We start from the raw sequence: 144,179 nt of genomic DNA on the forward strand, positions 1-144,179 counted from the left end.
TATGATTATTGGTTTTCAAAAATAGGCTCAAGTTAGTTCCAAGCTAGTGTTCGTTTATATATACATATTCTCATATCAATAGCAATTAAATATCATTTTATTGTAGGGAAACTGGTCCTTACAATGCTTCAAGCTCACCGGCAAAGTTGAAGTCTTAGAGAGGAACTTGAGGTATACTTGATATTTCAATATAAACATAACAATTACTTTAATTTGAGCTATGTTGGTTGCACAACAGAGAATTATAACTTTCACCCGATATAGATGGTTTTGTCGACAGTTTTCTTTGGCCATAAAAAATGTGTTTGAGGGTGTGTTTTATTGAACACAAGTGCACATCACATGGCTGGGTTTAGGATAAATTATTATATGGTTTAAGATTGTTAGGTGTCCATGGCCAGTTTTCTGAAGTGATATAATCAAAATTTTCAATTTACAAGACCATGTAATAATATTTAGTAATTTCTCTGGTTTTAGATGCTTCAAAACCATTTATTTTTATGTAATTTAATAATTAGAATTAGCTTATAATTAACATGTTCAAATATAGGAACTTTGTGGGAGAAGATCTGGATCCCTTAAACTTGAGAGAGCTTCAGAGTCTAGAGCATCAGCTTGAGACAGCTATAAAGCGCATCCGAACTAGAAAGGTGAAAGATTAATGCGTTATCATTTGGGATAATACTTATCATACATATACATTTTGTTCCATATATCTAACTACTCCAATATCACTTTTTTCTTTATCTTTCTAATTTTTCTATTAAATCACCTACATTTCTATCAATTTCTTTCTTTACTTTTTTTTCTTTTCTCTCTATGTCTCTCATATTTCTCCAATCTACCCTAAAATGGATTGGATGAATATCACTACTCTACCATTTGCAAGAAATAAGAAAAAAAAAACAAACGGAGAAAATGCATTCTGAAAATTAAATTAGAATTAGCATATATAACATTTTTTTCCAGGTAATCTTCAATTGACCGATCATTATGATTCCTGCAGAACCAAGTTATGAATGAATCCATCTCAGATCTGCAGAAAAAGGTAACGGGTTGGGGACTGGGGGATTTCCTATTGGATATTGGCGTGTGCAATACATTGCAATATAGATACATATAGGCACATTAACATTAAACAGCATCGGAATCATAAATAACTATATGCATGCAGATAACTAGATATTGTTCATGTATTTGCGCATTAATGTTGTGTATGTGTAGATTTTAAATATTAATAAAACTTTTATATATCTATATACTTGTGCTATTACTTACTATCCGTTCTATAATAATGATGAAAAAATTTAACCTAAAATAATTATTATTTTAATTTTTTAATGTAACATTAATTATTATTTTTTATTTATATTTTTCATATTATATGTAGTATTAATGATATGGATTATAAAAATTAAGAATGATTTAATGGTAATAAGGTTAATTTTGTAAAATTGATATCTTATTTATTTATTTATTTATTTTTCTTGATGTTTATAAAATAATTTAGGATAAAAATTATAATGGGACGAAAGAAGTAGTAAATTAATAAATTTTTTTGCCTTATAAATATAGATAAAACCTAGACAGTTCCTTATATCTTTTTAGTAGTGTTCTCTAATCATAATTCAAATTTTACTTCAGTAATCTGCTATATTAAAGTTTGCATTAAAGGTTAACATGAATTATTGAGATGAAACTTCATTTTTGGAGAACAATACCAAAAATATATTAAGAAACTGTATTTAATTTTTTTAAAATATTTGTTCTTGTATTTGTAAGTGCATTAATTAATTGTATATTGAGAGATGGTTGAGAAAGGGAATGCTGAACTGAGATAGCAAGAGATTTAATGATGCTTCATTTTTTGTTAACATCAAGTCTAACTAAGAAGCCAGAAAATGATTTCTACTCTTTCTTTACCATAATCTTAATAGCTAAAAATTTCCTTATGGCAGTGCATTTCTAGGGTCGTCTAAATGTAAAGGAGAAAATGGTTGATCATACAAATTTATTTTATTTCTTGGATCATGATTTTCTTGAAGTATATATATTTCTTTAAGTTGGTTGGAGGCTACAAACGATTTTGTTAATTTGAGTAAAGTTCTTGTTGGAAGAAATGTAAACTTACCCCCTATTTTACCTATTTTAGAGTGTATTAAAGTAGAAAGAAGAAAGAAAGAAAAAATAGAGAGAAAAAACTATAGATATAGTGAGGATAAAAAGAAAAAGATAGGAAGAAAATGAACTTGAAAAATTTGAAGAGAAAGCGGTCAAATATCGAATTTCGTAGGGTTGTTTTTAATTATTATATCCTATAAGCAAGCTGGTACGTAGGTACGATATACAATATGACATTGAGTTTCATGTGAACTGACGTTAAGGTCACATCTTCAAAGACATATGTACTAGTTTGATTTGAACTTCAACTTATGGCATAATTTCATAAAGTTTGTTTTCTACTTTGATTCTTTGACTTTATTTTGATACTAAAGTTTGTTAAATTAATTTCTGCCTGTGATCGAAGTGCAGTTAGTTTCCTTTGATTGCAAGATTTATGTAGAAATACAATTAGGAACAAAATATTTCTGCCAAAAAAGGGAATAAAAATATAAATTTCTGGTGTTGTAAAAAAGATTAAATTAAAAATCAATTTGCTCCCTCCACCTAATTAAAACTATTTCTCATTTTAGTTAAGTGGTTACATGAAAAGATGTTGACAAATTGATGTCAGCCGTGCGCTTGTCAAAGTTACAGCAATATTATATTTGGTGTCTATCAATCTATAAAAAAAATGTCTAGATTTTTTGTTTTTGCCCTTTGTCAAAGTTATAATGGTTTGTAGATTCAATTCTCATACTTGGTACCATTTTTCGTTTGTTCATACATAAAATTTACACTTCACTTTAGTCCATATATAGGTAAAATATTCTACATTTTTATACATTAATTTTTTTTGTTTTGATAAAGAAAAATCTAACTCTGATATGACTTTAATTAATAAGTGGTAGGGATTAATTTGTAAACAATTGTTCAAGTGGAGATCAAAATGTGAAGTTTATTTATGTAGGGAATAAAATGGAAAACAATGTTAGGTTATTGGATAGTGACTAAATTCATACTTTAAAGTTTAATCTATAAAAATACCTCTATCTATATAAATCTTCGGTCTTCATGTGACAGGCAAGGCAATTGCAAGAGCAAAATGGCATCCTTACAAAGAAGGTAGAAGCCACATGTGCCTCTCTAATCTATCAGTCTTCTAGACAACAAAGGATAAGGAAAAAAGAATAAAATATAATTAACTTTTGTTACATTTGTAAATAGATTAAGGAGAAAGGGAAGGAAGTGGTTGAACGTCCACACTGCGGACCAGAAACCTTAGGTCTAACTTGTCCTCCAGAGCTACAACGACAGCAAAGAGTATTTCCTTCTTTAACACTCTGGTATTTATCTCATCTCATCTCTCTTCAATATTTTAAAAATGGGTATTGAACTGCAAAGTTGAAATGTCTATAGCTTAAATATTTATATTTCAGTCAGAGATCAACCACACAGGTTTAGGAATTGGTATAATTGATTTTGATGAAATTGATTTTGAATCATTGAATGTGATTAAAATGTATGTCTAATTTGATCTGAATCACTTATTTGTATTCAAATGTGTTTGCATTTGAAACTGCGAAAATTGATTTTGTAGCATTTAAAACAAATAGGAACTTAACTGGTTTGACCAATCCAACTATATGATTCAATAGTTTTTCCGGTTCAATTTTGTATAAGATTTTAAAATATTGGAAGTAACATTTTAGTTTTCACACTCTAGGAGAGGCTGAAGATTTTAATGTAAAAATTACAGAAGATAAAGATAGTGTTAACCTAACCAAAAATTATATACCTTTTTAAAAATTGTTTTAGGAATTAACACCTAACCGTGAGGTGCATTTTTTAAAATGAGACGTGAGATTATGACTATTAATTAAGTTAATGAAATATATTTTAAGAGTTTAATGTTATTCATACATAATAGTTAGTGCATCACAATGTAAAAATTCTAATGCCTGCACTATTTAGTATTTACTCATATTTTAATAACTTCATAATTTATTATGCACACGAATGTATTGTGTTTTTTTTTTGTCCGAAAAAAAAGAGAATATAGTAACAGTGGGTACGAGCCTACAAGGGATACCACCACATCTCATTGACATAATAGCCTGAAGCCAAAATTCATCACCCTTTCATCTTCCAGTATACTTATTATATCAATGCTATTGTATACCCAATTCAGTTCATTACATGGACTTTGTTAAATATCTAATCATTATGTAGTTCTGTATAGCTAATATTTAGGTATCCTGTGCATATTATATCCTTAATTGTTGCATTCATATGATTATAAATAAACCAACATGTGTGTGGTACATGCTATAAGTAGTTTAGGTTTCAAATCCTCTTTTCTTTTTTTTTCCCCTCCGTGGCGTCCTTTTCTCATTCGTGTGAACAGTACCACACCTGCTGCAAGGGCTTAAACACAGAAAATCAGTACAACAAAAAACTGTAACAGCTAGCCATACTTGTACAGTTGTACTCCTAGACTCCTAGTATATATGTGACATTAAATCCATATAATGGTGTTGGTTTCCTATAATCCATTTAGACATTACAAAGGAAGTATAGTCCAATCATAAAAAGAGAAAGTAATAAAATTCTTCATCCTTTATGATAACCATGACACTTTAACTATTCAGGAATTCATTTCTAAAATTAATATTGTTCCTATGAATCCAAAGTTACTATATAACCGCAAACCACACAACCCTCCACGCCATAGAATTTCTTTTCCCCCAAAACCCCTGAATGTTGCAAAAAGTGGTGTTTAGGATCCATGTGCTACTCCTAGCCACTCACATCACAGCATTGGTTCCGATAAAAAAAAGAAAACCTTGCATGCAAACATAATATGTTGTGTACATGAGTTGTCTTGTTCTTCCACCCAAATGGTTCGTTTCCTCAAATTATCTTTTGTTTGTATTTTGTTGATCACCATATTCTCCAAGCAAAAGCTGAAACATTACTTAGTACCAGAGTTTGCCAAAGGCACCTGAAAAAGTATGTATCAGCATTAACATTACTTTGTTGCAGCAAACACAGTATGCTGAGTTGACAGAATATTCCCCTACAGAGCTCCCTTTCCAAATCCGTATATCAATGCAATGTTGTCTCATCTGCACACTATTTACATCCTCCATGAATTTTTTTCAGCTTAGGTTTTTTCCACTCGAACCATTCCCTCTTGCACCTAAAATCCCACTTCCAATCTCATTCCCCATCTAACCAATTCCTTATCTCCTCTACAAGACTTTCTTTTTAACTACCGTAATTAGAAGCTATAGTTTTTTAGTGAACCCAAAGTATTCTCACAAACTTCAGTCAAGGACTGATCATAAAACTAATTTTCAATATGAGACTTAGTCTCAGTTAAAGCTTCTCACCCTTCTCCAAGAATATATTGTGTGAGTTGTCAACTGAATTACACGTATTGGTTCTCCATATGACATGCTTGTTGCTCCAAATTTAGAAAAACCATACCCTTTTGTGCATGTTAGACAAACTATCCTCAACTATCCACTTATGATGTGAAAACCCAGTTGTACATGAATGTATTGTTTAGTAATTTAAACTGATGATTTTTCAAATAGTGGTTGTGACTCTTCATTTCACACCCTTTTACAGTGAAGCCTTTAGAAGAGCAAAATTTAAAAAGAAAACTTTTTACTTGCATCCTTGCTAGCTAATACGAGTATGCATGCGAGTCTAATAATGTAAATGACAAAAGCAAGCAAAACCAGTGCCGTGGTGATTGTCCAAATGTAATTTTCAGAACCTATAGATATGCAGAAGTTCATAATTTTGATTATTTTAATGATGTATTGCCACATAATTTAGTGTAAAAAAATTTACACGATAATGAAATAAAGACATAACTTTACACATTCAAAAAAACAGAAAAACATAAATTTACACATAATTAGATTCTTAATTTCTACATAACGGAAACTAAAAAGGCTGGAAGAACTTGTTAGATTCGAGTATATAACACACTTGTCAGCTGCATAATATCCCTTACAGATCTCATTTCTCTTTTGCTAGAAACAATATGTTAAATTTTTTAGTACTTGTTTGATTTTTATACATCAGTGTACATACACTAACAATCAATTAGAAATCATGGGTATATTATTAAGATAAATAATATAAAAGTGAACAAAGTTATTATATATGATAATTTTTTATTAAATAATTATATGAACTCTTTACGAAAATTGTAAAAAATTGTTATTTCTCTTTGGCTAGAACATGTGTTAAATTGTTGATAAGTTTGATTTTTTATGCATTAGTGTAAATAATTTTACATTATCAATTAATTAAAAATCATGAAAAGTATAACTTTTAAGATAATAATATAAAAGTTAACAAATTTATTATAATTAAATTATAATTTGTGATTAAATAATATTATTATAAATGGAAATGAATTAAATTACCAAAGTAGCTATATATGAAAGGACTTCACACACCTACACATGCATTATTATGGCAGAGTCCACACCATAATGAGAAGCAGAAGCCTATAGCTAGCTAGGACAATTATATCTTATCATTCGTACATATACACATTCTTGTTTAAGATGATAAAAAAAGTGTCAAAATGATGCAGTGAGACTTTACAAGCAGGGCATCTGGAGGAAGTTGTTGAAGCACGAACGGTTCCTACTGCCAGCACTCACATCCCACCATGGATGCTGCATCCATTTACAAGATAAATCTGCATGTGACACGTTATGTTTGTGACACATGTGATGAATGTTAGAAGCATAAGTTATATATCTCTATATGTCAAAAACTTAATGTTATATAGCTAAGTGTTAAGTTTGATAACTGCTCATCCTTGTAAGTACTACATGGTGCAAGAGTGCAAGTGATTCTTGCATGCAAATGTCAACTACATTTATTATGAATCAATATTAATAATAGAAACATGTAGTTATTTTTGACAAATAATGAAGGGTGGAACTTAAATAATTAAGAAAATTCCTAATCAACTAGTCATGAGTGCACAAATAAAATGATACACTGTAAGGAAATGCAAAGATCAATATGTTCTCATTGAAGTAAAATCCCATGCACACACCAGAAGGATGAAGGTGTTGTTTACTTTTATATAGAAAGACCTTTTCTATTTACATTTTTTTTAGGTTTTCTTTAATTTGTATCAGAAACAGTAAAAATAACTTTATTATTTTCAGTTTTCATTTTATTTTACTTTGTGTTATATAAACGTTTGAAAAATGGAAAATAAAGTGAAAAAAATATTTATTAAATCAAATTGTTATTTAAATTTAATTTCCTGGAAGGTCAATTTTCATTGAAATGGAAGTGGACATCAATTTTTTTTCTTATTCTTTTTGGATAGATTAGTTTAAAAAGATCAGTTTCTTTCACTACTTACCCCTTCCCAACCACCCGGCACCCTCTTCAAATCCTAGGTCCTTTGTTGCTGGTGAAGATTGGAAGGAGAAAGGCCAATAACGAAACAGAAACCCAATAAAACTAATGGTCAAATATTCCATTTGGAACGACACTATAAGAGAAGGGAGGCTTAAAAGGAAATAAAGCTACTATTTGACCAAAGCAGTATATGGAGCAAGGGAAACCGTCCTTACCCAGGTTAAGATAGAAGTTAAGATACATTAGACCATTTACAAAGTTCAAAATGGAGAGGTTTAGTAACTTAATCAGAGGGCTGAGGTGAGTAGTTTTTTTTATTACATAAAAGTTTAGATGAGGTGGATTGAGTCAGAAAAGATTCAACAAGTTGTATTTACTAAGTTTTCACATTGACGGTAAGAATTTAACACATGTCCTTTTGAGATGAGTGTTTTAACAATTGGGTCAATCTTTGTTGGTTGAAGTGAGTAGTTTGAAAAGTGATATTTTTTTCCTTTCTTTTAAAAAAAAGAAAATAATTTTTGAAAACAGAAAATGTACCAACCTATTATTCTTTTCGAGCCATTATAATTGTAATTAATATAATTTTATACATATTTGTATACAACAAAGGAAAAAAAATCCAAAACAAGAAATAAACATGATTGATGTAACATAAAGAAATAAAAAAAAATGTTATAAAAAATAAAAACTGTACTGTAAATAATATAACTCCTTTTTCGGATGGAGAATCAGTCAAAGACAGTGAGTTGTGATTACTATTTTGTTAAGGAATATAAGGTCTGCATATCTTAGAAAAGAAAGAAAAGATACACAATCTCTTTTTAAAATTGAGAACTTTTTTTGAGATACATGCAGTTTTACATTTTATTTTATACATTTGATTAATTTAGAGAAATCAAATTCAATTTATTAGATATGATGTTGTTAATTTTTGTAATTCTTTTAAGAGATTTTTCAAAATTATTTTCTTATCCTAATTTTAGAGTGGTCTTTGTCTAGTCTAGACTCGGAATCCAAAGGATACATTATATTTTGACCTTTTAATAAAAGAGAGTTTGATTAATAGTGTAAATACAATTTCATAAAGTTGATTTATTTTATAATTTTAGATTTTGGTACATGTGAAAAATCTAATGCTTTATGAGACTTTGGACTTTTTTTTATTAGATTTCAATGTCTATATATTATATTTGCAAAAGGAAGTCGTTGTTTAACATAGATATTTTGGAAGAGACCCAACACCGAAGCCTTCGATATATTTTGCTGATTCAACTTACCTTCAAGAAAGGCTAGGAGTGGAAATTTCAATAATTTCAATTCGTTTCCACAATATTTTTTTCCCTGAATGTGTTATTCCATTATTTCCATATGACAAAGGCTTTATATTAATTATAATTTATAAGGCAGTAACATGGGTACGTGGAATCCAAAACAGGAATTTGGTCATCTAAGGCTGGACTGGACTTCTCCCAAATGGTTGGACTCTACATTAGACTTGTTGCATTTGTTATCTAAGGTTTGATTGTATGTATTTGAATCCTGTACCTCTCATGTTGTATCCTGCACTTCTCAAAAATATTTGAAAGATTAAAGTATCCTAACACCTCCATCAAACTAATCACAGTCCTAACACCTGCGATGACACCTTCCTCACAAGCATACTCTTGCGAAGACACCTCCTTCAAACGCTACGGCAGTGACCTTATCCTTCACATAGTGCCACCCCCTTCACCCTCCCATGTTGGCAACAACCTTGTCATTCATTGCATTAATCCCTACACCCTCCTCACGACGCCGCACCACCACCTTCCCCCTCTTTCCTTTGTTCCATCTATGGATTTGGACGAGTTTCAAGTTTTTGGTGTGGTGATACAAAACAATTACATAATAGCTATTTTGGAAAGTAATTTTTATCTTCCAAAAATAGTTTTTCTAAAATAATTTTGGAACATTTATTTCTATTCTAGAAGGTCATTCTGGAATAAAAATAAGTGTTACAAAACTATTTAAAAAAAGTTATTCTAGAAAGTAAAAATTATCTTTTGGAATAACTATTCCGGAAGATAATTATTACCTTCAAGAATAGCAATTCCAAAATAAAAATAAGTGTTCCAAAGTTATTCCAAAAAAGCTATTCTGCATGGTAATTTTTTTTACCTTCCAGAATAACTATTACGTAATAGTTTTGTATCACCGCACTCAAAACCCATAGATGGAACAAAGGAAGGAGGGGGAAGGTGGTGGTGCGGCGTCATGATGAGGGTGCATGCGATGGACAACAAGGTTGTTGCCATCGTGAGAGGGTGAAGGAAGTGGCACTATGTGGAGGACGAGGTTGTTACCGTCGCATTTGAAGGGGGTGCCATCATGAGAGTTGCGGGAGGGTGAAGGAAGTGGCACTATGTGGAGGACGAGGTCGTTACCGTCGCATTTTAAGGGGGTGCCATCACAAGAGTATGCTTGTGAGGGAGGTGCCGTCGTGGGTGTTAGGACTACAATTAGTTTGAAGGTGTTAGGACATTTTAATCTTTTCAAACATTTATGAGAGGTGTAGGATACAACATGGAAGGAGCAGGATTCAAATCCCTATTCAAACCTTATATAACAAATGCATCAAGTCTAATGCAAAGTCCAATCATTTGGGAGAAGTCCAGTCTAGCCTTAGATGATCATATTCCCGTTTTCGTTTCCACATACCCATGTTAGTGCCTTATAAATTATAATTAATATAAGGCCTTTGTCATATGAAAATAATGGAATAACACATTTAGTGAAAAAAATATAGTGGAAACAAATTGAAATTATAGAAATGTCCACACCTAGCCTTTCTTGAAGGTAAGTTGAATTAGCAAAATATATTGAAGGCTTCGGTGTTGGGCCTCTTGCTAAATTACTGAAATAGGTGCAATCAATTTGGTATATTTTGGACTATGATGGTGGTTTCGTCTTTATCTTTACCCCGGATGACGAGATGGAAAGAAATTTTGGAAGCCAGTCTTTGCATTGACTGAACGAGTTAACTTCATCAATCAGATATGATGCTAAAAAATTAAGCTTGTACTTTGATCAATATATACGATGCTCCATTATTATGCTTCTTGATTTATCTTTGAGCATATGACGAGCTAAACGTTATGTAATGAGCCAGAATGCTCCCATAGGATCTTCATGGGTACTAAACTACTAAAAAGTTGCTCATGAGTTAGTACACAAAATAGAAAAAAAGAAGACAAAAACATCAAGCTCTTTTTCAAATCTCAATGCATTTTACCATTGAGAACAGTAACTTTTACCTTACAATTACAGAGTCAAAATTGAAAATTAATTAATATTAAAATAACCATTTAAAATAGTCATGTACTATTTTTTTTCTTATCATTCAAATGGTGTAAGGCCAAGGGCACATTTACCTATTATTAAATGAGAAAACATAACTATATACCAAAATAAGTTTAAAAAAATGTTTTGTTATGGATCTCCTTACAATTTAGAGAGAGAGAAAGATATACAAATTGTCATTAATCACTTTCACAAGTTCAAATAAATTGTTCCATACACCTCCTAACTCTTGTTACATCTCATGTTCTCACATAGTACGTTCCTCTCTCTGCCTGTTCTTTTTTCCGTAAATTAAAAACTCATGGAATTAGTACCACCAAAGTTAAAAACAAACAATCAGAAGAGAAACAATCACAGGTTAAGATGTTGAAGCCATCACAAAGTTTTCCATCTAAAATTGCATATTCTTTCTTTCTTCACAGTTTTGGACATGTGGAAATTTTAAAACACAAAAACAAGCGGGATTAGAATGAACTCACAACAATGGTTAAGGAAACTTTTCATTCTTACTATACATGACAAACACTTAATCTGTAGTATTCACAATGTCTATATACTTGTATTCTTCCATGCCTCAGTTGCTGGCTTCATCCACAACATAAACCTTGAAATCAAGTGAAAGTCGTTTCATCGAATACCATCACCTAGATAAAAACAAATAGCCAAAACTATGTAACAAATCTATCATATGATTAAGTAAAGTTCAAATTATAGTATTGTTTAGCTGATCAATCAGAATACACTTTCCAAATAAAAAAAGGACGGTCCAATGCACAAGGCTCCCACTTGGACATGAGAACCACACAAACACAGGACTTTAACCTGTTACTTCAAAATCACACTTGTGTTTACAATCACTATAAAATTCATAATCAATTTGTTTTAGTCCTTACGTTTTTAAACTTTTCAAACCAATCAGTTAAAATTTTTTACCTTCGTCATCCTTCATTATACATTTTCATAAACCCAATGCTATTCTGCATACATGGACACACTATTGCTTAACTGGACAAAAAGTAAAACGAGAATTCGCATTTGTACAACATTTTTATAAAACAGAGAGAAAGATAGGAAGAGAGAGAAGTGTAAGAGATCATTGATGTTTTATGAATAATATGACTATTAAATTCTTACATAGAGAACAGAAATTTGAAGGGGCATATTGTATGGCAATGAATCTGCAATTCATTCATAAATGGTTTCCCTTTGGATTATTGGACCGAGTGGCATATTATTGTATGCCAATGAATTTGCAATTCATTCATTAACTACTTCCTTAGGGTTCTTGGAACCGGGAGTGTTGGTAGATGTCTGACAGTTTCATTGCCAATTGATATGGCAACTCACACAAGATTTTGTGCAAGTCACCTTCAGTAAAGAGTAAAAATACAAATTCTAGGGGGAATAAAAACATGTTTAATCCTTTATTCATTTAGTACTGAACTGCTAATGGTTATACGAACATAAAAATAAAATGATAAAAGCCAGTTGAGTGCATATATTTTAATACAACATACACAGATTCGTGCACACATGTATGAACCCATGAGTAATATTTCACACACATACAAGATCTGAAGGCAAGCTGGGTGGAAGTAAACATCGGCTCAAATCATGAGAATCATGCTCAAACAGCTATAACTTGTGCATATTTTCTACAACCATTTTCCACCATCCAATGAGCATATATACATTTTTAGAGAGAGAAAAAACACAGATCAAATAAATCCTTCTTTTATCAGTTAGTATTACGGGCTATTAAACTTGCAGCATTCACAATGTTCAACTAAAATATGTGGTACACTAGAAAGTTCACATATATACTTGTCAACAAACCAATAGTTATATAACACTTTTTCACCCTATATAATACTTGTACCAGTGAATTATAATTCCAACACCACAGAAAATTATTCGGCCATTATATCAAGCAGCACACAAAATTGCAATAGAATTCTTGTAAAAAGTGTGTTGGGGAGAGAGGGGGGGAAGGTATGAGATTTCCCACAAACATTTTAAAATGAGGGATAATCATCATGAGGTAAAGCTCACATCATTATTAAAGTAGTCAGAAGACAAACAAATTATGTGTTTTTTATTAAATTGAAGTAAAATTCAGGAAGGCTGTATATTCTTTTCCTAACCCGTATATTATATTAAAAGTACAGCTTGTCATTTTATTACAATGTTGTTAATGAATCATGCTTTAAACATTTTTAATAAATAAACTAAAGAAACTATAATATTAATGTCTTATAAACTATATATGGAATATATTCTATGCTACCAGGCCAATTATTAGATTTTACTCCCAACTTGGGTTTCTTCAAAGTGCAAATGTAGTGCACCACAAGCTATAGTTTGGCAGTTTGTACTGGAACTAGCAGATTCATAACAGTTCAGGTAGGTTTGCACCAATACTACTGGTGAGAAGCAAACTAGACATGGATGTCTAATCCAGTTTTCACTTCTCAGAACAAAATTTGATATATTCCTGTCCATTTCTGCTTCATTGCTAATGAAGTAAAAAAAAAAAAAATCCTTAGAAAATACTAAGTATTACCTTTCCACAAACTGGACAGTTGTCACTTCTCTCCATCCACTCATAAATGCAACCAAGGTGAAAATGATGAGAGCATTTTGTCATTATCTTTGGATTCTCTTTAGTGTATTCTGCAAGCAAAAACAGTTTAGAAAGTAAGAATCTCCAAAGATCCTGCTCCTTTAATAGTGTGTTTTCCACTACCAACAACAACAACAACAACCAATTAATACCAGCAACATCAGAGATTCTCAACTATACTGTTGTCTTTATCTATGTTTAATTATTTTACACACTTAGCAAGAAAAAGAGACAAATAATAGCGTAGAAAATGTCAGAAAATTAAATCGGAAAGAAATAACAGATATGATGGATAAGGGGCATATTCGAAAATTATAAAGAAATATATAGAATAAGATATAAATTACATTTCTTAGTCTGTGTACCATTACATCAAACGATAGATAAAAAGAACAAAGGGAACATAGTTATCTAATTTTAAGATAATAAGATATGCCATTAAGAAACCGTTGCGAGAAGCACATTTTCTTATTCCCAATTAATTGAAATATCCAGCTTTTGGTTTTTCTTCTTCACCATTCAAGGGACAGCAGCCAAAAGTTTTTTAATTAAAAGGAAAATGATACACCATAGAGTCTTGCAACAACATCTATGTTCTACAAATAAAAGTAAAACATCCAGATTTCTTGGTACAAGTCAAGGTGTGTCATTAAGCATAGTACAATAAAAGATCAATACTTCCTGAAAATTTATGTCCTGGTATCAATGGGTCTTCTACAGAAAATTTAAGATTATTAAGATAAAAATATATATCTCTACCTTCAAGACAAGTTGGACAAACATCCTCCTCCTCTGATGATGCATAGACAAGGCCCACTCCAGTTGAATATTTTGTTGATTGAAGTCTTAGGGAGGACTTAGAATGGTATTCCTTTGACCCAGCTTCACAGGCACTTTCATTCCATTTGTCTCCTGAATTTAAAGACTCTGGATCCAGATCTGCATCACTTCTTAGAGGTTCTGTTTCCTCATTTGAATGACTTGAACCCTTCTCACGCCTTGAAACTAGTCCATCACGTTGTGAGCGAAAATATCTGGGTTCTGCATCATATGGTAATGGCCTTGGAGGAGAGCGGTACATGTCAGATAGTGAATTATCGAGTGATGCTGCTGAAGTTATAGATGCTGCCCCTTGAATAGACGAAGGAATTGAATGAGCATCCCCTCTACGGAATATTGACGAATACTGAAATATGAGATAGACAGGAAAATGGTTATCTTTTTTATTCTAAAGTATAGCCCTCGTCAATGTCAAGATACATCATCCAGAAAAGTGGATTAAGCACCAAAATATTCTTCAAGTTGGAGTCTACCAAATATTGATGTTTATGGCAATCAATACAGTGGATTTACCACTAAAATATTTAAATAGTTAGATTAACAGAGGCAGAAAATCTTACCTAAACCAAGTAGCAGTCTAATTTGATTTTAGTTGTGGCTTGTTTAGGACAAACAAGCAACCACTAGAAGAGGTTCAGATGGTGAACATATCACACCCAAAACTGCCTTAGAGGTAACTTCAGTTTAAAAGTCACTTATAACATTGATACATTCCCAATATTTCTTTATGGATGCATCTATGTAGCACATCACCATCTGTAAACTTAGAGGTAACTTAGGATCCAATTGAAGGTATAGGACTTGAGTCCCATGTTGGAAAGTGTGGGGTTTATAAGGCCTTGGGCTCTCTAACTACAAAGGCTAGTTATGTGATGTGGTTCTCCCAAGGTTCTTATTAATTGGTATCAGAGATTTCCTACATGTTTCTCAGCTACAAATGAGTGGTGCAGGTGGTGAAGCAGATATTGCAGTATTCGTCTACGAGTCCAAGACTAATCAAAGGGTTAGTGCAGAGCCAACCCACGTGCACATTGGAGCTGTGGAGTGTGGTGGGATGTTAGGATTCATTTGTAAGGTACGTAACTCGAGTCTCACATTGGAAGTACGTGATTCTAGTATGGGTTTTATACAGCCTTAGGCTCTCCAACTACAATGGCTAGCTTATGTGACATAGTTTTCCTAAGGTTCTTATCAGACACATTTCAAGACTAATGGTATGAGACACCGGAACACTAAAGAGAGGCTAATGCCAGCATCCCCCACAGATAATTGCTCATGTTTATATATCCAAGATAACGGAAAATGCAAGAGCAGACCAATGCTAACAAAAACTAGACGTATTTCACTCCAAACACAACAAGTTGGCCACCTCACAAGTATGTTATTCAGGGCAAAAACAATGCACTAAGTCATGGGGAGAGCAACAAAATTCAAGTTTTGCACAACAACACATAACACAAGACACAGCATTACCCTTCCATGGGCCAAGAAGAGGAAAGGAAACAAAAGGGGGAAGAGGCAAGGAAATGGGAAACATGAACATACCACACTCAAAAGGTTCTGTATCAAGCAACTGAGACACACGCAGTTCCTATATACAGGACTATTTGGATTTACATAATCTTCAAAATCATCAAAACTCAAACAACAACAAACAGAACCCATTGTTCCAGCTTCCCAAACTCTCTTTAGCTTTAGATTTTTTCCCACACTTCAACTTATCACCAAAATGCAGATAGTGCTACACGCAAGCTTTGAGAAAAGGAGCCTCCAAAAGCATCACACTATTTGTTTTCACAAAAAACTAGGATAGAGGATTCTAAGCTTGCAAAAGTGTCACTGCCTCCACAAACCAGTACCCTCCCTCTTCAGTTCACATAACCCTGTAATATGGATAAGTACTGTTTCTCTTGCTGACCTGCAAATTACACCAAAACAGCATTAAAGAAGAACAATAATAACAACACTGACAAACATGTGAAGTTTGCTGAAGTTATCATTCATGTCATGCTATTATTTGACCAATTAAAAATAAATAATCTTTAATCAGCTAGACAACAAATTATTTGCATGTGTATTATTTAGACCAATTCCTATTATCCTATAGTATTTGATTATTAAATGACAACAAAAAATTTAGGAGCCACATAAATATTTAATATTTTAAAATAACGATTGATCATTTTGGCTTGACTTAGTGCGCACATGAATAACTGGTCAATGAAGCTAATGCTCATGCTCCAAAGCAACATGTACACATTTTCAGAACGGCAAAATCAGAACCATAACGTAAGATCAACATAAAGCTCACGAGTGTAACATAAAATAACTAATATAAAATTCAAAGAAGAATATGCCAAATTTGATTATTCAAATGACAAAACTTTTCAGTTTTTAGTCTTTCGCCACTCACCGACAACTTCACTTGCCCATCTCAACTTCAAATTTAAGAAGAAAGAATTAAAAAAAAATATTTTCTTCTCTATCAAGCTATGCCAACGAATCAGCAAACAACACGAACATCATTACTAGAAGATGAAAAATTGTGATCATAATTTTACAACATAAAAATAAAACAGACATAAATCACACCCAAAGTGTGTGCAAACAATGAGATTTCCAAAAAAAAAAAAACAGAGGATCGACCATAAATTGAAGAAAAAGAAGATACCCACTTCCTATAATCAAAGTAAGAAGCAATCAGAAGGATCAAAACGATAATTGGAAGCTAAAAATTGAAGTGGGTAAGAGGTGAACAGAGAAAGATTGATTTTTTTTCTTTCGAAAAAGTAACAGAAAGATAGAGAGAGGAACCTGGAACTGAGAAAGTGGGTAGAGAGTAGATAGATGTTTTAGATGTCATAAACAAAGAGATATGAGTGGAAATTTTGCATTTTTCGGCGATAATTGCTATGAAACTGTGAAATTAAAGACACTCTCTTTCCCGATCGTCCTCTTTCCCTTTTGCTTTGGTTTGGTGGGTGAAGTGTAGTTTTTTTTTTTTTAGTATTTTATTGTTTTTGTTGTAAGGAACTAAGGATGATGGAAGGGAGTCGGTAGTAGATGAATCTGACCCAATTTTATTATATTGAAAAACAAGTTTTGGACAAAGAGAAACAGTCACTTTACCGAATTTCTGTCACACCGAGCATGTATGTTGTAGAAAACTAGTGTTGAATTACACCCAAAAAAAATAAACTAGTGTTGAATTAAATAATAGAAATCAAATAACGTGAAAAAAATATATAGAATAAAATGTCTCCTTGATTTTTCAATTTTTATATCAAAATTAAATTTTGATTTCTATACTTTAAAAATGATATAGCAAATTACAACATTGAGATTTTATGTAATTATACAACCATTTTCCCTATGCTTTTAACAATTACTTTCATTTTCCTTGTAAATTGGGTAACACAACCTATTTTCATTTTCATTGCATAATTTTTTTCATTTGTAATACAAAATACCCAATGAAAATATAATTTTATTGTATTTTGGGTTGAGTGCATGTTTGGATTGCAAACTTAAGTTTGCAAAGGATGTTATTATTGATCCTTATCATAATTTCTCTTGATCCTGCAAAAATTTAAAATTCTTAAAAAAGATATTTTACTCTTTTGTTCAAACACTCCACCCCTCCTTCTTATCTCTTTCTCTTACCCATGTCATCCTTCTTCTCATCCACGGTTAAATTCACATCAGACATACTATTTTATTGAGATCTTCATTGAGACACTCAATGAAATCGTATTTATGTTTTACATTTTATTTTTGTTTTAAAAAAACACAACGAAATTATATTTTTGTTGTATTTTATTTTGTATTTATGATTTCTATTAAGTATAAATGAAAATTACTTTTTAAAGTAATCAAATTAACTTTGATATAATTTGTCATTGTTAATAGTACTCAATATCTTTTTTAATTAAAATTAAATTAATTGAATATAAGCTACCATTTATAAAGATAATCAAATTAATTATTATAAGAACTACCTTTATTAATCGTAATCAAATCAATTCATGGTATTATTTTTATTAGAGTTAAAAAAAGAAGTTTACGTTATCATTATTTTAAATGAAAAAGGTAATTTAGGTAACAATTAATTTGATTACCATTAAAAAAAGCATTGTGTGTTGTCATTAATATAATTTGTATTCAAATTAATTCAAGTAAAAAAAAAGTAACTTAATTCTGGAATTAATTTTTCGTGAAAAAATACCTAACGGAAACATGTTTCCGTTGTATGAAAAGGGAGTGCAAAAAAATTACACAAGAGAAATGTGTTTTTGTTTTGGATTTTGTACGCGGAAACATGTTTTCGTTATATAATTTTTTCGCATGCCTTTTTATACAATGGAAACATGTTTCCATTGTTATATCTCGGACAGAAAAAAATATACAATAAAATCATGATTTCGTTTAACAATTTGTTATAATAAGGGGGTGTGAAAATCGTTTAACAACAGAATCATGATTTCGTTGTGCATCTTATTTAATAGAATCATAAACCTGCGGGAAGGATAATTTTGGAATAAAAAATTCAATCCCTTGGTAGGGGCCAAGAGCAATTTACATGGGATCAATAGTACCTCCAGTTTGCAAAATGAGTTTGCAAAAGTATCCCAATAGTTATTTCTCCCAAACTAAGTTTTCAGGCTAAATTTTAACCTCAAACATATTTTTGGAGAGAAACCAAACATGATATCAAACACATTTTACTATCCAAACTGATTTTGGAGCTCCCCACCAGCAAACCAAACATAGCCTGAGAAACACAACATAATTGTGTTTTTGTTGTGTTTTGTGAAGCACAAAAACCAACACAACGAAAACACAATTTGTTGTGTTGCTTAAATATCACAAACAATTTGTTGTTTTTGTTGAACTAAAAGAATTGAAAAAATACTTACCACTGTGAGCCTTGACGAAGATGACGAGAAAATCTTAAAACAGTGAAGGAAATGAAAGTAAGGGGCACACAAAGAGGAGGAAAAGGGAGAAGGGGCGAGGTGAGGAAGAGAATTGAAGGACAATGAGAAGGAAATAATAGAAGTTGAATATTTGGGGGTGAAAAGAAAAGGAGTTTGGCAGGTGGGAAAGAGGGAAGGGGAAAGGGTGGGGTGTGGGAAACTGCCTTAGGGACAATTTTGACCTTTTACCCTCAAATTCAAAATTTGATAATACCAATAGCGCTATTGATAGTGCCAATAATAGCCTGGATACAAAATCATCAAAGCTAAAATTGACCCTCAAGCAATGTAAATCCAAACCAATGTAGGGGTTATTCCCACCCTCTAGTTTCGCAGGAAAAACACAACACATTTCCATTGTGTTAGGAGGTGCATCCTCCATACATAACAAAAACACATTTTTGTTTTGTATTATGTACAATAAAAACACATTTCTATTATATATTGTGCAACAAAAGACAATTTCAGTAGGAATATTTTAGAAAAAGAAAAATAGCAAACATAATATACAGGGGGGACAAAAACCAAATCTTGTATAGGAATATCGGAACCCATGCAGGTACATGGTTATGAAGTCATAGAAGCCTATTAATGAAGAGTGTTGCTAGGTGCACCCAGCATTATTGCTGGTGCACCCAACATTTTAAAAAAATGGTAAAATTGTCCTTGCTTGGTTTTTCTCTTACGGATCAAGTTGATCCGTAAGAGGAAAAATAATAATTTATTAATTATACAACATATTTAAAGATATTTATTTTATAATATAATTTATAAAGATATTTATTTCATTAATTATAATATAATTAAATATATTTATTTATTTTATTAATTATAATATATTTATAAATATTGATTTATTATAAATAATTAATTTTTTAATATATTTTTTTAGAATAAATTTGTTTAGAAGATGATATTAAAATACTTACTCAGTCCCATTATAATTATTGTTTAAGGTTATTTTATACATATCAATAAAAATCAATAAATACATAAAAGATAATAATAATTTTATAAAATTAATATTATCATCATTAATTTATTTTTTATTTTTATAATTAATCATATCATTAATATTATAAAGAATATAAAAAAAATAATTAGTATTATATTAAAAATTAAAATACTAACTACTTTATAATACATTTTTTTACATGATCATTAGTATAAGAGGGAAAATAGTAATTATAAGAGAATTTAAAAATATTAGTACGTTATATAAAATAAGGATCTTAGATAACGAATGATGTTCATTTTTTTTCTACAAAAATATTAATTTATTTTTTTGTATGACCTCTACTCATGATGTCCATTTTTTGTTTAATTTATTTTTTTCAACACCCTTTTCAACTTCTTTATTTCAATTATATTTAAAGTTATATTTAAAATTATTTTTTATTAGTTGGTAAACTAAGTTAATTAGACCATTTATAATAATTTACATATACTATAACTAAGTTAACTAGACCATTTTAATAACACACGTGTATATAGACATAAATGGAATACACAATCAATGGAAATAAATAAAACTAACATTACTAATGAAAATAAATAAAACCAACAATACTCATGAAATGGGTTCATGTACAATATCTATATATACATGGAATATCAATAGAAAATATGTAAATAAACTACGGCTGATCCGTGCGCCACCTGCGTCTAGACCTAACATATACTAGATGGTCCTGTGTCACACTCCTGGCCAACCTGAGGCATTCTTCGATCACCTCATGTGTCGATGAGCCAGGCGTGATCACCCTTAGACTCAGATGGCGCTCCAACCTCTCAGCAATGTCATCACAAACTTCCTGTTACATACAAAACAAACTGATTACACAAATTATTATGCAAATATTGAGGTAAATGACGTAAATTATTAGTATTACTTACCACTGCATGCCTAGGCTCCTCCGCAGATGTCGATGATGCTCATGGCTCCGACACGTGAGAGATATCCGTCCGCGGGGCCTGAGGGACGACTCGGGGCTGCGAGGCGTGACCATGAGGCAGAGGATCTAATGCGTGGCCTGGTGTCATGAAAGGATGCAAGATGCGGAAGAACCAGTCCATGTAGTCACTGGAACACTGGCCTGACACAACGCATACCTCACCTGCTGGAACGATATGATCCTCGTAGTGCATCCACCTGTCGTGTATATCATCATACAAGACCTATGAATCGACAGGAGGAGCAGGAAATGATCTACGTGTATCCAAACTGCCGCACGACCCTCTCTGGTCGGTAATAAACAGCAACAGGTCCCCAGCGCAAGAGACCGGAATAGCATGATCTGACGTGGAAGTCCCGGACTGATCAGTGCTCCCCATACGGGATCCAACAGACATCCGGAATCCGGAGTCGGTCCAGGCACTCCCTGTACGCCGGCGTATGAATGCTCTTCACGGTCTTCTTCGTCGCAATCCACCTACACGCACGCGGAGAATCCTCGTCGTACTCCTGATTAGTAGTGGAGTCCGCGACTGACGGAAAGTGCTCGTAAATCCAGCACTACAGATGTAACATCAAAATTATAAACATTAATAATGAAAGTGTAACAAAATTTAAAGTTGAACATTGTTGAGGCTGAATGAATGAAAAACATATTTGTTACCTGCAGTAGTGTGATGTAACCGCCAAGCTGTCGGCTGTGGCTCATAAATGCATCGTTCAGCTGGTCGTACATATGCACCAAAGCAGCCACTCCCCAGGCGTTCCTCTCCGTCATACTGAGGTCACGAAGGGCCTCCAAGTAGACAACATGGACATTGGTTGCACTCTTGTTAGCAAACAGAGTGCAACCCAGAAGATGAAGAAGATATGTGTGAGCCGCAGCTGTCCAATGACCTGCCTGGCATCGGCGCTCATATATATCAAGTACCCATTGTAGGCGTACGTACGATCCACGACACTGGGTTGTCTCAGCCCTAGAACACTCTGCAGAGACCATCAATAAGTCCACCAGCATCTGAACCGCATCGTCCACGTGCAAGGGCTCAAAAACGTGTAAGTCGCCAATCACGGGAAGATATGGAGAAGCGAGGAGACGTTGTCCAGCATGATGGTGAGCTCTCCCACCGAGAGATGGAAACTAGACGTCTCCCGGTGCCACCGCTCCATAAACGCGGACAAAAGTCCCCGATCGTCGGTGTCTACCGAACACGCGATTAGAGGACTTAGTCCTGTACCAGCAACAAGTTTTTCAATGGCAGGGACATGCCTGCTTAAACTATGGACCTTCCTCCCATGAAAGGATATCTTCAGTTCAGGACACTCCTGAATTGAAGTATAAAGGAACGCAAAATTCGTTAAAATCATTATTTAAAGGAAAACTAATTTCAATCATAAAGTATAATTTACAAGTAACTAAAAATAAATATTATAAATACCTCTCCCGTCCATACGCTGCAAGCAACGTGATCCGCATACTGGGTCAACACGGATGGGTCGCTCGGACCACCCGAAAATCCCTCATGCTCATCCTCAGCAGCCTCTGTGCCTGTGTCCGCAGGAATGTCTGCCACAATGTCCTCTACAGCAGCTGGTGCCTCCATAGGGTCATCCTGAACATCTGGCGCAAGGACCACTGGCTCGTCGTACGCTGCAGTCATAGCGACTCGCTACCTCCGTGCGGATACAGTAGGCCGTCGACGCTGCGGAGCATCATCGGAATCATCACGATCTCCTCTGCCTACACCTCTACCAGTAACCTGACCTAAGGCACGACCTAATCCTCTGGTCCTAACCATGATATGCAAATGAGTGCCGCAAATTCAATCACCGATTTCATTCACTCAAATTTCATTGGTCTAACGCAAATTTCATTGACTGAAAGTCACGCAAGCTGTCAGGCTTTCATTGATTGTAGGACATGTATGTCAAGAAAGGCATGTCAAGAAAGGCTACACATGTTAGGCTTTTATCGGGTTAGTTTTTATTAAGTACACTATATGATTGAATGGAAATTGATTATGGATCCTAATATTATTGATATTAGATGAACAAAGCCAAAGAAAGAAGAAATCAATCTTCTTGAAATGGAAGCAACTCCATATTGTTTCTTGATGATCCTTTGTTCATGCTATTAAATGTGTTTTTTCTTGGTTACTCTAGTGTTCAAAACTGATTTCCTACACAAAATTTGTGGCAGTTATTGTATCATTTTTCAGTGAGGTGTGCATGTTTTAATAGGTTTGAAATTAACTGAGAACTAGCACTTAGGATAGTTGAAGACAATACTTACTATCCTAAGCTCAAAGAATTCTGCAAACCACACAAATGTTATGTTGATGAGCACTATTTTCAGACAATGTTAACAATTAATACTCCTCATCTTTTGGCAAATAGAAGCCTCACTTATGTGGACTGGTCAAGCTTTATGCTTATTCATTTGGTTCAAACTAATTTTTGGAGCAACTAGATAAAGAATGAACGATTAACATTCAAAACAAAAGACAACTTCTCATAGATTATCCCAATAAAAAAGCAAAATCCCTTTCTTTGGCTCTCAAGTGACAAAGGTCATAAGCTTGTTCATGTCCTCATGGGCTTGAGGCACAAGACTTCTCAACTAACTAATTATGACTGTCTCACATAAATCTATCATGCCCATTTTCCAACCTATAATTTTTGGATAAAGAATGACCAATTGACTAGCAAAAAAGAATAAAAAGAAGGTAATTTCTCATAAGTTATTCCAATAAAGAAGCAAAACATTCTTCTTCAACTAGTATCTCCTTTAGTAAGTTCCCAATGAGGTCAAATGAATAAGAATTTGAGCAAAATGACCAAACATCTGATTATGTGTAGCTTCATCCAAGGATATAGGACTACCTATAGCCCCAACAATCTTAAATAATATTTTAGGGTGCCAATACTTCTATGGGAGATCATGGAATCTTACCCAACATTAGGCATGTGTCTATTTTTGCTTATTAGGATTGAAGTTAGGTATCCATGGTATTAAATGAAGAAGACCTAGGCACACAATCCTTGCACCCACTACCCAAACACTACAAAGATTCTCTGGAGAAGTGAAACTAAACTCATAGAAACTCCTTTCCAATGAAATCATCTGTCATTGCCCAAGGGGCTTTCAATGTTTAGTTAATTGTGCACACAAATCATGCACCTTGATTGGTTGATCATCCTTGCCTATAATAAGACATCCATGTAGTAGGGAGTCACCTTTATGGAAAGGGAGTCATCTTTGACACAAGCACATGAAAGTTGGCTTATAGGGATATCAATCATATTGGTCATAACTTAGTTAAAGGAAGTACATGGAAGTTGGCTTATAGGGATATCAATTATATTGGTCATAACTTAGTTAAAGGAATGAATTTGTATGCAATTACATAAAAGGCAATTACATATTCGCATTAAATCAGATTGAAACAAAAGATATTCATGACACTATTTATCAAATATTTAGCATACATTTAGAGGTATCAAATAATATTTGGCAAATTTTCAATTAAAATCAAACTGTGAGTTTTACGGATCAGGTGATCCGTAAAGTATGTTGAGTAATTTACGAATCAAGTGATCCGTAAACTACTCAACATACTTTACGGATCAAGTGATCCGTAAAGCTCACAGCGACTTTCCTACAGCGGTTTATGCCATCGTCGACAACACAGGGGGGAAAAAAGATAAGGTTCACGGTGCTTACCTCGACGGTGGACGCTAACCTCCTCAACGACGGCGTTGCTCTTCGCGGAAGCTTCCTCGCAGCACCACCGCAACAATGGCGGCAACCTCCTCAACGAAGAAGAAGAAGAGGCACAAAGAAGGGCTCTAACGTGAAGAAGAAGAGGCGCAAAGAATGAAGAAGAAGCAGGAAGAAGAAGTAGTTGATTCGGAAGAAGAAGTTGGAAGAAGAAGCAGAAGCAAAAATGCGGGGAGAGAGTGTCCAGGTTTTTTTAAAAAAAATTAGTGAGGGGCATTATGGCCTAAAACGCGGGGAGAGAGAGAGTCCAAGTTTTTTTTAAAAAAAAATAGTGAGGGGCATTATGGCCTTTTCACAACAATTGTTGGGTACACCAGCAAAAGTGCTGGGTGCACCTAGCAGCCCCCATTAATGAATCAACAGAAGCCCAACCCCATGTTGCTAAACATACTTACGTGGTCCATTTTATTATAACTTGTTTTTAGAACCATTTTATTATAGCTTGTTATAAACTATCTGTTTGTAATATTAAACTCATATCACTCTAACTACAATAAATTAACTGACACAAAAAACTACAATAAATCAACTGATTAATTAATGATAATAATTTCACTCTAATATCTTTCTCAGGGAACAATGCACTGAATCTCTCTGTTTATAAACCATTTGCAAATTAAAAGTTGAATTACAAACTTCAAAATCATTTTAGTTCTTACGTGTCAACTAAATTTTAACAAGAATGAATGAATGATAGTATGCAATACATTAGATTTTAAACCCGTGCGAGTTTGTTTGTTTTTTTATATTTTATTTATTACTGATATTTTTAAAAAATATATGTATATATTAAATAAAATTATTAATTTTAAAATATTTAATAAAATTTTAAATATAATTGCATTAAAATTGAGGAGGATGATTAATTATATTTTAATTAAACAAATCTTATCTTAAAATTTTGAGCCTATTGAAATTTATTATGATTTGTTTTTTCCCCCAAATAATAATAACAATACAATACCTATATGAAAATGATAAATTTTATATAAATATAAATAGAAATAGAAATGCATATAATTATCTAAATTTGAGTGTTAGTTTTTATTACTGTTGATATTATGTTAACATGTACTTAATTTTTATATGCTTATAAATAATTATTTTAATATATTTCTTGTAAAAATTTAAATTATTTTAAATTTATTGAAAGGTGTGGCATCAGTAGTAGTCATTTCTATTATTGCTTGGTAAACCTGAATTGTCTTTAATGTGGCATCACTCAGACCTTAAATGTCATTGAAGTAGCATTGTGTTCTTTGTTTGTAAAGTACCGAGAACAATTCATCTTTTGTGGTTTGGTGGGTGTTATGACTTATGATTATGCTCAGATGTTTAAGAGAGAATGGATTCCTAAATTGAAGAGGGAATGGAAGAGATTTACTTTTCTGTGTTAGTGTGTTACTCATAAAAGTATGGGTTGCTCAAATATTAATGCTTTCTCAGTTCTCACTCATTCACCAAGATATTACAAAGAGGATCGCATTATAAAAAGGTATTCCTGATTGATATTATGCTTCGTGTGCAATTTTGCTCACATGATGATTAAAATGTTCTCATTGGAGTTTATGTCTGGTTTGACATGATTAGTATAAAGTTTCTTCTTTCATTTAGCATCTGAATCTAGTCAGTTCCCTACTGTAAATCACAGTGTGATTTTATATTTTAAAATTATTGTAGTTCACCTTCATATTCTATAATTGTGTAATCCAAGTGCAATGATATAAGGTTTTGTTGTATTCACATGAGTGAAAACGATTTATTTAACGAAAAAATTTATATGTGTTCAATTCTTACCGTGTGTAAAATTCCCTTGGGTCAGCAGCAATCATGCACCAATGAATTAGTTTCTAACCCAATGATTGAGAAACATTGTGATATATGATCTAGGGCAAAAAAATCCATAGTTGTACTTACATTTACCATTTTTCTTCTAGGCCTTGATCGAAAACGCTGAGTAGGCACTCTTAAGCAAGGAACTCAAAAGCATTTTAATCTCTATATCTGTTTCTCTCTCCACTATTTTTTGTTAGAAAATTAAAATAAAATAAAATAAATAAACGAGAAGAATATGCAAAACCTTAAACTAAACAAAATAACAGTAACAAAGTAACTTCAGAATATGACAAAACATGAATCAACAATGCAATATAACATACAATAAGCACAAAGAAAAATAATTTAAGGGAAATTTTTTTTAATTAGCCTAGGTTGAAGCACGCAAATGCTATCATTAGAGAGAAAACATCCCCACTGCACTAGTAGGAAAATTTGATTGCACTATTTTTCCCAGATATGACAACCCATTGGTTCCGATCGTGTGCAGCGAAAGGATTCCCGAATCTTCTGAACACCAACGTTCTTGCTCTCAAAATAATTTTTTTATAAGAAAAAGAAGAGAAGAAATGTAGAGGAAAAAGGCAAATTGTTTTTCTGCTTGTGTCTTTTTGCTAAAGGAGGAGAGATATATATATAGACATAGACCCCCTTATGCAACAACAAAGTAAAACTATGTAATCGTTGGACACTAACGTGCAGAACAGAACAAATGTAATGTAACAAACATGTAACATACTGCATTGATCCACTAAAAGCAAAATCTTAAAAGATAAGAATTATAATTTTACGTAACAAATTCTAAAAAAGTATTTTATTTTATAAAAACAAAATTAATAAAAGTAATATATTTTTATAAATTTTAAATTATAAAACAAATATTTATTAACATTCTTCCACATAATTTAAAATTTAAAATATTTTTAAAAAATATGATTTGTATAGAAACATAAAAGAAAGAGCATGTGATATTGTATTTCAATATAAGGAACCTTTCGAGTTTGAGCCTTATACCTAGTGTTTATGAACTTCCACCCGAGAAAAATGTAGTGACTTAATTGTCTTGAACTACACCTTCTTTAATCAGACTTTAGTACACAATCCCTACAATATTGGCGTTCATTTAGGTTCTAATTAGTGGTAACACATTACACAACCTTGAGCATGTATCTTGTTTCGTGAGTGTCACTTAGAGATTAACCCATATCTCACAGTGACAGCCCCACCACCATACTTACTAGGTGAATCCTCAAAGAGTGGTTTGTGACTCATCCCTACAATAATTGTCATCGGATTCATTAAGAGGTATTTTTTTTTACCAAAAAATACACATATATAAATACCTCAACCTTAATATTGCCAAAATTTATAATACACCTCATCATAGGAATGAAAAACGGAAAAACTCCACAAAATTTTATTTTGGTGTACTTTAGTCAACAAACCAATTTCATTGTTGTCCATTGAACTCCATTCATGGGATTATCAATCTCATGGAGACGGGTGTCCATTGTTGTAACTAAATAATGGGCTATAGCCCCATTCCCCTTGGCAACTCAAGTACTTATTGGCACGTCAACCCTTTTGTAAGCATATTTGCAATATTGTTTTCTGACTAGTAGGAATATCTAAAGCAATAATTTCTGCTTTCATGTAAAATATGAAATAATAGTTTGTTTAATAGATTTACATGATACTGTACCACCAGTTAAAATAAAGACATAACCACTTGTCAATTTTGTTTCATCAGAATTAGAAATCCCATTTGCATCACTAAACCCCTTAAGTATTGTAGGAAAACATGTATAATGAATGTCGTAATTAATGGCTCCCTTTAATTATCTAAAAACTCTTTCCAATGCAATCCAATGAGAATGATCAAGATTATTAGTATACCTTCCTAATCTACCTACTATATATGGAATGTCAGACCTAGAGAAGTTCATCAAATGCAACAAAGAACCAATAATTTGAGAATATTTATGTGAAGAAATTCTTTTACTCAAAATTTTCTTTAACTTAATGGATGAGTTATAAGGAGTAGAAACAAGTTTCACATCAAAATAATTAAACTTCTTCAATAGTTTTTCAACATAATGTGATTGGGTTAAAACCATGCCATAATTTTTCTTTATAAGCTTAATACCCAAAATCACATCTACGGGACCAGGGTCCTTCATATCAAAATTACTAGACAAGAAAGACTTCACATCTTTTATGAAATACATATTACTACCAAATATCAATATGTCATCCACATACAAACATAAAATGACACATCCGTTATCATCAAATTGTTTCACATACACACATTTATCACTATTATTGATTTGAAAATCATATGAAAGAACAACTTGATCAAACTTTTTGTGTCATTGCTTTGGAGCTTGTTTCAAACCATTTAAAGATTTAACAAGTTTGCAAACTTTCTTTTCCTTACCCGGTTCTACAAAGCCTTTAGGTTGGCTCATATAAACTTCTTCTTCTAATTCACCATTTAAAAAAGCAGTTTTTACATCCATTTGATGAATTTCTAAATTAAAAACACAAGCAAGTGCAATTAAGACTCTAATAGTAGTAACTTTAGAAACAGGAGAATATGTAGTAAAGAAATCTACACCTTCTATTTGTTTACAACCAATCACAACAAGTTTTGCCTTAAATTTTTCTATAGACCCATCAGTTCTTAATTTCTTTCGAAAAACCCACTTACAACCTATACTTTTACAACTAGGGGGAAGATCAATAAGAAACCAAGTTTTATTAGTTTTGATAGAACTCATTTCATCATTAATAGCTTCTTTCCAAAAGGATGCATCAATAGATCTCATGGCCTCACCATAAGTTTTAGGATCATCTTCAAGTAGAAAAGAGCAAAATTCAAAACCAAAATCCTTAACTTTTCTTTAGATCTCTTACTCCTCCTAGGTTCAAAAACAATGTTCTTATTAGCATTACTACAAGATGATAAATTAGAACAAGAAGCATCACAAACAAATTTAGACAATTTATTTTTCAAAGGAAAAACATTTTTAAAAAAGTGGCATCTCTAGATTCCATAATAGTATCATTAGAAATTTTGGACACTTTTGAATTAACAACCAAGAATCTATAAGTAGTACTATGCAAAAAATATCCAACAAAAACATAATCAACAGTTTTGGATCCAATTTTCCTTTTATTATTAATAGGGATGTTAACCTTTGCTAGACACCCCACACTTTAAGATATTTCAGATTTGGTTCTCTTTTTCTCCATAGCTCATAAGGGGTTTTTTCAAAATTTTTATAAGGTACAATATTAAGAATATGACATACAAAATATAAATCTTCACCCAAGTGTTCATTTTATTGTTTTGTGTGTTGTATTTTCACTTGTTCATTTTTTAGCAAGGAGCTACATATATAGAGACAATCAGTCACCAACGTGTAACAATAACGTTAGACAACAGAAAATAAAAACCAAACAACAAACTTCATAATTTTAAAGACTTGTAACGTTCACAACAAAATTTGACCAAGTAAAAGATAACTTCCTAAAATATATGAATAGAAGTAATGAGATGCTTTTAGTTTTTCACATAGACTAATTCTAAAAGTATTTTATCTTTACAAAACATAATTGATAAAGAAAATATATTTTAATTTTAAATTTTAAATTATAAGAAAATATTTTCCAAAAATCTCCCACTAATTTAAAATTTAAAGAAATGATAATATAATTTTTTTAATAGAGCAAAATACATTGGGTTTTCATCCATTAAATTTTCTGGCTTACTAAAGGGACTCAATCATATCCAATATAAACATTTTGATAAAACAGAATGCTACTACAAAAAAGACTATACAAGAAGAAAGTAGATGTTCTCTCGAAGACCGTTAGAAAATTAAGATAAAATAAAAGAAATAAACGAGAAGAAGATGCAAAGCCTTAAACTAAATAACAAAACAACAGTAGCATGTAACTTCAGAATTAGAATATGACAGAACATGAATCAACAATGCAATATAACATACAGTAAACCCAAAGGAAAATAATTTAAGGGAGAAATTTTTAATTAGCCTGGATTGATGCACAAAACGCCATCCTTAAAGAGAAAGCGCCCCTACCGCACTGGTAGAAAAATCTGATTGCGCTCCTCTCCTAAGATACGATAATCCATTGGTTCTGATTGTGTGCAGCGAAAGGATCCCCGATTATATCATTAACTATTTCTTTATTTTATATTTAGGTTACGAGGAAATTATCATGAATCCAATTATTTCTGCGGCTTCTGTTGTTGTTGTTGGGTTGGTCGTAGGGCTTGCTTCTATTGGACCTGGGTTGGTCAAGGCACTACTGCAGGGCAAGCTGTAGAAGGGATTGCATGACAACCGGAGGCAAAGGGAAAAATATGAGGTACTTTATTGCCCTTTCCTCTATATAGAAATTTCAAATTCTTCCTTTTTTCTCATCCAAATTTTGAACATAAAAAAGATTTTCATTGATTTGAAACTATCAAAAGAAAAGAATAAAGGTTTTTCAATTTTATCCAAAGAAAGGGGGGAATGCACCCTTTTTTGAAAAAAAAATTCCGAGTAACTATTTTACACCTTTAAGCACATATAGATCCTTTGATTATGTCTCATCGAAAATCTGATTGGAGGGAATAACGTATTAAAGTCAATTCATTTTTTTTTCAGTGTTATCATTATCTCCTAAGCCAATTCATTTTTTTGCAGTGTTATCAGTATCTCCTGTAGGATTATAAGTATCGTACTTCTTTAAAAAATTGGATTTAACACCAATGCTCTTGCTCTCAAAAATAATTTTTTTCATAAGAAAAGGAAAAGAAGAAATTTAGAGAATAAAACAAATTGTTTGTTCTGCTTGTGTCTTTTTGTTAAAGGAGGAGAGAGAGATATATATGGACATAAACCCCTTTATGCAACAACAAAAAATCTCAAAGTAAAACTATGTGACCATTGGAAACAAACTTACAGAACAAAACACATGTAACAAACACGTAACAAACCGCATTGACCCACTAAAAACAAAATCTTAAAAGATAGAAATTATAATTTTACCTAACAGATTCTAAAACAAATATTTTATTTTATAAAAACATAATTAATATAAGTAATATATTTTTATAAATTTTAAATTATAAAACAAATATTTACTAACATTTTCTACCTTTTCTCATCATCTATTTGTCATGCTATCTATACATTAGGTTAATTTTCTCCTCCAAACCACGATTATCTCTAGAATGAGCTACAGAGCAAATGAATTTATATTCCCTTGCTACCTGACTGGCTGGTTGTTATTTAGGCCTTTTCATTATTACTTAATAAATATTTTTTTAATTTATAAATATTAGTGTAGATTTATATTATATATAGTGAACAATTTAAATTGTTATGTAACATTATTTTTAACTACCGATAATTAAAAAAAAAAGAAACTGACGAGTAATTTTCTTCCAAATGGCCAAGTTTGTGAAATTTTTTCAGTTTGTATTTTGATGTCTAGCTTTGATGATTGATCTTTGGTTTTGTTTGTCTTTGATATTTGGAAATATTCAAGACTTGTTTCCTCTATCTCACTTGTGCCCTACTACCTTTATTGTCTATGTTCACTCCTCTTGACTGGGTTTGGATTAGAATGATCTAACCTGGAATCTTGTATAGAATATAGATGCTCATAGGAGGAGTAGCAAAAATTGTTCGTGATGCCTTTCAACTAGAAAAAGAGGAGTCACCATGCATTATTTTTATAGATGAAATTTTTGCAATTGGAACCAAACATTTTGATAGGTATTAGCTGTCAAAAATTTAAATATACATTTGTAGTCAATACTAGAAAATAAGCTTTTAACATCGGTTGTTTTAGACTTTCAACATTGGTTAAATTAACTGATGTTGAAACTACTGACGTTAACATGATCAATGTTAACATTGGTTTTTTTATAACCGACATTAACATGATCAACGTTCAACATCAGTTATTATGAAAACCAATTTTGTATAGTAAGAAATATACCAAAAAAGAAGCAAAAAATGCAAAAACAACATCGGTTTTGGTCAAAACCGATGTTGTAAGGTGCATAATAACATCGGTTCTAAAAAACCCGATGTAGAAAATGCCATTATAATATCAATTTTTGGCTAAACTAATGTTGAATTGTGTATTCTGAAGCGCTTTTTACATCGGTTCTATAAAAACTGATGTAGAAAATGCATTTACAACATCGGGTTTTGTAAAAACCGATGTTGAATGTACTTAAGACATTGGTTTTGGCCAAAACTGATGTTGTAAGGGAACTTTCTACATCGGGTTTAAACCAACCGATATTGTTTTTTTTTTCAAAAAAAAAAATAATATTTTGTTTGTCTTACAATAAACCAACCAGAATCAATTTATAAAAAAATATATTAATTTTAAATTAAAATATTTAAAAATATTATTTTCATTAGAATATCACATTATTGACCATCTCATAATATTAATCTAGAAACAAATTTAAATGATAGTTATCAAATTGTAAGGTATAAATATTAATCATTTTCAACTTACATATATATCCTACCACAAAAAAAGTAAAAACTATAACACATTCATTTCTCAGGAGAAGAGCGTAATTGTTTATCTTGCAACTCTTGGCCTCTTATTGCATTTAATTGGTGGAGGTAGCTGGCACGGATCGCGAGCGTGTAGCTTCCACCATCAGGTCTGCGGTTGATATTCAAACGCTAGTGGATCTAATGACTGTCACCGCTGCAGTTGCAACAGGTACTTGCTCAATCAAATAGTTATGACTCTTGCTTAAAAAAATGTTTATGAATCTATGAGATATGTGTGTTGTGGAATAAGAGAAAGTGAATGCGTCAATAAGAGATTTGTTGGATAAGCAATGCATTATATGAGCAAGCTAGTAGCAGAGACAAGACCATCAAATTGTATACTACTACCACTACCACTACCTACCACTACCACTACTACTACTACTACTACTACTACTACTACTACTATTATTATTATTATTATTATTATTATTATTTGGTTTGTTTTTTTAAACCATCAAAGTGTGGCTTTCCAACGTAACATAAAATAAAATATTACTAATTTTTGGAAACTAAATTATAAAAAAACAAAGTCATTAAATATAAAGAGATGAAAAAAATAGAATTCACATCTCGAATATATATGCCAAATTAAATGTCAACTTTAATTCAAGTCTAAGGACCTTTTGGTTCAATGCTTGTTAATTTAGTTTTCTACAAAATTTTATTCCTATTTCAAACTTAGCATTTATGAGTATCATAGTTGGGTTGTATTGTTAAAAAAAAAATCCCCAATGTGAGAAAGAGTTTCCTTAAGTGTTGACAAATGGCAATAAAGTATTTGAACATTATTTGGTCTTGATTTGATTCCGGGCTTTCTATGTATCGGAATAGAGTCACCTCAAGATCATGAAAACCGAAAACACAAAATCAAGGTGATTCTACAATTCTTATATACGAACTAATCAAGGAGGAGAAGAGGGAATGATGGTGTTCCTAGACAAAACCAAATTGATGGTATTAAACTCAACATTCCTCCCTTTAAAGGAAAGAATGATCCGGAGGCCTACTTGGAGTGGGAGATGAAAATAGAGCATGTTTTCTCATGCAACAATTGTGAGGAGGAACAAAAGGTGAAGCTTGCCGCCACAGAGTTTTCCAACTATGCTCTTGTGTGGTGGAACAAGCTACAAAAGGAGAGAGCAAGAAATGAAGAGCCAATGGTTGATACATGGGCGTAGATGAAAAGGATCATGATGAAGCGGTATGTGCCAGCTAGTTACTCAAGGGATTTGAAATTCAAGCTCCAAAAACTAACCCAAGGCAAAAGGGGGTTGAGGAGTATTTCAAGGAAATGGATGTGCTCATGATTCAAGCAAAGATTGAAGAAGATGAGGAGGTAACTATGGCTCGATTTCTTAATGGTTTGACTAATGATATCCGTGATATTGTTGAGCTGCAGGAGTTTGTTGAAATGGATGATTTGCTTCACAAAGCAATCCAAGTAGAGCAACGATTAAAAAGGAAAGGAGTGGCTAAGAGGAGTTTTACCAACTTTGGTTCTTCTAGATGGAAAGACAAAGGCAAGAAAGATGGGGCTGCTACTTCTAGTAGTTCCACACCTACCCCAATAAAAACTCGTTCAAAGTCCCAAGAGGAACCCTCTAAAAGGAGTAGAGATGTGAAGTGTTTCAAGTGCCAAGGCCTAGGACACTATGCTTATGAGTGCCCTAACAAAAGGTCCATGGTTCTTAGAGATGGAGAATATATAAGTGAATCCGATGTTGAAGAGGAAGAGGAGAGTGAGTACGTAGAGGAAGAGGAGACTCCGGAGGGAGATTTGTTGATGATTAGATGGTTACTTGGTGGTCAATTGAAGCATGAGGAGGAGAGCCAAAGAGAAAACATCTTTCACACTAGATGTTTAATCAATGGCAAGGTGTTCATCGTGATTATTGATGGAGGTAGTTGCACCAATGTGGCTAGTGCTAGATTAGTGTCAAAGCTAAATTTAGCTACTAAACCACATCCTAGGCCATACAAACTTCAATGGCTTAGTAAGGATGGGGAGGTACAAGTAAGGCAGCAAGTTAAAGTGGATGTTTCCATTGGGAAATACAATGATAAGTGTGGAAGCAATGCCTTCTAAGATTATTTTGATGATGCCAAAGAATCAAGAGTCAAATAAGTTTCAAGAATCAAGATCAAGATTCAAGATTCAAGATTCAGGAATAATCAAGATCAAGAATCAAGATTCAAGTAAAGAATCAAGACTCAAGATTCAAGAATCAAGAGAAGACTCAATCAAGATAAGTATTAAAAGAGTTTTTCAAAACATTGAATAGCACAAGAATTTTTCAAAAAGAAAAATATTTTACCAAAGAGTTTTTCCTTGTAATCGATTACCAGAAGGCAGTAATCGATTACCAGTAGCCAGCATTCTTTTCAAAACTGATTTACAAAGCTGTAATTGGTTACCAATGTTTTAAAACGTTAGATTTCAAAATTCAAGAGTCACAACTTGTGATAAAACTTTTTCAAATCATTTCAAACTTGTGCAATCGATTACACAATACTTGTAATCGATTACCAGTGTTTCTAAACGTTTTGATTTTCAAATTTAAACATGAAGAGTCACATCTGTTGACGTGTAATCGATTGCACTATGATGATAATCAATTACCAATGACTGATTTCAAAAAATAAATTACCAAAAGTCACAATTCTTAAAGTGACTTGTTTCTGAAGAGTTTTTCAAAAGAGTCACAACTTTTAAAGTGACTAGTTTTCAAAAGAGTCACACTTTTAAAAAGTGACTAGTTTTAAAGAAATTGCCAAGAGTCACAAACTTTAACTTGAGTCATCAAATGATTATAAATATTTGACCATGGCACGAATTTCAAATAGAGATTCCTTTTATGCATAACATATTTCTTTCATTCATTTCTCTTCATCTTTCTAAAAGTTTTTGTTCAATACTTTCTCTTTCTAGAAAAGTTCATTGACCAAAAACTTGTGCTATTCTTTTTCTTCATCCCTTCTCTCTCTTGTCAAAAGATTCAAAGGACTAATCGCCTGAGAATTCTTTTGTTTCTTCCCTTCTCCCTCTTGACAAAAGATTTCAAAGGACTAACCGCCTGAGATATCTTTTTCCCTTTCCCTTTAAACAAAAGATTTCAAAGCACTAACCGCCTGAGATATATTTTATTTTCCCTTACAAAGATTCAAGGGACTAACCGCCTAAGAATTCTTTGTCTTAACACATTGGAGCGTACATCCTTTGTGGTACAAGTAGAGCGTACATCTACTTGGGTTGTGATACTGAGAACAAGAGAGGGTACATCTCTTGTGGATCAGTTCAAGTGGAGCGTACATCCACTTGGTTGTTCAAAAAGAACAAGGGAGGGTACATCCCTTGTGGATCTTTGCTTGTAAAGGATTTTACAAGGTTATTGGAAATCTCAAGAACCGGTGGTTGCTTGGGGACTGAATGTAGGCACGAGTTGTTGCCGAACCAGTATAAATCTTGTGTTTGTCTTCTTCTTCCCTACACTCTTTATCTTTCCACTGTGTACTTTTTATTTCTGCTTTACTTTTGTCTAAGTTATTGTTTCTATTCTTTACTTTCTCATAACTTAGTAGTAAAGCCTAATTGAATTTAGTAACATTAAGAAGGATAAATTTTTAATCAGTCAAGACACGTTCATAATTAATTCAACCCCCCCTTCTTAATTATTCTGAGGCCATTTGATCCAACAATAAGGTACTTTGTGATGTTGTTCCTATGGAGGCTAGTCACTTACTTTTGGGGAGACCATGACAATTTGATAAAATAGCTAATCATGACGGTTACACCAACAAGATCTCTTTCATGCACCAAGACAAAAAGATTGTGCTCAAACCATTGAGTCCACAAGAAGTGTGTGAGGATCAAAAGAAAATGAGAGAAAAACTTCTACAAGAGAAGAGAGAAAAAGAAAAATTGAGCAAAACAATTGAGAGTGAGAAAAAGAGGGAAACACTTGAGAGGAAAAAGAGTGAACAAAGGAAGAGTGAAACACTTGAAGTGAGGGAGAGCTATTTAGCCACAAAAAGTGAGGTCAAGAGGTTGTTTGGTGCTAAACAGTCACTATACATCTTGCTTTGCAAAAATCAAAATTTGACCACTAACACTTTTGATGATTTTGAAGTGCCTTCTAGGGTTAAATCCCTTTTGCAGGATTTTCAAGACATGTTTCCATCAAGTGTGCCAAGTGGACTACCACCTTTGAGGGGAATTGAGCATCAAATTGATCTCATTTCGGGAGCTTCTTTGCCCAATAGGCCAGCCTATAGAAGTAATCCATAAGAAACCAAAGAGATTCAAAGACAAGTGGATGAACTCATTAGCAAAAGGTTGGGTAAGAGATGGTATGAGTCCTTGTGCTATCCTGGTGATTTTGGTCCCTAAAAAGGATGGGACATGGCACATGTGTTCCGATTGTAGAACCCTTAATAACATCACCATTAAATATAGGCATCCTATACCTAGGCTTGATGATTTGCATGGTGCATGTTACTTCTCTAAAATCGATTTAAAAAGTGGATACAATCAAATTAGGATTAGAGAAGGGGATGAATGGAAAACTGCTTTTAAAACAAAATATGGTTTGTATGAATGGTTGGTTATGCCTTTTGGCCTAACTAACGCTCATAGCACTTTCATGAGATTAATGAACCATATCTTGAGAGAGTTCATAGGAAAGTTCGTTGAGGTGCACTTTGATGATATTCTTATCTATAGCACTTCACTTGATTTGCATATTGATCATTTAAAATCTGTCTTGAATGTGCTTAGAGAAGAACAATTGTATGCCAATCTTGAAAAATGCATCTTTTGTACTAACCATGTTGTGTTTCTTGGTTTTTTTGTGAGTTCAAAATGAGTGCAAGTTGATGAGAAGAAGGTTAGGGCTATTCAAGAATGGCCTACACCTAAGTCCGTGACCGAGGTGAGGAGTTTTCATGGTTTAGCAAGTTTTTATAGACGATTTGTGAAGGATTTTAGCACATTGGAAGCACCTCTCAATGAAGTGCTCAAGAAAAATGTTGGTTTCAAATGGGGAGAGAAACAAGAAGAAGTTTTCAATGTTCTTAAGCAAAAGCTAACTAATGCCCCCATACTTGCGTTGCCAAACTTTCAAAAATCTTTTGAAATTGAGTGTGATGCTTCCAATGTTGGGATTGGGGCTATGTTGTTGCAAGAAGGCCATCCAATTGCTTATTTTAGTGAAAAGTTGAGTGGTCCTACCCTTAACTATTCAACTTATGATAAGGAGTTGTATGCCTTAGTACGAGCTTTGAAAACATGGCGACACTACCTTTATCCCAAGGAATTTGTCATTCATAGTGACCATGAGTCCCTCAAATATATCAAGGGGCAAGGCAAGCTTAACAAAAGGCATGCGAAGTGGGTGGAATTCCTAGAGCAATTCCCCTATGTTATCAAACATAAAAAGGGAAAAGGTAATATTGTAGCTAATGCTCTTTCTTGGCGTCATGCATTACTTTCTATACATGAAACAAAATTGATTAGTCTTGAATGTTTGAAAAACATGTATGAAAATGATGAAACTTTTGGGGAAATTTATAAAAATTGTGAAAATTTTTCAAAAAATGGTTTCTTTAGACATGAAGGCTTTCTTTTCAAAGAAAACAAATTGTATGTGCCTAAATGTTCTACAAGAAATTTGCTTGTTTGTGAAGCACATGAAGAAGGTTTAATGGGGCATTTTGGGGTCCAAAAGACTCTAGAAACATTACAAGAACATTTTTATTGGCCTCATATGAAAAAGGATGTGCAGAAATTTTGTGAACATTGCATTGTATGTAAAAAGGCAAAGTCTAAGGTAAAGCCTCATGGATTGTATACTCCATTGCCAATTTAGGAGTATCCTTGGATTGATTTATCCATGGATTTTGTTTTGGGGCTGCCAAAAACAAGTAGTGGTAGAGATTCCATTTTTTTGGTTGTTGATAGGTTTTCTAAAATGGCTCATTTTATTCCATGTAAAAAAGTTGATGATGCTTCCCATGTGGCTGATTTATTTTTCAAGGAGATTGTGAGACTCCATGGTTTGCCAAGGAGCATTGTTAGTGATAGGGACTCTAAGTTCCTAAGCCATTTTTGGAGGACTTTGTGGGACAAGTTGGGCACTAAATTGTTATTTTCAACCACTTGTCACCCACAAACCGATGGGCAAACGAAAGTTGTTAATAGGACATTGGGAACTTTGCTTAGGATAGTTTTGAGGAAGAACTTAAAAACTTGGGAAACTTGTTTACCCCATGTTGAGTTTCCTTACAATAGAGTTGTTCATAGCACCACTAATTGTTCTCCTTTTGAAGTTGTTTATGGTTTTAACCCATTAACTCCTCTTGATCTTTTGCCTATGCATACTGTTTCTGTTTTTAAGCATAAAGAAGGTCAAGCAAAGGCGGACCATGTGAAGAAGCTTCATAAGAGAGTCAAAAATCAAGTTGAGAGGAGAAATAAAAGCTATGCTAAACAAGCCAACAAAGGGAGAAAGAAGGTTGTCTTCAAACCCGGAGATTGGGTTTGGGTGCACATGAGAAAAGAAAGGTTTCTGGAACAAAGGAAATCAAAGATTCAACCAAGGGGAGATAGACCATTTCAAGTGCTTGAAAGAATCAATGACAATGCTTACAAAGTTGAGCTACCCGGTGAGTATAATGTTAGTTCCACCTTCAATGTATATGACTTATCTCTTTTTGATGCAGATAGAGAATCCGATTTGAGGACAAATCCTTCTCAAGAGGGAGAAAATGATGAGGACATGATCAAGAGCAAGGGCAAGGATCCACTTGAAGGACTTGGAGGACCTATAACAAGGGCTAGAGAAAGGAAAGCCAAGGAAGCTTTCAACAAGTGTTGTCCATACTATTTGAATACAAGCCCAAGTTTCAAGGAGAAAAGTCCAAGGTTGTGAGTTGTATCATGGCCCAAATGGAGGAGGACTAAATGGCACCACTTTGTCTCAATTTTAGAGTGTTTAGTTTGTCTAAATAATGGCCCAATCCTTGTAAAGTTGGCTGACCAAAAATATGTTTTGGGTTAATCAACTAAAAGGGCTTTAGTTTGGTTTAGTTCAAGTTGTAATAAGGGCCCAATTGGCAACCTAGGCATCAGCCTTTTGGGAGACCAAATGGTGGCTGGGTTGATGGCTGTTGGGGGTGACTTTTGGTTGCCACAATTTTAGTTACACTCAGCCATTAAATTCTTTTAATTCCCTATGTTAATGGCTCATTACTTAATTTAAGTGGATTGTAATTTCCTTTAATGAAGCATATGTAAAATCTAATGGTAAAGCTTCTTTATAAGCTGAACCATTTTATCAATAAACACAAGTTGAGTTTTATTCAGAAAAATTAGAGTTTATCTCTTTTATCTTAGTGAGAGTGATTCTCCTAAGTTCTTGAGTGATTCAAGAATACCCTGGCTATATCAAAGGTCTTTCACATCCTTTGTGTGTTGCCCTTGCTGGAAAGAGTGATTCTTTCCTTCCACCATTTCATCTTCAACCTTGTTCCTTCAAACCCCAATTTCTAGAAAATCCAATTTTGCCCAAAATTATCTCGTGACCATAACTCTTGTTTTACTCATTTAAACTAAGTGATTCTTGAGCCTAAATTGAAATTCAAAACGAGAGCTTTCACTTCGTTTTAAAATAACCTCATTTGGAGCCTTGTAGCTTGAGTTTTAGCCATTTCTATATTTCTGTCCAGTCACCACTTAACCTATGTTTTATCATCTCATTCTTCCATTTTATGCCAAGAACCACCTTATTAAGGCGCACGAAATTAGCCACCGCCCAACCCTTAAATCTTGCCAATTTTCCATCCTTTCCTTAATCAATTTCCGCATTTTCCATCAAGGTTTAATCCTAGACGATCCTAAGTCAGCCTTTGTGCAATGAAGGTTCATATCACATTCCCTGTTTGTAGAATTTAATTGGAATACACTAATCATGTCATAACAAGCCCTGTGTCACCTTTTCTATATTTTGTCTGGTGGTGATAAAAATCTATGGTACTATATTAGTTAGTGTTGAGGCACCAGTAGCAGGATCAATTTGCAAAACGATAATGCTGCATGAAAAGTAGGGGTAGGAAGAGAAATTTAACTCCATATTTATAGAGGTTGCAGGTTCAGCTCATGAAAACTCCTGTATGATCTAATATTCTAATATTAAATTTGTAATGGCTTAATGAAACAAAGCATGTTGTCAACCCTTGATGTAAGTAGTTTCTCTTCTTGCATGCTTTATGTGATTCTTGAATCTCAATGACATGACATATCCATGAATTTAAGTTCTTCAAAACCACAAAATAAATTGGTGTGGAAGCATTCTATTTTTTAACTACTAATTGATTCTGTAAGGGATACATTTACTATAGGAGTGGTCCCCTATAACTGTTTTCTGACTTCTTATGCTTGGATTCTTGTGGCATGAATTCTTCATTGTATTTATGAGTTTTTATATTCTAGCAAGGTTGTGTGTGGGCTCTATTTTATTCCAATTGATGTGCATTTAACTTGATGTTTCTTCTTGTTGAATTTGGTACATTGTAACATGGTTTTGACCTTGGTTTGTGCATATGCTTAAGTCTTAGTCTCAAATAAAGCTCTTCACGTCATTTTCTTTGGTAGCAGTGAGTAGTTTCTTATAGCAGGAAATGAATTATATGGACCTGTGAGTTACAGACTAGGTTTTGATAAGAGGATATATTTGGTTTTTATTGTTGAAGTTGGCCATGAAGAAAAATAATTATAGCAGTTTGAACCTTAATAAAGAGTGAAAGAACCATGTCAAAACTCAACATTAATTCTACTCGAGGCCTGTATGCATAGCACATTGGTTAGCAACTACTATTAAATATCCAAGGGCTCCAATTAAGCAAAAAATTAGGTTTTTATTTATGGCTAATTATATGCACGTAATTAAGTAAATTTGTATATTAATCTTTTGTCTTAGAGAGAGATATGCATAGGGCAAGTAGATACAGTTTAACTTTTGTTATAAAAACTTTTCATTATTTGTAGGCTTAGAATAATAACATTCTGTTCCATGGCTCCATGCAACATATAGCTAGGATACATTTAACTATTAAAGGTGTTGGTATATCTATAACTTATTATAAGGGCTTGTTTGTTGTAGCTACAGGAAAATTTAAAGTGAAATTAACTTGATTATTATAAACAATAAAAACTAATCCCTTGCTTTTTCTAGTTATTTATAATCGTGTGGTTAGAGGAAGTCATGCTACCAAGTCTATGAATTTGTCTTCTAGTACTGCTACTGCATAGTCCACAGTTCTTTGTTGTTACTACATTGTTGGGTTCGTGAGCAAACACTTGTATTTGTCCTATAGTTCATATGGTTAAAATTATTGATTTTAATTGCTTGAAGGATTGAATATGCTACCTTGAGTAGTGCATGAATTTTGAAATTTCTAGTAACTCCATTATGCAATTGATAGACAGAGAACCATAAGGCCCAAAAGAAGCATCAACCCACCAAGGCATCAACAGATTCTGTCTAGACAAGGTACTGATTTTGCAATATTTGTTTTATACATTCTTCATTTTCTTTGTTAATTTTTGTTTGTGTAGACAAGGTACTGATTCTGGTGTTGACACTTACTTTGTCTATTATTGGAATTGATTACCACAGATACTTGACTTGGGTTTGTACTGAAGAATCCAGGTTAGGTTCTTAGAACCTGTAAAACTATTACTTTTTGTCATTGGAAAAATTGGGTGCCATTTCTCTACTGAGTAGCCACATTTGTTTCAAAAATCTCAGCTTGCTTTGCTCACTTTTATCTAATATTAGAATTAGAAGGCCGCTCCAACACCCAGTTAATAATTCTCACAGCTACTAGGTCTTTGCTTATTTTCATTAACACTTTCATGACCTGAAATTTTGAAACTCCAACCAAAAATAAGATATTGTTTAGTGAAAATTGGGTTTGTCTTTATGTGGGTCTGCTTATCCTAATCTGCCACATGGGTCCAAATGTGCACTGTGTTTTGTAGAAAAAAAATAAGACAATTTTCTTTACAGGAAGGAAGTATAGTGTTCTTATCTTAGGGTTGTGTCCCTCTGTGATAGGTCACAAAAATGGAGCTGCAGAAACTTAGAAAAATAACAGGAATAGTAAAAGAACAAAAGGGAAATAGTAATAAGCTTTTTTCTTTTCCTCATTCCTATTGCTTTACATTATTTATAATGGAAGCTAAGCACTTAGTGCTGCTACACGATTACAAAACAGAGTAACAAAATTAGTGGGATAGAATTCTGTTATAACTGATTATGTTATGGGTAGTGATAGTGGATTAGGCAATAAGAATATGTTGCTGCTAGTTTTACCCACGTGACTGAATGTAATCACTGAGGTGGGCTGGTCACTTGGAGCACCTCTTGGGCTTGCTATTGCTATCGCTCTGTGTGTTGGGTTGTTGAGAGCTGTCATAGAGCTGACCACTGATTGTTTTTGTTTGGTACTATTCATAATCAATATGCACATAAATAAACAAAAACAAAAGGCAGCATACAATAATATTGCCACACCTTAACTGTCTGCATCAAGTCAATGTATGACCATCAAGTCAAAGTCATACTGGGGGAATCCCATATAAGAAATTGTCTACATCTGCAGCTCCATTGAACCCATCACCTGCCATTGCACATGCTGCACCAATTTCCATGAATATGAGTCTTCCTTCTGGTCCTAGTGCAGTTCCTGCAATTGGCCCCTGTTAAGTAAACATGAATGTTCATCTTGAACCTTTTACTCAGCCTCAATCAGTTTCACCTAGCAACTATCGAGTGACTAGTAGTACCTTTCATGCCAATCAGTTTACATATTTGAACCCAATAATATCTAACTTTGGTCCCATTACTATTTGGCCTAGTTGTCATCCTGTAGAATTTTCACTTGCTGAGTAATGCAGTTTTGGACATAGTTGATGAAAGGCTTTAAATACAGTGTGGTTAATTGGCCTATGCTTTTTTTTTAGGTTATCATTTGCTACTGCTAATTGGCGTTGCTGTGGAAGCTCTTACTACACATAGTTGATAAAAGGCTTTAAATACATTCTTACTACACATATACTGGTGTTAGATTTAAAAACAATTGATTGAATTCTACACCAATTTGAGAGTATTAAGAGTGTGAAGCTAAGAAATTGATTGTGGGGCACAACCCCTCTGGACTTAATAAGCTGCAAGAGCTTAAAACCTTCACCTATCCTATTAGTGAGGCACAACCCGTACATCAAAATTCGAAAAGTGTAATTAAAATATTATCAAAAGATTAATTTACTAATAGGTCATTGTAAGAGCTTAAAACCTTCAACTATCCTATTAGTAATTAAATTCCAGGTACAAGCCTAATAGATTCATGAGGTTAGCCACTAGCTCATGGGCTTTGTTAGGTGAAATTCCATTTCTATCATTCTCTAGCCTTTTAAGTTGAGAACAAAATGGAAGTGCACAATCATTTGGTGTAGCTAAAGCATCAATTGAAATGGTTGGACCCCAAAATTAATATTGAACCCAGCTGCACCAAATGAATGAGTTCTTCCTCATTGCTTAACGGTAAAATCTTCTATGGTATAATGGTAAAATCTACAATTAGAAGAGAACACTAGCTAGCTAGGTAATAAATACCCAGCGCCGCTAACGAATCAGAGGACTTATCGTTAGCGCCGCGTGTGACGAGGGTGGATAGCTCCACCGTCTGTTGCCCTAACTCCGCAGCCATTGCTTTCTTGTTTGGTTAAGGTTTTTCCCATCATTCGTGTTGTGTTATATTTCACTGTATTTAATTTGTATGTCATTAATGTGCTTTGCTTTAGATTCAACTTTTGTTCATAATGAGTGAACCTTAGATTCCCGTTTGAGATTGAATACAATGATTCTTGCGGAAAGTTTGCATTAATCATTGTATTGAATCTTGAATTGTCTGTTTGGACAGTTTGGGGAGACTCACATTTTTATGGTAGATTCATGTGTTAAGGTTAACATTATTTTGTTTAATTTGATGAAATTACGATACAATGCATTTCTAGTTGTTCTCTGAGTGCATACTTGATTATCAAGGAATTAATGTCACCGATTTCATGTCGTGTACTTGGAGACCAATGCGAAATGCTGCCAAAATTTCATCAAATTTAACAAAATAAGATTAACCTTGACGCATGAATCTACCATAAAAAAAGTGTCTTCCTGAATGGGATATGGCCACACCTTAAATGAAAAAGTGAGATTTCATGCATTGAATGAGTTTCGAAGTATGACGGAGTTATTATTTAGATGGATCAAAGTTGGATGAATGAAAGTCACTTGAGCCCTACGTATGAGGAAGGCGTGGAGCAGTTCCTACAATTCGCTTCAGAAAGAAGTTGACCGGATGAAAATGGGAAGTTTTTTTTGTCCGTGCATAAATTGTTTAAACGGGAGACATCAAAAAATCGATGACATACGAGAGCATCTGTTGTGTGATGGAATTAGAGGAATTATATGACATGGATATGGCATGGTGAATTGACAGACATGCAGAGTGGGTCCCAATCTGAACCGTTTGATGTAGAAATGGGAGATCACTTGGAGGATATGATTCGTAACCTTGGACAAGAATCTTCTCAGCAAGCACGTGCCCCTATGTATGATAGATTGCAAAGTGATTCAAAGAAGCCTTTGTATCCATGGTGCAAGAATTCCTTGACGCTATTGTCAGCGGTGTTAAGTCTGTTTAATGTCAAGGCCAGATATAGGTGGAGTGACAAAAGCTTTAGTTCACTGCTTCAAGTAGTGCACGATATGCTTCCAAGGGAAAACATGGCCTAAAACTTACTATCAGGCCAAGAAGATACTATGTCCGATGGGTATGGAGTATCAGAAGATTCATGCTTGTCTGAATGATTGCATACTGTACAGACATGAATTTCAAGAAATGCCCAACTGCCCTAGGTGTTGGGTATCATGGTACAAAGTGAAGGATGATGACGAGTGTAATAGTGACAAAAACTCAAAGAAGGGCCCCCCGACAAAGGTGTTGTGGTATCTTCCCATCATTCCAAGGTTTAAGCGTCTGTTTGCTAATGGAGACGATGCAAAAGATTTGACATGGCATGCAAATGGGAGAAACTGCGAAGGAATGCTCCATCATCCGGATGATTCCTCGTAGTGGAAGAAAATTGATCGTTTGTATCCAGATTTCAGCAAAGAGGCAAGAAATCTTAGGCTTGGACTAACTAGTGATGGAATGAATCCAAATGGCAGTTTAAGCACTCAACACAGTTCATGGTCAATTTTGCTAGTAATTTACAATTTGCCTCCTTGGTTGTGCATGAAGTGAAAATACATGATGTTGTCTCTGATGATATCGAGCCCAAGAAAACCAGGAAATGACATTGATGTTTATCTAACTCCATTGATTGAAGACTTGACAAAGTTGTGGGACGAGGGGGTTTTAGTGTTTGATGGGTTTTGAAATGAGACTTTTCAAATGCATGCAATGCTTTTTTGTACCTATAATGACTTTCCAGCATATGGTAATTTGAGCAGTTAAGGACCATCGTACATGCCCCATCTGTGAAGAAGACACAAACTACATGCAACCGAAACATGGTAGAAAAACAGTCTACACAAGGCATCGATGTTTTCTAAAACCTCATCACCCTTACAGGCGATTGAAAAAAGCATTTAATGGAAGTCAAGAGCATGAAATTGCGCTGAAACCGTTAACTGGTGACCAGGTCTTCCAATAGGTTCAACACCTTAATACTATATTTGGAAAAGACCCAAAAGAAGGAAAAAAGTAAGACTTGCATATGGAAGAAGAGGTCGATTTTGTTTGATCTTCCGTATTGGTCTGATCTAGATGTTAGACATTGTATTGATGTTATGCATGTGGACAAAAATGTATGTGATAGTGTCATTAGGACGCTCCTTAACATTCAAGGCAAGACGAAAGATGGTTTGAATACTCGTCAAGATCTAGCTGAGATGGGTATACGATTGTAGTTGCATCCAAGGTCTGATGGAAAAAAAATATACTTGCCTCCAGCTTGTCATACTTTGTCCACAAAGGAGAAGATTAGATTTTGTCAGTGTCTGCGCCAGGGGAAAGTCACACAAGGATTCTCTTCAAATATTACGAGCCTCGTGCTGTTGAAGGATCTTAAGTTGGTAGGGTTAAAGTCTCTCGATTGTCACGTCTTGATGCAACAATTGTTAGCCATGGCCATACGAGACATTTTGCCTAACAAATTCAGGTTAGCCATAACTCGGCTTTGCTTTTTCTTCAATGCCATATGTAGAAAAGTCCTTGATCCTGTGAAGTTAGATGAGCTGGAAAACAAGGCTGCTATTATATTGTGTCAGTTAGAGGTGTATTTTCCTCCTACTTTCTTTGACATCATGGTTCACTTAATTGTTCATCTGGTCAGAGAAATCAAATGTTGTGGTCCTGTTTATTTGCGATGGATTTACCCGGTTGAGCGATACATGAAGATTTTAAAAGGGTGTACCAAGAATCAACATCATCCGGAAGCATCTATTGTTGAAAGGTACATTGCAGAAGAAGCCACTGAATTTTGTTTAGAGTACATTGAAAAGGCTAAACATGTTGGGCTTCCCGAGTCTCGGCATGACAAAAGAGTGGGCGGTAAGGGTTCAAGAGGAGTGCATGTTATCACTCCAACTGTAGAAGATTTGTAACAAGCTCACTTCTATGTGTTGAATAACAGTAATAAAGTTTTGCCATACATACTTCGGCATGAAGGTTTAGTGAAAGGAAGTAATCCAAAAATGTCGAAGAACTGGGTCTTGAAAAAGCATAACAAGACTTTCCTAGATTGGTTTAAAGATACAATCTTTGCTTATGATAATGCTTCTGAAACGTTAAGAAAGCTAGCAGATGGGCCTAAAAGAAATGTTATAACTTGGCAAGGATATGATATAAACAAGTATTCCTTTTATACAAAAGCACAAGACGAGAAAAGTACAATGCAAAATAGTGGGGTCACCCTAAAGGCTGAATCTCAACACTTCGCCAGTGTACATGATGACAATCCCTGTGTAGCTTTCATCCCTTACTTTGGGTTCATTGATGAAATTTGGGAGCTTAACTAAGTCAAATTTACTGTCTGTATTTTCAAATCTAAATGGGTTGACAACAACATCGGTGTGCGGACCAATGATGTAGCATTTACATTTGTAGATCTAAAATACTCGCTTACCAAAATGACCCTTTCATCATGGCAGAACAAGCTAAACAAGTATTTTATGTTCAGGACCTTGTGATGAAAGGTGGTCAGTGGTTCTACACGGGAAAACAATTGGTGTTAATGTTGAAGATGATGATTTATACATTGATACTTATGTTAGTCCTCTTTCCACACAAATGTCGGCTAACATCGTCGGAGAGGAAGAAGCTGACGACGTTCATGCTAATCGTAATAATCATGATGAAAGAGAATTAATTAACATCGTATAATGTAATTTTCTTATTATGTATTGCATTTTTGTTTATTCATTTACATAACTTATTCAGTTTTGTGATAATGTTAATTAAGTAATGTTTTTTTTTTCTTTACAAGCAAATGGCCATACCACCCAGCTCTCCTCCTCCTCCTGCTGGTGCAGCATCACAGTCACCGTCTACCTTGAAGCGGACAAGAAAAGCCACACGGCTAAGATCATTGGCGACTAGACCAGTTGGGGCATAGAGACTATTGGTCCTTGTCGATCCTACGACAGGGAAGGCCGATGGTCCCCACAATAAGAAGTTAAGAACATATTTAGGGATCGTCACTCGTGATAAGTTCAATGTCACATACGAGAATTGGAAGCAAGTCCTGGCTGCTTAGAAGGATTGGATATGGGAGGATATTCAGGTATTTTAGTTAAATCTTTCATTTTATTCATTGATAATAAAATTGTAATTTAGTAACAATAGAATGTAATTTTTTGTTTGTCAGACTGAATTGATATCCCTAAAGCATCTGATCAGAGAACAAAAAAGAAAATACTTCAAACTGTGGGGGAACGGTGGAGACAATTCAAGTCAGATTTGACGTTGAAATGGGCAGTTGCAGCCGACAAGGAAATTGTCGACGAAACTGTATGCGAAAAGTACGACATTAGCAAGGAGAAGTGGGCCCAATTTTTTCAGACCCGCAGAGACCCTTCGTGGGAGGTAACTAATTTGAAATTTTCATTGTTTTCAACTTTAAATTCACTTATTATAATACATTGTAATCATGAGTTTCATTAATGTTGAATTTTTGCAGGATGTGCGAAAAAAGGCACAGGTAATCCAAAAGCAAAACACTACCCCTCACATGTTGTCTGGTGGGGGTTATGAATATTTAGAAAACAAGTTGATGGATGAGAAGAGAAAGAAAAAAATGGAGGAAGCTGCTTAATCCGGAATCACTGAGGCTGTGATTGATCCTCCATCTCCCATCAGACGACACGTGAAGTGGAAGATGACCTGCACCAAGAAAACTGGTCAGATGACGTCTGAGGCAGCAAAGGAAATTGCTGAGAAGATTGTAAGTCACTTTTAATTAATGATTATAATTATTTATGTTTATTGTGTGATTGACTAAATGAATAAATGTGTTCTGTACATGATTCATTGGAGGAGTAGGCGTCACAGGGTTCCTTTGTCCTCCATGGACGTCAGGATGTCCTGACTGCTACCATTGGGCGACCAGAACACCCTGGTCATGTGCGTGCTGTTGGAACCAGTGTGACAATCAAACAATACTTTGGACCGGCTCCAAGGACCTCCCACATGTCTTCCTCCATGGCTCCCGAAGACCTGGAGCAACTGACGCAACAAATTAGGGGCCAGCTGGAGGATTCGATCACAGAAAAAGTGACTCGATAGCTAATGTTGTCCTTCAGCCAGATGCAGTCCTTGTTTCAGTCACGGATGCAATCACAGGAACTAGCACTGCCTCCTGAGCCTGAGGTTGGTCCTTCAGCTGCTCGTGTCGGTACAAATAAGAGTTGTGTTGATTCCTTAGGGAATGATCCAGACATGGGTGACTTAGACAAATGCGGGTTGTACATCGAAGAAAATCCTCCCCGCCTGGTAGCCCTAAGAAGAGTTTATGAGGGATCCACAACTGTTCACAACATTCCTTTGTTGCATGATCAAGTGAAGGTTGGTGTTGAGGAGGTTAAAGATGCAGATGCTTCCATTCCTGTACCCATTGAAGATGTTAAGTTAGTGGGACAGACACTTAACACCTTCCTTGCTTGGCCGACACATCTGGTCAAGCGTTTATCAGAACAAGTATTTTAGTGTCATTAAATGCTTCTTTTTTCAATTAAAGTGTTCACTATAATTAAATTATGTTAATTAACTATGTTGGATAAACAGGGAGCTGTGGGACCAGCAAAACCTGCAGATAGGCCGGATCATGAGGTCGATGATCCCCTATATCTGATGACATTGACCATCCCACAACTTTTTTTGAAGCCATTGCAGGTTATGTGGGATGCTACCGTGTTCGGGGTGTTTAATGAAGACTTCCCCTTGTACATAAACCATGAAGATCTGTCTGGAATAACACACGGTGGTCAATGTCTTAGCATCTCTATTATACAGTTGTGGATTCTGTAAGTCAATTTAGATTATTGTTAATTAGCTAACTTATTGTATTAAATTCATACATAATTTACTTTGTGTTAACAACAATAGGCATATGAATGAGACAAGTATGCGAGCGGAGAATGTCGATATGTATGGATTCCTCGAGCCACAGTCCATCCAGAGATCTGGGCAATCGCAATTTGAATTAGAAAGTTACATCAAGAACTGGATGCAAAATTCAACATGGAATGTGTTCCTAGGAGCCTACCTGAATGGGTAAGTTAAACTAAACAAATGAATTTAAATAATGTATAATACTATAATAACTTATATTGGTCTCCACTGCAGTACATATTGCAAATGATCGTCATTTTTCCTAAGGAAAATATTGTCATCTGGTTTTGTTCATTGCATAATAGGCCAAACAACTACCTCAAAGTTGTGGGATATATTGTCTATTATAATTTTAGTTTACTTGCTTTACATTTTTTACAATTCATGTCTCCTTTTAAAATTAAATATTCTTTTAATTCATAGTTAATAATAAATTTCTCATGGAATTTTTCTGCTAAAAACTGTTCAAAACATAATGCAAATTATATATTGTGTGCTGTGTGGTCTGATTTAAAATTTACAAGTTAATTTTTGCGTTTATTGAAAAAATAGACAATGTGTTAAACAAAAAATTCCTAAAAACAACAAAAAACCGATGTTAACCTATACTGATAACATTAGTTTTCTAAAAAAACTGATGTTAACGTATAATAACATTGGCAGTTAACATCAATTTTTGTTGAAAACCGATGTTAACGTTGGCAGTTAACATCGGTTTTTTGCAAAACCGATGTTAATTGCCAACGTTGGTATCAACATATATACATTTTTTGTTATGTAATTCTTATTATATAACATCAGTTATTTAAATAACCTATGTTGTTATTTTACGTTAACATCAGTTTTATAAAACTGATGTTAATGATAATACTTTCAACATCGGTACATTCAACATCAGTTAATAATCGATGTTGAAAGTCTTGAATAACTAATCTTAAAAGCTTATTTTCTAGTAGTGTGACCTGCCCCCCTCCCCCCCCCCCCCCTCTCTTTTGAGGTAGAGAGATCAAAGTGTTATGCAGTGAAGTAAGTGAAGACAGAGAGGTACAACGAACAATGTTTGAATTGCTTAATTCTTGTTATATTATGCTTTTCTTATTGATATGATAGAAGTAAGCTTCAAAGAATTTTGTTGTCTTTGGATAAAGCGTAATAGTTTTTTCTTAATCCTATGTTTAGAGGCTAGTCCAATAGTTAATTTTTAATTGAAATGATATGTTTCTTTTCTTCATTCTTGATATATTGTAGTGTTTCTAATAAAATGTTGAAACTATAGCATTGGTTACCAATCGCAGCAAAGTATTTTTCTTTTCTTTTTTTATGAATGCAGCATTGCTATCGGTTTAAACCACCTCTATGTTTAAAATAATAATAATAATAATGTATCATACTTTGCGGCTGTTACAACTGTAGTTAACCAACCAAATATATAAAATATTACATGATGGTGTCACTTGAAATAACCGCTAGTCAAAACTCGCAAGTGGTTTACAATCATCCTTAAGGCATTACATGACACATTTGGAATCATGACTTAACGTCGGATATGAACTATCGTGAAGAAAAGTTAGTGGCGGTAATACCGGCCGTTCTGATAAACTGACAGGAATTTGTTTCTTGTCTGGGCGACATTTTTGTAATAATTGGAGTGGAGTTCTATCTTTACATTGTAATATGTTTTTATTTTTTATTGATTTTAATGTCTATGCCGTGATGGTGTAAAATTGATAATTTTATAACGCCGTCCAATCATGTATCATTGTTTAGATTACTTTAAGATAATTATTTTAAAGGTAAACAAACTTACCGTACACGATGAATTGCGATTGGATATTTATGTAAAAAAATTTATATTGTGATTATAAGTCTTTTTTTTCTAGCTAGCTTGTGTTCTTTTCTAAGTTTTTTTTATAAATATATTTTTGTTGACTTTCCTAAAATAAAAAATTCACTTTGATCGACTTCTTCATCAAGTCACTTTGACTTGTAGTTCATGCTTAATTACAACACTCACGGCTAGTGAGGTTGCATAACGTGTTGGTCATAAAGACCTAAAATCAATTTTCCATTAAGTCACTTTGCTTGGAGGGCTTGTGTACTGACCAAGGAATTCCATCATCTAAGTTATTAGTAGATAGTAGTTGTTCCACTCCCTATCTGTCAACCCATAACTATTAAGTAATTACATATCCCGCTAACTCATACACACTACCATTATACCATTATAAATAAGAAAGGTGCATGATGGATAATTCATCTTCTAATTACACGTTGATCTTGATCATTCATTATTTGACTTAAGCGTTGGAGTTGCTTTACAAGTATCATCACCATCGTCCAGAAGAACTCGACATACCGAGCAAAAGATCAAATTGCTAGTGGAGATGGGTTTGAGGAGCACTGTAGAATTTGATAAGAAGAAAAGTTATTTAGAAAAACAAATTAAAAAAAATATATTAATATTTTTTACCTACCTACATTTTAATTTAAAGAAAAGATGTGTTTTTCATCTTTGTATTTTTAAACTTTATCAAGCTCCTTCTACTTTCATATCGATAAATTTGATTTTCAAATTCTAAAAATAGATAGATTTATTTCCTCCTGACTTTAAAAAAGTTGACAAACTGAGAGAAATGACTAAATCCATATTGAAACCAAATTCACACTACTAGAAAAAATGTTTTCAACATCGGTTCCTAAGCACATTTCATGACGGTTCTCAAACTGTCTTTGAAACCGTTGTTGTTAAAAATGATCACTTTCCACGAGAGTTTTTCAACCGTCTTCGTATTTTACTTTCTTTCAGTCATAAATCGTCTTAGAATGTCACGTTTTCAAGATAGGTTTCTCTAGAAATCGTCTTAAAAATGTGACATTCTGAGACGGTTTTGATTGAAAACCATCTTAGAATGACTTTTATCATAAAATTAAAAAAATTGAGGATTTTAAGACATTTTTAGGTTTTCCCAAAATCCGTCTTGGAATATCTTTTTTTTTAAAAAAAAATGTTTAAAAAATTGAGGATTCTAAGATGGTTTTCCCAAAAATCATCTTAGAATGTCTTTTTCTTTTTAAAAATTGAAGATTCTAAGACGGTTTTTTCACAAACCATTTTAGAATATACACATTTTAAGACGGGTTTTCAAAGAACCATTTTAGAATGTTTTTTTTAAATGACTAGAAATTAACTACAACTACCTAAGCATATTTGCACGTGCATTTATGCTTATTTCTTTATTTAAATAATATAAATAATATAGTCTACTAAAAATGAGTAATAATAAATTATATATATCACTTTAATTTATCCCACCAAGATTTGCACTCTATACCTTTTTAATGGTACCACTGGCACATACTCAAAGGTAGAATGAATATTACTTTTGCAAGACTTAAACAGATGCATGTCTATTAACTTAAAAAAAAAACAAAACTTAAATAGTTTAGCGAGAGTCAAGAAACTATTTTATAATCCTTAAAATGACCAAACTTTGTATTAGCATTAAAGAACACCATAAGTCACTCTTTAGTCAGCAATTGCTAACATTAGGTGGATATGTGGATTCATCTATACTCTTTCTTTTGAAGAGAGAGAGAGAGATGTGAGTGGAATTGAATGCATAATAGTTGCTAGAAGTACAAGACTTCAAGCTATGTTTTTCTCCTAACCTGATCTAATTTACTAAAAATACATGGCATACTAATATGTAAGACTAAAGCTATGAAATATAACACAATGAATTGGAGCATTGTCAAAAAGGGAAAGGGGAGGGAGAAAAACTGCTAATACCAAGCAGCCAATAACTTGATATACAGATTCAACAATTAACTTTAATCTCAGATAAGGAATATGAGTAGATGGTCATGAATCTAATACATTAAAAATTACAATCCACAAAAAGATAAAAGAGAAATAAGGAAACACATTTATCTGTAAGTCCTTACCAGTTTGAATGAGTACACACCTTCGCTTCTAGAGCATTCAAGCACCTATCGTGGAATAAATAAAACAATTACTAATATAAATAAATCTTTCACTGGTTATTTATAATGATGGAAATACACTTCACCTGAGAACTCTATTGTAAACAAATATCCTTTATTTGGCCATCTACCATGCAACATATTAATGCAAGAAACAAGAAAAGGCATACTGCTATAAGGACAAAAATTTACACAGGACATACATAATTAGAAAGACATACAATATAATCAAAAGCCAAAGTAACAATACATGACAGTTTCATTGTGGGCGACAACAAGAGAACCAAACACAGGAACTTCTAATTCATGTAGCCACAATATAGTTAATGGAGAAGCCTAGATTCAGAAAAAAAAGGATTATTTCATCTGCTTAGGGCAATAGCTTTATTGACTTGAACTTGTTGGCAACTTCAACACGCAGCAACATTAACAGATTAATGCATCTAATGTTCAAATTTCAAACTAAGGATTAACCTCTTGGGTCAATACTAAGCAACTTCAATAATTTACTTTTTATATTTTTTGTCATCCATTCCAATTCAATCACCAAAGCTTTAGGCAGAAAACTTGTTTCAAGAAAAAGAACTATGCAAAAGCAAATATGTCCCTATTTATGCCATATTTGTTATAAATCGAAGTGCATGAAATAGCTCAAGTTATGAATACCAGGCAAGCTACAAAAACCCTAATTCATAATTCATTAAGTTGTCAAAATGCTGGATATTCCAATTGTTTATCATTAGTGTACATGTTTAACTCCTTAGTCATCCTATCAAAGGCAAGCTAAGAGGTTTCGGTAGACTTCTTTTTACCTATACCTTTAGTTTACAAGATTACTTTATTCTCTCAATATAACACTCTAGTCATGAAAAATTCCTTGTTTCTTTTTCTATATTTTTTTTTGTTCTTTCCTCTATAAATTACTAGTAATTGCCATTAAACTCCTTGCTTCCTTTCCATTTTTTTCTTAGGTTATTTCCTCTATGGATATATAATGATTAAGTTTGCAAGATAAACATAAAATACCATAGTTAATGGAGTTACCAACAAATGAAAACCTCTGAATCTAAGAAGGAAGCAGCTGACACTTCTACAATTTGTTTTTTCACAAGAAACTAAATCCGAAGGTTGCAATTTGGGTATTTGGAAACAAGGCACTCTACATAAATACAGAATTGAAGCTCCACTAAAGAAATAAAAACTATGCATGTATATTCATTGATTTATAAATTTACCATACCGATATTGATATAGTTGTTATATGACCATCGGTAGAGGCCACATAAAGCAAGCCACAAACCTATACAAAATTAGTAAGAACTTTTTTAATTTTATAATATGCATACATTATGTCATTTAGAAGGGAAAATTCACCTCATCAATTGAAGGTGACCCATATATACTGCCTCCACATGATAGCTTGTAGACACAACAATGTTTTTTGTAGTCAAGAGCATATGAGTTATGATCATGTGAGCCACACCTATATAAACATAAAACCATGCTAAAAACATACAAAATTTCCAATCAAGCTACATATAACATACCTTTTTAACATATATAATATATCAAGGACTTACGACAATAAGACACATTGGAACATGTACTATTTGATAAACATTATTAGACTCTGAACATGAACTCTACAGTGTGAAGTTCCCCCCTTGCTTCTAGTCTAATAAAGGCAATAGCGAGAAAGCAATACGGACTAGGGTCACGTTGTCTCCTTGGCAAGCGTACCAAGTTGCACAAGTAGTATAAAATGGTAAGACCGAGTATCAAATTCCATAGGGACTATGCTTGTACTCAGAGTTATATACATATATATCTAATGATTAAGCAATTAGTGACTCAAATCGAATCTTGTTCATTGATTAACTACAAGTATAAATTAAAAGGAATTAGCTACAAAGCAAGGAACATGAAGGTTAAGAAAATAAACACTTGAAGTTTATTCATGATCTCTATCTCATTCATAACCATGCCTTAGTACATAAACAATCTCTAATAACAAAGAGCTATTGAAAATCAAGTTCCAAAAGTATTATATTACTTTAGATGATAAACTGATCTAGGAAGGTAAACAATTTTTTTTTTTTGGTTGGAACATAGAAGGAATGTAACAAGGGATTAAAAAAAATCAACATGACTCAACTTTTAATGCTACAGTACAATAACATATATAGAGAAGAAGCATATTGTGATAGAATAGGAATCCAACTTAAGACCAAATGCAAGGCCTTTTATGTGCATATGGCACATGATAGCCACCATCTAAGTAGTTATCACAAAATACCTGCAAAAGAATACCCCAAAGTAGAGAGAGATCATTATAATAATTTTTTTATTAGCTTTGATTAACTCTTTAATAGTGGTCTGTATGTTTTGGACTTAGAAGGTCAAATGATCCATCAGTTTTGGAGTTGAAAGACCAAATATTGAGTTACATCAAATGGGTGGTAATGGCTACTAAATGCATTCTTGATGGTAGAATGCCTATATATAGCACATGTGTTTGGTTCCTGAGCTCATATCTTTCATTTCGTCTAATACACCATTTATAGAGAGAGAGAGAGCTTGGAAGAACCAAAATAAAACAGTTCTTTCATGACAATGGCTGGAGGTATATTATGATTCTATTTTTCGCATTTGTTAATGACTTGTGTTTTGTTTTGTTGTTTGTAACATCACATGCTTGATATTTTAGTGTGACATTTGGTATCAGAGCCGCAGTTACCTCTACCTTGTCCATTTTCGGTTTTCGGTATTGTTTCGACCTAATTTCATTTTAGGTGTTTAGAGTCTCGTTTGTTAAAAATAAGATTTGAAATCTTTATTTTGGTTGATTTCCTTCTTTTCTAGCTTTTGAATCGTGTAAAATGATGCCTGAATGAGTGAGAACCAATCGGGTCTGTATATGGGTCGAATTGACCCGCTAGAGGTTGAAGATAACGAATGGTGAATTTTTGTTCGTTAAAAAAAAATAAAAAAGGAAAATAGACCATTTCTGCATTGGCTCGGTCTCAAACCAATAACCTATAGCTTACTAGATGCCACATGAGCCATTGGGCCGTTTAAGGTTCTTTGATATTTATTCATTTTCCCATATGTTATATGCTTATGCGTTTCTGTTTACTTTTACAATTTGTGTAGTTTTGATTTATTTTATGCATGAATATTTTTTGGAAAAGTTTATTTCGCATATATATATATATATATATATATATATATATGAAATCAAATGCATAATATTATATTTCAATTATGCAATTATATATGAGAATTGTATTCATCATTGTATTATGTCTTGATCTTGAAGTACATAATATGATTTATTCTCATATGATTAAGTTTTATGTCTAAGTGATCATTATAATTTTGATTAATTATGGATTAACCACATCATATATAATTTGATTAAAATTATATATTAAGTTGTTTAAAGATCATTTAAGGAATTAGGCATACTATTATGATTAATTGTACTTTATATAATGAATTTTATCCCACAAGAATTTTTATTATATTTGTATAATTATTTTGGATAAAATGTCATATTATTTTTCATGGTTTACTCACAGGGATCATAAGGTGATATATAATTTGACAGTTTTATCATAAAGTAAATATTTGCGATAGAAAATCAAATTATTTTCATGTTGTAACCGTAAAACATGAATTTGAGTATGTAATTATATTAATCTATCATAAAGTCTAATAGTGTGTTTGGATGGATTAATTCATTAGGAGAATTCATTTTTTCAAGGAATTTAAAAGGATTCATGATAAAATAACTTGTTTGGATAGAATATTTGAAAGGAGATTTAATTTTTGGTATTTTTATGAATCATTTTGATTGACTAAAACAGTGAGATTTCAAATTCTCTTAAAAAATAAAGAATTTGAAATTTTTTTTTGGAGATGTTAACTCTAACTCACGTTCTTGCTCGCAACTCTTTCTTGCTAAACACTCGCAACTACGGGTGACCAAAGTTTTTATGGCCGACATCGACATAAGTTGTTTTTCACTGACGTTGGCCGAAGTTTTTTCGGTCAAAATTTTTTGTATGATGTCAACCAAAGCTATTTTTAGCTGATATCGGCTAAGATTATTTTTAGATGATGTTGGTTAGGGTTACTTTCTCATGGGAAGTTTTTGCTAACGTGGCCAAGGATATTTTTTGGCCGTTGTCGTCTAGGGTTTTTCAGTTGATGTTGACCAATGATTTTTTTAGCCGACATCAGTTAGATTTTTTTTATTGACATCGTTCATGGCTAACTTTTGAGGAGACACCTACTAGGGTTTTTTAGCTGACATCAGCTAGGTTTTTTCAGCCAATATCAACCAAAGTCATTTTTTAGCCAACATCAGCTAGGGTTATTTTTCAGCTCATGTTAGCTAGGGTTTTTGGCTGATGTCAACAAGATTTTCTTAGTCAATGTCGATTAGGATTTTTTTGCTGACATCGACTAGGGTTTCCTACTAACATCAACCAGAGCTATTTCTTAACCATATTAGCTAGGGTTTTTTGGTTGATGTTGGCTAGGGTTTTTTCTACTAACACCAGCTAGGTATTTTTGACCGACATTAGGCATGACTATTTTTAGTCAACATTGATTAGGTTCTTTCAGTCGACATCCACTAGAGTTTTTTCGGTCGACATTGGTCAGAACTATTTTTTAGTCAACATCAGCCAAGGCTATTTTATAGCCGATGTTGGCTAAGGTTTTTTAGCCAACTGATAACTGCTAAATATGAGTTGTTTTTTATAATGAAAATAGAGTAAAATATCTTTAAAAATAATTATTTAGTAGTTATTCATGCTTAATTGTTAGGAATTGATGTTTTTCTTGTTTATGGCTTGCAGATATAAAAAACGGAGGGATTAAAAGCAAAAAAGATGCAGAAAATATGAAAAAAGATGAAAAGTCTAGCATGAGGCCTAGCCCAAGACGCGCTCAGCGTGCAACGCACGATAAGCATGAAAACAAGCACCTGTGCTAAGTGCGAGTATGCAAGCTCAAGTTCACTCCAGCAACTATAAAAAGGGAGTCAAGCCAAGGTGAAAGGACACACCGAGTCCCAAAGCACTCTAATACACACCTAAATCCTGAGAACTCTTCCTTAGGGAATTCTTTCTTCTCTCTCATCATTTTCTCTATTCCCTTCTTCCACCCCTTCTCCTCCACCAGTTCTTATACCTCTATCTCAGTGTAAAGCCCTCATGGCCATGAGGCTAAACCCCTACTTAGGGCCTGGCAGGCCTAAAACGCCAAGAGATGTATGGTGTACTTCATATTTATCAATGCAACAAGTGTTTTCTATCCTATTATCTTTTCCTATTTTAATTTCATGCTCGACAGAGGGTAATCCTTAATAAGAATATAATGAAGGTATGCATGCATCAGTTTTAGGGGTTAGATGCTCGATAGAGGATAACTTCTAATTGAACTAAAAGGAAAAGATATCATAATAAAATCATTACTAGACATAGAATGATTGCATTATGCCTATGCATCAAAGCACACATCTAGAATTAAAGCTTCATGCATTTTATCTATTAAATCTTTGCAAAGGCATTTGGGACATAGATAGGTAAAATAGGCTTGTCATCATGAGACATCAGGAGCAAGTAATATAATAGATGTGGGTAGGATAAATTTACCTGATTGATAAAGAAAAATCCAAAAATCATACATCTTAGGCAAACAAGGCATGTTAGGTCCTAACATTCTCATCCCATTGAATTCTCTATTGATTATTTTGCTTCCTATTATTTTCTTTTTCTATAATTATTTGTTATTAATTCCTATTCCCTTTATTTATCCTTTACCTCTCTTTATCTCTTCTCTTATAAATTGAAAATTATACAATACAAGTACAAAACAAAGTCCCTGTGGAAATTGAAACTCGAACTTCTGAGTTTTTACTACTTGGACAATTGGTGCACTTGCCAAACCGTTAACGCCAACTTAGACTATGGATTTTTCGACCAACGTTGACCAATGATGTTTTTCAGTAGAGGTCGGGTAGGTTCTATTGGTCGACATCGACCAAGCTATTTTTTAGCTGATGTTGAGTAGAGTTTTTTTTGTTAATGTCTGCTAGGGTTTTTAAGGCCAATGTTGGTTAGTAAGGTCTATTTATCAATTGAAAAATCCCTAGAAGACATCGACCAAAATATCTGAAGCAGACGTTGGCTAAAAATAGCCTTGATCAATGTCGTTCAAAAAGGCCTTAGCCAGTGTCGGTCAAACAAACCCTAGGCGACGTTGGTAAAAAAACCTAGCCAACATCTGCAGAAAAATAGACTCAACCAAAGCTAGCCAAAGAATAGCCCCGACTGATGTTAGCTAACAAATATTCCTGGCATACTTTGACAATATAAACCCTATTTGATGTCAACCGAAAAATAACCTTAGTTGATGTCAGTTGAAAAACATCACTAGTTGGCAAAACAACCCTAGTTAAAATTATCAATATTTTGTATTTTTAAATTATTAAAAATTGAAAAATATTTTTTAATTAATATTTTAAAATTAGACCGTGTTTGTTTTCTACAAAGTTTAATATTTAAATTTCATCTATTTAAAATATAAAATTGAAATTTTGCATATGGAAAAAATTGAATTGTCTTATCCAAACAAAGAATTTAAAATTGAAGAAATTTGAATTGATTTATCCAAACAAAGCATTTGAAAAATGAAGGAAATTAAAATAAAAACAATTCAAATTCCAGGCATTTCAAATTCCCTGAAATTTTGAAATTTCTGATCCAAACACAAGGTAATTGTATCTTGTTGAATTAAAAATTTAGCCCATAGACAATTTTTATGCCACAAAATTCAATTTTCTAGTGTGTTTACATTGGTAAATCATACAATTAAGATTAATATGCCTTAAATTTTGACACGAGCCTTTGGATTTTTGCAGCTTCTCAAATTAGTTTTTCTGATATTCATGTGGTGTTTTTGATCTCAAAGGAGATAACTATAAGATATGGAATGAGAGAATTCTTCTACAATTGGGGTAGATGAACATAGACTATACTATAAGGAAAGACGAATCACTTGCAATCACTGATGAAACTAGCCCAGCTGCTGATGCGTTATATGAGCGGTGAGAGCGATTCAACTGGCTAGGTGTGATGTTCATTAAGACCAAAATCTCAGTTGGAATACTTGGTTGGTTTTGTTGACTAGCATAAAAAAGTCTGAGACTTGCTTAAAGCTATTGATGACCACTTCATCACTTTAGATAAGGCTTTAGCAAACACTTTGATCATGAAGTTCTCCTTTCTTTGGCTCACCAATGTGAAAGGTGTGCGTGAGTACATAATGCAAATGCGAGATATCTCAGCTCAACTTAAGAAATTGGGGATTGATATGTCTAAGTCCTTCCTGGTGCACTTCATTCTGAACACCCTTGCACTGAAATATGGGCTGTTTAAGATTTCCTCCAATACATATAAGGACAAATGGTCTATCAATGAACTAATAACCATGTGTATTCAGGAAGAAGAAGGCTTGTAATGGGGATGAGTGAGAGTGCATTGCTGATAACTGCTTATGGGAAGAACAAAGTTATTAAGTCTCAAGCTAATCAAAAGGGGAATGGTATAATACCACCTCAAGTTGATATTAAGAAGGTGACAAAGTGTTTCTTATGTAAGAAGAAGGGCCACATGAAGAAGAATTGCCCTAGATTCCAGAAATGGTTTGAGAAGAGAGGTAAATCATTCTTATTAGTATGTTATGAATCTAATATGACTAGTGTTAATATTAACACCTAGTGGATTGATTCTGGATCTACAATCCATATGGTAAATTCTTTACAGGGTATGCAAAACCTAAGGAAACTAGTAAGAAGTGAGCAAAGCATTTTATCAAGCAATAAGCTAGGCTTACATGTAGAGGATATTGGAACTTGCATTTTAACTTTAAGTAGTGAATTTATTTTGAAATTAGAAAGGACCTTTTATGTGCCAAGTTTTTCTAAAACTTGATTTCTGTTTCCAAACTCGTACCTTTTGGATATTCCTTTAATTTTAAAGACACATCGTTTGAGTTATTTTATAATTCTGAATGTGTTGGGAATGATATCTTGTTTAATGGTCTTTATCTTCTTGGCTTACAAAATGATGCCACTTATAATTCAATGCATGCTCAAATTGGTATTAAAAGTTGTAATATTAATGAGAGTTTCTCCATGTTATGGCACCGAAGATTATGACATATCTCCATTGAGAGGATTAAAAGGTTAGTGAAAGATGTGGTACTCACTACTCTAGATTTTGCTGACTTTAAGACTTGTGTGGACTGCATTAAGGGTAAGTAGACCAACATGTCCAAGAAAGGTGCTAATAGGAGTTCAAGCATATTAGAAATTATTCATACTAATATTTGTTGTCCAGATATGAATGCACATGGTCATAAATATTTTATCACCTTTATAGACAATTATTTATGATATATGAATGTTTATTTGCTTCATAACAAAAATGAAGCATTTGATGCCTTCAGAGTCTTTAAGTTTGAAGTTGAGAACCAATGTGGCAAACAAATAAAAATAGTGAGATCACATAGAGGTGGAGAATATTATGGCAAATATACTGAGAATGGATAAACACCTGGTCCCTTTGCAAAGTTTCTTCAAGAACATGAGATTGTTGCCCAATACACCATGTCTAGTTCTCCAAATTAGAATGGTGTTGCAAAAAGAAGGAATCAGACATTATTGGACAAGGTATGGAGTATGCTTAGCAACACCAATCTTCCTAAATCCTTGTGGGCTAAAGCACTAAAGACGGTAGTGTATATATTAAATGGTGTTTCAACCAATGTTGTCCCAAAGACACTTTTTGAGTTGTTATAAGGTTGGAAACTGAGTTTGAAACATATGCACGTTTGGGGTTGTTTGTCTAAGGTGAGGGTATATAACCCACAAGAGAAGAAACTTGACCTGAGGACTATCAGTGGGTATTTCATTGGATATGCTAAAAGGTCTAAAGGTTATAGGTTTTATTGTCCATATCATATTACTAGGATTATGGAATCAATAAATGCCAAGTTTCTTGAAAATGATTTGATCAGTGGGAGTGATCAATTTAGGGACTTAGGTTCTGAAGTTGATCATATAGAGTCTCAACCTTTCACTTAAAGTGAACGATTGGTTGTAATTCATACCCCTCAATTTCAAAGAGATGATGAACAACAAATGATTGGCATTCTACAACCTGTTGCTGATAATCCAGTAGATCAAATTAAGCAACCAACTGAGCAACATGTTCCACAAGAAAATGTTGATTTAACATTAAGGAAATCTACTAGAGTAAGAAATTAGTTATTCCTAGTGATTATACTGTATATGCACAAGAATTTGACTATAATATTGGAGCTGAAAATGATCCTGAAACTTTTGATCAAACCATGAGTTGTAAAGAGTCAAATTTATGGTATGATGCCATGAAGGATGAGATGAATTTCATGCATAGTAACGAAGTTTGGAACCTTGTAGAGTTGCCTAATGGGACAAAAGCCATTGGCTGTAAATGGGTTTTTAAGACCAAAAGTTTCATTAGGCAACATTGAGAGATACAAGGCAAGACTTATTGCTAAAGGATTTACTCCAAAAGAAGGAATCGATTAGTTGTTCATTTTGACCTTGAGTTGCAATAAATGGATGTGAAAACAACCTTTCTTAATGGTGATTTAAAGGAGGAGGTATATGAAACAACCTAAAGGCTTCTCCTCTAGCAGTGGTGAGCATTTAGTTTGTAAGCTTACGAAATCTATATATGGTTTAAAACAATCCTCCCATCAATGGTACCTTAAGTTTCATGGAATAATTTCTTCATTTGGTTTTGATGAAAACCCCATATCAATGCATATAACACAAGGTCAGTGGGAGTAAAATACGTTTTCTTGTTTTATACATATATGATATTTTACTTGCAACCAATGATTGGGGTTTGCTACATGAGGTGAAACAATTTTTCTCTAAGAAGTTTGACATGAAGGATATGGGTGATGCATCTTATGTCATTGGCATTAAGATTCATAGAGATAGACCTTGATGTATTTCAGGTCTATCATAGGAAACCTATATTAACAAAATTTTAGAGAGATTTTGGATGAAAAATTGTTCACGAAGTGTCGCTCCCATTGTGAAGGGTGATAGGTTTAATTTGAACCAATGCCCAAAGAATGACTTTGAGAGGGAACAAATGGAAAACATTCCTTGTGCTTTAGTTGTTGGAAGCCTCATGTATGCTCAAGTATGCACAAGGCCTGGCATTGCTTTTGCAGTTGGAATATTAGGAAGATATCAGAGTAATCCAAGTATTGACCACTAAAGAGTTGCAAAGAAAGTGATGAAGTACCTTCAAGGGACCAAAAATTACATGTTTATGTATAGACAGATGGAAAATCTAGATGTGATTGGTTATTCAGACTTAGACTTTGCTGGCTATGTTTATTCTCACAAATCAACATCTGGGTACATTTTCATGATGGCTGGTGGAGCTATTTCGTGGAGGAGTGTTAAGAAAACTTTGACTGCTACTTCTACCATGGAAGCTAAGTTTGTCTCTTGTTTTGAGGCTACATCACATGGTGTATGACTTAAGAGTTTCATTTCTGGGCTGGAGATAGTTGATAGTATTTCAAGGTCTTTGAGAATTTTCTATGATAACTCAATTGTTGTCTTTATGGCTAAGAATAATAAAAGTGGAAGTCGAAGTAAGTACATCGACATTAAGTACTTAGCCATTAGAGAAAAAATAAAAGACTAGAAAATGGTCATTGAGCATATAAGCATTAAACTAATGATTGCTGATCCTTTGACTAAGGGCATGCCACTATTTAAATTCAAGGATCATGTAGAGAGAATGAGACTTGGTTCCACTTTATGATTGTATACATACAGATTAAAGTTGAAACTCTTATATTGTGATATTTTCTTATATTCAGGTGCACGTTAATTTATTTGAGAAAATTTATGTTTTGGACCAAGAATAAACATTGGGTTTATTCATTAAGTTTTATTACCATATTGAGTATACTACTTGGGAAATTGAGCTTGTTGTAATACATGGATGATATTACTCGTTATAAGAGGAACTATCGCTATGATTCACATATTCATTTCTTAAGGAAATTGAACATTGACTTATTTTAGCCAATGAGTCAAAACGTTTGGACCAAGTGGGATAATGTAATAATTTTTTATTATTAGCTTTGATTAACTCCTTAATAGTGGTCTGTATGTTTTTGACTTAGAAGGTCAAGTGTTCCATCAATTTAGGAGTTGAAAGGCCAAATATTGAATGACATAAAATGGGTGGTAATGGCTACTAAATACATTCTTGATGCTAGAATGCCTATATACCTATGACATATGCCTACGGAGGCTTTTGCCTACACATATAAATTAGTGTAGGTAAAAGTCAAAAAATACTTATACCTACAATTGTTTGTCATAGGTAAATTCAAAAGTTTGTACTTACTATTATTTGATGTAGGTAAAACTCAAAATAACTTCTACTTACAAATGCTTAGTGTTGGTAAAATTTCAAAAAATTTATACCTACGATTACTTAGTGTTGGTAAAATCCTATCAAACTTGTACCTACAGTCTATTGGTGTAAATAAAATTTAAAAAGTTTCTACCTACAAATAATAGTGTAGGTAAAATACAATAAAACAAATATATTAAAATAATTATTTTAAGAAAGTTAATCACAAACTCAATAACATACAATATTTTCACTATTTTTCTCATATTAAAATAATTATTTTAACATATTAAAATAATTATTAATATACTGAAGAAAGAGCAATAGAACCACACTTCTGCCCCCAATTCAATAAACACTCTCTTTTCAAACTCCCAAACAATAAAACCCCCAAACCCTCTTCACTCCGTTGCCATCTCAAACCCGAATCCAAATCCAACATGAAGTCGTATCGACCTTCCGCCAACGCCAGGACCGAGGTTCGTCGGAACAACTACAAGGTCGTCGTGGACGCCGATGAAGGTCGTCGACGCGGAGAGGATACCATGGTGGAGATTCGAAAGAACCGTAGGGAAGAGAGTTTGCAGAAGAAGAGATGCGAGGGTCTCCAATTCCAGCAGATTCCTTCGTCACTTCTCTCTACTGTAATTGAGAAGAAGGTCAATTCCTATCATCTTTCAGTAATTGTTTTCTTTCACTATTTTTTTAAAATACCTTTCCTAAATTCAATTTCTAATACTAAAAATCTTCATTTCACTCCGCCAACTTAGACAACTGCTTAGGTTATAGGACCTATCTGGTTTTTGAGTTTATGTTGAAAGGATTATAGTCGTTGGTGATGAAATGTGTGATAAATTATGTTCTCTTTGTCTTGCTCTGTACTTGTGTACTCTCCTATAAAGTTTGATTGTTATTATGTTGGATTTGCGAGAATTTTGAATCGAAAAATATAGTATGTAAATAGTTGCTTACTTCTATCAGCTACTTACTATGAATGTAGGTTGGACTCATGAACACTCATGATGAGGACACTCGCCAGTTTTTCAAGAACTCTTCAGTACGAGTGCTTCTTTGCCCATGAGCTGGTGGAAAAGGACATAGCTGGGTCAAAACGCAGGTATTATAAATACTATAGTTAAAAGAATAAAGTTAAATAATCTTTATCTTTGGGTTTTATTCTTTTTATGTACATCTTTTGTAAAAAAATCAGATGGGATACTCAAATGCTCGGCTGTATATATAAATTTACTCCGTGTAACCTTACTAGTATTATTGTATATGTATTTAAAGAATAGTATTTTGCTTTATACTTAACTGGTAGGAAGCTGGAACAATCTATACCCATCATCAGAAGACAGTCATTGTGGATGCTGATGCAGGTCAGAATAAAAGAAAAATTAAAGCTTTCATCGGAGGTCTTGATTTATGTGTGGGCCGATATGATACCCCAAACCATTCCATCTTTAGGACTTTGCAGACAACACACAAAGATGACTATCATAATCCTAACTTTGAGGTAAATCATTATTTTTGTTTAATCTTTACTAGTTACCAATTAAGAAAATTGTCTGAATGTTTCCACTCTAAATACACTTTTGGTCTCTCTGTTATTGCTGAAATTTGAATTCGCTTGCCCTCCCCCCGTTTATTTTAGATTTGACTTCCTTTTAATTGTGCAATATTATTCCTCATTAACTAGACATCCAATATTTAACATAAATGCTGATGTGAAACTCTATTATATTTCATGTCAACATATCCATAATAGCGTGACATTCTAATGCACTATTAGGACAATAATGTCATCCATAATGACATAACACTCTGCTAAACCAGCATGTCACCATTTTTGTTGAATATTCAAGTTAAAATAATAGGAAAAAAATGGGACAAAGTGGAATTTCAATTATGGCAGAGGAACCTCAAGTGCAATTAAGTCATTCTTTTTCAAAGGAACATAAGAGTTTTGTGATTCAACATACAAAATCCATTTCAAATTTATAATGATTATGATGTCATCTACATTGTAATTGTTTGTTTTATTCGTATAATAATAATAAACAGGGGCCAGTTACTGGTTGTCCAAGACAACCATGGCATGATTTGCATTCCCAAGTTGATGGTCCAGCAACATATGACATTCTCACCAATTTTGAGGAGCGTTGGTTAAGGGCATTAAAAATGCATAGATATCAAAAGATGAGAAGTTCACATGATGATTCATTACTGAAAATTGATAGAATCCCTGACATTGTTGGCATTGATGAAGTTCCTTGCCAGAATGAAAATAACCGGGAGACTTGGCATGTCCAGGTATATTATAAATTGTGTTGGAAAATAGATAAATTAATTCAACCCCCTATTTCTAAAAAAGAATTCTTACTCCATTTAAGAAAATAGTTCAAGTTAAGTCTCTGATTATTTATCTTTTGCATTCTTTCTAATTGAAGGTCTTCCGTTCAATTGATTATAATTCTGTGAAAGGATTTCCAAAGGAACCACAAGATGCTATAAGAAGGGTGAAGTGACTTTCTTCTGAAATTTATTTTTTTATTGTGGAGGAAAATGCTAATTCCGTTTACTTCATTGAACAGAACTTGGTTTGTGGAAAGAATGTACTGATAGACATGAGCATACATTCAGCGTATGTCAAAGCAAATCGAGCAGCCCAAAAGTTTATCTATATTGAGAACCAATACTTTCTTGGCTCGTCATATAATTGGGACCTTCAATCATAACAGTACAACTGATGTTCTATATATTTTTTCATGGACTAGAATGTAATTAGCTAGAACCTTTGGAACCAATATAATGTTTCCATTTCCTCCTGTTAAGAATGACATTGCTTTTGGGCCCTCCATGTTCCGGAAAAACCACCCTCTTGTTGGTCTTGGGTGCAAAACTTGATCCAAAATTAAAGGTAAGGACATTAAGGAGTAGAAATTCTTTTTTCATGAACAATATTTTCATGTTTTTGCTCTATGTTTCAATCTTGGATCTCTAGCTAATATAGTGTGGCTACTTGATCAGTTTTCTGGAAAGGTGACTTATAATGGTCGTGGGATGGATGAGTTTGTACCCCAAAAAACTGCTGCTTATGCCAATCAAAATGATCTTCATGTTGCAGAGTTGACAGTCAGAGAAACCTTGGCCTTCTCAGCAAGAGTCCAAGGAGTTGGAACTCGTTATGGTTAGTCTACTGGAATGACTTTTGTTTATGATCATTGTTCTATATTCAATATTGAAAACGAATGCCAACAAATAGATGAAATTTAAGTTTTGACTGCGTAATATTTTTGGCTTTCTGCAGATTTGCTTGCAGAATTGTCCAGAAGAGAAAAAGAGACAAATATCAAGCCTAATCAAGATATTGATGTCTACATGAAGGTAACCAAGAGGCCATCACTTGTAGAGGATGTGTTTTTCCCATTTGCATGCATCCCTAAGCCTTTTATATTGTTGAATAACTGGTGACCATTCAAACCAAAAACATAAAAATATGACAGCTTGACAATTATAATAGTATACCTGTTCAATTATGGATATTCCTTTCTTCTTAAACTTCTTTCTATTCATGTCAAAGTTTCTCATCCAAAAGAAATTTGTTATGAAGAAAAAGTAAGTAATATTTAGTTGTAATCACAAACAAAAGCAGTGAATAAAAATTTTAGTTACTATATTTTAGAAATAATAAGCATAAGAGATCTAGAAAGTAGAAGAATGAACACACATATTTAATGTGGAAAACTCTTTGCAGGCAAAAAAATAAAGGGTAGAGGAGAAACAGTTCACTATGTTAAAAATTAGTATCAGATATATACACAAAGAGTATTTGTAGCAGCCCTGTTATATTATTTCATATAAATCATAGCACGATCACAAAAAAAAATTCTCAAAAATATTTAATCACCAAATTGGTTGGACGGCAAGCTTTCACGCCAAGCCAAAAATTTGGGCCATCAATTCTAACAGTTACATTAGCATGTAGTTATAGGTGCATCAGCCATTTCATTTTTCCATACCGAGATTAAGTGGTTGTCCTTTTGACTCTTAATGCTCAGGCTTTAGCAACTGAATGAGAGAAGGAAAATTTGATGACAGATTATGTCTTAAGGGTAAAATATGTACTTTCTAAACCTTCCCCAATCATCATGAATCCATTACAACATTTGGTCTTAATGTCTCATGTTTATTTGCTTTACATTTGTAGATTTTAGGACTGGAGGTCTGTGCTGATACTATTGTACGAAATGCAATGTTAAGGGGGATATCTGGTGGACAAAGGAAACGTGTTACAACAGGTAAAACAAATCTGATTTCAATCCTGAAACCCAATAAAATGATTATCTGTGTGAACTTTAATAATTATAAATTTTTAAATGCAGGGGAGATGCTGGTTGGACCAACTAATGCTTTATTCATGGATGAAATATCTATTGGTTAGGATAGCTCGACAACTTACCAAATTCTAAACTCGCTCAAGCAATGTGTTCACATTCTCAAAGGAACAACAGTCATCTCTTTGAATTTTAATGAAGTATCTACTGGTTTGGATAGCTCAACAACTTACTGTTCCCTCTTGCATTTTAATGATATGCTTGTGTGATGCTACTAAAAAATTTTCAGGGGTCAGAAAGACTTTGAATTCAGAGTTATGGCATGCTTTTGCAGGGCTTCTTGTGTCATTACCCCAAGTTGGGAGTCTTGTGTTTTACTTCCCTCAGGGACATAGTGAGCAGGTGAATGAATCTGTTGTTCTCTTTTCAAAGTAATAATTTTTCTTACATTGCTTCTTTTAATCTCTAACTCATTAGTTTCTTTTCAATATTTAGCCAAGATTCTGAGGTGATGACTTTGTTTGTTTTGGTTTGCTGAAGCATATTGTTTCCTTTTATTTGAATATGAACAGGTGGCAGCTTCTACTAGAAGAACAACAACATCACAGATTCCAAACTACCCCAATCTTCCATATCAGTTGCTGTGTCAAGTTCAAAATGTCACACTTCATGTGAGTGTTGGGTGCTGGTTGACTTGACTTGACCACTTGTTGCATTTGTCCTTAAGAGCTTATTGCATCTTCAAATCCATCATAACTCCAAACAAAATTTTACCTTTTTTCTTGTATGTTATGATAGGCAGACAAGGAGACAAGAAGTGAGTGCAACAGGAGTAGTTCTTTCACACTTAAATTACAGGGATGTTGATTGTAATCAAGCATTTAATTTTTCTTGATGTCAAGAATCACAAACCAAAAGGTCAGGAAGTGAGTGCAGCAGGAGTAAACATTGATACACTACAAGAAAAATGACATTTGCCTACAAACACTTTTGACTACATGGGAAGCCGCTCCTGCGATTGCCACATCGCTGTTCCCGTGAGCCATCAGGTACACATATAATTTCTTTTTGAAGGATTCCTTTCGTTTAAATTTAATAGTGGTAATTATTACATCAAAAGGGTTCTTTATGAAGGTTACTTTATGAGATAAAAAAATTATTGTATACATTATTAAATGAGTCGTTATATAGATAACATAATTCTTTGTGAACTTGATAAAAAAAAGAATTCTTTATGAATTGCACATAAAAAATACTTATGAGTGTTTGGATTCTTTTGTTTTGCAATTTAAAAAAAATAGTTTATTTTTCAAAAGGGTTATTTTTAAAATATATCCAGAGCTCCAACATATACACTTAATGAGACATGACTTTGTTGGGATCACCCGTTTCTTGATGGAATTGATGGGAGTATATTTTCCCTTCAAAGTTTCTATTTTCCTTTTTTGAGATTATAAAAAATTTAAAAATTATTTTAGTAGTCTTCATTATTGAACATATATACTTGTACCTTGAAATTAAAATAAAAAACCCTTATGTTAATCCTGTCAATATTTTTGTAATTTTATCACACTTAACATAATGATGTAGTTTTTTTTATAGAAAAAATAACAATTTGTTTCTTCAGAAAACTATAATTTAATAAAGACACAATAATTACCTTAAATAAACTAATTCAGCCCCAAATTTTTATTGCCTTTTAATTAATGAATCTCGTACTTTATCCCCATTTTCTGTGTTACCTTAAATTATATGTCTCACCACTAGGTACAAATACTTTTTTTTTCCTTGAAGGTTACTTGAAGATTTCTAGTGATTATTACATCATGTTTGAACATATCTAATCCTAGGTTCTGGCCTTGTTTCTAAACAGTGCTGTTTTGTGGAATCGGTTAATGGGAAAGAAGGTTCTTGCAATCTCAAATGATATTCATATTAAAGACTTTTACCTACAGTTAGGAAATGTAAGTAGAAGTTAATGATTTTTACCTATAGTTCAAGATGATAGATACATATTAAAAACTTTTTACCTACAGTTAGGAAATGTAAGTAGAAGTTAATGATTTTTACTTACACACTATACATAGTAGGTAAAACCTATAGTGACAGACAATTAATCCTCATTATACCCCCCCTCAAAGTTGACAGAAGAAACGTCCGTAGGACAAAGTCTATCATACATTTACTTACGGATTTGTTATTTATAGTGACAGTTTTTGTCCGTAGGTATATGTCATTTTTCTTGTAGTATATAGCACATGTGTGTTTGGTCCTTGAGCTCATATAAACATTAGAAACAATTAGTGTGCACATCGATCAGCATCAAGCAATTGTTATGGGTACATAGTTTAAAATCCAATCCAATTTCTGAAAAACAAGCTAGATGTGGTTAGATTGAATACTTACAACTAAAAAACAACAGATTGGAAGAAGTTTATTCAAATTGTATTGAATCTTATTATCTTGGCAAGAAATTATTTAAAAAAGGAAAAGCAAAAAGAATGACACACTCACATGAAAAGTGCCAATCACGATCATAAATATGATAGTGAAAGGCTATCAATATTGGCACCTTGACATCTGTTTCCATGCTAGTATCATCCTCTATTAAAAGAAAAAAATTACAACAATATAAATAGCCTTTTAATTTCTGAAGAATAGAATAGTTGCTCAATAGAATAATTTTAAGGTTCAAACATAAATCTTTCAAAGACAATATACACAATAACCAACAAATTGATAGAGACTTGGAATAGTTTTAGTGTAAGCCAATTTTGCATGCCTTCTATAATAATTATGTTTTTAAGAACAAGAAAAACAAACTCGTGTTACGGCTTTTCTGTTGAATGGAACCAAATTCAATCGTAAAACAGTTAATGTCTCTTACAAATATAGCAAGAAATCTTCTACTTGTCTAAACCAAATTGAACAAAAATAATTGCAGAAAACACAGTCTAAGGTTATAAAAGCATGCTAATTTGCAAAACAAATATAGGGAATATACTCTTGAATTGACATATTTTATGCTTTCATCACATTGGTTATATCCCCAAGCTGCTAAAAAATTGTGACGTGCAAAACAAATGAAACCTATTTGCCTTTTCTTCAACCTTGATTTTCTTTTGCAAATTGTAGAAGAAAAAAATGGGCATGGTGAGAATATTCATAAAAGAAAGTGAAAAGGTAATATTAATCAACTTAATTTCATTCATAAACATGTCGAAGCATACCCTTTGCAAAGTTGGTTCCCCATCTTGAATTATGTGATTGGCATAAATGGAAAACATGAATTTCCAGACACAAAAGAGATTTTGAGTGAAAAGTCACTTTTTAAGAGATAGAGGGAGATGAAAGGATTTTAAGAACTGTAGGTGTAGAAAAAAATTGTACCTCTGCGCCACCGGCCACCGCAAAACGTGAAAATGCCAATGCCTTCTTCTCCTTCTTCATGGTTGTCGGAAACATCTTGGGCTATGTCCCAGGCTCTTAAAGCGGCCTCCACAATGTCTTCCCTTTCACTAAAACAGAAGCCTGTGACGTTTACTACGCAAATTTGAAGAGTTGTTTTTTTCCTTTCCATCGTGTTTCTTCTCACTCTCTCCATAATTACCTTGACCTACGTGAATGAGAAAATGGTGTCGTCAGAGAAAATGCTGATGAGTTCTGTGAACGAGGATGGGTCCCATGGGGGCATGCCATGCTTTAGGCAGTTATTCGATGTGTTACGTGGAAATCGATTTCTGTGGCGGATGACGGCGGCACACAGTGGCCAGAAATCACCTTATGGCTGCAAAGACTAAAATTAGAGGAGTTTTGTTGCGGACATGGAGAGGTGACGATTGATGGTGGTGGTTTTGTGGTTCATGACCGAAAAAAGGAAGGGAAACAATCTTAGGGTTTATGAAAGAGCAGAAAGTGAGAACCAAAGGAGTGAGACGGAGACCGATAAACGAGTGAGTCGAAGAATGAGAAACAAGAGAGGAGACAGAGAGGGAGAATGAGAAACTAGAGAGGAGACATAGAGAGAGAGGGAGAGTTAAAAATTAAAAACACTAACTTTTAAGACGATTTTACGAAAACCGTCATGGAATGACAACCATTCTAAGACGACTTTCACGAAACCATCATAGAACAGTAGTTTTCAAGACGATTTTTGTAAAACCTTCTTCGTTGAACAATCTCGTATTTATAAAATTATCACCGCGTGACATTCTAAGACAGTTTCGCATAACCGTCTTAAAATGTGTATAGTAAAAAATAATTTTTTTAGTAGTGTCATTATAAAAATATAAAACTTTAATTAGGTCTAACTAAATATATAAAACCAAAAACATTTTTCATTAATTTTATTACCTATGTCAAACATGGAACATTGTGATCTCGATTTAATTAATATGTACCAAACAAAAAACATTGTGATCTAGCAAAATATACTAAGCATTTTATTGATTTTTATGCTAAGGCACACAAAATGTTGCGGCACAAGCACAATATGCAATGGCTTGAGTGCAACTTACATAAAGTATGTGGTGTCGTATTTTCATGCCAAACAAAACAAAAATCGTAAAATTATAATTTTTTTCATCTTTCATCTACATCATTTTTAATCTTTGAGGGCTTGGTGAACTAATTAACATGTTTGTGCAGTTGTGTGCTGTTTGTAGTTTTTTTTATAAAATATTTATTGCATTAAACAAATAATTAGACAATGCATGGACCCCATAAGTAATCATGCACAAGTAAACTCGTCTATGAGGGCATGCTATATATATATGATTGGAATTAAACACCCGTGAAGATAATGACTTGCTAGAATCTGACAAGTAGTTGGGCTTATAATGTGTGCCTTTTCAAAGTTAACTATCCCCTTTCCCACATAGCTCCTCCCCTATATATTTCATTAAAATAAAACTCAATTTTCGCGTCTCATACTATAAATTAACTTTCTGCAAGAAACAAATTTGATGTACACAAAGCAATCATGATACTATATCAAAACTACAAAAATGAAAGAAAAAAAAAAGAAGAGAAAAACGAAAAGTAACTACTTCAACGAGTAATGACAAATCATAAGGCAATTACAACAATATTTAGTAAATAAGTTACATTTCGTTTGTGTTTTATGAGAAATATTTTGAAGCATGCTTAATGTTGAGAATCAAGACTATTTAAAAACAAAGCTTCTAAATAATTAACAATAACATAGTATCAAAGTTCCAAATAAGAAAAATGATAATTGATAAATCAAGTGAGTATTGGCTTGAGGCACAGACCACAAGTTTTAGTGTCTTCTAGATGTAATTGTAAAGGATACTTTCGACAACCGTAGCCACCCATTTATGGTGAAGTGTTAATTTTCTTATTTTTATCGCCCGTTATTTTTTATTTACTTTATTTAAGAAATATTAAACAATATTTATTGAATCTCTGTCTTATTATGCTTTGTGCTAAATAAAATGATATTTTGGTGTTAATCACATGACTCGTGCTATATAGGTTGTGTGATTCTTTTGAAAATCTTTAAGTTAACAGCAAGACTTGTCAGCATTTGCAGTTCTTCTGACTTTCGAGTCTTGAATAAATCACATAAGTTGGGGCAGTCTGTTTGGAAATTCAATGTCGATAATTAGTTAATTGCTTATGTATTGTCATATCTATATATTTGTAGATTTCAAGTATTCACCTTGGTTATTATCATATTCTTAAATGAGTATTTTATTTTTGTTACTGTCTCTGTATATGATATATCCTTTTTAAGTATATACAACTTGGAAGCAATATTCTTGTTTAGAGCTTGTCTTCCATACTGTAAGAAGGTGATTCCATGCAATCAAACAAAATAATAGCAGTAAATTATTCGTTGACAAAAAAATAAAATAAATATGAGTTATAATTCAGTACTGAAGAATTTGAAGTTACATATAGGGATAGAAATCAGAGGCAAATATAATATAATTCTATAAAAAAAGTCTGAGGATTCGTACATATAATCGAAAAAATAAACAGCATATATATCTAATAACATTACTGTAATCACAAATATGTTAAGATAATATGAAAATAAAGAAGTAATAGGAACACACTTTATAATACATTTTTTTAATATATTACTCTAATTGATTAAATTTTATTAAAAATTATAAAATTAGAAATAAAAATCATCAAAAATGATATGAGACTTATCAAATTTTATCATTTTAATAATTTTTAATCAATAAAAAAAATGTGTTTGAAAAAGTGCATTTAAGAACGTTTTCCTAGCATTTCAGTATAAAAATTTATACATAAAATTCAAATATACATGTAACCATCACTTAATAAAAGAACCCTGTAATATTAATTTGTCCATAATATAACGGGCTCGATTATCAATACATATATAACTGAATCTTCTTCTCACTCTAGTTGCCTGTTTGTTGAAAAGTGATTATTTTCATTTTTTAATTCTCTCATCAACAAACAATATATTCAAAATCAATTCATAAAAAAAAAAAAGAATTCATACAGAGATTAACAACTTGTTACGTTCATATTTGAAGAATAATTTACCTAGTCGAAAAATTTTGTGTTCGATTTTTAATAATGTAAAAAACTTTAATTTTGAGCCTTATGTCTCTCCAATAAAAAGAAAATAAATTCATTGGAAGTTGAAATCCACTTATTGCACAGTTTTTTTAACTCCATGTCAGAATATCCGTCATAAACTCTTTAAAACTATCATAATTTATATATTATTGTCACATGCAGCATCACATCCTAACACAGTTCATTAGTTTGTCTAAACTATATTAGCCTCCGACATCTAGAACTTCAAAGGTGTCATGCTAAGCATTGTCGTGGCTCTTACTGTGACTCCAGCAAAGACATAATTTCCTACGTGTTTGTCATCAGTGATGTCAAATGTCCTTCTCACAGATTATGTGGTTACTTTCTTAGTCTCGTGAACCAACAGGACCAACCTTCCTTTGGCATTTCACACACCAACAAAGGAACAAAAATCCAAGCAAATTTTCTTGTTTTATTATACTATTCACTATGTATTATTATATTAGTTTTATGCATCCATTATTATCTTTTAAATAAGATTTGTTTATCTTGGAAATCATACAGAAACCAAAGGGCTTATCTTTATCTAACTTGTGCACCCCCACCAAAGTTGTGTTCTGTGGTGTTAAACCAAACCCAAAAGCAATTTTCTTCGCAGTTAATGGTGGTTTTTTCATGATTGCACGAATAGCCTTTTCTTGGGTCTGGCTATTGTTTTCAGTTGTCTTTATCATAGAGAGCAAGAGAGTACAAAGGACAGTTAAAGAGGAATAAGAGCATATAATTGAATAGTGTGTGAGCCTCTTTATTTATTTGGAAGCACAAACACCAATTGGCCTTCACTCATAGACAATTTCTGAAACATTGAACCTTAGAATTATAATGTCTTGGTTCCTTGTAATTCTGTTTCTCAGCATCACACATGGTAGTGCTTCAGAGACTAGCCATGACAAGAAACTTCCTTCTGCTGTTGTGGTTGGCACTGTTTTTTGTGATACATGTTCTCAACAGGAATTCACCATTGGAAGCCATTTCATTTCAGGTCCATTTTGCTTCCCTTATTGATAACATAGTTCAGTTTCAAATCACATCATATCATATCCATTCAGGTGTTATTTGAACTTTGTGACTTTGTTCTGTCCTGTGCAGGTGCCTCAGTAGCTGTGGAATGCAAAGATGGAAATTCAATTCCAAGATTCAAGAAAGAAGTAAAGACAGATGAATATGGTGAATTCAAACTGCAGCTACCATTCAAAGTGAGGAAACATGTGAGGAGAATCAAGGGATGCACTTTCAAGTTGTTAAGTAGCACTGACCCTCATTGTTCTGTGGCCTCAATTTCCACCTTTTCTACAGTGAGTCTCAAGACAAGAAAACAAGGAGAACTCATATTCTCAGCTGGATTCTTCTCATTCAAGCCTATAGAAAAGCCCAACTTTTGTAACAAAAAACAAGATGAATTTTTTCCAAATACATACCCATCAAAACCTACCCCAGAGAAGACTAAAGTGTTCAAAACCAATCCAACAACCAAAATTTCAGACAAATCTCAATCAGATAATAAATTTTTAGCTGAAGATTTCTTTTTTCCTCCAAACCCATTTTTCCCACCACCATTGGTCCCTAACCCATTTCAGCCTCCTCCCCTCATTCCAAACCCTTTTCAGCCACCTCCTCTTATTCCTAACCCATTTCAACCACCAAGCCCACCACTCATTCCAAACCCATTCCAGCCACCAAGCCCACCACCACTCATCCCTAACCCATTCCAGCCCCCTCCAAGCCCACCAACTCTCTTCCCTAACCCATTCCAGCCCCCTCCAAGCCCACCACCCTCTTTGTTTCCTCCTTTTCCACCATTAGTAATACCAGGTTTGACTCCATCACCACCACCACCTCCACCAACAAAACCAATTTTCCCTCCTTTCCCTCCACTATTCCCACCTCTATTCCCTCCACCTCATAGCCCTGGCACACCCCCTGCTTCAGCTTCTATGAACACTTCTCCTTGATTAGATATCGGATACTAGCTACTTTATATAAATTTCTCAATAAATATTTACAGAAAAAGATAATAAAAAGAATCAAAAGAGGTAATTTTGCCTTATGACTTCATTATTTTCTTCTTTTTATGAATATTTATTGAGAGAATTATCCGAATTAGTTTTATATCGTGTACAACTTATTTACTTTTGTTACAAGTTCAGATATATACGTATATATGCTATGATATAGATAGCTAAACATAGGATGGATATGACATTGTTGCTGTATTAGTAATTTTACTAATAAATATGAGGATATGGACATCTTAGAGCTTCAATCTTGTAAATTTCTGTTACTTTTGTAGTTTGTATCGTTGAATTGTTCTGGAAATGCTCACTTATAATTGTGATTTGATTATATTTCGGTTGAATCTTGTAAATTTCTTTTACTTATGTAGTTTGTATCTTTGAATTTTTATGGAAATGCTCACTTATATAATAACGTGGACGATTAAGTTTGCATTTGGTTTGGCGTTTGACAAATAGTCACTACTGGAAAAATTGCGTTTAACGACGGTGGAAGAAGCACTTCAAAGACGGTGGAAGCACGTCTTTAAAGTTGACGTCGTTGTTTACGCTGAAACCTTCAACGACGGGCACGAAACACCGTTTTGAATGAAGTCCCGAAGCAAGTCGTTGGTTACGCAGCAACAATGTGGAGAAAATAAATGCCTACATCGGTCCTTTACCCGGCAACGTCGTAGAAACAGGTGGTTTCTAAGTCGTTCCTGTGAAACAAACGACCTTAATTACAGCATGCATCAACGTCGTTTTTGCAATTCAAAACGACTTAAAAACAACACACATCAACATCATTTCAGTGTCCCGGCAACGTCGTAGAAACAGGTGGTTTCTAAGTCGTTCCTGTGAAACAAGCGACCTTAATTACGGCATGTATCAACGTCGTTTCTGCACTTCAAAACGACTTAAAAACAGCACGCATCAACGTCATTTCAGTGAAACAAACGACTTAAAAAGCCAATCCTTTAACATCGTTGCTTCAGTCCAAAAGACATGAAAGTGCAGCCTTTAACGTCAGTGCACCAGGTGAGCTCCGATGTAGAATTCTGTATAATTTTTTTTATATATAAATATAATAAAAAATAACTAATTATATTTAAAAGTTATTCTTTATATTAATATTCCAAATTCATCTTATTTCTATGAGAAGCAGGTTGGAAGAGCAAAAATATAATATATGTATATTAATCTCAGTACCAGAGGTACTAATGATACAAATTAGGACAGCAGACATAAGGTTCCAGTTCAGACTTGATGTAGTCTTCATCGGAACCAATGTCTGGGTACAAAAGAAGCCTATCGTGTATGTGTGACCTACATTTCTTTCCTCAGCTAATACATAAAACCTGATCTAAGATTACTGGACCAGTGATTATAGTTTGTGTCAAAGTCGTTCTCAAAGCTTCTAAGAAATTTCTCAAAGCTTCAAAAAACCTGATAGCAAAAGAAGTGTCTTAAAACAGTGGAGCAAAGAGTATGGGAATATTAGTGTTAAGAGGATTCAGAATATTCAGCAGAAGCTAAATGAAGTGGAAGATTTAGCCTCTAATAGAATTTTGTCCGAGGATGAGCTTAAGGCTAAGAAATCCTTACAGTAAGATCTGTGGGATGCTTCAAATGCCTATGAATCTCTATTGAGGCAAAAATCTATAGCCAAGTGGTTAAAAGAAGGTGATTGCAACACAGCTTATTTCCACAAAGTCATAAATTTCAGAAGAAATTACAATGCTCTCCAAGGAATTCTCATTGATGGTGTGTGGGTTCAGCAACCTAATGTAGTGAAGAACGAAGCTGTTAATTTCTTCCTCAAGAGATTCACTGAACAACATTTTTCCAGAACCATGGATACTTGCAAGAAGTCCCCTTTGAAGCCATGGAAGAAAGGGCCAACAAGGGGGAAAGGCGGGCCCCAGAACGCCTGCTGTGAGTACCGAGGCGTTCGACAGCAAACTTGGGGCAAATGGGTTGCTGAGATAAGAGAGCCAAAGAAGAGAACCAGGCTCTAGCTTGGTTCTTTTGCCACAGCTGAAGAAGCTGCCATGGCTTATGATGAGGCTGCAAGGAGACTCTATGGTCCAGATGCATACCTTAATCTCCCCCACCTGCAACCCAGGTCCACTTCAACTATCACGTTAGGAAAGTTAAAATGGTTCCCTTCCAAGAACTTCATTTCAATGTTTTCTTCCTATGGATTACTCAATGTAAATGCTCAACCTAGTGTTCATTTAATCCATCAGAGGCTGCAAGAGCTTAAGCGAAATTCAGTTGTGAGTCAATCCTCATCTAGTTCATCCGATGATCCAAAGGCAGAAATTCAGAATGTAGACAGCAAAAATCACGGAGAAGATGAAAATCCTCCAAAAGATGTTCAAACATCATCAGAAGAGGTGCTTGGAGATCTTCAGGAGAAACCCCAAATAGACCTCCATGAGTTTCTTCAACAGATGGGAATACTTAAAGAAGAAAGATAGTCAGAAAGAACTGATAGCTCAAGAAGTTCAACAGTGCGTGAAGCTGTGTTGACAGATGACTGTGATCATTTGGGAGGGTTTTCTGACAAGAGTGTAAACTGGGAGGCATTGATTGAGATGCATGGACTTGCGGGTATTCAGGAATCAGAAGTCACTCAGCTTGAAGCATACGAGCCAAATGATGATCTAACTTTCTCAACTTCCATTTGGAACTTTTAATAAACTTAGCATATAAGTCTAAGCAATAGATCACAAGGTTTTGGTTATCCAACTACTCTAGTCCTATATATGTCTGCAGCATTTCAATCTGTCGGCAACACTGTAAGAGTAAGAAAGTAGCTAGAATAGAAGACTACTAGTGAGAAAGAAGGTTATTTCAGTAGTTGTGACAGCAAATGGAGAAAATAATATCAGTCTGCGTATTATTAGCAATTTAGGGAATTGTTAACTTTTAGCTTTCTTCTGTTACCTCCTCCTTATGCTTTGTTATCATAGGGGTGTCAAAATGGCTCAAACGCAATAGACTGACTCGATTAACCCAATATAAAATACAAGTTGGACTAAAAAAATTTAAGCTCAAAAAGGGTAATATCTTAGTAAACTATATTACTTTTACACAGTGACAATAGTAGTGACAATGAAAAAGAGAGAACACCCACTGAAACAGAGACAATGGCAGTGAAAATGAGTAAACTATACTTCAAATCAACAATAGACCAAGCTTACCTCGAACCCAAATAGTGACAACGGCAGTGAGATCTAACAAAATAGCACGAAACTTGAAGCTTTCCTCGTACCTCAATCAGCAATACTGCAACTGAAGACATATTATTATTATTATCATCAATAAAACATGAACACCCACGGAAACTTAGCATACACGAAGTTGACCTACGTACCTCGCGGAGAAAGCTTTGAGCTTTGAGCACCCACGAAACTTTCAGCACCCTAGTACCAACAGTGTATGTAGGGTTCTCTTCGAGCCACACTTTGAAGACCAGTGTAGGGGGTTCGGTGGGTTCAAGCGAGGGGTTTCCGGCACTATTGAAAACAATGTGGGACAATGTGGGTGTCGAGGGAGCGGTTTCCGACAGAGTTCAAGCGGGAGGAAAAAGAGAAGAGCGATTTCAGGAAGGAGGAGGGCAAGGTTTTTGAGCGCGCGGGTTGTGAAATGTCAAGTTTTAACTTATAAACATAACAACATCGGTTTTTTAAGGATAACCGATGTTAACTGAATATAAAACCGATGTTAACATCAAATAGATTACATCGGTTTTTAAAAAAACTGATGTTAACATCAACTCCTTAACATCGGCTTTCTCCAAACCGATGTTAACTCTATGAAGTTAACATCGGTTTTTCCAAAGCCGACCATATTCATCTTAACATGATGCTAACATCGGTTTTTTAAATAACCGATGTTAACATGAAGTAGTTAACATCGGTTTTGCTAAAACCGATGTTAAGTAACTCCATTTAATTACAAAAATGTCATCGCGCTTTCGTTAACATCGGTTTTTTAAATAACCGATGTTAATGAAGCAATGTTGAAAGCCTTTTTTTAGTAGTGAGAGGAAAGAAGAGCTAATTAAGGAAAATAGAATAATTAAGGAAATGAGGCTAATTAAGGAAAGAATGACTAATTAAGGAAATCAGATTAATTCAGAAGTCCACTAATCTGCACCCATAAAAGAAGAAGAGAGAAGAAGGAGAAGACACACAAAAATTCCAACAGAATATAATTCCTTATAGAAGGCAAAGGCTAGAAAAAGGAAAAGCAAGCAATGGGAGCCATTTCTTCCCTCCATTCCCTTTCTTATCTTTTCCCCCTATACTAAATACTTCCCTCTTACAATTATAAAGTCTCCATGACAATGACAGGCTAAACCCCATTTGTTGGGAACTTGACAGCCAACTCCTCTTGATGTAATTTATGTTCCTATCTATTTATGAATATTACATTTGCATTATCTTTTCCTGTGCTTAATATTATTGTTTATGGCTTGATCACCCATTTGCATGGTAAGTTTTAGGGTAGCATTAGGAAATGTTATTTTCTAATAGAACTGGGAAAGAGTATCTAAATAAAGTCATCACTAGGGATAGGTTGATATTTGTTTAGTCTGTTATACATTTCTATTCTTAATGCAATTTACTATTTTAGCTCTGCAAAGGGATTTGGGAAATAAAATAGATAAATTAGGCTCTTTCATGCAGGTATCCAAAGTTAGAGTATATTAGTAGATGCAAGTGTAAATTGGAATAATTATAAATAGAGAAAAATAATTAACATTACATCAAGGAGTAGCTCTGATAAGCTAAGTTTCCAACATTCCCGTCTTTTGAATTTCCTTCTACAATATTATTGGATTTTCTCATCTTTTTTGTCTTTAATTAATTAATTAATTTAAATTCATGTTTAATTATTTTTCTTGTTTGATTTAATTTTAAGCAATTTAATTTACTGTTTTCTACAACCTTTCTAAATCTTTTTTTTAATTAAATAATCATCTACCTAAGTATAAACAAAGTCCCTGTGGATTCGACACTCGGACTTCGATTTTAACTTTACTACTTGGGACGAATTGGTGCACTTGCCAATCCATCAACATTTCACTACACGCGTATTGCATATCTTTAAAGAACTAAAGCCTTAAAGGTCTACGTGGGAGAAGCATATTCAAGAAAAACTTACTGCTGAAAAGGGAAAAACTAGAAAAGTAAAGCAAGTTGAAGCCACAAGCTTTATCCACCAGGTCATTCAAGGTATTGATTCATATGATGATAAAGAAGACCAAAAAATTCTTATTGCGTACCCTACTAAGAATGCTCCTAAGAAACCATTGTACATTCAACCTGAGAAGTCTAATAAAATTACCCAGCTCATCAGGAAGTAGTTGTATACTCAACAAGTCTAAGAAGGCTCCTAAAAACCATTGTCCATTCAACCTAAGAAGTCTAATGAAGTTACCTTAGCTCATCAGGAAGTAGTTGTATACTCAACAAGTTTGAGAAGGCTCCTAAAAAACCATTGTCCATTCAACCTGAGAAGTCTAATGAAGTTACCTCAGCTCATCAAGAAGTAGATGTATACTGAACAAGTCTAAGAAGGCTCCTAAAAACCATTGCCCATTCAGCCTGAGAAGTCTAATGAAGTTACCTCAGCTCATTAGGAAGTAGTTGTATACTCAACAAGTTCAAGCATACCAAAGGATGTCGCTCCTATCAAATACTCCACTCATGTTGTTGTAAATAAAGATTACATTCAGGAGATCATGGGTTAAGCCATGTTGAAACAAGAAGATGATACCCAATAAGAGTTGTTGAAACAATAGGAAGAAACAAGGTTAGATCTGCAAGCCATCGCTGAACGGCAAAGGCTGGAAATGAATAGTATCGACTATCTATTAAGAATTCCATTACTGATCATTTCACCCTTCTTTTTGAGATGCTTGTTCAACATCTATAACAAGCTTAAATAAGTGTACTTGGAGTTGTTGCCAATCCACTCGTCCATTCTTAACCAATTGTTACTCGACCTCAACCCCATCCACAAACACAAGGTATTCCACCTCCACCCGTCCACTCTGAGCCTACACCACAAGCTCAGTTAGAATCCCCTACACCAACCCCTGCCCAAATAGAAACGCCCCCACAACTTGCTCAATTTTCACCTTCACCACCACCAAGCTAACCACCACCGCCACCATCTCAACAGTGATGATGATGTCCTTCAAACATTATGGGTTGCTTTGAACCCTGTCTTTTTCTTAATGAAAAAAGAAGGAGAAAATATAACGAGAATTTTGATGTAAAACAAAATATGTATCAATATATGAGTAGTTTGGTATTCATATATATATATATATATATATATATATATATATATATATATATATATATATATATATATATATAATATATATATATATATATGCATGTTTAGCTTTGTTCTACTCATTTTTACATGCATTAAGATTGTTGGACTTAAGGGGAGTTCTTACAAATCCTATGTACATATATACTCTAATATAGCTCTTAGACAAAACTCATAATCATACACTTCATATTATACCTTTACATGATTATGTTGTTATATGATCAAAATTTATATGGTTTTCCATAGTAAAAAATGGGGAGATTGTTTGGTCTAGATGATCCCATGATTATTGGACGACCCATCCCTACCTTGTATTTTAATGATTACAAAGGTATATATTGTTGATACCTAATGACTTATTGTCTAACTGAACATGAATTTCTACATAGCAAGCTTCTAAGACCAAATAATATATCCTACAAACTCTTATAAGTAAGCGTCCACTCATAAGTGGTAAATCGTGCTTAACCATTTTTATTAAGCCAATAGCCAACATGCTATTATAGAACTCGCATCCACTATTTGTGAAAACTAGTGTTTTTACACTGAGTTTCTTTTGTTACTCATCCAACCTATTTGACACTTTTTGCACACAAGCTTTTCATTATTTGTTTTCACATAAAACCTATTTTATTAAGCAGTGGACGACAATTTCATTTGGCTAAGTAAAACATGTATCTGTTAGTGGACAAAAGGTGCAAATCCTGGTTAAACTTACATAACAACATCTTGTGAAAAATGTTATATTTTATCTAACACACTATTCAACCCTCTTCTAATGTGACTATAGTTATCTTTTTTAAAATCTTTCCTCAAGTTCTTGTAAGCTTTTGACATAATGGATGCATTTGAAAGTAGTTCATGATAGGCTAATTTTAGAGATTCAAGTTAAGCAGTTATTTGACACTTTTTGCACACAAGTTTTTCATTATTTGTTTTCACATAAAACCTATTGTATTAAGTAGTGGACGACAATTTCATCTGTCTAAGTAAAACATGTATCTGTCAGTGGACAAAAGGTGCAAAACCTGGTTAAACTTACATAACAACATCTTGTGAAAAAGGTTATATTTTATCTAACACACTATTCAACCCTCTTCTAATGTGATTCTAGTTATCTCTTTAAAAATCGTTCCTCAAGTTCTTGTAAGCTTTTGACATGATGGATACATTTGAAAGTAGTTCATGATAGGCTAATTTTAGATATTCAAGGACATCAAGCTAGGTTTACTTCTTCATCATGGTCTGACTTGGACTCTTCTAATGCTATGTTAGCCATCATACAAAAGTTAGCTTCTTCGCTATCCTCATCCGACAATGTGTCGTCTAAGTCTTCCCAAGTACTCATAAGCTCCTTCTTATCTTTTGATTTGATAAAAAATAACGAGAGAGATTTATTAATGGATTAGTGGTCTCATTAATAAATTTCTTATTTCCTGAATTTATTTATTGGTTATTATACATTCATTTATTATATAATATTTTTTAATATAATAAATTATTTCATATATATATATATATGTATATATATATATATATATATATATATATATATATATATATATATATATATATATATATATATATAACACCATTATTCTGATAAAAATAATATTATATCATAAAATAATTTAATTAAGGAATTCTAGTTTTTCAAATAAAAATAAAAAATATTTTAAGAAATTAAAAATATGGTAATTTAAATAATAATTATAATCTATGTATAACATAAACATTCCATTCATCGTAGGGGGGTAAAGACTAGTTAATAATATAAATGAATCATAATTTTTTTTATTAAAATACAAAATATATAATTAATAATGTATTAATAAAATCTTATACTAATAAGACTAGTCAACATACAACATTGTATTTTCTTTTTCACATTATAATTATCGTGCAAGAAAAAAATCATCTTAATATAATTATCATTTTAACTTTTCAATGTAACATTAATTATATTTTTTTCAGTTATATCCCTTATATATTAATGATGGACTAAAAAATATAGAAATGAATTAATAATGATGTAAGGTTAATTTTGTAAACTAATATTCTCTTTCATGTATTTATTATTTTTCTTTGATCGTTGTAAAACAATCTAGGATGACTATTATTTTGAGACGAGGGAGTATTATTTAGAAGAATGGTCAATTTAATATTTTGATATATTATATTAATATTTCTAAATATATTAATAAATTAATATCAATAAGAAAGATAAACATGAAACATTAAATTGATTTTAAGAATGGTAGCTTTTTAAAAGGTAAGTTTCATTTGATTCTACATTTCAAGGTAATTTACAATAAGTCATACACCCTACTCAACCAATTAAGGTTGACCTATTGGTTTCGAAAGATAAGTTGATAATGATTTAAATAGTATATATTAATATCATATATGAATAAATCTAATTAATAGTTAATGAATCTTATGGATATAACAGACTCTCTCCTCCCAAAATAAGTGTCGAATTTGAAAGAAAAAATATTCAAAAATAATTGTTGCCCTTAGTTTCTTAATGTAATATTAATTAATTTTCCCACTAATACTCCTAATAAGATTTACTTTAGTTTTTCAATGTAATATTGATACTAATGTTAGTTTTATAAAATCACTACTTTCTATCATCTATTTATTATTTTTTTTTGTAAAATAACTTATAATGATACTTATTTTATGACGGAGGGAGTATAATTTTATAATTAATATATGTTATTTATATACATAAATTAATTCAATAATATATTATACTTATAATGTTCTTTTTGGAAAATTAATATAAGATAGTATTTTATTAATTAATTTTTTACATTAATATAAAATACAATTTTATAATAAATATATGCCATTGAAGTCTATAAATTAATTAGTATTTTAAGCTTACCAATTTAAAACAAAAGTCAGTAGTAACATGTTAAACTTTTCAACTATGTTATTTTAAAAAAATGAAAATAAAATTGATTAGACATGCCATTGAAATCTATAAATTAATTACTATGTTAAACTTACCAATTTTAAAACAAAAGTCAATAATAACATGTTAGACTTTTCGACTATGTTATGTTAGAAAGAAAAAAAAAGATGAAAAATACAATTGAATAAATATGCCATTGAAATCCATAAATATATTAGTATGTTAAACTTACCAATTTTAAAACAAATGTCAATAGTAAAATGTTAGACTTTTCAACTATGTTTTTTTAGAAAGAAAAAAAAAGAGAGAAATTTGAATATACAATTGAATAAATGCCTCATTTTCACCTACACTTGCATAAGATAGACCCATTATTTATACCATCACCACTTGGGCTTCACTCTCACTCATACACACAATTGTTGAAACAACAACCATTAGAATATGTGTTGGTTTCTCCTAATTGTGTTTCTTAGTCTCACATATGGTAGTCTTTCAGAGGCTAGCTACGACAAGAAACTTCCTTCTGCTATTGTGGTTGGCATTGTCTACTGCGACACATGTTTTCAACAGAATTTCTCTTCAAGAAGCCATTTCATTTCAGGTCCATTTTGCTTTCCTTAATGTGGTCGATTGCATGGTTTATTTTCACATCGCATCATATCCCTTAAGGTGTTATTTGAACTTTTTGACTTATGTTTTATTTTGTCATATGTAGGTGCCTCAGTGGCTGTAAAATGCAAAGTTGGGAAATCAGTACCAAGTTTCAATAAAGAAGTGAAGACAGATGATAATGGTGAATTCAAAGTGCAACTACCATTCAAAGTGTGGAAACAAGTAAAGAGAATCAAGCGATGCACTTTCAAATTGATAAGTAGCAATGAGCCTCATTGTTCTGTTGCCTCAGTTGATACCTCTTCTTCAGTGAATCTCAAGGCAATAAAACAAGGAGAACACATATTCTCAGCTGGGTTATTCTCATTCAAGCCTATAAAAAAACCAAACTTTTGCAACCAAAAACCAAGTGTTCCAAATTCAAAGGCACGTGTGAAAAATGAATTCCTTCCTAATATAGACCCTTCTACATTAGATAAAAAATCAACTGAGGATACCTTTTTCCCTTTCCCTCCAATCCCATTTCTACCTCCAATCCCTTTTCTTCCACCAATCCAGTTTCCTCCAATCCCATTCCTACCCCCAATCCCATTTCTCCCCCCAAATCCATTTCTCCCTCCAAATCCACTTCTCCCAGCTCCAACCCCATTTCTACCTCCCCAAGTTACTAATCCATTGCAACCATTAAGCCCACCACCACTCTTCCCCCCAGTATAACCACCATACCCACGTCCAAATATCCCCAAGCCATTTAATCTTCCGAGGATTCAATAGAATATTAGCGGGGAAAATTAGTCAATCTGTATAAGCTTCCCAATAAATAGTTATAAGAAAGAAAAATAGAGAGAAGGGCGTAAAGTGAAGTTAAAATTAAGTTATGCCGTAAAGTTATGTGAGTGCTTTTGAAAAATTGATATATATATGTTAATGTTAAACCTATCAGAGGAATTTGATTGATTTCACCTCAATATAGTTCAGTGTTCTCTTTTTTTACTATTGGAAAATTTGTCCAAGTTGGTTATATATTTCTATGACTTATTTAATTCAATTATAAATCATGACATACACAAATATATAGTTATATATAATAAACAAAAAATGGGATGGATATATAGATATATTATGAATCATGACACCACCTTTCACAAGTTATTCTAAGAATAAATTTGAAATAGTTACACTCCAAATCACTGGGGTCATCCTAATGGTAAATAAATATGCATGTGCTAATAAGTTTGAATCTCAGGAGACCATTGTATACAAAAAATAGTTACTCTCTATTTCTTCCCTTTTATTTTCATTTAATTATAAGGTTGCTATGAGTAACTCATATTTTATTGTTTGATTAAAATAAAGCGAAGAGTGAGAATAGCAAATAATTATTCTAGAGTTGTTAGAGTGACTTGATCTTTGTTCTCAAACACATATATTATATTAATTATAATTAATATTATATTTTTATCCTTCACTTAATAATTATTTTTAATTTTAAATGTATCATTTATTATATATTTATTAATTAATATATCATATTAATATAAAATATCATTTTATAATTAATTCTACAGATATATAAATTAATTAATAAGTGAAACTTACAAATTTTTTTTTTAAAAAAAAACAACCATAATGATATGTTATTACTTTTTAACTATCTTTTCAGATAAAAACGAAAGTACAAAAAACTATTAAATAGAAAATATTATTATAATTTATAGTTAATATATCTTATTAGTTCAATTTTATTTTTAATATTTTTTTAATATCTAATACATGTCACTTTTTCACCTACACATATTATATATATATATATATATATATATATATATATATATATATATATATATATATATATATATATATATATAAATTCATGTTTTATTTTAATTATATATTTGTTATAATTAATATTTATATCCTTCATTTATTTAATACTTTTAATTTTAATGTATAATTTATTATATATTCAGATAATATATTCATGAATTTAATATATATCTGTTTCAAAAATTTAATATAATTTTAATGTATAATTTATTATATAATTTTACTATTTATATATGATACCGATATGCATTAATTAATAAATATATTAGACTTAGCGTTTTTGTTTTTAAAAAATAACATAAAATATTATTCATATCATTTTAGTATATTAGTTAATTTATCTTATTAGTATTATTAAAATATCCTTTTATAATTATTGCTATTGATATATAAATCAGTTAATACGTTAAATTTACCATTTAAAAAAACATGATAATGGCATGTTAGACTTTTTACCCCAATAATACAAATAAAATAAAAATTTATCCAAATAATACAAATGGGAGGATAGATACATGGATGATACAAAACACTCTGTAAAGTGAGAAATCGATTCTTCCTAGCCAATTTTTTTTATCATGGCAAACCGATTTTTCAATTAGGTTTTTTTTTTTGTTTTAAAAAACTTAGTTTAGAAATAATTTTTTTCTAAAATGAGTTATATTTTTTTTTTAATTTTATATTTTTGAAATTGCTTTTGTAGTTTTTCCTCACATATATTTTTTTTAAAAAGTTAACTGGTTTTTTGGTTTTAATTTTTTATTTTACTGATTTATATATATTAAATTATAAAAAAAATATTTATCTAGAATACTATTTTAAAAAATAATTAATTATTAAATGAAACTCAACATAGCTAAAAAAATATTGCATGCACTATCATATGATTTATATTTATTTAAATTTAGTTTAGTACATTCCTTGTTATGATTTATAACTATCAAATGAAAAAAAAGTTTGTTTAACTAATATTTAAGAAAAAAATCTAAATATAAATATCTAAATACTCATAAAATATGAAGATGTATATTAAAATAGTTACTTGTATGGACTATGAGTATGCATTTTTAGGAAAAACACAAATTAAAAAAAAACATAGTATAGTATCTTACCTATTATGTAACATCTTTATAAAGAAACAAATATGGTAAATGAAATAAGAAAGAACAATTTTAAATTTTCTTACATCATATTTTTAATAATTTTCTTACTTATTAAATATATTTTTTAACAAAAATGCATATATTTTTAAGTGATCTAATTCTTTTACCTAAATAAATTATATAAATAAAACATGTTGAATTTTAATAGTATGAATTAATGATTGATGTACAACTATGGGTACTTAAATATAATTTATCTAGAATGGTATTTAAAAAAATATTTAATCCTTAAATGAAACCAACTTTATTTAGATTGAAGAAGACAAAAAAAAAAAGACGTAGATAAATAAAGCTCGGGTAAACATCATAATCCTCTCGGCCTAACACAATTAAAGTAGAGAATCTTAAAAAAAAGTAACAACATAATTTCAATGATGAATTTCAAGTTTATTATAAAAAAGTAACAAGTAGTTTTTGCAATGACTACACATATTCATCACGCATAAGAGCTATCATCTCATCAGTCGTTATTGGTTTCTTTGATTTGTGCATCCTGTGAATGAATGCACCCCTTGCATCCTTTTTGAACCTAATGTAAAAAAAAAGTTTTATTGGAACCCAAACCCAAAAAGTGATATTTTACTAACTGGGTTTAGAAGGGATCGGGTGTAGATCAACTGGATTTATTGGTAAGAGGTTCGATAGGGGCGTCCAGATACTAATATTCTTTTCCCACTTGATCTTTAGAGTTTGGATTTCCAAGGAGGGGTCTAGCTTTGTTTTATCGAATATGTCAAGTGGAATAGAATTTGGGGCGTTAGTCTAAAATTTCCTCCTTGCCTTTTCTAATGTTTCCTCCGCAGATGGACACACACGTTTTTGTGTACCTGGGACCAATTAATGTGGTTGCATCCGGACTAGATTGGGATATACTGGTCATGTCCATGAAGGATTCTCAAGAGAGACTATAACATCTATAGGTAGAGCCTTATAGGCTTCTGATGATGTATGCTGATAGTCATACCTCACCCATTCAGGTGTAGATGTAGAAGTGGATTCTCTAAGGACAGGCTCTTTGAACACCTCTTCAATGACTTCACACTTCCTGCATATGTTCTGTGGATTTGCTGAAGTGAAAGCCAAAGGAAATCTTGGTTCACCTGCCATGGGTGCCTTCATCTTATGATTAGTTTTTGAACTTCTCCAAATTGATGGTTGATGGAAGTGGATGATGATGAGGTGGGGAGGATGGTCGAAGGCACTGAGGAGTGATTGGTGCATTTGATGATGTTCCGTCACAACTTGAAGATGAAGGAGGAGATGGTGGAGTCCATTGCTTTTTGGGTATTTTGGATTTTCCTTAGTTGCGCTAGTTTTTAATCTCTTAGGTACATAAGAAGGAATGGCTTGTACCTTGGCAGAAAATGTTGCTTTGGTTATTTTGGCCTTCTTAGGAGCAAGAGATGATTGCTTTTGAATATTAGCTTTCCTTTTCCAATGGACTAGAGGAGTATTATCATCATCTTCAGTTTCACTCAAGTCCTTTAACTTTTGGATTGTTCATTTCTTTTCAGCAATCTTCTAGGGAGCAACAATCATTGGATGGGCTATTTTAGTGACTGGATGAGGGGTAGTGGACGCACCTACTTGTTCATGTTTCCACTTGATTCTACTTTCTTTTGCAATAAGTTCTTTTTCTTCTTCTCTTTTTGTTTGTATTCTAGTCTTCTTCCTTTTCTCTTGCTCTTGAATTATCTTTTAAACCGTGTTGGCAATGCCAAAAGTGTTCAAAGCTTTGCCTTCATCAGCATTGAATCTTGCAAGCCTCTTCTATCTTTTTTTGTTTATTGCTTCCTTGTCCACTTGAGGAGCTTTTCTTCGGTCCAGTTCCAGCTCTAGTTTAATGGCCTTCAAATTTACCGTATTAAACTGCTACTATTTGCAATGACATAGCCTTTGACAATAATATTGTGCTTGGAGTCCTCATCCATCTTGTTAAACACATGATAGACTTCGTGATTCACAATAGTTTGTTTATCAAAGAAGCATAGTAGATGTATTTTGATCCTCCTAGATGCCTTAAGTTTTGAATAATGTTGATGTAGATGGTGTGTGGTAGGTCAAATGGAATATTCTCTATTAGGTGGAATAGCATGAACTTGTGGATGTCAGAAATAGAGATATTTGAGCCAATTTTGTGCAAGATGATATTGTTTATGATATTGACCCAAATCCTAGACCTTTCGCACATAAGATGGTAAACCACTTTCTTTTGGTTACCAACCTTTGCATGGTTTTCCCTATAGAGAGCCCTAGGGACGTGAGACTTTTAGATACTCTCCTAGTCTTGGTGGTAACGGTTGCCTTCATGAATGCACCATGTGGCTTTGGCAATGGTATCCATTGACAGAGTCCTTATTTTCCAAGAACCTTGGACACAATGGTATTGCTATCCACGAATGCAAAGTGTTTGATGAGAGTCCTTGTTTTCCAAGAACCTTGGACACAATGGTTTTGGAGATGAAAGTTCTTTATGAGGGAATGCAAAGTGTTTGATGAGAGAGGGAAAGTTCACTTTGGAGCAGTTTCTAATTAAGGTTTCGTGTGGGATTTTTGAAAAACAATCATTAGGCTTGTTAATCAAGCAGTGACTTAGGAAAAAGCAATGTAACGTTGTTTTACTCAAAATGTTGTGTTTTGCTTAAGTAACACAATGCAAATAACATGTAACATCCATACATTGGACGATGGTGAATACGCTTTAACTTAGGGTCATTGGACGATGGGTCCTTTGGACACTAAGTAACTTTGGTTGACATATAGATGTTAAGTCATTCTTGTATAAAGTCCATTCTGAGTTGACTTCTTACTAGAATCAACCTTTACTCATTAAGGGGTTTTGTAAATATATATCAATGGATACAAACTATAGGTCCCTTTCTAAACATGATCACGTATAAAATGATGTGTAATTTCTATATGTTTGGTCCTTAAATGCAATGTAGGGGTTTTTGAAAGTTTGATAGCAACTTTTTTATCACAAAAGATAGGAATTTTACTTTCATAGATGTTGTAGTCTTCAAGTCAATTCTTTATCCAAAGGAGTTTAGCAGATAAACTCTATATGTATTCTAATTCAACTATGGATAATGCAGTTGAACCTTGCTTCTTACATATCCACGCTACTAGATTTCCACCAATGAAGTGACTACTTCCACTAGTGTTTTTCCTTTCAAGTTTATCTCCAACATAGTCAATATCACACCAACTTGTGAGTCTAAAAATTTTCATTTTCTTAAAGCACAAACCAAGGCTAGAAGTACCAATTAGATATCTAAAAATACATTTAATAATAGTTTAAAGGAAATCCCTTGGATAATGCAATTGAACCTTGCTTCTTACATATCCATGCTACTAGATTTCCACCAATGAAGTGACTACTTCCACTGGTGCTTTTCCTTTCAAGTTTATCTCTAACAAAGTCAACATCACACCAACTTTTGTGAGTCTGAAAATTTTCATTTTCTTAAAGCACAAACCAAGGTTAGAAGTAGGAGAAGCAAACAATGGGAGTCATTCCTTCCCTCCTTTCCCTTTCTTATCTTTTCCTCCTTTACTAAATATTTCCCTCTTGCAATTGTAAAGTCTCCATGATAATGAGAGGCTAAACCCCCTTAGTTGGGAACTTGGCAGCCAACTCCTCTTGATGTAATTTCTCTTCCTATCTATTTATGAATATTACATTTGCATTATCTTTTTCTATGCTTAAAATTGTTGCTTGTGGCTTGATGACCTATTTGCAAGGTAAGTTTTAGGCGTAGCGTTGGGAAACTTTATTTTCTAATAGAACTGAGAAAGGGTATCTAAATAAAGTCATCACTAGGGATATGTTGATATTTGTTTAGCATGTTATACATTTCTATTCTTAATGCAATTTACTATTTTAGCTCTGCAAAGGGATTTGGGAGAGAAAATAGATAAATTAGGCTCTTTCATGCGAGAAACCAAAGTTAGAGTATATTAGTAGATGAATGTGTAAATTGGAATAATTATAAATAGAAAAAAAATCATTAACATTACATTAAGAAGTAGCTCTGGTAAGCTAGGTTTCCAACATTCTCATCTTCTGAATTTTCTTCTACAATATTATTGGATTTTCTCATCTTTTTTGTCTTTAATTAATTAATTTAAATTCATGTTTAATTCTTTTTCTTGTTTGATTTAATTTTCAGCAATTTAATTTACTATTTTCTACAACCTTTCCAAATCTTTTTCTTAATTAAATATTCATCTACTTAATTATAAAGAAAGTCTCTGTGGATTCGACACTCAAACTTCTGTTTTAACTTTACTACTTGGGACGAATTGGTGCACTTGCCAATCCATCAACAAGTTTTTGGCGTCGTTGTCGGGGACTTTGTTCTTTGTACTTAGTATTTTGGATATTCTATTTTTAATTGTTATTTTTCCTTAATTTTTCAAATTTAAATGATAAAAAAAGAAGAAGAGAAGAAGTATGCTTTTCTTGTGAGTCTATGCTTGTAGGGTGGAACCTCAGAAGAACTTGATCCACGTAAGATATTATAAGGAGGTGGACTAAGCATCTTGAAAGCATACGATTAAGGGCCAGTCACCCACCATTGGTAAATTGTGATTTTTGCGGAGGAAAGCATTTCAATAATTATTGTCATCTCTACTCCATGGAAAATTCTTGGTGGGGACAAGAGTTACACCCTTACAATCAATATAAAGAAAAAAAGACTTTCTAATATGGAGAATGTGTTTATACAATTCATGGAAACATCCCAAGCTAGCTTTAAAGCCTATCAAAACTCATTTCAAAATCTGGAGATTCAGGTTGGCAAGAGTTACTCCATTGAAAATTGTTGGGAGCAAGAGTTACAAACTTACAATCAATATGAAGAAGAAATAATTTATAATCTTGATAATTTGTTGATGCGACTCATGGAAACATCCGAAGCTACTCAACATGCAATTCAAAATTTGGAAATTCAAGTTGTTAAGCTAGCAAAAGAAGTGGCTAAATTACCCTTGGTCACAAGGGAAGAAAACTTTGTCGAGGTTGAAGCTCATGAGAAAAGTCTTGTAGAAGAGCATGATTTAAGAGAAAAAGACGAAGAAAAAAGTAAGGAGACAACACAACAACAATGGGAGAAATGCTCACGGGTAGACATTCAACAAGGAAGTATTCTCCAAGTCAATACCCCTCCTCATCAACTGATTGGCAAGGAAGAAAGACATGGAGAATGCGATAAATCTTTAAGTGTCATTCTCTCCTTGATGATGAGAATCCTAAAACTGCCCAAATGCAGGGACCTATGACCAGGAGTAGGACCAAACAGTCAGTGGATACCCTCCAACAAATGGTATCAACCATACTAAAAAGGTCCAAGTGGAGAATGATGAAGGCCTAGAGGCACTACCAATAATCTTGATTGTTGTTGAAGGTCCAAACTAATTTAAAGACCCATGCCAAATATGTTCTTTTTATATTTCTATTTTTTTTCGTTGTCATTTTGGCCCAAACTGATTTGAAGTTCCATGTCTATTTCTATTTTCTTGTTCAAATATACTATATGTATTAATTTCATTTTCAATAGAATGACTTTTGGCATTTGATAAAATTTCGTGAGAACTTCTCTCTGGGTTCCTCACTAAACCAATCTCGGACTTATCAAGGTAATCCCTGTGGCATCTACCCTGACTTATCTTCCCTCTCTGGAAGTGGCGTCATCCAAAACTCTATAACCTGTAACAAGCGATCTGCTCCTAGTAAGGATCACATCACTTGAACACCAACACTTTTCTTGCAATGGTATCCAAGGCATTTCCGAGATACATGACTTTCATGGAATCTCTAGCTAAGAAGCGAAAATGCAAGGAAGATATGTTCTCAGTGACATTCATGCCACCTTGAAGGCATCTGACCCGTCAAGCTAATGATATTAAAAAAGTGCTTACTAGGAGGCAATCCAGGACTTCTTACTTTATCCTTTTTTTAATTGCATTGTGTGTTTTTTTTTTCTTAGGATAGTTGTGTTCAATTTATTTCAATAATAACGCGTGCTTGCCTTAGCTCCAAGAGGTTAAGAAAACTGTAGGAATGTCTTGCATGAGTGAAGTGATAAGAAGCGACCAAATGCCTGTACAAGTTGCTTGGTCAGGAGTCCAGCTTCCTTCTGTAGGGGGGTTGATACCTTTGGTACTAGTAATGATGATGCCAAGGAGACTGGAGCTGATGATGATTATGTTGCGGACATCACTGCTGTACAAGAAGCTTGGGATCCAAGGCCCACACAGGATTGAGGCCCATTTTGATCAAGATTTTTCTTTAAATTTCTTTATTTGTGTTCATTTATTTTGTTTTGTTTTCACTTATTTTATTTTTATTTTAATTTCTTGCATTTATGACAGTTTAATTTCGGCAGTTTAATTTCAGTAGTTTAAATTTAGTCATTTAATTTTAATTCTGATAGAGAAGTAGAAAGTTATTGATTGGTTGCAACACATTTTGAGTGAGAAGAACTGCGTACTAATGGATATTTTTGTGAATTGTTGATTCTCGTGCAAGTAAGCACCAGTGTAAATGATGGAGTGTGAACTAACAATACAAGAGTGAAAATGTTAGTATTTCTGACAGAAAAACATGGAATGAGAACCTGAATACTTCAATGAAAACCGGTAAGTTGTGCAGACTTTCAACTATGAGAGAACAACTGGTTTTAATTTCCTGATTTTGCAAGATTCTTGGATTGCTTGAAATGCATGTATGATGTGTAGATAATCAAGGCCTTGTTTGTTATTTTATTTCAACTACTTAGCCAAAAAGCCATCGTGTGAATGAATGCATCCCTTGCACCCTTTCTAAGCCTAATGTAAAAAAAAAAATTGTTATTGGAACCCAAACCCAAAAAGTGATATTTACTAACTACCTTTTTTTAGGTTGTAGGAGAGTACTCATGGATCCAGACAAATTTGCCCCAAATTTGGGGGAATGTTTTTGGGTGATTTTCTATTTCAGGAAAATAAATATACAAAACAAGTTAAATTGAGTTACAAAATATGGTATTACACTAGCTTAGTCTGAATGTTTTTACATTTGCAAAAGAAAAAAAGAAAAGAAAAGAAAAAGAAAGAGAAGATTTAAAGAATAAAAGTTGGGGTAAACCATCGTCAAAGAAAAATAAAGGTGCTGAAAAGAGTAGCAAAGCAATAAGGTTGGTGTTGTGAGAAATTCTAAGTTGTGGTTTATACATACTTTGGGGGAATGAATGCTCTCCCAGATCCTAAGCTTTGATTCCTAGAAAAACCATGATTTCTTTGTTAGCCCAATCATGTTACAAGGCTAATAAAGTCCTTAGTGAACCACATTGAGCATGCATGATAGCATTGACTGAGATGATGTGCAAAGTTGAGAATTTTACTATTTAGTTGTTATAATTCAAATACTTTTACCGAGACACTTATGAGAATGAGAGAAACACTAGCCTTGTGAGTAAAATTAAGCCCAGGAAAGCAAGCGAATTGAGGAAAGAAGGGCTAATTAAGAAAAAAAGACTAAAAGACACTATTAGAAATTACACTTTCAACATCAATTATTTAGGGCATTCTACATCGGCTCTAAAACTGATGTTGAAAGTGACGATGTTGAATGTATCATCATTAACATCGGTTTTATAAATAACCGATGTTAAATACAAAGAACTACAACAAAAAAAGTGTATGCATGACGAAAGCTGACATCGGTTTTGTAGTAAAACCGATGTTAATGTTAAATATTAACATTGGTTCTCTGTAAGAACCGATGTTAATTTAATATATTAACATCGGTTTCAGTAGAAAACCGATGTCAACGTTGATGATGCATATACTTATTTGTTGTACGTCTTTGTATATAACATCGGCTATTCACAGAAAACCGATGTTAATGTACAACTTTAACATCGGTTATTTATAGATAACCGATGTTAACATTTGTACATTAACATCGGTTATGTATAGATAGCCGATGTTAACATATGTACATTAACATCGGTTATATATAAATAACCGATGTTAATATAGAAACAGTAACATCAGTTATGTAGGAATAACCGATGTTAATGTACAAAAGTTAACATCGGTTTTGTGTATGACTGATGTTAAGGTTCATGTCGACATCATTTTTTGTAAATAACCGATGTTGTTTACCATATTGACATCGGTTTTTGTTAATAACCAATGTTGTTTTCAAGTATTTTTTATATATACTTTCTGTTTTTACAGTAAACCCAAAATTGTACCTTTCAAATGCAATTTCAAGCCCAATTTACAGCAAATAAACATTTTATTCTGCTTTCAAGCAGTTTTAATGATAATAAACATCAAATTATTGATTTATCATAAAGAACAATCATCAAATGAATTCAATGTTCATATTACATAGAAAATGTCAAAAATGTTAACGCAAAGTAAATTAAAGCTAAAGATAATGTCCCTAAATCCTAGGCCTGATCTATAACTCGGAGATAAAACTGTGCCCACTGGATCCGCAATGCCTTTAATCTCTCTGACTCCAATGGTCTAGGATCGTTAAAATACTGCATGATGAAATAAATCATAATAAGTTAATAATGTAATACAAATTATAAATAAATCGATTTTGTTTGAAATAAACTTACCGCTTCCCAATTATTCCTAAAAGTTCCTAAAATGATGGTGGACATCCAATGCATCACATAGTAGCCGCACTCAGTACTTCTTTTTTGTCTATTACACTAAATACATAATGAAATTTGGATATTAATTAAACAACTAGTGTACAAACACATAAAGAAATATATATAAGTGGAAGTTTTATGTAAATGACGTACCTTGACGACAATCCACCTAGCAGGAGCCTTTGATTTAGGCTGTGGAGCATCATCAAGACCTTTTAAAGCACTGTTCCAGATGAGTAACAATTAAAAACTGGTGTTGTACGTTGAGATATTTCAATGCAAATGTATTGAAAAGAACACTAACCTATTAATAATCCCCTTAAAGTAGTTGTCTGGCCTGTTATGCAATGAACAAAACTAGACAACTAGGTGTTCCTTGGGCAGGATGACCACCATCTGCCAGTGTCCGCTACAGTGGAGATTAATATGGGTTAGTACATTAGTAAACATTAATTAAATTCAGTTATTTTGTGACTTACCCATTTTGGTAGGCTCCAAGATAGACATCGCGTTTTGAACTCTGCATCCAACTCTTTATGTAACTTTCAGACTCAAACTGTGATTGCCCAGACCTCTTAATGGACTGTGGCTCGAGGAATCCATAGATACCAGAATTCCCCGCTCGCATACATGTTTAAGTGAGATGCCTGTTAATGTTAAGTCAAAGTTAAATATGTATGAATTGAAAGCAATAACTTAGGTAATTAAAAGTAATATAAAATGACTTACAGAATCCACAACTGTAACATTGATATGCTGAGACATTGACCACCGTGTGCGATTTCAGAGAGGTCTTCATGCTTTATGTAGAGGGGGAAATCTGGATTAAAGACCCTGAACATGGTGGCATCCCATCTAACCTGATAAGGCCTCAAGAAAAGCTCTGGGATGGTCAATGTCATCAGATAAAGCGGATCATCGACCTCCAGATTGGGCTTTGGAGGTGGTTTTGTCGGAGACACAGCTACCTGTTCATGAAACAAAGTTAAATAGCCTAATTTGAGGCACACTTAATGAATTAATTTAAAAAGTGTGGAAGCAAAGCTTCATGATGAATCAACAATGATTCAAAGGTGTTTTGATGATAACAATGATAACAACAAAAGATGATGACAAAAGTGATGAACAAAAAGCTCAAGTGAATCAAAGAACATCCATCTCAAGTGAATCAAAGAACATCCATCTCAAGAGAATCAAGAACAAGTCAAGAGTTCAAGAATCAAGAAGAAAGCCTACAAACAAGATTCAAGATTCAAGATTCAAGATCTCAAGAATCAAGATCAACATTCAAGACTCAAGATTCAAGAATCAAGATCAAGATTCAAGACTCAAGATTCAAGAATGAAGAAAAGACTCAATCAAGATAAGTATTAAATTTTTTTTTTCAAAACTTTGAATAGCACATGAGTTTTTGACAAAACCTTTACCAAAGAGTTTTTACTCTCTGGTAATCGATTACCATATTGTTGTAATCGATTACCAGTAGCAAAATAAGTTTGAAAATGTTTTCAAACTGAATTTACAACGTTCCAAATATTTTCAAAAGGCTGTAATCGATTACAATGTTTTGGTAATCGATTACCAGTGTTCTTGAACGTTGAAATTCAAATTTAAATGTGAAAAGTCACATTGTTTCATTCAAAAGCTTTGTGTAATCGATTACACATATTTGGTAATCGATTACCAGTGTTTGTTTCTGAAAAATCTAAAGATGTAACTCTTCAAAAAGGTTTTGACTTTTTCAAATGGGTTTTAAGTTTTTCTAAAAGTTATAACTCTTCTGAATGGTCTTCTTGACCAGACATAAAGAGTCTATAAAAGCAAGGCTTTGTTTTGCATTTTGAATCAATCATTCCAATCTTGAATACTTTTTCAATTCATTCAAACAATCCTTTACAAGCCTTGAATCTCTTTGAACTTCTTCTTCTTCTTTGTACCCAAAGCTTTATGAAGTTTTCTGGTTTTCCAAACCTTGAAAACTTGTGCTATTCATCCTTTTCATTCTCTTCTCCCTTTGCCAAAAAGAATTCGCCAAGGACTAACCGCCTGAATTCTTTTTGTGTCTCTCTTCTCTCTTTTCCAAAAGAAGGAAGGACTAACCGCCTGAATTATTTTGTGTCTCCCTTCTCCCTTGTCAAAGAATTCAACACGACACAGTCTGAGAATTCTTTTGATTCTTCCCATTCCCTAATACAAAAGCGTTCAAAGGTTTAACCGCCTGAGAATTCTTTTGTATCCCCATTCACAAAGTATCAAAGGTGTAACAACCTGAGATCTTTGTCTTAACACATTGGAGGGTACATTCTTTGTGGTACAAGTAGAGGGTACATCTACTTGGGTTTGACTGAGAACAAGAGAGGGTACATCTCTTGTGGATCAGTTCTAGTGGAGGATACATCCACTAGGTTCAAAGAGAACAAGGGAGGGTACATCCCTTGTGGATCTTTGCTTGTAAAAGGATTTTTACAAGGTTGAAAGAAATTTCAAGGACCGCAGGTCGCTTGGGGACTGGAGGTAGGCACGGGTTTGTGCTGAACCAGTATAAAAATTCTTGTGTGTTTGTTTTCTTCTTCCCTACTCTTTTACTTTCCACTGTGCATTTAATTTCCGCTTTTACTTTCTGTTAAGTTTCTCTTCTACTCCATATTCTCTTAACAACATAAGTTAAAAGCCTTAAAAGCGTAATTTTTTAATTGGTAAACTTTTAGGAATAATTAATTCAACCCCCCCTTCTTAATTATTCTGAGGCCACTCGATCCAACAAGTGGTATCAGAGCAGGTTTCTTGTAGGATGGCCTCCTCAAATCCTTTGTTTCCTGAAGGAAATTCTATTCACAGACCACCCATTTTCAATGGTGAGGGTTACCATTATTGGAAAACCCGCATGCAAATATTCATTGAAGCCATAGATCTAAATATATGGGAAGCAATAGAATTAGGACCACATATACCCACAATAGTAGATGTAAGCACAAGTACTTCAACCCAAAAACCTAGAGATCAGTGGACAGAAGAAGATAGGAGAAAAATCCAGTACGATCTCAAAGCCAAAAGTATCATCACTTCAGCCCTAGGGATAGATGAGTACTTTAGAGTATCAAATTGTACTAATGCCAAGGATATGTGGGATACTCTCCAGTTAACCCATGAAGGAACCACAGATGTAAAAAGGTCTAGAATAAATACCCTTACCCATGAATATGAGTTATTTAGGATGAATCCAAATGAAAACGTTCAGAGTTTACAAAAAGGGTTTACACATATTGTAAACCATCTTGCATCATTAGGAAAAGTTTTTCCTAATGAGGATTTAATTAATAAAGTCTTAAGAAGTTTAAGTAGGGAATGGCAGCCCAAGGTAACTGCTATTTCTAAAAGCAAAGATCTCTCTTCCATGTCTCTTGCCACTTTATTTGGTAAATTGCAGGAACACGAGATGGAACTTCAACGCCTCAATCAGAATGAAGAAAATGACAAAAATAAGAGAAGCATAGCCCTTAAAGCCTCATCTTCCATACAAGAAGAAAACGAAGAAGAAGATTCAGATGATGAAGATGTTTCCTTCTTTGTTAAGAAGTTTCAGAAATACATCAAGAAAAGGAAAATTGATAGGCGTCAGAATTTCATTAATGGAAGAAAATCACAAGAGGATTCTCAAGTCCTTAGGTGTTACAAATGCAACCAAATTGGTCACATCAAGGCAAACTGTCCGTCAAATGAAGAATGGTCGGAGAAAAGTGAAAAGAAAAGATTTGACGAAAGAAGAACTAAGAAAGCATACATTGCATGGATGACAATGATTCATCCGATGGTTCAGAAAAGGAGATTAATCTTTTAACCAAAGATTATGAAAGTGACGAGAACATCTCTCAATGATGAAAAACAAGGAGAAAAAGAATGATTCTCATCTTTGAAGATATAGACACTTCAATCCTGAAGAAGGTAATATCAAAATCATTATCTTATTAAAATTTCTCTTAAAGTTGAAATTTTCATTCAAATAATTTAACTATGATGACTAACAGTTCTTTATTTGTTTGTCTTTTGATTGATTGAAATCATGAGTATATTTGCCTGATTGATTTCATTCTATTTGCATGAAATATTCATTCATTTATTCAAGTAAAATCATATTCTTCATACTTGTGTTGTAATTGTTCTTGATAAAATTGATTATCTTCATGTTTTGAATATTTTTGCATGACATGATATGTAAATTACATGATTGAAAATTAGTCATAAAGTATTTTCAAATATAGTATTTTCAAAAATAGTTTTCAAAACTTCTTCTCTCCTAAAAAGCCTTCTATTTTTGTTTTCTGACTAAAATAACCACTGGTAATCAATTACCATAATAGTGTAATCGATTACAAGCAGTTATTTTTGGCAAAGTTGCTCTCTGGTAATCGATTACTATATTTGTGTAATCGATTATGACGCATCCCTGCACCTATATATTCAAATTTCAAATTCTGAAACTTGCAACCTTTCATTCTCTCGAAAACCCTCGCCCCCAATTTTTCTTCCAGCCATATCTCACTCAATTCTTATTCAAATCACTCCCCACAAAGCCCAAACTTCATATTTTTTCAATCTCTTTCATTTGAACCGATTGAAATCCCGAAAAAACTCTTCAAATGGCAGAACCATCGAAAAAGCGCAAAGGAACTTCGAGTCGTAGTCAGCGGCATTCTGGGTCACACGAAGCTCCAATTCCTCCCTCCATTCCCTCTGGGTCATTATTCTCATCAGAGGAACAGCGTACACAGTACACAAACCTCTTTTCCTCTCGTTCCATTGCAGACCCAAAATTCATAGATATGGAGTTCTTCTCTAATGAGAATTTTGAATGCTTCCAAGCATTTGAAAACTCCAATCTTATTCCATTCATGTCTCTGAAATTACCTGTCTATTCTGAGTTAGTTAAAGCTTTTTATTCAAATTTAGAAATTCATGAAGATGTTCTAATGTCTGAAATCTATGGGATTAAGATGGTCATTGACCAATCCCTATTCTATGATTTAACAAAATTGCCTAGTGAAGGTGTGCCTTTTGAGGGTGCACTGATTGATGAATGGAAATTTGATTTCTCTATGCATGATGCCCGCCGGTTGGTTTGCACCAACCAAGCGGATATGACCGGAAGACTTCTTGCCGGTTCATTGGCTTTTGAAAGCCGCATCCTCCATTACCTTATAGTTCGCATTTTGCTTCCTAGATCTTCAAACCTTGCCCAAGTTTCTGAAGAAGATCTCATTTTCATGTGGGCCTTTCATAAAGGTTTACAAATTGATTGGTCACATCTTGTTAGATATCGCATGCATAAGGCATTGCGATTGAATGCCCCATTGCCTTATCCTCACCTTGTTACCCTCTTCCTTCAACATTTCAACATCCCTCTTGATTCTGAACCTTATGTTCCAATCAAGAGATCATTCCTTATAGGCGCTTCAGTCATAGCATCCTTTGGTTATATTAAGGAGCATGATGGATCATGGGTAAAGAAGGGTTCTAGAAATATTGATGAAGAAGGACATGAGGGAGAAGATTCATCTCTTCTTTTGAAGAATTTGGAAAGGTTTGATGGTCTTCAAACCTTTGTTGGTGAGAGGTTTGATACTTTGGAACTGCAAGTGGATATGCGCTTCAATGAAATGGAGTCAAGAATGACTAAGGTTGAAGAAGATGTATCTTACATCCGATCAAGCTTTGATCTTCCACCACCGCCGCCACCATCATCTTAGACTTATATTTTAATATTAGTACTTTGATTTTCAGCCTTGTATTTTGGCTATATTATTATACTATTTGAACAATTTACTATTTCCCTATTTTCATGGTATGTTTGAACAATTATTAAGTATGTTATTTGACTATGTGGAGTTTATAATTTATCTATGCATGGTTGTTTGCTTCATGGTTTCATGGTTCTTGCTTCTTGCTTCATGATTTGGTTAATATTTTTTATGAACATTGTATGGATGGTTAAATTAAATTTATTTGATACGCACTTTGGCTTTTTGTTGATGCCAAAGGGGGAGAGAAATGAGATTAAATCAAGAATACACATAAGTAATCAACTTATTTTTAAGATAAACATAAATTCAAAAACAAAGGGGGAGCATTTATAAGAGTGATCGACTAGGAAAAAGTGTGCATGTGTTTCTTGATTTCAGAAGTTGTCATCATCAAAAAGGGGGAGATTGTGGAAGCAAAGCTTCATGATGAATCAACAATGATTCAAAGGTGTTTTGATGATAACAATGATGACAACAAAAAATGATGACAAAAGTGATGAACAAAAAGCTCAACTGAATCAAAGAACATCCATCTCAAGTGAATCAAAGAACATCCATCTCAAGAGAATCAAGAACAAGTCAAGAGTTCAAGAATCAAGAAGAAAGCCTACAAACAAGATTCAATATTCAAGATTCAAGATCTCAAGAATCAAGATCAAGATTCAAGACTCAAGATTCAAGAATGAAGAAAAGACTCAATCAAGATAAGTATTAAAAAGTTTTTTTTCAAAACTTTGAATAGCACATGAGTTTTTGACAAAACCTTTACCAAAGAGTTTTTACTCTCTGGTAATCGATTACCATATTGTTGTAATCGACTACCAGTAGCAAAATAAGTTTGAAAATGTTTTCAAACTGAATTTACAACGTTCCAAATATTTTCAAAAGGCTATAATCGATTACAATGTTTTGATAATCGATTACCAGTGTTCTTGAACGTTGAAATTCAAATTTAAATGTGAAAAGTCACATTGTTTCATTCAAAAGCTTTGTGTAATCGATTACACATATTTGGTAATCGATTACCAGTGTTTGTTTCTGAAAAATCTAAAGATGTAACTCTTCAAAAAGGTTTTGACTTTTTCAAATGGGTTTTAAGTTTTTCTAAAAGTTATAACTCTTCTGAATGGTCTTCTTGACCAGACATAAAGAGTCTATAAAAGCAAGGCTTTGTTTTGCATTTTGAATCAATCATTCCAATCTTGAATACTTTTTCAATTCATTCAAACAATCCTTTACAAGCCTTGAATCTCTTTGAACTTCTTCTTCTTCTTTGTACCCAAAGCTTTATGAAGTTTTCTGGTTTTCCAAACCTTGAAAACTTGTGTTATTCATCCTTTTCATTCTCTTCTCCCTTTGCCAAAAAGAATTCGCCAAGGACTAACCGCCTGAATTCTTTTTGTGTCTCTCTTCTCTCTTTTCCAAAAGAAGGAAGGACTAACCGCCTGAATTATTTTGTGTCTCCCCTTCTCCCTTGTCAAAGAATTCAACACGACACAGTCTGAGAATTCTTTTGATTCTTCCCATTCCCTAATACAAAAGCGTTCAAAGGTTTAACTGCCTGAGAATTATTTTGTATCCCCATTCACAAAGTATCAAAGGTGTAACAGCCTGAGATCTTTGTCTTAACACAATGGAGGGTACATTCTTTGTGGTACAAGTAGGGGGTACATCTACTTGGGTTTGACTGAAAACAAGAGAGGGTACATCTCTTGTGGATCAGTTCTAGTGGAGGGTACATCCACTAGGTTCAAAGAGAACAAGGGAGGGTACATCCCTTGTGGATCTTTGCTTGTAAAAGGATTTTTACAAGGTTGAAAGAAATTTCAAGGACCGCAGGTCGCTTGGGGACTGGAGGTAGGCACGGGTTTATGCTGAACCAGTATAAAAATTCTTGTGTGTTTGATTTCTTCTTCCCTACTCTTTTACTTTCCGCTGTGCATTTAATTTCCGCTTTTACTTTCTGTTAAGTTTCTCTTCTACTCCATATTCTCTTAACAACATAAGTTAAAAGCCTTAAAAGAGTAATTTTTTAATTGGTAAACTTTTAGGAATAATTAATTCAACCCCCCCCCCCCCCCCTTCTTAATTATTCTGAGGCCACTCGATCCAACAAAAAGAAGAAACATATAGTAAGGACAATAAGTACCTGCTGTGATAAAGACTTGACCAGATGTGTCGGCCAAGCAAGGAAGGTGTGAAGTGCCTGCCCCACTAAGGAAACCTCATCAGTGGGTACAGGAACTGGAGCATCTGCATCTGTAACCTCCTCCACACTCACCTTTACTTGGCCAGGCAACAAAGGAGTGTTATGAACAACAGTGGATCCCTCATAAACTCTCCCCATGGCAACCAGGCGGGCAGGATCTGCTTCTATGTTCAAGCCGCACCTATCAGAGTCACCCGTCTCAGGATCATTTCCTGAGGGATCAACACAACTCCCCTTTGTGCTCACTCGAGGACCGGAGGGACCAACCAGAGGGTCAGGAGGCACTGCAAGTCCCTGAGATTGCATCTATGACTGAAGCTGGGACTGCATCTGGCTGAAGGATGCCATGACCTGCCGCGTCACTCTTTTTGTGATGGACTCCTCTAGCTGGTCCTTGATTTGCTGGGTCAGTTGTTGCAATTGTTCAGAAGGCAGGGAGGAAGAGCTTCTGGACGTCCGTGGAGCCGATCCAAAGTATTGCTTGATGGTGACACCGGCTCCAGCAGCACGGACACGTCCAGGGTGCTCTGGACGTCCAATAGCAGTGGCGAGAACATCCTGACATCCATGAGGGACGAAGGATCCCTGTGTGGCTTGCTCCTCAAAGGAATCCTGCACAGAAAACACACAGTGGTACATGGCATTCACAAAATATTGAAATATAATTGTAATGGTTAGTTGAAAATGACTTACAATCTTCTCAGCAATTTCCTTTGCGGCCTCAGTCGTCATCTCCCCTGTTTTCTTCGTGCGGGCCATCTTCCACTTCACGTGGCGTCTGACTGGGGATGGAGGGTCGATGATGCCATCAACACTTCCTGACGGTGCAACTTCCTCCAGCTTCTTCTTCGTCTTCTCAGCCAGGAGCTTCTGCTCCAAATAGTCATAACCCCCCTGAGACAAAACGTGGGGGGCAGTATTCTGCTTCTGGATGGCCTGTGCCTTCTTGCTCGCATCCTGAAAAAATTAAATAATAATGTTTGAAATTGGTAGAATGAAGTATAACAATATCATGTTTTTTGAAAAACAAGTTAAATGGCAAGAAGGGTCTTTGCAAGTCTGGCAAAACTGGGCCCACTTTTCCTTGCTGATGCCGTATTTCTCATAGACAGTGTCCTCGACACTGTCCTGATTGGCTGCAAGGGCCCATTTCCTCGTGAGGTCTGATTTAAACTGCCTCCATCTCTCCCCCACGGTCTAAAGTAACTTCCTTTTCATCCTACTGTCAGAAGCCTCTGGGATATCAAATTCTGCCTGACAACATCAAATAAAGTTTATTTGTTACAATAATGTATTTTTTGGCTATTAATTAAACAAAATCAAATAAGAAAAGAAAAATACCTGAATATCCTCCCAAATCAGGTCCTTCTGAGCAGTAGGGACTTCCTTCCAGTTCTCGTAGGTGACGTCCACCTTATCACGCGCCACAATCCCCAAATATGTTCTTAATTTCTTCCTGTGGGGACCGTCAGCCTTCCCAGTAGCAGGATCAACATGGACCACTGGTCTCTCAGCACCAAGTGGTTTAGTGGACAACGATCGTAGACGTGAGGCTTTGCGTGTCCGCTTCACGGCAGACGGCGAAGCCGATGCGTCCGAAGGAGGAGAAGGAGGGGAGGTAGGTGGAAAACCCATGATCTTTTATACAATAACATACAACAACATACAAAATAGGATTAATCAAAAAAGGATAAGTCATAAGTGATTTAGTTGTGCTTTTTAATTGTGATTTGGGGCAAGCATGTTAAAAAAAGTCTATTACATGTAATCAGCAGTCAATGGATGCGTGATGGAATATAAATACTATATCTTCAAAAATACACATGTACATGGCATCCTTAGGACTTCATCCAGCTGATGTTTGTCGCTAGTTTCATCATCCACCACCCTTACCTTCTCTTGTTGTTAAACCCATATTTATGCCTTCTTCCCTTCATGTCTTGTTTTATCACAACTTTAGCTGAATTTCCTATCTTTAGCACAGTTGAATCTCCTGTCTTATTCTCCAATGACACACTTTGATGGCATGTATCTCTTTTCTTCATATGTTCTAGTGCTTTAGCTTCAAAATGCATAGAGCAATCTGAACTTTCCAGTGTTCACCAAAGGCTTCTGCATCAGCATTGACACTCTCGACCCTCTTTGGTTTATGCTTCTGTGCTACATTTCGTGCTTCCTCCTTATAATTCTCAGATTTATTAGAGGTTGCACTAGAAGAATCAGCACCAATCTGTGCCTCTTCCTCCTCTACCAGCTCAATATCTTTCGTTTCACCTTTGCTTTGTAAACTACACTGTAATTTACAAAACAAAAGTTGAAAGGAAAGATATTGAGCTGGTAGACGAGGAAGAAGCACAGATTGGTGCTGATCGTTCTAGTCCAACCTCTAATAAATCTGAGATTTATAAGGAGGAAGCACGGAATGCAGCACAAAAGCATAAACCAAAGAGGGTGGAGAGTGTCAATGTTGATGCAGAAGCCTTTGGTGATCACTGGAAAATTCAGATTGCTTTATGCATTATAAAGCTGAAGCACTAGAACATATGAAGAAAAGAGATACAGGCCATCAAAGTGTGTCATTGGAGAATAAGACAGGAGATTCAACTGTGCTAAAGATTGGAGATTCGGCTAAAGTTGTGATGAAACAAGACATGAAGGGAAGAAAGCATAAATATGGGTTTAACAACAATAAACGTGAGAAGACAGAGAAGAAAAGGGTGGTGGATGATGAAACTGGCGACAAACATGACCTGTATGATTGTTCTTACATAGCAGTAGTACAAGTGTTAGGTGTCGGGGCTTCTCTAATCTGATTAACGACTTAATTGTTAATCATAATGTGTCTGTTGTAAAGTCATGCAAATGTGAGTAAAGCGGAATTCATTATGAAAAGGATGCAGTTTAACACTACACACAACAGTCTATGGAAGCCATGTTCCTTCTATGACATCTAATCTTAGGAATTTAGTCTCTTTGTGTCTCTGACTCACATGATGGGTGTGGACGATGAAATGGTGAGCAAATTACAGGTAATCAGATCTCTTTTATTTTTTCTCGTTCCTTTCCTCTGTATATTGATTTCAGAATTAGAAGAAAAAAAAACTCTCAAACTCTACTTTGATCTATTGTGATTCTATTTGAACAGTTGGAAAAAGTTGGTAGCATATTAGAGAGGAAGTGATGGCCATATTAGTTACTTAATTGAGTTTAAAACATTTTATGTAGTCGTTGCAGCATGCTTTTTCCTGTTATAATTACATTTTCCCTTTCTTTAGATTAGATGTGGGTCTGAGATGTATTCTCAGGAGATCCTATTATATATTTTATAGTTAAGACATATGTATTTTGATTCAGAAAAGATTACTTCCTAGATTCAATTTCCCATGTATGAATCATGCACAGCCAATGTGTGCTTTCTCCCGATGTAATTTTCCTCATTATTGATTAATAAAATTTCTTCTTTTATCTGACAAGAAAAGAAAATTACTAGTTTGCCTTGTATGCGTAATGTAGTAACAGATAGCTTAAATAAATTTCTACATATTAACAACTGACTCAGGTTTATCCAATTAAGAATTGTTGCATTGAATAATTGATGATACTTTAGTTTGGCAGAACTATAGCATATATTTATGCTTGGATTTACATATGTATATTGCAAGTTTTGCTACATTTCATTCTTTGACACAAGAAGAAAGTTAATATAGGTGTCATCGTGCATTGCTTCTTTCCTGATCATGAGTATGAATATATGTTCTTGTTTGGATTTAACTTTCCGTATGAGTCTTTGACCATGGGTTTTTTTATCCTTTACGATATTGTATGTGGTTTTTATCTGGAAAGTGATTAATTACCCCATATTTTCATAATCACATCTTGTGGTCTTTTTCCCCCTTGGGTCATTGCCACATAGTTTTGGGGGCTTTGCTTGCATGTGTGAATATCCTGGTATTTTTAGTATATTGTTTCCTACCTCTAAAATTTCTTGTAATACATTCAACAGATTTTGCAAAAGGTCAAAGAGGAGAAACAACGCATATCATGTGGATCACCTGCTCATTCTCATGTAAATATAGACAGCCAGTGTTCAGCTGATAAATTTCCAGTCATGGATGGGAAGGTTCAATCTGAAACTCCCTGCCAGGAAATTCCTTCTATAGCATCAAGTTTAAATTATACTCATAGTAATCAATCTGGGAGTATTGATCAGTGTTCCAGACCTTCAGAAGGAGTAATAGAGAGTGGATCATCTGCTTCTGCTGTCTATTCCAATTTAAAGCTTGATCTTTCAATGTCAGATGGAGAAATATGCTTGGACAAGCTATCAATCAGAGAACTGCATGAACTATTTAAGGTAACATTTGGTCGGGAAACCACTGTTAAAGACAAACAGTGGCTGAAAAGGAGGATTGCCATGAGTTTAACTAATTCGTGTGATGTTTCAGCTACAACTTTCATTATTAAAAATAACAAAATAGTTAGAAAATTTGAAGAAGAAAGTTCTGGAAATATGAATGCTGGATCTTTAATCTCTTCGGGAAATATGACTGAAGAAGAAGATGTCAACTTTAAGGATTCATCTGCTGTAAATGCTTGTGGAATTGAAGATAACCAAGTTGTTTCTGAAACAAGACCAAAAATTGGATTGGAAGATGAGAATTATCAAACAGGACAAAGAGCTGCAAAGACAAATTGCATGAACATAGTGGGGGGCATAGAAGCTTATTTAGAGGGAGGCTTTTTATGTTCAAGTTACATGGATTTTCAGCCTTTGAAGTTGATGTTTCAAGAGTTCAAAGACAAATTGATTGAATTGGTTAATTTATTGTTCATGCGAATAGTTCAAGTTGCAATTACAATTTACAAGACATCTCTCTAGGTAGAACCAGAAAGTTGTAAGGTCATATTCATATATATGGCACTAATAAGGGAAATGAGCAAGTGAATCTCCACTTCAACAGAAAAAGGATGGGGAAGCAAGGTGCCCATTTCTCCATCATCAACACCAGATGATGCTGATATCCCAGAGAGCTGAATCTCCACCCAGCCCATGAATCTTGGCACACTGGATATCTACACATTGTCCATAGTGAACTGGTATTTTCATTGAGCTTTGTCATCAAATTTGAAGCATCCTAATTCCTAATCATAACTATAATGCAGAAACATTGGTAGTTGTAACCTCGGCAACAGATGTACTATTGTTTGCGGTCTGAGTTTGCCCCCAAGGATTGGGTGCAGGCATTGAATTTGACATTGACACAGTTAAACATGGACTGCTAGCAGGTCAAGCAGATAAAGCACCAAGAGAACCCAATGTTTTACTATTGCTACCTAAGGTGAAGGAAGGACCTGAGCTGGAGATGAATGGTGAAGCTACAGATATTTATTTAAGGTTTAACTATTTCTAATAAATGTTCTTCTAGTGACTTAGAAATCGAACCTCTGATTGCACACCTAAAGAATATCATTATCTGCTAACCATACCACACCACTGACAGTTCTTTAGGATACTTTAAATTAACAGAAATAAGCATAAGTAGTTAAAGATGTTAGTAATACAAGCATTACTAATGATACCAACAACACATCAGCCCAAGAGGAGAATTACAACATCAGCAGCAGGCCCATTAGGACAAGAAGCAGACCAGCTTACCTGACTGATGTCAACATATCCTAATTTATTTGTTTTACATAAAAACATTTTATTCTTTAACATAATTGCCTCAACTGTTGCTGCTAGCAGAAGATATTCTTATTCTATACCAAAAAATCTTAAAGTAACTTTTTCTTAATAATAATAATAACAACAAAATAATTTAGCCATCAACGTTATGGTGATTTAAGTGAAATTAGATTTAAATAATTTAAATAAAGGTTTTAAGTTTAAATTTTATCAATCAGATAAGATTTTATTAAAAATGATCAACCAAATCAAACACCAAATATTAATCATCAATAAAATAAAATCGAATATAAAAAGCAACCCAACCAATCAAAATTAGAGTCCTAAACTTATTTAATAAGCCTTGATACTGTCCTTGATAATTTTCTACTATTTATATAGCTCCCTATAGAAGCCTTTTGTGCTATATTTCTAAGTCCCCCAACACTTCCTTATCTTATCTTCTCCTCCTCCAGCTTTGAGATTCTCAAAGAAACTTCTGAAGATGGCTGGCATAGCATTCGGAAACTTCAATGATTCTGTTAGTTTTGCCTCCATCAAGGCCTACATTGCTGAGTTCATCTCAACCCTTCTCTTTGTTTTTGCCGGTGTTGGTTCAGCCATAGCCTATGGTTAGTTAGTTTTTTTCTGTTTGACCTCAGACTTGTACTTGTCAATGCCACTTCTTTATTACTAGAGTTACATTAATGCAAGTAGCACATGCACAACATTTTTTTTAATTCAAGCAAACGAAAAGTAATAGTAAAAGAAAAGTGTGAGGATCCTTGTTACAAAGTTTTCTGAATGATGTACATACATGCAGAAGTTTGCAAACCAAATATTTTAAAAATGTTGTGTTTACTTAATTTGAACATGAGTCTGACTTGTTATAATTCTTTTTGCAGCTAAGTTGACATCAGATGCAGCTCTTGATCCAACTGGGTTGGTAGCAGTTGCTATTTGCCATGGTTTTGCTCTCTTCGTTGCTGTTTCTGTTGGAGCCAACATTTCTGGTGGCCATGTGAACCCTGCTGTGACCTTTGGGTTGGCTCTTGGGGGCCACATCACCATCCTCACTGGTCTCTTCTACTGGATTGCACAGCTTCTCGGCTCCATAGTGGCATCCTTACTCCTCAAGTTTGTCACTGGCTATGTAAGTTCAAACTTAAAACATCCTTACTCCTCAAGTTTGTCACTGGTTTTTTTTCTGTTAATTGGCAATTAATTAATGATTTGGTGTGTGCAGGATACTCCTATCCACAGTGTTGCTGCGGGAATTGGAGCTGGTGAAGGAGTAGTTACAGAGATCATAATCACATTTGGATTAGTGTACACAGTGTATGCCACAACAGCAGACCCTAAGAAGGGTTCGTTGGGCACAATTGCACCCATTGCCATTGGTTTCATTGTTGGCGCCAACATCTTAGCAGCAGGGCCATTCTCTGGCGGGTCCATGAACCCTGCACGCTCCTTTGGCCCTGCTGTTGTTAGTGGTGACTTTCATGACAACTGGATTTATTGGGTTGGCACTCTTATTGGTGGTGGTTTGGCTGGTCTTATCTATACCTATGCCTTCATAATGTGAAGGATATATTTGGGAATTGAGATTTAGAGGGAGTGGGGTAAAGAAGTTTAATTTTTTTAATAAATGTTCTCTAAGTACTGTTTTTTAAAATATAAATAAACTGATACATTGATATAGATTTATTGTCTTAATTGAGATTTATTGTCTTAATACTTTGGTGGAGATGCGCGATGACATTGGGGTTGCAAATCTGAGGGAGAGAGGAACGTGTGAGCCTTTGAGGTGAAAGGAGGGTTGCGATAGTGGCATATTGCTACTGCACCAAGATTTCCATGAGCTGCATATGGTGGGAACAACAATGGCGAACGTGTTTTGTGTTTGGTGGTTTGATGGTTTTTATGGTCGTGTTTGGAGGCGGATGGGAACAATTTAGTTTGAAGGTGCTGTTTCGTGTTTGGTGATGCAGGTGCTCTGGTGTGATGGGTTTAATGGGTGGTGTTTTGTGATGGCTGTTATGGCTTTGGGAGAAATGGCCTTCTGATTTTTTTTTTTAATAATTTGTGGTAATTTTTAATCTTCATAAATTATATTTTAAAATTTAAATTAAAGAAAATGACAGATAGATTAGATTGGAATTCATCTAAATCTAGTTTTGACTTAAAAATATAACACATTTTAATTTTGTTAGAATAAAAAATATATTAAAAATTTTATATAAATAAATTTTAAATATTTTGATATTTATATTAAGATCCTTATCTTGAACTTTGGAAGACATTTATATGTAGTAATACGAGAAGTTGGAAAAGAAAAGTCCACTAATGTGTCTTGGCTTTTAACATAAATAATACATTTTTTTTTTTTACAATCGAAAACTTAGATATTTTCCTTCATACTAGAAGAAGCACTATTGGATACTTTCCTTCATAGTAGAAGAAGTAATACAAGAAGGGACTTGATGAGAAATTTTCTTGACACGGGCATGAACAGATACGGAACAAGGAGAATTCACAACACACAATCCTATTATAGAAATTATAAAACAATCTTCTTGGGTTGTAGTAAATTGACTAAGCTAACATAAACAGAAGCAGTGACATTAGTTTGCATGCTCATTTTGTTTTTGGTATAAAACCGAGGAACAAGTATTCCACACTCTCCAGTGGGCACATAAACAGTAAAAGAGTATTAATTGAATATTCTTAACAATATGTTCAGGCCTACCAACCAACTTCAATTCATTTATAAAGATTTGTGATGACTAACCTGATTGCAAAAGCAGTCTGGACAACAAGGTCAATGTGTCGAGCTAACAAGAAGATGATTGAGCCACTACCTGCTAGCAATAAGGAAGAGTACCTGCAACAATTTAACATGAACTGCCATAAGTTCCATTATCAAAGCTTTCATTCAATACATGCATGTTTTGAATACAAATGTAGTATTGGTTTGTGAAAATCAATCTAGGAAAATGAAATATATAAATAGAAAATTACATTAGATGATGTTAATTAATTCTCCTTCATCATGATCATTACGATTAGCATGAACGTCGTCAACTTCTTCTTCTCCGACAATGTTAGGAGTGATTTGTGCAGTCAAAGGACTAACATAGGTGTCCATGTATGAATCACATCTTCTACATTAACACCAATTGTTTTGCCCTGCAGAACCACGCACCACCTTTCATCACAAGGGTCTTGCACGTAAAATACTTGTCTAGCTTGTTCTGCCATGATGAAAGGGTCATTGTGGTAACCAAGTTTCTTTAGGTCTACCAGCGTAAATCCTATATCATCAGTGCGCACACCAATGTTGCTATCAACCCATTTACATTTGAAAACACATACGGTAAATTTGACATAGTTAAGCTCCCAAATATCATCAATGAACCCAAAATAAGGGATGGAAGCTACACAGGGATTGACGTCATTCACACTTGCGAAGTGTTGAGATTCAACCCTTAAGGTGGCCCCGCTGTTCTGCATTGTACTTTTGTCATCTTGTGCTTTTGTGTAAAATGAATACTTGTTTATGTCGTATCCTTGCCAAGTTATAACATTTCTTTTAGGCCCATCTGCTAGCTTTCTTAATGTTTCTGAAGCATTTTCATCTGCAAAGATTGTATCTTTAAACCAATCACAGAAAGTCTTGTTATGCTTTTTCAACACCCAATTCTTTGACATTTTCGGATTATTCTATTTGACTAAAGCTTCATGCTTAACTATGTATGGCAAAACTTCATTACTGTTGTTCAAGACATACAAGTGAGCTTGTAACAAATCTTCTACACTTGGAGTGATCACATGCAGTCCTCTTGAACCCTTACCACCCACTCTGTCATCATGCCGAGACTCAGGAAGGCCAACAGGTTTAGCCTTCTCTAAGTATTCTGAACAAAATTCAATGGCTTCTTCTGCAATGTACCTCTCAACAATAGATGTTTCTGAACGATATAGATTCTTTGTATACCCTTTTAAGATCTTCATGTATCGCTTAACCGGGTACATCCACCATAGATAAACAGGACCACAACATTTGATTTCTTTGACCAGATGCACAATCAAGTGAGTCATGATGTCAAAGAAAGTAGGGGGGAAAATACATCTCCAACTGACACAGTATAATTGCAGCCTCATTTTCCAGCTCATCAAACTTCACAGGATCAATGACTTTGGTACATATAGCATGGAAGAAAAAGCACAGGCGAGTTATGGCTAACCTGACTTTGTTTGGCAAGATGTCTTGTATAGCCACGGCTAACAATTGTTGCATGAGCACGTGACAATCGTGAGACTTTAACCCTACAAGCTTAAGCTCCTTCAACTGCACAAGACTCTTAATATTTGAAGAGTATCCTTGTGGAACCTTCACCCGACGAAGACACTGACAAAAACTTATCTTCTCCTTTTTGGACAAAGTATGGCAGGCTGGGGGCAAGTAAATTTTCTTCCCATCAGACATTGGATGCAACTGTGATCGTATGCCCATATCAGCGAGATCTTGACGGGTATTCAAGCCATCCTTCGTCTTGCCTTGAATGTTAAGGAGCGTCCCAATCACACTGTCACAAACATTTTTCTCCACATGCATAACATCAATACAATGTCTAACATCAAGATCAGACCAGTACGGAAGATCAAAGAAAATCGACCTCTTCTTCTATATGCAACTCTTACTTTTATCCTTCTTTTGGGTCTTTCCAAATACAATATTCAAGTGTTGAACCCGCTCATATACCTGCTGACCAGTCAACGGTATCGGCGCAATATCATGCTCATGACTTCCATTAAAAGCTTTTTTCAGTTGTCTGTAAGGATGATTGGGTGTTAGAAAGCGGCGATGCCTACTGTAAACTATTTTTCTCCTATGTTTTAGTTGTATGTAGCTTGTGTTTTCTTTACAGATGGGGCATGCATGATGACCCTTAACACTGTAACTGCTGAGATTCCCATATGCTGGAAAGTCATTAATGGTACAAAAAAGCATTGCACGCATTTTGAACGTCTCCTTACGAAACGCATCAAACACTACAACCCCCTCGTCCCACAACTTCCTCAGATCTTCAATCAACAGACTTAGATAAACATCAATGTCATTTCCTAGCTGTCTTGGGCCCGATATCATCATAGACAACATCATGTATTTTCGCTTCATGCACAACCAAGGAGGCAAATTGTAAATTACTAGCAGAACAGGCCATGAACTGTGTTGAGTGCTTAAGGTGCCATATGGATTCATTCCATCACTGGCTAGTCCAAGTCTAAGATTTCTTGGCTCTTTCCCGAAATCCGGATACAAACAATCAATCTTTTTCCACTGCGAGCAATCAGTCAGATGACGGACCATTCCATCAGAAATCCTTCCATTTGCATGCCATGTAAGGTCTTTTGCACCGTCCTCATTAGAAAAAAGACGCTTAAACCTTGGAATGATTGGAAGATACCACAAAACCTTCGCTAGGGGGCCCTTATTGGAGTTTTCATCAGAGCTGCTTTCCTCTTCATCCTTCACTTTGTACCGTGAAGTCCCACAGATAGGGCATTTTGACATTTCTTGGAATTCATTCCTGTACAGTATGCAATCATTGGGGCAAGCATGAATCTTCTGATACTCCATACCCATCGGACACAATATCTTTTTCGCCTTATAGTAACTGTTAGGCAACGTGTTGTCCTCTGGAAGCAGATTGTGCACTACCTCAAGTAGTGAGGTGAAACTTTTGTCACTCCACCCATACCTGGTCTTTACATTAACCAGACTTAACACCGCAGACAACAGGGTTAAGGAATTCTTGCACCCTGTATACAAAGGCTTCTTTGAATCACTCTGCAAACCTCCATACATAGGGGCATGTGCTTGCTAGAAGGACTCTTGTCCAAGGTCGCAATCATGTCCTCCAAGCGATCTCCCATTTCTACATCAAACGGTTCAGATTGGGACCCACTCTGCATGTTTATCACTTCTCCATGCCATATCCACGTTGTAACATCCCAATTTTTCGTAAATAAATTTAAAATTTTTTTTAGTAAATAAATAAATAAATATAGAGCAAATAATAGGCTGAGTACCCTAGGTATAAATAGCTATGTTAAGTCAGGTGTCTCCTCTTCCCCTCATTTTCGTTTTTCTCTTTTCTCCACTCAAAATCCTTTCTTTTTCTCGCAGTCCACCAATCCTGTCTCAGAAAAACGACGATCTCGGATTCATTTACCGTTGGATCATCATGAAAGTTTGGAAGCATGTTTGCAATCCGATTCCTAACATTCCTACCGTTGGAAATTTGAAAATCATGTCTGACTTTAGAGGAAGACCCTTCGCATTGTAGCCTTTTATTTTCCCGCAGAAACCCAAGACTGTCTCGGTAAAACTACGATCCCGATTTCGTTAACCGTTGGATTTTCGTGAAGTTTGGATATGTTGTTCTAAATTCAATTGCGCACACTTTTACCGTTGGGATTTGCGAGATAATATTCTTGAAGGGAGAAAAAGGAATCTCATGAAGACAGTACAAGTGGAGGTTTCAATCTCTTCTCCGTCTCTCTGACGTTTGGGAATTCTATCGGAGCAGTCGGAGGAATAACTGAAGGAATCTCAGGGAACCGCTAGAGATGCTGCTATCGCTGGCTGAAGACATGTGAGTCCGCTCAAAGGTAAGGGATGAATTATTCACAATTGGGGATTAGTGAGAACATGTGTAGGGATCCTTAGAGATATCAATTGGAATGAGTTTTGGGGTGTTTTTGCAATTTTCATTTTATCCTTATAATTATTACAGTGAATTATATATGTTTGACAGACCAATTGTTGTGAAATTGATATGCTATTGTGTTGAGCATGAACCCTATAAATCGAGTTTTTTTCTAATTAATATGAATTGATGAAATAAAGTAAGGAAAAATTTAGAGAGAGATATTGATTTTCTATTTTCTCTTTTTCTTGCTTTTTTTTTAGGTTTTTTATATATAATTTAAAAAATTAATATCATAATTGAAATTGACCAAAGTGTTCATATAATTATTTAGAATTTGTGCGTTGAAAACTTACTTTGATATTTGTGATTCAATATGATGTATGCTAGCTTATATATATAGAGGTGGTTATTTATATTAATAATTTATGTAAATAATATTGTAGAGTGTTATGGTATGATTCCAAAAATTATTAAGTGTTGGAGTTTGAGAATATTATGGTTAAATTTGATGAACATGTGTGTGTTGTACCTTATGAATATCATTAGGAATGTTATGAGATGGTTGATGTGATGTTAAAGTGTGGACATGATATTTGATTGTGAATAAGTGGATGTGTTTAACACTTGATGTTACATTAATTATATTGTGAGCTATGAATTATACAATAACCCGACCACTGTTTATACGCAGTGTTAAAGAGAAAGTGTAGGTTCCTAGTTAGGAACCAGTGTTAAATTGTAGCGCAATTGTGTTAAACATGTTCGAAACATGAGTGTGAGGTTGTGGTATTGTATAATTCATGAGAAATGTTTATAAATGAAATATGTGATGAATTATGGAATAATATGTTGCCTTGAGATTATAATATTGTTATTGAGATTGAGTAAAAGTGTAAAGTAGAACATGTGTTGTTGAATTGTGAGATACATGAAAACATGTGATGGTGGATTGTGACATTATGAGATGTGAAATTTTGAATGAGTTTTGGTTGTAAATAAGTGTGTGATTAACTCTTGATGTGACATTATTTGTGTTGTAAGTTGTGAATTGTACAATAACCCGACCAGTGTCATCTTGAGAAAAGTGTAAATGCGCAGTGTTAAAGAGAAAGTGTAGGTTTCCTATTTAGGAACCAGTGTTAAAGAGAAAGTGTAGGTTTCCTATTTAGGAACCAGTGTTAAATTGTAGCGCAATATGTTGTACGTGTTTAAAACACGAGTTTGAGGTCATGGGTATTGTATAATTCACGAGCAGTGTCTGTGTGCTAAAATAATTTTAGGGGTTGGACCTGAATCAGGAGGGAGAGACCCTGACGGACTCTTCGGAGTGTAGGCCTTGGGGGTCATTGGGTTTGAGTGCTCCTTTAAGCCTATGATTCTTGTGTAATGTGATTGATGATTGAAAAGTGAACTTTGAATGACAAAGTGGTGGAATTACGTGAATTACGTGTAACTAAGTTTTATTTGGTTTATATGATATGTATATCTAGTTGTCTTGTTTCTCTATTAGTTAGGAATGTGATAACTTACTCCCCGTGTGTTGTTTGTGTTTGGATCCTGTGATGATCTTGAACTTTATGTTTGGGGGAGCAAATGACTAGGTGAATTACTTTAATGAACCATGTGCTGAAGGACGTCGGGACACAACGCTCTGATAGGATGTGGCATTGGGGTATAGGGTTTTATAGACGACCTTATTTAAGCCAAAGTGAATTTATTATTTATTTAGAAAAGTTTTATGATGATGTTTGAAAGATGAATGTGAGCTTGCTACCCTCTTGAAAGGCTTGTATTTAAATATGTTTTAAAATTTTGAATTAAGTTTAATTTTTGTAATTATTTCTTTTATTATTAGTACATATATGTGTGGGGTAGAGGGTGTCACACACGTCGTGTAATTCTTCTTAATCCCATCACACAATAGATGGTCCCGTATGTCGTCCAGTAGTTGTCGTCTTCCATTCAAATAGTTGATGCAAGGACAATAATATTTTCCTTCTTCATTCGGTCGACCTCTTTCTGAAGTAAATTGCAAGAACTGCTCGACGCCATCCTCATATTCTGGGCTCATGCGACTTTCATTCATCCAACTTTGATCCATCTAAGCAAATCCATGCATGAAAATCTCACTTTTTTATTTATAGGTGTGGCCCTATCCCATTTAGGAAGACTGTCTTTTATGTTAGCTTCAAACGTCAGGGTTAGCATCATTTTGAAAAATTTGAAAAAATTTCGGCAGCATTTCTCATTGGTCTCCAAGTACACGACATGACATCGGTGAAATGAATTTCCCGATAATCAAGTATGCACCCAGAGAACAACTTGAAATGCATTGAACCGAAATTTCATCAAATTAATCAAAATAATAATAACCTTTACGAATGAATCTAACATAAAAATATCAGTCTCCCCAAACTGTCCAAACGAAAAATTCAAGACTAAATACAATGACTAATGCAAACTCTCCGCAAGAATCATTACATTCAGTCTCAAACGGGAATCTAAGGTTCACTCAGCATGAACAACAGTTGTTTATATAGCAAATAACATTGATGATGTACAACAACATACAAAATCTAAATTTCGATTACAGACAAATATCGACATCAACTATTGTTTCTATAGCATATAACATTCATGACATACAATAAAGTTAAGGGAGGTTGACTAGGTCGGAAGTGAGGTTGACTAAGTGTGTCTGTGTGTGTGTGTGTGTCATGAGGGTGTGTGTGTGTGTGTGTATATGTGTTTCATTAGGGTTTGTGTCTGTGTCTGTGTGTGTGTGTCATGAGGGTGTGTGTGTGTGTTTGTGATTAGGGTTTCTGTGTGTGTCATAAGGGGGTGTGTGTGTGTATTTTTTATCAGGGTGTGTCATGTGGGTGTGTGTTTGTGTGTGTGATGACAAAATGTGTGTGTTAGTCATTAGGGTTTGTGTGTGTGTCTCATTAGGGTTTTTGCGTGTGTGTGTGTGTGTTTCTTGGTTTGGGGGTGTGTGTCTGTCATGAGGGTGTGTGTGTCTCTGTGTCATTAGGGTTTGTGTTTGTGTCTATGTGATTAGGGTTTGTCTGTGTGTCTGTGGGTGTCTCATCAGGGGGTATGTGTGTGTCTCATTAGGGGGTGTGCTTGTGTGTATTTTTTATAAGGGTGTGTGTGTGTCTGTCATTAGGGTTTATGTGTGTGTCTCTGTGTGTTTCATTAGGGTTTGTGTCTGTGTCTGTGTGTGTCATGAGGGTGTCTGTGTGTCTGTGATTAGGGTTTTTGGGTGTGTCAAAAGGGTGTGTGTGTGTTTCTTAGATTATTGATCAGGGTGTGTCATGTGGGTGTGCGTGTGTGTGTGTGATGAGGGAATGTGTGTGTTTGTGATTAGGGTTTGTGTGTGTGTCTCATTAGGGTTTTTGTGTGTGTGTGTGTGTCTGTCATGAGGGTGTGTGTGTGTCTGTGTCATTAGGGTTTGTGTGTGTGTTGGTGTGATTAGGGTTTGTCTGTGTGTCAGTGGGTGTCTCATCATAGAATTTGTTAAATAAGCTCTTGTCAAACACAAGATCCGATTTGCTATGGTTATAGGGGAGCATCATACAATTTCTCTATATTAAAACTCATTATGACAGTACTAAAACTCTTACATTTTCGAATGCATCATAGAATTTCTCTATTTTTTCTGCAGGTGATAGGGGATCAACCATTGCACAAACACTATTCGCTTACAAGGCACTAGCGGCAGCACAACAACGGTAGGTTTCACGCAGTTGCGCTGTTTACTGTGTTGGTGTTGTCATAATTGAGACACTGACAACGAGGTTCACTTATCAGTATCTCAACAATGGAAAGGGTGGGGCTGATGTGGTGTAATGGGTGGAAACTGCAATCTCCGAGGTAAGGGAATTAGAAGTTGTTGATCCTAACATTGCAGGCTCTAGGAATTGCCTCGGTGAGATGGACCAACTCCTCCACATTGGTGCTGCTTGCGCTGAAAGCAACCCTCACCAACGGTTACACATGGCGGAAGCTGTTAGAAGGATAATGGAGATTAAATTTGAGTGTGGTCAACAATCAACAAGCCTTGCAGATAGGTGAACTATGGGCTAGAGTAGTGCAATCCAAGTATGGAGGCTGGCAGGGTATGTTGGAAGCAGATAGAGCAGGTGGGGAATCAGTTTGGTGGAGAGACTTGAAGAAAGGCTTTTCTGAACATTTGAATCACTGGTGCAGTAGTATTAGACAGGCTTTTCTGTACTAGTAGAGGATACAATTTTGGCTACTAGTTTTGTACTTTTCTTAGGTTTCTATAGAGTGGTTCCCTCTCAGACTAGTTTTGTCTGATTGTGGAACCATTACCATGGTTACCTCTCTTTTGTATCTCAGTACCTCTGGTACTATTTCTTTATATATAATATATTATCTTTGTTGATCTTAGGACTTTCAATTCAGCTTTGTTGGGAAAATGGCGTTGGGATTTATTTCACAAGCAGCAGGAGCACTGGGCAAAAATACTAATATCAAAATATGGGGGCTGGAAGGCATTGGAGGAAGGCACGACAGGAAGACTACAATCAACTTGGTGGAAGGATCTGATATCAATTCAGCAGCAACAACAGATTCAATTAATCAAAAGGGAAACAAAATGGAAGGTGGGGAGTGGGGAGAAATTCAGATTTTGGGAAGACCCTTGGACACAAAATGCTACTCCATTAAGGGAGAAATACCCCAGGCTGTATCAGAACTCATGCCAACAAAAGGAAACCATCATGAATATGGAGAATAATACCTGCAGTGGTTGAGAATGGAAGCTAGGTTGGAGGAGGCCCATATTTGACTGCGAAATACAAATGGTGGACAACTTCCTTGAGGAACTATCACAGCAACAGATTCAGCCCCATAGGGAGGATAAATGGATTTGGAAGCGTGACCAAGGTGGATACTACACAACAAAAAGTGGATATGACTTGATTTGGGGAGAATAAATGGGAGCATATCAGAGTTCAGATTTTGTGGATCTATCGAAGCTCAAAATCCCTACAAAATCACTGGTGTTTGCATGGAGACTATAAGAATAGACTCCCGACAAAGATGAATCCTAGCAGGCGCCAAGTGATGGTCAACGATCTGATGTGTCCATTCTGTGGAGGTGTCATGGAGGAAGCTGCCCATTTACTCTTCAGTTGTAGTAAAATCCTGCCTCTATGGTGGGAGTCTCTATCTTGGGCCAAGCTAGTAACAGCACTACCACAGAATCCAAGGGATCATTATTTACAGCATGTACTCAGGTTTGTGGAAGGAAAGAAACAAACAAGATGGCGTTGTTGCTGGATAGCTATGGCATCCACAATTTGGAAGCATAGAAATAGAATAGTATTCCATAATGACACGTTTGATGGAAGTAAATTGATTGAAGATGTAGTCCTACTACTGTGGACGTGGATTAAAGTCATGGAGAAGGACTTTGCAATTCACTTTAATGAATGGTCCTCTAACATCAAGGAAGCGTTTAGTAACTAGGTGGGAGGGGCTTTGAATTCATGTAACTTATATAGCAGGGTTCCTACAAGACTAATTGTAGTTCTGCCCTTAGCTGGGGTAGCTCGGCTATGGTTCCAATCCAGACTCCATTTTAGTCTGTTGTAGAACCACTGCACTGGGCAATCCAGTATTTTGTAATTTAGTACCTCTGGTACTCTATCAATATATATTACCTATTTTTCCTGATAAAAAAAAACAAAAATCTTTGCTGATAAATTTTTTTTTTTTAAAAACAAAAATAAGTACAGTGCCCCTAAAATACCAACAATATACTCACTACTGTTCAGCTTGCCATAATTTATATAAAAAACAATATAATCCTCATACAAATACAATCATGCAAGGATATTTCAAAACTTAAAATAGGAATAAACAACTCTGAACAAATTAACTTAGGTACAGTTGGCAAATTTGTTTTCACTAATATTAGTAGGTCATGACCACTGCAGTAGAATTTAAGTTAAATTTAGATAAGTACCTTATGAAGAGGCCAGTGTGTGTGTGTGTGTGTGTGTGTGTGTGTGTGTGTGTGTGTGTGTGTGTGTGTGTGTGTGTGTGTGTGTGTGTGTGTGTGTGTGTGTGTGTGTGTGTGTGTGTGTGTGTGTGTGTGTGTGTGTGTGTGTGTGTGTGTGTAATGTTTATAATTTAAAGTTCTAAGTTGTTTATTTTGTCTCAGGATGATGATGATAAATAATTCTCCATATATCAAAATCTTGTTGTCATTAGCTCATTGTATGCTTGGGAATCCTAATGCTGATGTATTAGTTAGAAACTACTGGCAAGTTGCAGCTCTGTGCACTCATTGTCATTAGATTTTGATAATTTATATCACTTGTAAAGCATGACAACAAGTTTTCTTTTGGATTGAATTTCCTTTAATTTCTATATTAGTAACTGTCATACCCTAATTTCGTCCGGGGACTATTGTTTGATGGCATGCAACCTTTGGTTGACCGCTTTGAGGTACTTGGCACCCTTTGTTGCACAATACGTGAAGTTCCGAGACATGCCGAAAATCAAAAGGAAGTATTGTTACGCAATTCGTGAGTTTCCGTAACATTCTGAAAGCTAAAAAAGGAGTAATTGCATGATCCGTAAGGTTCCGTAATCTTACGGAAAGAAAACAAGTATCGTTACGAAATTCATAAAGTTTCGTAACGTTACGGAAAAAAAATCACCAAAAAAGCAAAGGGGGTGTATTTAGTAAAAAAAAAGGTGCAAATAGCAACCAGTCCCACTTGGGCCTTCCAGGATGTTCTTCTAGAAGGCGGTTGCTTCTAGAGGAAGCAACCTAGCTCCCCTGGGCGAGCTAGGTGGCAAGCTCCTCCCCTATTTTCCTATAAATAGAGGGAGAAGTGAAGAAGAAAAGGGTTTAGCCCTTTTGGTACTTCGTAATCACTTAAAATTAGTGAGGAAAATTGTTTCCATGAAGAAAATCCAAGCCGAGGCGCTTCCGTAACGTTTTTGTAACGTTTTCGTGGGTGATTTCGCAAAGATTTTCAACCGTTCTTCGTTGTTCGTCGTTCGTTCTTCGTCGTTCTTCTGTCTTCAACCGGTAAGTTCCCGAAATCGAACTTTTCAATTCATTCTATATACCCTTGGTGGTCCCCATTTGTTTCGCGTACTTTTATTCTCGTTTCATTTACTTTCCGTACCCCCTTTTGACGTGCTTTAGTCATTTACTTAAGTCATTTTCTCGCCTAATCAAAAAAATAAAATAAATTTCCACCGATCATTTGATTTGTAATATCCGTTAATTTCTGTTAAAATGAAATCCGATCGTTTGGTCATTCCGTAACCACATTGGAAACCAAAAAGAGGTAAAATAATAATATAATAATAAAAAAATACCTTTTAGTAAAATAGACCAAAAAAATCAATCGAACGTTTCTCTTTGGGATTTCTCTTTCTTAATTGAATTGACTAATAACTAAAGTGAAACTAAGGCTAAAATCAACTCGCAAAGTCAAGTTCGTCCGCAAAAAATCACTAAAAAGGATTTTAAGGTTCGATACCTCAGTTTTTCTCACCAAGTAAAAATGGGTCATTTTAAGGTCCAACGCCTTAAAAAGACCTCCTTCCAAGTAAAAAGAATCGCTTGATTTGCCCTTTAGAAAGAACTACGTAGGTCTGATTTCCTCTTCGATAGAGGGTATATAGGAGCAAGAGCCCCGCTTTTGTCGACCTCAAAAATAAAAAAGAAATAAAAGTTTAGGTACACAATTTCACACAATTCTAAAATTAAGGCTGTTGTCCTTTGAGACAAACGTGAGAGGTGCTAATACATTTCTCAAACGTAAATACAACTCCTGAATCTGGAATATTCTTCATGACCGGTTTCCTTCGGTTTTTCCAACGTTTTCTACAAATAAACGTTGGTGGCGACTCCGCGCATTTTCCTCCTTTGGAAGATGCACCCGTGAGCCTCGCCCCACTCGCCCGCAAAAGGGTAGGTTGCGACAGTAACACTGCAGGTGAAGTTAAAAAAAGTAATCAATTACTAGGACAGAAGAATTTATCAACCAATTTCTCAAAGGGGGCCTGTCGTTGTAAATATACCTGCATCATTATCAACACAAGCATAAGATTGTTGTGTGTTTTTTTTATCAGCCAAAAATATAATATATTCATTAATAAGTACCAGAGGTACTAAATTGATACATATTTGTATAAGTACAAATCATAGTTGATTCTCTAACAAGCCTTGATATTATACAAGCTGAAAGAAAACTACATAGGATAATAGTGTAGAGTTGTATCCTATTTCCCTATGTTGGTGTCCGAAGAAAACAATCTTTGATATTTGAAAACCACTGATTAAAATGAGATGTGGAATTCTTTTCTAAGTTTCTGAGCCATGTCCATAGCAAAAACACTGCTTCGTCCATTATATTATGAGCATTGAAAATAGCATTGGAGAAGATGATGTTATTTCTATGCTTCCAAATTGTATAAGTCAGTGCTAAGCAGCACAACTTCATACATGAATCATCTAATGAACAAGTCCATAGACTTCATACATGAATCATCTAATGATAAAGGGTGAGACAAAACATGAAAGGAATCCCGCAATCACGACAGATATAGGCTTGCTTGTAGGCCACACGCATGGAAAGGAATCCCTTGCTGGATTATCCAGTCCTAAGGCTATTCCATTCTCACACACAAAATATGGAGCATGCATCTCTGAGTGTTTAGAGTTTTAATTGTTGAAGTTGTGTATAGTATTTATGTTCCTGCAAGGACAAACTTACTAATACTTGTTAATTTGTTAGGAGAATTAATATAGTGGATCAATTTTGTAAAAAATCTTAAAAACAAGAAACGGTTAAACTTGTCATAGAGTGGTGAATATGACCCATTTTTCTTCATAGAATGAAGCATATATTGGTCATTTAATATTTTTGTCCCTAATTTGTATATAGACATTTTGCAGAACTTAACTTGCTGCCACATGCTGCAGTATGTGTCATTGTTTGAAGCTGGTAAAACCTTTCAATCTGAAATTTAAAAGCTAAAGAAGTTGCAATTTGATATGATAGCATACTTTATTTGGTATACAGGCATGTTATTCGAAAATAAAATAAAATTTACCATAATTCTTTCATATTAAAAAGTGGAATGATTGTTGATGACTGATTGAGAGATTAGTATTTTGCCTTAGACTTCTCCATCATAAGTTTGTTTTAAGATTTGATCTCTGCATATAAACTTCTAGGTCCAGCTGCATTTCGTCCAAGGGCACATGTGGCTACTACTTAGACTTCGTCAATTGAGAAGGGTCGACCTATGTTACAAGGATTATTAGCTATAGGTTGGGAAACTTGTGATTCTGTAAACGTGGAATCGGCTTGTGTCTGATTCCTGCGTGGAAAGCCCTTTCCACTCTTGGTTTCATTTTGTTTATCTTATTAGGACAAGAATTTGCCTCTAAAACATACTCACACAAGCCCTTGGTGTTACTTTGGACATTCCAAGCTCCAACCTTAGATTCTTTCTTGTCAGAGGAAGCCCTTATATAACTGCTTCTGATTCCAAGTATGTCGAAACTCTTGACAAGTTCAGTTCTTGTTACCCTGTGTCTGCTGATGCAGCACTCAAGAAACCATTCAGTGTTGAGTATAAATGGAAAAAGAAACGTTCTGGGGACTTGCTCATGCTGGCTCACCCTCTTCATGCTAAGCTTCTGTCATATGATCATGATGTTACTATGCTGAATGATTTTAAGTATAGAAGCATTGATGGTGACCTTGTTGGTGTTGTTGGAGATTCATGGGTGTTGGAAACCAATCCTATTCCAGTGACATGGAATTCTAACAAAGGTGTGGAGAAAGAGTCTTATGGCGAGATTGTCACGACGCTTTTTAAGGATGTTCAAGCGCTGAATTCTTCAGCAATAGGAACAAATTCATCTTATTTCTATGAGAAGCAGGTTGGAAGGGCTGCGAGGTTGGCATTTTTTTTATCAGCAAAAATATAATATATGTATATTAATCTCAGTACCAGAGGTACTAATGATACAAATTAGGACAACAGACATAAGGTTCCAGTTCAGACTTGATGTAGTCTTCATCGGAACCAATGTCTGGGTACAAAAGAAGCCTATCGTGTATGTGTGACCTGCATTTCTTTCCTCAGCTAATACAGAAAACCTAATCTAAGATTACTGGACCAGTGCTTATAGTTTGTGTCAAATTCGTTCTCAAAGCTTCTAAGAAATTTCTCAAAGCTTCAAAAAACCTGATAGCGGAAGAAGTGTTTTAAAACAGTGGAGCAAAGAGTATGGGAATATTAGTGTTAAGAGGATTCAGAATATTCAGCATAAGCTAAATGAAGTGGAAGATTTAGCCTCTAATAGAATTCTGTCTGAGGATGAGCTTAAGGCTAAGAAATCCTTACAGTAAGATTTGTGGGATGCTTCAAATGCCTATGAATCTCTATTGAGGCAGAAATCTACAGCCAAGTGGTTAAAAAAAGGTGATTGCAACACAACTTATTTCCACAAAGTCATAAATTTCAGAAGAAATTACAATGCTCTCCAAGGAATTCTCATTGATGGTGTGTGGGTTCAGCAACCTAATGTAGTGAAGAACGAAGCTGTTAATTTCTTCCTCAAGAGATTCACTGAACACCATTTTTCCAGAACCATGAATACTTGCAAGAAGTCCCCTTTGAAGCCATGGAAGAAAGGGCCAACAAGGGGGAAAGGCGGGCCCCAGAACGCCTCCTGCGAGTACCGAGGCGTTCGGCACCGAACTTGGGGCAAATGGGTTGCTGAGATAAGAGAGCCAAAGAAGAGAACCAGGCTCTGGCTTGGTTCTTTTGCCACAGCTAAAGAAGCTGCCATGGCTTATGATGAGGCTGCAAGGAGACTCTATGGTCCAGATGCATACCTTAATCTCCCCCACCTGCAACCCAGGTCCACTTCAACTATCACGTTAGGAAAGTTAAAATGGTTCCCTTCCAAGAACTTCATTTCAATGTTTCCTTCCTGTGGATTACTCAATGTAAATGCTCAACCTAGTGTTCATTTAAGAGGCTACAAGAGCTTAAGCGAAATTCAGTTGTGAGTCAATCCTCATCTAGTTCATCCAATGATCCAATGGCAGAAATTCAGAATGTAGATAGCAAAAATCACGGAGAAGATGAAAATCCTCCAAAAGATGTTCAAACATCATCAGAGGAGGTGCTTGGAGATCTTCAGGAGAAACCCCAGATAGACCTCCATGAGTTTCTTCAACAGATGGGAATACTTAAAGAAGAAAGACAGTTAGAAAGAACTGATAGCTCAGGAAGTTCAACAGTGCGTGAAGCTGTGTTGACAAATGACTGTGATCATTTGGGTGGGTTTTCTGACAAGAGTGTAAATAGGGAGGCATTGATTGAGATGCATGGACTTGCAGGTATTCAGGAATCAGAAGTCACTCAGCTTGAAGCATATGAGCCAAATGATGATCTAACTTTCTCAACTTCCAGTTGGAACTTTTAAGAAACTTAGCATATAAGCCTAAGCAATAGATCACAAGGATTTGGTTATCCAACTACTTTAGTCTTGTATATGTCTGCAGCATTTCAATCTGTCGGCAGCACTGTAAGAGTAAGAAAGTAGCTAGAATAGAAGACTACTAGTGAGAAAGGAGGTTATTTCAGTAGTTGTGACAGCAAATGGAGAAAATAATATCAGTCTGCGTATTATTAGCAATTTAGGGAATTGTTAACTTTTAGCTTTCTTCTGTTACCTCCTCCTTATGCTTTGTTATCATAGGGGTGTCAAAATGGCTCAAACACAATAGACAGACTCGATTAACCCAATATAAAAAAACAAGTTGGACTAAAAAAATTTAAGCTCAAAAAGGGTAATATCTTTGTAAACTATATTACTTTTACACAGTGACAATAGCAGTGACAATGAAAAAGAGAGAACACCCACTAAAACAGAGACAATGGCAGTGAAAATGAGTAAACTATACTACAAATCAACAACAGACCAAGCTTACCTCGAACCCAAACAGTGACAATGGCAGTGAGATATAACAAAATGGCACGAAACTTAAAGCTTTCCTTGTACCTCAATCAGCAATACTGCAACTGAAGACGTATTATTATTATTATCATCAATAAAACATGAACACCCACGGAAACTTAGCATACACGAAGTTGACCTACGTACATCACGGAGAAAGCTTTGAGCTTTGAGCACCCACGAAACTTTCAGCACCCTAGTACCAACAGTGTATGTAGGGTTCTCTTCGAGCCACACTTTGAAGACCAGTGTAGGGGGTTCTGTGGGTTCGAGTGTGGGGTTTCCGGCACTATTGAAAACAATGTGGGACAATGTGGGTGTCGAGGGAGCGGTTTCCGGCAGATTTCAAGCGGGAGGAAAAAGAGAAGAGCGATTTCAGGAAGGAGGGGGGCAAGGTTTTCGAGCGCGCGGGTTGTGAAATGTCAAGTTTTAACTTATAAACATAACAACATCGGTTTTTTAAGGATAACCGATGTTAACTGAATATAGTTAACATCGGTTTTGGCAAAACTGATGTTAACATCAAATAGATTACATCGGTTTTTTAAAAAACCGATGTTAACATCAACTCCTTAACATCGGCTTTCTCCAAACCGATGTTAACTCTATGAAGTTAACATTGGTTTTTCCAAAACCGACCATATTCATCTTAACATGATGCTAACATCGGTTTTTTAAATAACCGATGTTAACATGAAGTAGTTAACATCGGTTTTGCCAAAACCGATGTTAAGTAACTCCATTTAATTACAAAAATGTCACCACGCTTTCGTTAACATCGGTTTCTGAAATAACCGATGTTAATGAAGCGATGTTGAAAGCCTTTTTTTTAGTAGTGTGAGGAAAGAAGAGCTAATTAAGGAAAAGAGAATAATTAAGGAAATGAGGCTAATTAAGGAAAGAATGACTAATTAAGGAAATCAGATTAATTCAAAAGTCCACTAATCTGCACCCATAAAAGAAGAAGAGAGAAGAAGGAGAAGACACACAAAAATTCCAACAGAATATAATTCCTTATAGAAGGCAAAGGCTAGAAAAAGGAAAAGCAAGCAATGGGAGCCATTTCTTCCCTCCATTCCCTTTCTTATCTTTTCCCCCTTTACTAAATATTTCCCTCTTACAATTATAAAGTCTCCATGACAATGGCAAGCGAAACCCCATTTGTTGGGAACTTGGCAGCCAACTCCTCTTATCTTTTCACCCATTTGCATGGTAAGTTTCAGGGTAGCGTTAGGAAATGTTATTTTCTAATAGAACTGGGAAAGAATATCTAAATAAATTCATCACTAGGGATAGGTTGATATTTGTTTAGTGTGTTATACATTTCTATTCTTAATGCAATTTACTATTTTAGCTCTGCAAAGGGATTTGGGAAAGAAAATAGATAAATTAGGCTCTTTCATGAAGGTGTCCAAAGTTAGAGTATATTAGTAGATGCAAGTGTAAATTGGAATAATTATAAATAGAGAAAAATCATTAACATTACATCAAGGAGTAGCTCTGATAACCAAAGTTTCCAACATTCCCATCTTTTAAATTTCCTTCTACAATATTTTGGATTTTCTCATCTTTTTTGTCTTTAATTAATTAATTAATTTAAATTCATGTTTAATTCTTTTTCTTGTTTGATTTAATTTTAAGCAATTTGATTTACTGTTTTCTACAACCTTTCTAAATCTTTTTCTTAATTAAATAATCATCTACCTAAGTATAAACAAAGTCTCTGTGGATTCGACACTCGGACTTCGATTTTAACTTTACTACTTGGGACGAATTGGTGCACTTGCCAATCCATCAACATTTCACTACACGCGTATTGCATATCTTTAAAGAACTAAAGCCTTAAAGGTCTACGTGGGAGAATCATATTCAAGAAAAACTTATTGCTGAAGAGGGAAAAACTAGAAAAGTAAAGCAAGTTGAAGCCACAAGCTTTATCCACCAGGTCATTCAAGGTATTGATTCATATGATGATAAAGAAGACCAACAAATTCTTATTGCGTACCCTACTGAGAATGCTCCTAAGAAACCATTGTGCATTCAACCTGAGAAGTCTAATAAAATTACCCAGCTCGTCAGGAAGTAGTTGTATACTCAACAAGTCTGAGAAGGCTCCTAAAAAACCATTGTCCATTCAACCTAAGAAGTCTAATGAAGTTACCTTAGCTCATCAGGAAGTAGTTGTATACTTAACAAGTTTGAGAAGGCTTCTAAAAAACCATTGTCCATTCAACCTGAGAGTCTAATGAAGTTACCTCAGCTCATCAGGAAGTAGATGTATACTGAACAAGTCTAAGAAGGCTCCTAAAAAACCAATGCCCATTCAGCCTGAGAAGTCTAATGAAGTTACCTCAGCTCATTAGGAAGTAGTTGTATACTCAACAAGTTCAAGCATACCAAAGGATGTCGCTCCTATCAAATACTCCACTCATGTTGTTGTAAATAAAGATTACATTCAGGAGATCATGGGTTAAGCCATGTTGAAACAAGAAGGTGATACCCAATAAGAGTTGTTGAAACAATAGGAAGAAACAAGGTTAGATCTGCAAGCCATCGTTGAACGACAAAGGCTGGAAATGAATAGTATCGACTATCTATTAAGGATTCCATTACTGATCATTTCACCCTTCTTTTTGAGACTCTTGTTCAACATCTATAACAAGCTTAAATAAATGTACTTGGAGTTGTTGCCAATCCACTCGTCCATTCTCAACCAATTGTTACTCAACCTCAACCCCATCCACAAACACAAGGTATTCCACCTCCACCCGTCCACTCTGAGCCTACACCACAAGCTCAGTTAGAATCCCCTACACCGAACCCTGCCCAAATAGAAACACCTCCACAACCTGCTCAATTTGCACCTTCACCACCACCAAATCAACCACCACCAAGCTAACCACCACCGCCACCATCTCAACAGTGATGATGATGTCCTTCAAACATTATGGCTTGCTTTGAACCCTGTCTTTTTCTTAATGACCAAAGAAGGAGAAAATATAACGATAATTTTGATGTAAAACAAAAGATGTATTAATATATGAGTAGTTTGGTATTCATATGTGTTTAAATTCCTTTTAGTTTATTTTCACATCCATATATATATATATATATATATGTGTGTGTGTGTGTGTGTGTGTGTGTGTGTGTGTGTGTGTGTGTGTGTGTGTGTGTGCCTGTTTAGCTTTGTTCCACTCATTTTTACATGCATTTAGATTGTTGGACTTAAGGGGAGTTCTTACAAATCCTATGTACATATATAGTCTAATATACCTCTTAGACAAAACTCATAATCATACACTTCATATTATACCTTTACATGATTATGTTGTTATATGATCAAAATTTATATGGTTTGCCATAGTAAAAAATGGGGAGATTGCTTGGTCTGGATGATCCCATGATTATTGGACGACTCATCCCTACCTTGTATTTTGATGATTACAAAGGTATATATTGTTGATACCTAATGACTTATCGTCTAACTGAACATGAATTTCTACATAGCAAGCTTCTAAGACCAAATAATATATCCTACAAACTCTTATAAGTAAGCGTCCACTCATAAGTGGTAAATCATGCTTAACCATTTTTATTAAGCCAATAGCCAACATGCTATTATAGAACTCGCATCCACTATTTTTGAAAACTAGTGTTTTTACACTGAGTTTCTTTGGTTACTTATCCAACCTATCTGACACTTTTTGCACACAAGCTTTTCATTATTTGTTTTCACATAAAACCTATTTTATTAAGCAGCGGACGACAATTTCATTTGGCTAAGTAAAACATGTATCTGTCAGTGGACAAAAGGTGCAAAACCTGGTTAAACTTACATAACAACATCTTGTGAAAAATGTTATATTTGATCTAACACTCTATTCAACCCTCTTCTAATGTGATTATAGTTATCTTTTTTAAAATCTTTCCTCAAGTTCTTGTAAGCTTTTGACATAATGGATGCATTTGATAGTAGTTCATGATAGGCTAATTTTAGAGATTCAAGTTAAGCAGTTATTTGACTCTTTTTGCACACAAGTTTTTCATTATTTGCTTTCACATAAAACCTATTTTACTAAGCAGTGGACGACAATTTCCTCTGTCTAAGTAAAACATGTATCTGTCAGTGGACAAAAGGTGCAAAACCTGGTTAAACTTACATAACAACATCTTGTGAAAAAGGTTATATTTTATCTAACACACTATTCAACCGTCTTCTAATATGATTCTAGTTATCTTTTTAAAAAAATTTCCTCAAGTTCTTGTAAGCTTTTGACATGATGGATGCATTTGAAAGTAGTTCATGATAGGCTAATTTTAGATATTCAAGGACATCAAGCTAGGTTTACTTCTTCATCATGGTCTGACTCGGACTCTTCTAATGCTATGTTAGCCATCATACAAAAGTTAGCTTCTTCGCTATCCTCATCCGACAATGTGTCGTCAAACTCTTCCCAAGTACTCATAAGCTCCTTCTTATCTTTTGATTTGATAAATAATAACAAGAGAGATTTATTAATGGATTAGTGGTCTCATTAATAAATTTCTTATTTCCTGAATTTATTTATTGGTTATTATACATTCATTTATTATATAATATTTTTAATATAATAAATTATTTCATATATATATTTATATATAAAATAAAACCATTATTCTGATATAAATAATATTATATTATAAAATAATTTAATTAAGGAATTCTAGTTTTTCAAATAAAAATAAAAAATATTTTAAGAAATTAAAAATATGGTAATTTAAATAATAATTATAATCTATGTATAACATAAACATTTCGTTCATCGTAGGGGGGTAAAGACTAGTTAATAATATAAATGAATCATAATTTTTTTTTTATTAAAATACAAAATATATAATTAATAATGTATTAATAAAATTTTATACTAATAAGACTAGTCAACATACAACATTGTATTTTCTTTTTCCCATTATAATTATAATGCAAGAAAAAAATTATCTTGATATAATTATCATTTTCACTTTTCAATGTAACAATAATAATATTTTTTTCAGTTATATCCCTCATATATTAATGATGGACTAAAAAATATAGAAATGAATTAATAATTATGTAAGGTTTATTTTGTAAACTAATATTCTCTTTCATGTATTTAATATTTTTCTTTGATCGTTGTAAAACAATCTAGGATGACTATTATTTTGAGATGAGGGAGTATTATTTAGAAGAATGGTCAATTTAATATTTTGATATATTATATTAATATTTCTAAATATATTAATAAATTAATATCAATAAGAATGATAAACATGAAACATTAAATTGATTTTAAGAATGGTAGCTTTTTAAAAGGTAAGTTTCATTTGATAATGAGTTTCAAGGTAATTTGCAATAAGTCATACACCCTACTCAACCAATTAAGGTAGATCTATTGGTTTCGAAAGATAAGTTGATAATGATTTAAATAGTATATGTTAATATCATATATGAATAAATCTAATTAATAGTTAATGAATCTTATGGATATAACAGACTCCCTCCTCCCAAAATAAGTGTCGAATTTGAAAGAAAAAATATCCAAAAATAATTGTTGCCTTTAGTTTCTTAATGTAATATTAATTAATTTTCCCACTAATACTCCTAGTAAGATTTACTTTAGTTTTTCAATGTAATATTCATACTAATGTTAGTTTTATAAAATCACTACTTTCTATCATCTATTTATTAGTTTTTTTTTTGTAAAATAACTTATAATGATACTTATTTTATGACGGAGGGAGTATAATTTTATAATTAATATATGTTATTTGTATACATAAATTAATTCAATAATATATTATACTTATAATGTTCTTTTTGGAAAATTAATATAAGATAATATTTTATTAATTAATTTTTTACATTAATATAAAATACGATTATATAATAAATATATGCCATTGAAGTCTATAAATTAATTAGTATGTTAAACTTACCAATTTAAAACAAAAGTCAGTAGTAACATGTTGAACTTTTCAACTATGTTATTTTAAAAAAATGAAAATAAAATTGATTAGACATGCCATTGAAATCTATAAATTAATTACTACGTTAAACTTACCAATTTTAAAACAAAAGTCAATAATAACATGTTAGACTTTTCGACTATGTTATTTTAGAAAGAAAAAAAAAAGACAAAAAATACAATTGAATAAATATGCCATTGAAATCCATAAATATATTAGTATGTTAAACTTACCCATTTTAAAAACAAATGTCAATAGTAAAATGCTAGACTTTTCAACTGTGTTTTTTTAGAAAGAAAAAAAAGAGAGAAATTTGAATATACGATTGAATAAATGCCTCATTTTCACCTACACTTGCATAAGATAGACCCATTATTTATACCATCACCACTGGGGCTTCACTCTCACTCATACACACAATTGTTGAAACAACAACCATTAGAATATGTGTTGGTTTCTCCTATTTGTGTTTCTTAGTCTCACATATGGTAGTCTTTCAGAGACTAGCTACGACAAGAAACTTCCTTCTGCTATTGTGGTTGGCACTGTCTACTGCGACGCATGTTTTCAACAGAATTTCTCTTCAAGAAGCCATTTCATTTCAGGTCCATTTTGCTTTCCTTAATGTGGTCGATTGCATGGTTTATTTTCACATCGCATCATATCCCTTAAGGTGTTATTTGAACTTTTTGACTTATGTTTTATTTTGTCATGTGTAGGTGCCTCAGTGGCTGTAAAATGCAAAGTTGGGAAATCAGTACCAAGTTTCAATAAAGAAGTGAAGACAAATGAGAATGGTGAATTCAAAGTGCAACTACCATTCAAAGTGTGGAAACAAGTAAAGAGAATCAAGGGATGCACTTTCAAATTGATAAGTAGCAATGAGCCTCATTGTTCTGTTGCCTCAGTTGATACCTCTTCTTCAGTGAATCTCAAGGCAATAAAACAAGGAGAACACATATTCTCAGCTGGGTTATTCTCATTCAAGCCTATAAAAAAACCAAACTTTTGCAACCAAAAACCAAGTGTTCCAAATTCAAAGGCACATGTGAAAAATGAATTCCTTCCTAATATAGACCCTTCTACATTAGATAAAAAATCAACTGAGGATACCTTTTTCCCTTTCCCTCCAATCCCATTTCTACCTCCAATCCCTTTTCTTCCACCAATCCAGTTTCCTCCAATCCCATTCCTACCCCCAATCCCATTTCTCCCCCCAAATCCATTTCTCCCTCCAAATCCACTTCTCCCAGCTCCAACCCCATTTCTACCTCCCCAAGTTACTAATCCATTGCAACCATTAAGCCCACCACCACTCTTCCCCCCAGTATAACCACCATACCTACGTCCAAATATCCCCAAGCCATTTAATCTTCTGAGGATTCAATAGAATATTAGCGGGGAAAACTAGTCAATTTGTATAAGCTTCCCAATAAATAGTTTATAAGAAAGAAAAATAGAGAGAATGGCGTAAAGTGAAGTTAAAATTAAGTTATGCCGTGAAGTTATGTGAGTGCTTTTGAAAAATTGATATATATATATATATATATATATATATATATATATATATATATATATATGTTAAGGTTAAACCATAAGAGGAATTTGATTTATTTCACCTCAATATAGTTCAGTGTTCTCTTTTTTTACTATTGGGAAATTTGTCCAAGTTGGTTATATATTTCTACGACTTATTTACTTCAATTATAAATCATGACATACACAAATATATAGTTATATATAATAAACAAAAAAAATGGGATGGATATATAGATATATTATGAATCATGACACCACCTTTCACAAGTTATTCTAAGAATAAATTTAAAATAGTTACACTCCAAATCACTGGGGTCATCCTAATGGTAAATAAATATGCATGTGCTAATAAGTTTGAATCTCAGGAGACCATTGTACACCAAAAATAGTTACTCTCTATTTCTTCCCTTTTATTTTCATTTAATCATAAGGTTGCTATGAGTAACTCATATTTTATTGTTTGATTAAAATAAAGCCAAGAGTGAGAATAGCAAATAATTATTTGTTAGAGTGACTTGATCCTTGTTCACAAACACATATATTACATTAATTATAATTAATATTATATTTTTATCCTTCATTTAATAATTATTTTAATTTTAAATGTATCATTTATTATATATTTATTAATTAATATATCATATTAATATAAAATATCATTTTATAATTAATTCTACTGATATATAAATTAATTAATAAGTGAAACTTACAAATCCTTTTTTTTTTAAAAAACAACCATAATGATATGTTATTACTTTTTAACTATCTTTTCAGATAAAAAGGAAAGTACAAAAAACTATTAAATAGAAAATATTATTATAATTTATAGTTAATATATCTTATTAATTCAATTTTATTTTTAATATTTTTTAATATCTAATACATGTCACTTTTTCACCTACACATATTATATATATATATATATATATATATATATATATATATATATATATATATATAAATATAAATTCACGTTTTATTTTAATTATATATTTGTTATAATTAATATTTATATCCTTCATTTATTTAATACTTTTAATTTTAATGTATAATTTATTATATATTCAGATAATATATTCATGAATTTAATATATATCTCTTTCAAATATTTAATATATCCTATGAATATAAAATATAATTTTACTATTTATATATGATACCGATATGCATTAATTAATAAATATATTAGACTTAGCGTTTTTGTTTTTTAAAAATAAAAATAAATATTATTCTTATCATTTTAGTATATTAATTAATTTATCTTATTAGTATAATTAAAATATCCTTTTATAATTAATGCTATTGATATGTAAATCAGTTAATACGTTAAATTTACCATTTAAAAAAACATGATAATGGCATGTTAGACTTTTTACCCCAATAATACAAATAAAATAAAAATTTATCCAAATAATACAAATGGGAAGATAGATACATGGATGATACAAAACACTCTGTAAAGTGAGAAATCGATTCTTCCTAGCCAATTTTTTTATCACGGCAAACCGATTTTTCAATTAGGTTTTTTTTTTCTGTTTTAAAAAACTTAGTTTAGGAATAATTTTTTTCTAAAATTAGTTTTTTTTTTTAATTTTATATTTTTGAAATTGTTTTTGTAGTTTTTCCTTACATATATTTTTTTAAAAAAGTTAACTGGTTTTTTGGTTTTAATTTTTTATTTTATTGATTTATATATATTAAATTATAAAAAAATATTTATCTAGAATACTATTTTAAAAAATAATTAATTATTAAATGAAACTCAACATAGCTAAAAAAATATTGCATGCACTATCATATGATTTATATTTATTTAAATTTAATTTAGTACATTCCTTGTTATGATTTATAACTATCAAATGAAAAAAAAAATTGTTTAACTAATATTTAAGAAAAAAATTCTAAATATAAATATTTAAACACTCATAAAATATGAAGATGTATATTAAAATAGTTACTTGTATGGACTATGAGTATCCATTTTTAGGAAAAACACAAATTAAAAAAAAACATAGTATAGTATCTTACCTATTACGTGATATCTTTATAAAGAAACAAATATGGTCAATGAAATAAGAAAGAACCATTTTAAATTTTCTTACATCATATTTTTATTAATTTTCTTACTCATTAAATATATTCTTTAACAAAAATGCATATATTTTTAAGTGATCTAATTCTTTTACCTAAACAAATTAAATAAATAAAACACGTTTAATTTTAAAAGTATAAATTAATGATTGATGTACAACTATGAGTACTTAAATATAATTTATCTAGAATGATATTTTTAAAAAATATTTAATCCTTAAATAAAACCAACTTTATCTAGATTGAAGAAGTAATAAAAAGACTTAGATAAATAAAGCTCGGGTAAACATCATAATCCTCTCGGCCTAACACAATTAAAGTAGAGAATCTTAAAAAAACGTAACAATATAATTCCAATGATGAATTTCAAGTTTATTCTAAAAAAGTAACAAGTAGTTTTTGCAATGACTACACAGATTCATCGTGCATAAGAGCTATTATCTCATGAGTTGTTATTGGTTTCTTTGATTTGTGCATCGTGTGAATGAATGCATCCCTTGCACCCTTTTTGAGCCTAATGTAAAAAAAGTTGTTATTGGAACCCAAACCCAAAAAGTGATATTTACTAACTACCCTTTCTTAGGTTGTAGGAGAGTACTCATGGATCCAGACAAATTTGTTCCAAATTTGGGGGAATGTTTTTGGGTGATTTTCTATTGTAGGAAAATAAATATACAACACAAGTTAAATTGAGTTACAAAATATGGTATTACTCCAGCTTAGTCTGAAAGTTTTTACATTTTCAAAAGAAAAAAAGAAAAGAAAAAGAAAGAGAAGATCTAAAGAATAAAAGTTGGGGTAAACCATTGTCAAAGAAAATAAAGGTGCTAAAAAGAGTAGCAAAGCAATAAGGTTGGTGTTGTGAGAAATTCTAAGTTGTGGTTTATACATACTTTGGGGGAATGAATACTCTCCCAGATCCTAAGCTTTGATTCCTAGAAAA

The 144,179-nt window shown here is 33.7% G+C and overlaps 9 protein-coding genes and 3 pseudogenes across 10 annotated transcripts in view; 10 read left to right on the plus strand and 2 right to left on the minus strand.

Moving 5' to 3' along the window:
- LOC114399731 (truncated transcription factor CAULIFLOWER A-like) overlaps positions 1-6,942 on the plus strand; it is a 17,358-nt gene extending 10,416 nt beyond the window's left edge. Inside the window, exons 4-9 of the mRNA XM_028361949.1 lie at positions 107-171; positions 551-650; positions 1,007-1,048; positions 3,184-3,225; positions 3,328-3,446; positions 6,722-6,942. Of these exons, the coding sequence (XP_028217750.1) occupies positions 107-171; positions 551-650; positions 1,007-1,048; positions 3,184-3,225; positions 3,328-3,446; positions 6,722-6,827 (474 nt within the window). The 3' untranslated portion in view covers positions 6,828-6,942. The remainder of the gene's footprint in view (positions 1-106; positions 172-550; positions 651-1,006; positions 1,049-3,183; positions 3,226-3,327; positions 3,447-6,721) is intronic.
- A 4,248-nt stretch (positions 6,943-11,190) lies between these two features.
- Positions 11,191-17,370, minus strand: LOC114400679 (E3 ubiquitin-protein ligase At3g02290-like). Of its 2 annotated transcripts, none has more exons than XM_028363251.1 (5): positions 17,132-17,370; positions 15,863-16,235; positions 14,237-14,663; positions 13,418-13,527; positions 11,191-11,498 (listed from the first exon to the last, which is right to left on the minus strand). In XM_028363251.1, the coding sequence occupies exons 2-5, from the start codon at positions 15,980-15,982 to the stop codon at positions 11,466-11,468; spliced, it is 690 nt and encodes a 229-aa protein (XP_028219052.1). In that variant the 5' UTR covers positions 15,983-16,235; positions 17,132-17,370; the 3' UTR covers positions 11,191-11,465. The 2 variants fall into 2 exon arrangements, with proteins under 2 accessions (XP_028219052.1, XP_028219053.1); XM_028363252.1 differs by lacking the exon at positions 17,132-17,370 and adding an exon at positions 16,993-17,097.
- A 3,560-nt stretch (positions 17,371-20,930) lies between these two features.
- On the minus strand, positions 20,931-22,908 carry LOC114398496 (protein MAIN-LIKE 2-like). The gene is made up of 7 exons (XM_028360698.1): positions 22,687-22,908; positions 22,346-22,573; positions 22,145-22,234; positions 21,912-22,076; positions 21,630-21,808; positions 21,406-21,445; positions 20,931-21,107 (listed from the first exon to the last, which is right to left on the minus strand). The coding sequence occupies exons 1-7, from the start codon at positions 22,906-22,908 to the stop codon at positions 20,931-20,933; spliced, it is 1,101 nt and encodes a 366-aa protein (XP_028216499.1).
- Positions 22,909-67,142: 44,234 nt separating this feature from the next.
- On the plus strand, positions 67,143-69,440 carry LOC114398497 (annotated as a pseudogene).
- A 98-nt stretch (positions 69,441-69,538) lies between these two features.
- On the plus strand, positions 69,539-71,737 carry LOC114398498 (ABC transporter G family member 32-like). The gene is made up of 7 exons (XM_028360699.1): positions 69,539-69,622; positions 69,733-69,892; positions 70,013-70,089; positions 70,913-71,003; positions 71,088-71,141; positions 71,329-71,441; positions 71,612-71,737. The coding sequence occupies exons 1-7, from the start codon at positions 69,539-69,541 to the stop codon at positions 71,735-71,737; spliced, it is 705 nt and encodes a 234-aa protein (XP_028216500.1).
- Positions 71,738-78,141: 6,404 nt separating this feature from the next.
- On the plus strand, positions 78,142-79,988 carry LOC114400736 (extensin-like). Its single transcript, XM_028363353.1, has 2 exons — positions 78,142-78,627; positions 78,735-79,988. Exons 1-2 carry the CDS (start codon positions 78,468-78,470, stop codon positions 79,595-79,597), a joined length of 1,023 nt encoding a protein of 340 aa, XP_028219154.1. The 5' UTR covers positions 78,142-78,467; the 3' UTR covers positions 79,598-79,988.
- An 832-nt stretch (positions 79,989-80,820) lies between these two features.
- Positions 80,821-82,544, plus strand: LOC114398330 (annotated as a pseudogene).
- Positions 82,545-89,352: 6,808 nt separating this feature from the next.
- On the plus strand, positions 89,353-90,328 carry LOC114399076. Its single transcript, XM_028361178.1, has 2 exons — positions 89,353-89,529; positions 89,644-90,328. Exons 1-2 carry the CDS (start codon positions 89,370-89,372, stop codon positions 90,255-90,257), a joined length of 774 nt encoding a protein of 257 aa, XP_028216979.1. The 5' UTR covers positions 89,353-89,369; the 3' UTR covers positions 90,258-90,328.
- Positions 90,329-112,190: 21,862 nt separating this feature from the next.
- Positions 112,191-114,076, plus strand: LOC114398500. The gene is made up of 2 exons (XM_028360700.1): positions 112,191-112,226; positions 113,201-114,076. Exons 1-2 carry the CDS (start codon positions 112,191-112,193, stop codon positions 114,074-114,076), a joined length of 912 nt encoding a protein of 303 aa, XP_028216501.1.
- Positions 114,077-115,332: 1,256 nt separating this feature from the next.
- Positions 115,333-116,479, plus strand: LOC114399565 (aquaporin TIP2-1-like). The gene is made up of 3 exons (XM_028361765.1): positions 115,333-115,494; positions 115,768-116,015; positions 116,109-116,479. Exons 1-3 carry the CDS (start codon positions 115,368-115,370, stop codon positions 116,445-116,447), a joined length of 714 nt encoding a protein of 237 aa, XP_028217566.1. The 5' UTR covers positions 115,333-115,367; the 3' UTR covers positions 116,448-116,479.
- A 15,766-nt stretch (positions 116,480-132,245) lies between these two features.
- On the plus strand, positions 132,246-133,087 carry LOC114399387 (annotated as a pseudogene).
- A 6,925-nt stretch (positions 133,088-140,012) lies between these two features.
- LOC114398986 lies at positions 140,013-141,076 on the plus strand. Its single transcript, XM_028361082.1, has 2 exons — positions 140,013-140,211; positions 140,326-141,076. Exons 1-2 carry the CDS (start codon positions 140,052-140,054, stop codon positions 140,937-140,939), a joined length of 774 nt encoding a protein of 257 aa, XP_028216883.1. The 5' UTR covers positions 140,013-140,051; the 3' UTR covers positions 140,940-141,076.
- Positions 141,077-144,179: the final 3,103 nt, after the last annotated feature.

The sequence above is a fragment of the Glycine soja genome, chromosome 19, assembly GCF_004193775.1.
Source record: "Glycine soja cultivar W05 chromosome 19, ASM419377v2, whole genome shotgun sequence".
Classification (NCBI taxonomy): domain Eukaryota; kingdom Viridiplantae; phylum Streptophyta; class Magnoliopsida; order Fabales; family Fabaceae; genus Glycine; species Glycine soja.

Excerpts from the sequence above, each read along its gene's own strand:
- LOC114399565 (XM_028361765.1), top strand. The coding sequence starts at position 115,368 with ATGGCTGGCATAGCATTCGGAAACTTCAATGATTCTGTTAGTTTTGCC. Across the intron at positions 115,495-115,767 it reads TGGTTCAGCCATAGCCTATG|CTAAGTTGACATCAGATGCA; the intron begins GTTAGTTAGTTT and ends TTCTTTTTGCAG. Across the intron at positions 116,016-116,108 it reads TCAAGTTTGTCACTGGCTAT|GATACTCCTATCCACAGTGT; the intron begins GTAAGTTCAAAC and ends TGGTGTGTGCAG.
- LOC114398500 (XM_028360700.1), top strand. The coding sequence starts at position 112,191 with ATGGGTGTGGACGATGAAATGGTGAGCAAATTACAG. Across the intron at positions 112,227-113,200 it reads AAATGGTGAGCAAATTACAG|ATTTTGCAAAAGGTCAAAGA; the intron begins GTAATCAGATCT and ends TACATTCAACAG.
- LOC114398496 (XM_028360698.1), bottom strand. The coding sequence starts at position 22,908 with ATGACTGCAGCGTACGACGAGCCAGTGGTCCTTGCGCCAGATGTTCAG. Across the intron at positions 22,574-22,686 it reads GCAGCGTATGGACGGGAGAG|GAGTGTCCTGAACTGAAGAT; the intron begins GTATTTATAATA and ends ACTTCAATTCAG. Across the intron at positions 21,809-21,911 it reads GTTACATCACACTACTGCAG|TGCTGGATTTACGAGCACTT; the intron begins GTAACAAATATG and ends TTACATCTGTAG.
- LOC114398498 (XM_028360699.1), top strand. The coding sequence starts at position 69,539 with ATGACATTGCTTTTGGGCCCTCCATGTTCCGGAAAAACCACCCTCTTG. Across the intron at positions 69,893-70,012 it reads AGGAGTTGGAACTCGTTATG|ATTTGCTTGCAGAATTGTCC; the intron begins GTTAGTCTACTG and ends GGCTTTCTGCAG. Across the intron at positions 71,142-71,328 it reads CATGGATGAAATATCTATTG|GGGTCAGAAAGACTTTGAAT; the intron begins GTTAGGATAGCT and ends AAAAATTTTCAG.
- LOC114400736 (XM_028363353.1), top strand. The coding sequence starts at position 78,468 with ATGTCTTGGTTCCTTGTAATTCTGTTTCTCAGCATCACACATGGTAGT. Across the intron at positions 78,628-78,734 it reads TGGAAGCCATTTCATTTCAG|GTGCCTCAGTAGCTGTGGAA; the intron begins GTCCATTTTGCT and ends TGTCCTGTGCAG.
- LOC114399076 (XM_028361178.1), top strand. The coding sequence starts at position 89,370 with ATGTGTTGGTTTCTCCTAATTGTGTTTCTTAGTCTCACATATGGTAGT. Across the intron at positions 89,530-89,643 it reads AAGAAGCCATTTCATTTCAG|GTGCCTCAGTGGCTGTAAAA; the intron begins GTCCATTTTGCT and ends TGTCATATGTAG.
- LOC114400679 (XM_028363251.1), bottom strand. The coding sequence starts at position 15,982 with ATGGGTTCTGTTTGTTGTTGTTTGAGTTTTGATGATTTTGAAGATTAT. Across the intron at positions 14,664-15,862 it reads TACAGAACCTTTTGAGTGTG|TATTCGTCAATATTCCGTAG; the intron begins GTATGTTCATGT and ends CTCATATTTCAG. Across the intron at positions 13,528-14,236 it reads TTGTCCAACTTGTCTTGAAG|AATACACTAAAGAGAATCCA; the intron begins GTAGAGATATAT and ends TTTTGCTTGCAG.
- LOC114398986 (XM_028361082.1), top strand. The coding sequence starts at position 140,052 with ATGTGTTGGTTTCTCCTATTTGTGTTTCTTAGTCTCACATATGGTAGT. Across the intron at positions 140,212-140,325 it reads AAGAAGCCATTTCATTTCAG|GTGCCTCAGTGGCTGTAAAA; the intron begins GTCCATTTTGCT and ends TGTCATGTGTAG.